Source organism: Eretmochelys imbricata, chromosome 6 (assembly GCF_965152235.1).
Source record: "Eretmochelys imbricata isolate rEreImb1 chromosome 6, rEreImb1.hap1, whole genome shotgun sequence".
In the NCBI taxonomy this organism is placed as follows: domain Eukaryota; kingdom Metazoa; phylum Chordata; order Testudines; family Cheloniidae; genus Eretmochelys; species Eretmochelys imbricata.
This window is the reverse complement of record NC_135577.1, coordinates 24,250,840-24,372,735: the sequence shown is the minus strand read 5'-3', so window position 1 is coordinate 24,372,735 and position 121,896 is coordinate 24,250,840. Positions and strand designations below refer to the sequence as shown.

Genomic DNA, 121,896 nt, shown 5'->3' with positions numbered 1-121,896 from the left:
ATGTGAATTTTTCTAAAGATCAAGAAGCAGAAGGAATGAACAAATGCTGGGTTTTGGTTTGGCCCACTATGGAGGCAGGCCCTCAGCCACAAAATTTGTATCCGTATCCAAACTTCCCCAGGCCCACTAGCCAGAACATGATAGGAGAAATACATGTAACACTGGAAGTGGAACAGCTTCTTAGAGAATGCTTAGAAAGCAAGTGTTCCCTAAAACTAGACATACCTTAATGAAAATCCTACTTAAAACATACTGTGCAATAATAGACTGTCACTAAATTAAACTGTTTTAACTGTCTCCATATAGACAGCTTCAGAGGTTTCCCTACATTTCTCTGTCATTGCAAAACACTCAAGCAATATGTTTTCTGGAAACAGTTTTCTGGAAACCGAAATACAACTAAATATTGAGAGCTTTTGACTGGAAAATGTATTAGCATTGAATGATCTTGGCTCATATGACCCGTTCTGATTCCTAAAAGCTATGGTGACAGCCAAAAAATCATAATGATGCCATGAAAAAACAGAATAATACAAAATATTAATCAATGGAATAACAGATTCGGACAAAAGCTGGACAGATTATTACAGTGACAATGGCAATTTCCACATATACAACCAGATATGTTAACTTTTCACTGAGCTCTGTAACCAAAACCAGCTATTCATTCAGTGAAACCCTGTGAATTTCCTCTGACTACCAATAAACGTTTCATTGTTGATGCTCAATCTTGATCTGTCCCCATAAATAAAATATGCTCCTGGGTACTCCTTTTAGTTAATTTTATCAAGAGCATTGTGATATTTGGATGTCTTCATATTTTATGAAGCAGATTTTTGAGTCATAAGTTCTAAACTGATTTAATGGCCATCGTTTCTTAGCTAGCTGAACTTACTGCATTTTCTCTAATAGAATGAACGGCAGCTAAGAATAATGCAATAAATCTGAGAAGCTGAAAATAGCAATCCTTTGTTGGAAATGTTTTAATTAGCATTTACCAGCATATGTACTTTAAAATCATTTTCTTACAGTGCAATGTATGAATGCAATATGTATGTTTTCTTACAGTGCAGTGTATGAATGCAATATTAAAAAATTGTAAAAACTTAACAACAAAGAAAGGCTGCAGGTTCAGGGGAATGGTAATGGGATATGAAACTTTTTACCTCTAAATCACTGGTTTGAATCTAGCCAGGTCCACAGAGACAGAGCTGTTAATGTCTGATGGCTATTTTGTGCCCTGTATGAAATGAAATAGTAGTCTTATTCCAGTTTCAAGTGAACGCGTTTGATGCCTTCACTTACATCTTCAGGGTCTGAAATAATCTTGCTTAAGGTGGCACTGGCAAGTCAGCATTAAGACACATTGGTTGACCAGTATATGGCCAGTAACAACGTAGGTCACCATGTTATTATACCTCTCCTGTGGATAAATGAAGGACTTCATTTCCTAAAGTTGTCAGTCTGATACTTTTACATCGGCACTACATTTACTGTTGAATGTCCAGTCCTGCAAATGCTCCACTTGTGGAGCTCTCATTGAAATCAACCCGGCTTCATCATCCTTTCTTGATAAAGAAGGTTTTATGATAAACGGTAAGAAGAAAGGGTTACTAACCTGTTCCTTAACTGTTGGTCTGACATGTGTTGCACATGTTTATTCCACTTCAGGTGTGTGCACCCCAGTGTGCAACTGTCAAAGATTTTTCCTTCAGCAATACCTGTCAGGGTGGCACATGCGCCCTCTGATGCTTTGAGCTACTGCAGATGGTGTAAAGGGCGGAGCCACCCAGACCTCTCTCCCTCAGTTCCTTCTTACCAGATAGACTCCAACAGACAGGGGGAAAGAGGGTGGGTTGTGGAATGGACATGTGTAACACATCTTGAAGAGCAACAGTTACTGAACAGGTTAATAACCATTCTTCTTCTTTGAGTGATTGCACATGTCCATTCCACTAACGGTGACTCACAAGCAGTTCAGTCTGGAGGTGGGATCGCAGTCTACCTAAATAGATACTGAAGGACCACATGTCCAAACCTGGCACCATGTCCAGATTGTTGAGAAATGGCACAATGCGAGGCAAAATTATGCACTGATGACCAACTTGCCACTTTGCAAATGTCCAGAATGTGCAATTGGGCCGGAGAGGCTGCCAATGCTGCATATGATCTAGTTGAATGCACCAACACTTTTCTTGGGGTTGTCACATTAGCCGGCTTGTAGCATAAATGAATATGAAAGGAGATCTAAAAGGAAATCCTTTGAGAGGAGACTGGAAGGCCCTTCAGTCTGTTTGCAATTGCCACAAATAGCTGTGACAATGCCTAAACCACTTAGTGTGGTCCAGGTAAAATGCTGAAGCTCTTCTAATGTCCAAGGTGTGACCTTTTTCTTCATCTTTATGATTATGAAGCTTCGGGCAGAAAATTGGTAAACAAATTGCCCAATTAAAGTGGAAGTTGGACAACATTTTAGTGAGGAACTTTGGATGAGGGCAGAGGTAAATCTTGGTGTTATAAAAGATAACATAAGGAGTTTCTGAAATCAGAGCTCATAACTCACCCACTCTCCTGGATGAGGTGATTGCAATCAAAAAGGCTACCTTCTTGGAAAGATGAAGGAAGGAACAGGTAGCCATTGGTTCAAAGCTGGAACCTATTAACTTTGCTAACACTAGGATTAAGTCCCAGGGGGGAATAGGATCTCTACTTGGGGAAATAACCTGTCCAAACTCTTTTGAAATCTGATTGCCATAGGCTTGGAAAAAAGGGAGCAGTTATCAAGTGGTGGGTGGAAAGCCCAGATAGCTGCCAGATGGATTTTGATGGAACTAATAGCAAGACCTGTTGTTTCAGGTATACGAGCTAGTCCAGTACCTGATGGATGGAAGCTGGGAGTGGGGAAACACCTTTCTGCTGGGACCAGATGGAGAATTTCTTCCATTTTGCCAGGTAAGTATACCTAATAGAAGGCTTTCTACCATTTAAAAGCACATCTTGAACCTCCTTTGAGCAAATTTCCTCCAGATGAGCCAGCCACGGAGCATCCAGGGTGTCATGTGTAGGGTCTGTCTGGTGGGGTGAAGGAGAGGCCCATTGTCCAGAGATCAGGTCTGAATCCGCTGAAAGTATCAGAGGATCTTTGTCCAAAAGGATCAGCAAAGTCAAAAACTAATGTTGTCAAGGTCACACGGTGGAGCTACAAGTATAACTTGAGCCTGGTGCTGTTTGATTTTGAACAACATTCGGGTAGAAGTGGAACTGGAGGAAATGTGTACAGGAGTTTGTCTGTCCAGGGCAATAGGAAATTGTCCATGAAAAACCTTGAGCTATGACCTGCTCAAGAACAAAACCAAAGACATTTCCTGTTTACTTCTGTTGAAAACATATCTATGTGGGGTTGCCATGGCAGTGGTGACGGTCTTCATGAGAAAGATAGGAGTTCATATAAAGAAAAGGAGTACTTGTGGCACCTTAGAGACTAACACAAGTTTTGTTTTGTTTTTTGTGAATACAGACTAACACGGCTGCTACTCTCAAAGGAGTTCATATGTTTCCTTACCTGATGACTCGTTGATAAGGTGCCAGTTCAAGGCTCGGTACTGTCCAGTGTGATGGTCATCCAATCCACCTTAGATGCACTAGGGTTGCTCATCAATGGAGAAAAGTCAATCCTGTCACCTGTACAAAGGATAAAGTTTAGGTGGTCTTGGACTCTGTGGACGCTATGTCTCTGCTTCTACAGCTAACATTCCAGACAATGCTAACACTGCTTTGGACCTGAAGACCCATCCTACCATGACAGTTCAAAATTGACACTGCTTTTTGGACATATAGCCTCATGCACTTACATAGTTCAGCATTCCAGGCTCCATCTCAGGAAACTACAATGGTGGTTAGCATTGGGGTACTCACTGATCCATAATCCCCTAAACATGTTAGTTTGGATGTACCCACAAGTCTTGACCTCTCTAGACTGGTAGAAAGACTCTTCAAATATTTGTGTGGGAGTTCCGTTTACTCCAGCTTTCCCCTTAGTTACAGATGTGTCTACCCTCATTGTGGGGCTTACCTTGGGTCCCTGCAGACTCAATTTTTGTAGTCTGCCCATGATTTGAATGCCAGAAAAGTGAGGGACATCCTTCTAGCTTGTCTGGCCTTCCTTCCCCTTATCAAGGGGTAAGATCTGCTAGTACTAACAGACAATACAACAGCCACGTCCTATGTGAACAGGCAAGGAGGGGCCTGGTTGAGTCTGCTATGCCAGGAGGTGATGTGGCTGTAGGATTTCTGCATCGCTATTTCTATCCACCTCAAAGCCTCTCATCTTTCTGGAGTTCGAAGTACTCTGGCAGACTGGTGATGCAAATCATTCATGAGACGCTATGAGTGCTCTCTTTGCCCAGACATAGCCAGATCTGTAATATACAAGGGGCTGCAGACAGTCCAAATGGTAATAATATAAACAGTAGTGGGATTTGTCAAGCACAAACCTGAAGAATTTCCTGTGGCTCTGATGTATTGCCACATGGAAATGCACATCTTCTAAGTTGAGGGGAGCATGCCAATCTCCAAGTCCGTGGAGGGGATAATAGAAGCCAGAGTGACCACCTGGAAGTTTATTTCCTTCAGGAATTTGTTGACCTTTCTTAGGTCTCAAATAGGCCTGAGACCCCCTGTTGCTTTCAAGAGCAGGAAATAGTGAGAGTAAAATCCCTTTCCCCTGAGAAACAGGAACTTCCTCTATGGCTCCCACTTGGAGGACAGATTTACCTCCTCCAGGAGAACGTTCCTGGGTAGTGATGTACAACCAAGCACTCGGATAAAGAGACAGTCAGTTGGTAACAAGAGGGTAGGAGTGGCTGCTACTCTGGAAACTGGATAAACTGGTATCTGCAGCAGAAGGAAGGAAAGGGTGGTCTTCTCCTATAACTTCTGCCTTTTTTCTGTTTAGATCCTGGATGCAAGGCATGAAAGTAGGATACTGGTGAGGCTGCTGAGGACAAAACAGCTTCCTCTTCAGAAAAAGATGCCCCAAATTTGAGCATCACCCTCAAGTGCTTAAGATTATGCTATTTCTCATCGGTGTGCACAGAAAAAAGCAATGGACCCTCAAAGTGCAGGTCCTGTATGGACTGTTGGACTTCTTGAGGGAGACTGGATGACTGAAGCCAGGAACATCTACATATCGTAATGACCGATGCCTTGGCCCAAGCTGCCAAGCCTGCAGTGTCCAAACTGGCCACATGACTGGGTTGATAGGTGCCAAGCAAGGGCTATTGCTGTATGTGATGTGGCCATGAGATGTAAGAGCAAATCTCTGAGTCCAACAAGGAATCCACTTCATCTCACTGGGGTGGGAGGTGGGGGACTATTCCCGTCATTGCTGGGGATAGATGCTGATGCCTGGAGAGAGTGAGATCTACCAGCGAGATCACGGCCTACTTTCCTCTAGATGGCACCACTTGGAGAGGCACTTGAGAGGCTGGAGGTGCCCCAAGAACCAGTTGATGGGTTGGCACAAGCAAAACAGGTGCTGGTACAGAGTGTGAAGACTCCTGGACCACCAAGGAAACTGGCACCAAGAGATTTAGCAGTTTCCATGCCACTGTGTATGCCTTTGTAGACAGTACCAGAAAAATCCTTGCTGTTGAGACATCAAGGGCTGTACTGTTGAAGTAGATGCCACTTCAGGGGCCAGTCTCAATGGGACCGTGGCTGGTGCTGGAGTCAATGGACCCCCTTGAATTGATGACTGTCTCAAAGAGGTCGTCTGCTTCAAGTGCACTCCACTGCCCTTGTCCTTACTGGGCTTCAGTGCTGAGGATCTCAATCTCTTGGATGCTGAGCCCTTAGATACTTTCTGGTGCCTCTTCCTCAGTACCAGCAAGGTTGATTGGCCTGAAGGCTCAGTCAAAGCAGGAGGAGCACTTGTAATGGACACAGATTCACTCAGTGCCCACTCCAAGCAGAAAGGCTCCAAAGTTGGGTGCAGTGCTGCCACCATCTGCAGAAACTTAAGCCTCACTCATAGTGACTCATGAATGATCTGCTTCACCAGTCTGCCAGAGTATTGTAAACTCCAGGAAGGTGAGAGACTTGGAGGTGGATAGAAATAACAATGCAGAAATTCCACAGCCTTATCACCTCCTAGCATAGCAGAGTCAACCAGACCCCTCCTTGCCTGTCTTTCTTGGTTCTAGACTTAAAGTTTCTGCAAATTTGACACTGATCCCTGACATGAGTCTCCGCAAGACACTTCAGGCAGTGTGGGTCACTCACTGGCATTGGCTTCTTGCACGAGAGGTACGGTTTCAACTCTGGTGACTGAGGCATTCCCCAACACCACTGTCAGTACCCAAGAATGGGTTCTAAAATGTCTGAAAACTCTTACAAAGAAAATGTATAATTAACCAACACTAAAAACTACTAAAATGGGTGCAAACTATATACAAATAGAAGGCAAATCTTGCACTAGCAAGAACACATGCTCCAACAACAGTCATGGGTGGTAAGAAGGAACTTACCATCCTGGGCGACTCCATCCTTCATACCATGGTGCAGCAGCATGAGGCAACAGAGGGCACATGCACTGTCCCAATAAGTAACGCTGAGGGAAAAGTCTCTGACAATTATGCACTGGGTGCAAACACACCTGAAGTGGAATGGACATGTACAATCACTCAAAGAAGAAATACCTATTTGACAACAATGATGCTAGGTTATTGTCATTAACTCAGTCAAGGAGAAGGAAGTTCATATTTGGAAAATATCAATGATTCAGTAGATAAGTTAATAGAGAATGCTATAATTCCTGATTACGATTGAGTGATTAAGTTCTAAAAGAAGAAAAAATGAAGTTTCTTGATTTTGTTGCATTAATAAGAACTTAGGAGCTAATTCTTTATAAAATGTAGTATATTATATGCTAGCATGAAGCATTGTGATAGATATGATAATTGATTTAATGTAGCATTGGCCTAATTAACCTTTTTTTTTTTTTTGTGGTTCAAGTTGTTCTGATGACTTAATATTTTACCATTATGGTCACTATTTTCAAGAGTGACTTGTGATTCTGGGTGTTCAACTTGACACCCCTTAAAAAGACCCAACTTTTTCAGAAAGTACTGAGCACTCACTTTTTAAAATCAGGTCCCTTTAATGTATCTCAAGTCTAGGACCCAAAAATGGAAACACTCAACTTTATGAATCACTTTTTGAAAATCATGGCCTAAATTTATATTCTCTCACTTATATCTTCAAAAAAAAAGCAGGGTGGGGGGGGCGCTGATTAAATTACAAGCTTTTAGGACTACAGGAAGGATTAAAAGATAAACATATTCGGATAAAAGTCAAAAAAATCTGGAATATTTAAAGGAAGATTTATGAAACAGCTAAATAGCTCAGAAAAGAGAGTTCTTATATGCAGTTTAATATTTATTATGTTGGCATACAATGTCCAACATTAAGAACAGTCAATGGTAGCCAGAATTTAAAGACACATACAAAGGAAAAATATCATTCAAAACTTGTCACTAAAGAATCATGGGTCAGATTTTTAAATGTGCTGAGTACTCACAACTCTAACTGAAGCCATGTGAGTTGCTAGTCATCAGAATTAGCAGTTGATCAACAATTTTATATCAAAAAATTTTTCTATGGAAAATTAGATTTTTGACTTAAAGAAAATTTCCGCAGAAAGTTTTTGATTTTTTTTTTGTTGGAAACCCACCCCCAAAAATTTTCAGCTGAAGATTTTAGATTTTTGGCCAGAAATGTTTTGGTTTTCAGTTGCTGAAAATACAAGTCAGTTTTTCAATGAAAAGGTAAAATGTTTTGCTAAAACAATTTCCAACCAGTTCTAGTCAGTATCTCTGAAAGATCAAGCTTCAGGACTTTCACTTCCTCACTTAAGTATTTATTTTCTTACTGAGAAAATAAATTCTTTCTTACCTTTCTTTCTTACCTTTTCTTCTTTCTTAAATTTGTCTTCCTATTGACTTTTATTTTAGTTTATATCTTTCTTATTTATGAAAAAATAAACATAAAAAAACAAATCACCAGAAAACACTTGGTTTTGCATCCATACTATAAATATGCTCAGATTTGCTTGGGCATACACTGAAAATGAATAACCATAGGTACCTTCTAGTGAAGCCTAGGGAACAGTGTCTCCAACGTTTAGGAGTTCATGACTTTGTCACAGAGTTTAAGGCCAGAAGGTCCTATCAGATCAGCTAGTCTGACCTCCTATATATCCAGCCACCTCAACACCAAGCCCAAGAACCAGAATTAGATCAAGGTATTATGACCCTCAGGAGACTAAACTATTGTATGCCGCAGGCAGAGAACAGGAGGGACTGAGGTGCACCAATACCCAAGGACTCTGTAATGGCAGATCCTTAATTTAGAGAGATATACCCTAATTATCCTGGCACCTATGTCCCATGCTTCAGAGGAAAACAAAAGAGAACTTCTGAAATTATTCTTAAAGCACAAAATGCAGGTTATCTGTGCTTCTAAACTACCCATAGTAAGCATGTCAGTGTGGATGCACCTCAAGTGGACCTACACATACTCCACACTTTATCAGGGAGTCTAATCCTGTGCTTAGCCAAAAGACAAGAGCCTTCATTGAAGATGCCAGCAGGTGTGTGCATTTGTGAATGAACAGCAACATGAAAGACAGCTTAAACAGATTTCAAGGCCAAGGTACCTACTCTCTCTTTTTTAAATGTTGACAAAATATCACTGAACGTGAGTGGTGCACAAATGTAAGGAATGGAGGGGAGATGTGGAGACAATTTGAGCAACAATATTCCACTAAAAATAATGCCTGCCCTGCTTGTGCCCACCAGTCAGCTTGGCAACAGAGATGGGGTTAGGAACAATATGAGGAGCCACTGAAGGTGTACTCATTTAGCTAGGAGGAAAAACTAGGAAGGGCAGAGTGACAGAAACCCAGGCATGTGATGGGCTGTACAAAGATGCAAAGAGGGTGGTCCATATGTAAAAAATAGAAGCCAAGGAGAATGTACATGGAGAAGTGACCCATAAACATGGTATTTTCACAGGGAAAGGCATCTTTTTTATATATCACATTGTTATAATAATGGAAGAACATCTGTAGCTTAATTCCACTCCTTTTTGTCTCAGATAAAGATGCCACATCAATCACCATGAGGAATAACGTCCTCTCTGCAAAGAATTCGTACAAAGGTAGCAGCAATGCTACAAGCTACCACCTTGACCCACTTAACATGCCTCGACTCTGGTTGAAGGGCTCTCTTCTAGAGAGCTACTAAACAGTGTTATAATGGGATAGCCTAGTATGGAGACTAACATGTCAGCGCAAATGAAAGTAGGATATCTGGAGCCGAGATGAAATTTCCCCCATCCTTCGACAAGAGGAAACAAATACTATCACTTCTGTGGAAGAAAGGATTCTCGCCACTTTGCTTGAAAAGTCAATCAAGGAAAGGATGAATAAGACAGTTATGAGAGAAAAAGAAGAGTTAATCAAAAGGTCTGAGATCTGTAATGTTCATTCATACTTAAGCATCTCTCTCCCTACACCCCCCTCCCCATTCCAGTTCACCCCACCTCTTCTTATTCCCACTTGGGATATTGGTCCCAAAGTTACTCTTCTCCTTATCAGATCCTATCACAATTTACGCATTACCGATCTGCATTTCTTTTGGACATGGTACCAAATTTGTACAGTCAATAGAGTTAAATGTGTTTGAACTGTTGCAACGCATCCATTAAACTGCCCTTGGAAAAATGATAATGAACTGGAGGAGTTTTGTGTTTTCCTTTTTTTTTTTTTTTCTTCTTTTATGAGTGGCATTTAGGTATGTTGAGCCTGATAAGGTGGAAGATCCTGTTTGGCGGTTACTCCACTTTGCCAGCTGTTGCAATTTCTGAAGTCCAGGGGAATGAGGGAGGGCTTTGCCATTCTATATATAAAGCATCCAAGCTTGAAAAGGCAAGCTTTGAAGGTGGCAGCAGCCGCACTGCCCCTTTTGAGCAGGTAGGGGCGGAGAGCCCTGAAAAAAGAAACTTCGCTCAAGGCTAACACCATGCTTTTGGCACTACTACTACTAATTTCCTGCAGTTTTCTACACTGCACAGGTAAGTCTAAGATCTCTAGCTAGAAATGAGATGTCTTTTGTTGGATGTTTGTGTTATTCAAAGGGAAATAGGTGGATAGTGAAACGAGAAGCGATTGCGGTGTGTGATGTTAGAAGATTCCATTATTATACCAACAGTACATGTGATGCAGACCTTTTCCCCCATCGTCAGTGGAATTACAATAATTTCCATTGATATTTTTTCCCATCAGAAGTTTAAAATATGCAACTGCATATTTCACAAACACATGACTGAAAATACAACCCAGTAGAACAATTTTAAATCCCCCCCCCCTCCTCCTCCACTCTCTCTATTTGGAATTTCTGGTTACTGAAACTCTTGGTGGATCACTGACTGCATGGTACGTAGTAAGTGAATTATGTCACATCCCTCAAAAACATAGAACCTTCATGAGCCAATGGTAAATTGTATATTGTGTTTGCAAACACAAAGGGTCTCCACCCTGCAGTAGCTCCACAGGCAGCGCTCACATTGATGCTAGTGGGAGACCTGCATATGTACCCTCTGCAGAATAGTGCCTGTTAAGATCAGTGCACAAGGTCTTAAATGTGTGTCAGAGAAAGGGCATAATTTTTCTTTATTAAACCCATTCTTTAAAAAAGGACTTCCATGCTTGAAATGTGGGAAATTGTTCAAATCTATAAAATGTTCAGATGAAATCTCTACTGGGTTTTTCTAGCGCTTTATACAAAATTAATCGATTTATGTTTCATTAAGGGATCTGCCCTCCCACCCCTCTCTGGCCCAATGTTTTTGGATGTCATAGATTATTTATTTATTTATTTATAGGCTTGAAAAGCAAACATGTTGAATCTGTAACGTGCCTCTTTTTCCCGCAAGTGCTTGCGCTGGACTATTTGAGGGCCTTCTTTACTTTGAGATTAATCTGTGTGTTGTTTTAGACTGTGGTTTCCTTTTCTTCTATTTGTTCTATGTCTGCTCTGCAATTATCAGCTATTACAATTGCTCTGAAGGCTGCCAAAAATGCTTCAAGCACATAGTCTAAGCTGTTAAAACACATAATTTATTTAGCTTAGTTTGAACAAAGCTAAATTTATTTCTTCTGTATTGTGTTTACCACACTTAATGGCCCATATAATACTAATCCAGTAACAGTACATATTATTCTTGAATCAGAGATTTGTACTGTAACTGGAGAAAGAAAAATATGAACAATTAAAGCTTATGTAAACTCCACAGGCCAATTTTTGATCTCAGTTATATAGGTATAAATCCCACAATAGCTCTACTGACTTCATTAACACCACTGTAACCAAGATCAGAACATGGCCCCTGAATCCTAAATCTAATTCAGGTGCCATATTCCAAGTTACTTATCAATATGGTATCAAGTATCAGATTTGAGTTCTGTAATAAGTCATCATCAAAGATGCTTAAAGTGCAGTTTTAATAAAAGTAAAGGTGTCTATAAAATTACATAGTGGGCTTCCATTTTTGCTCAGTGTCACTGATGTCCAGATCAACTGTATCCAATTTTGAAGTCAAAAGATTATTTATCTAATTGACATCCCTCCATAATCAACCTAGAATGTGAAAAATCAAACTGTGGTGGGTTTTTTTTCCCCTCACCTAACCACCAGTAATAAAGATTCTGTAATCAGAACCTCAGTGATAGCTTAGGGATGGTACAGAGCCCTTATCACTGTCGTTGTTTCAAGACCAGTCCAGATAGATAGTAGCCAAAAGCTACTACCATTGCTATTTGGTTAGCTTAGGTGATAGTTTCAATGTAGTTCCTAGTGGTCAAGTCCTACAGTTGATATCTTTGTTAATAGTCACTGCAGAAGAACCAAGAAATTGATAAATATGGAGGCTGAACTTTCTTACCTCTAAAGACAAACCCTCCTGGTCAAAGTTTGAGGCACACTGATGGGACAGTGCAGTTGTACGTCTAATACAAAAAACTATAGGACTTAAGTCACTTGCTAGGATCATCTGGGTATATCTCATTTAATCAATTCCCTGCCACTGTAGAGGCCTCAGGCTTTCATGCCTCAGTCCCTCCTGTTCTCTGTCCATGGCACACAATTGTTTAGTTTCCTGTGGGTTGTAATACTTTGGTCTAATTCTGGTTGTTGGGGTTGGCGTTGGGGAGGCTGGATGCTGTTTGTTGGTCTGTGATATACAGGAGTTCTGACTAGATAATCTGGTGGCCCGTTCTGGCCTGAAACTCTATGATTCTATGTCTATGGCTCCAGGCCTACCCAATGTAGCACCTTTCATGAATACTAAATGCACATTTTTTAAAAGAGACATTAAGTGGTAAATCCACTAAGGAAGCATGAAGCAAAATAGAGCCCAGGTTTTTCTTCCATAGCTCCAATGGCTCTGCAGTGCTAAGAGGAGTAAAACTTATTTTTGCCTGTGAAGCACACAGCTAGACTCAGACACACAGGGAACAGAAATGTTGAGTGAGATGTTGTGTCATTTTTGCATATTTTGCCTGTAATCACGTTATATTTAAATGTTAACCCAAACATTCACAGTAAATTGAGAATTTACTGTTGAATCCTGCTCCTCCACAGACTTCCTGTGTAACCTTGGGCAAGTCACTTAGCCTCCCTGGGTATGTCTACCCAGCAATTGGGAGGGGTCATTGTAGCATGTATAGGCATACCAGAGCTAGCTCTGATCAAGCTAGCTTGCTAAAAATAGCAGCAATGCCATGGCAGCACAGACAATGGCATGGGCTAGCCACCCAGGTACAAGCCCACCCCAGAGCAAGGGTATGTACTTAGGCAGCTTGCCCATGCCACTGTCCATGCTGCCATGGCTTCACTGCCATTTTGAGTGAGCTAGTTTGGATGCTGCAATCACACACCCCGATTATAGTATAGACATATCTTTGGGCCTCAGGGCTTGTCTACACAAACATTTAATTCGCAGCAAGCTGGGTGTGAGTGAACATACCCCACACTAGCTCGCCACGCCCAGAGACAGTTGGTCTGTGGTAGGCTAGTGTGGGGTAGATTCACACCCCAGCATGCCACAAACTAAATATTTGTGTAGACATATCCTCAGCTCTCCATCTGTAAAATGGGGATAGTAGCACTGTCCTACCTCAGAGGTGTGTAGTGAGGATTAATACATTAAAGTTTGTGAGGCACTCAGCTACTACTGTGATGTGAGCCATAAAAGTACCTGATAAATATAGATAGAATGTGTGCTGCACGACCAAGAGAATGATTAGCTATTCCCAGACTCATTCCCTGACAAGCAGCCATGTTTTGGATGAAGGATTTAACATTACAATTACACATTTTAGACATAATATTCACATTGTTCAGTTGGGATTATAAAAGTAAATGCTGAATTAGTTATTTCAAACAAGTCTTTAAAACATCATAATTTTAAATGGACATGAATCTGCATCTAAACCTGTGATCTGAATGCCCCGATCTTTGGTTTGGGAGTTTTCAGAGTTTTGTAATCTGGATCCAAACTGCATGACTAGCGCTTATCTGTACAACGGAGTAAACCAAACCTCCTAGATCCCATCTCCCTCCCCTGAACTCTGGGAGTTTCAGATCTGTATCCAAATTTTGCAGATTAGGCCCATCTCTAATTTTAAATTTAAATACTCATTGTTGCAGTGTGTATATGGTAAAAAAGCTCTCGGAAATCTTGACACTTGCTTACTTGTTCTGTAGCCAACTCAAATAAGTGTACATTAGCTTAATACAGCAAAAATGACTGATAATGCAAACTGGATTAAGATGCTTAGTTTTAACCATAACCTGATATAAGGGCTCCTACTTTACTGATATTTAATTGTGGCTTACTTAGTTTGACTGTCACAGTAGACTTAGCCAGCCTTGGATCCTAAAGAGATATTGTATACTTATACAGTACTTACTATAACGATGTGCATTGCTAGGTACTCACATAGAGGTAATCATGCTATGCTGGCACCTAGCTGAGAAAGAGATAAAAGTAATTTAATAACTTCAGACTGACTAGAAATAACAGTGAACATATTGTAGTTAGATTAGATTATTACTATTGCAGCTACAAGATAAGTGTTGGCATTATCTTTAATTATCATTCAAATTCATCTTATATATTTTGGTTATTTATTTTAACCCTCTTATCTGCTTCTCCAGAGTTACAAAATATCAGTACAGAGTGTACCCCAACCAACCACACACCTAGCTACAGCATACAAATTCCTGCAATTTCTGCTTGTCTACCTACCCATAAGTAATTTCACAACATACGTACAAACTTGGAGATGTGTATGTTATTTACTATAGACTTCTTCAAAACATGCTTCTTTCAATTTTATCAATGCTGTACCAAAATAAATACTGTATCATTTATAACATCTGTGTGTATATATCTACCATCTTAAAAAAGTGCCAGTAAAAACAAATTAAAAAAATAAGTTCTAAGCTTGATTATAAATTTAGGAGTATTTTTACTCTTAATGTGAGGATAAGCTCCTATTAATGCAAATGTTACAGGAGGTGTGCAGATAATATATTACCTGGTGTATTATCCCCTTCTCTGCTAGGTTTTGCTGAAGTTCCATGCTGCAGTAGAACATGGCAACATTCCTCTGAAGCAATGATATTTTGTAGGAATGTAGGTGGTTTTAAAATGACACAACTAATGCTGAGCAAAAATTGAAATTTCCATTTTATGGGAAATGCCAACATTTCAACATTGGTTTTTCACCCCAAATTGTGACAAAAAGTTGCAATTGCAAAAATTTTTACAGACCAGAAATTCTGAAAAACTTTGATTTGGAAATGTCAAACAATTTCATCTCAACATTTTTATTCAGATGAAACATTCTGACATTCCCAAAATAGAAATGTTGTTTTTCAGTTTATTGAACTGCCCCAAAATGTTTTGTTTCAAGTTAGTTCAATATTAAGCTGCATTTTCACATAGTGGTGCATTGCCTCATGGGAACCGTAGTTTGGGAATCCAAACTCCCACGATCCCCAATGAGCCAGGCTCCCTGGCTGGACTACATTTCCCACAGTACACCCAGAGTAATGTGACTCCCATGGTGCACCAAGCAGCTTAGTCAGAGGAAAATTCACATTGCATTATGGGAAGCTTTAGTCCTCCAGGAAGCCCAGCCCACAGAAGAAAACAAGGGCCCAAAGTACAACTCCCATAAAACAATGCATTGATAGGGAAATGCAATTTAATATAATTTTGAATAAGTTAAACACAGAAAGTTCTGAGTCAGTTCAAAACCCCAAATTTTTCATTTCAGTTTTGCCAACAGAAAATAGCAAATTTCTGGCAACATCAAATTTTTCCCATGGAAAATTTCCATTTTTCAGAAAGTGCATTTTCTGTCAGAAAACCATTTTGATGGAAAATTCCCACCCAGCTCTTACATAGGACTGCACACGATGTGCAGTTTGATTAATAAAATTACCAGGATGCTCTCACTAAATATTTTTAGAGCTAGACAAAGAAGGGTGAATATGCCTGGTGAGCAAAATTACTGTATTATAATCATTTGCATAGTTCAAGTCTGACAGGATCAAGGCTGGGCTACAGGCTGTCAATATATGAATCCATATTTTGTAGAGCAGAAATTTTTGGAGCAAAAAAGCTAGTGCAAATTTAATGTACTTAATTATCTCTGTTACATTTGCATGTCCCTTTACTCAATACTATTTATCCCATTTAGTTATTCCGCTCCCTGAAACAAAGTAAGAGTAGCATAGACTTAGCATTTTGAAGCTGTTTGGCATGCATGAACTGTGACAGGCATTAGAAATCAGGCATTAGAAATCACACTATCTATTCTGAGCTAAAAGATTAGCATTTTTGGGGACCAGAAGCATAGACCTCATGTTTTGCATCAGGCTCACTAAATGAGTCTGCCTTTCAAGTGATGCTTTAAGGCTCTCTCTCAAATCCTGCTTAGCAAGTATCTACAAAAGGCATCAACTTCTGTGAATAGGGGTAGGAGTGACTCAGGTTTCACAGCCTGGGATTTAGGTGTAGCAACTGAGGAATTTTTCACCCACCTTCAGTGGATTCATGAACAAACTGATGACTCCATACAAAAGGCTTGGAATATTCAGCCACCTGAGCAATGAAACCTCACTTGCCATACAGCCATCTTACCTAATTATGTGCGCCTCTCTTTTTGCTCCTCATTGTAACGGACGCCCTGGGAACATATCAGGGGCAGAAGAGGGCATAACCAGAGCACATTGTCCTCTGTAAATGCTTGACATGCATTACAACTCATAGGGATTATTTAAAACTGGCAAAATTAAGAGCAACCAGTGGCCTCCTCTGTTCTAAATTATGCCAGAAGCTGAGAGCAGCCTTGGCCAAGCCCAGGATCTGAGGCTATACAGGTATAGTCTCTCATGTTCTGATATTAGCTATCTCAGACTATCGTGGAACTAAAAGTGCTGATTGCCTGGTGAGGTGACTGGCAGCTGGTGGTCGAGTGACTAATGAAGTAGTTCCATGAACTTTTTCTCTCTTTTGAAGACAACAAAAAATGGTTACATTATTACCATTACTGGCTCTAAGGGTTTGGCTATATGAATACTTAGTTAGCAGCAAGCTAGTGTAAATCTACTCCACACTAACCTGTCACACACTAAGCATCCATGTGAATCTTGCTGCCATGTACTAAAAGTTCCCCACTTTGAACAATGAATAGATTAAAGTGCACTAAGGAACTTTTAGTGTATGGCAGCAAGGGTCTCACAGACACTTAGTGCACAGCAAGCTACAGTAGGGTAGATTTACACTGCAGGTTGCTGCAAACTATGTGTTCATACACACAAGCCCTAAGGTTATGAAATTTCATTTACTTTGAACTCTGTAGTTACTTGTTTCCTTTGTGAGACAGCACACCTCTGATGTTGTCACAGGTTGTGAAGAAAGCATTTTTGGTACATGGATTTCAACAACTTCAGTAATTTCCCATCTATTTAGGGCACTTCCCATAGATAGCTCTCATCACTGCAGTATCTTAGCTCTCACAGACATAACTGAATTTATCCTCACAACAGCATGTCTGATAAGTACTATCCCAGTGGGAAACTGAGACAGGGTGATTAGGTAATTTGCCACAACCACAGGAATTGAACTATCATCTCCTTAGTTGCAGCTCATTGCCTTAACCAGAAGATTATCTTGCCTCAAATCTCTCCAAATGAGGAGTTTGTGTATTTAAAATACCTTTACTTGTAATCCAGTTTGGCTGCCATGATTCTTTCCAGATTTTCTATGGCTTTACAAAATGTAAGAAGAGAATCATCTTGTTAGCTCTCTTTCTTTCCTCTGCTGTCTCAACATCACACACCAACACCTGGGGAACTACCAAACATGGCTGCTGCAGACGCCACAGTAACTCCTCTATGTGCAACAAGGCTCTTCAAAAATAAGATTCAACTGGACTTAATTTGACTGAAGTATTGGGATCTCATCCACACATCTAGCTTCTGTAAAAATGCCAGAAAACACTATATCATATGTGGCCGTGAGACCTTGCAGAAAGTTGAGTCATTCAATATTTAACTTGTTCCTGCTCATAAAAGGTGCCATAGCAGAGAATTTTTCACAGTCATCTGTCCCTACTATCATCTTGCTCTACCAAGAAACACTTGAGTATTGAAGACCTTCTCTCCAATAAGCACTAGTGGGAATACCTCTTTTCATTAGCTGGCTATCTATTTAAATCAAATTCTGCTTAAGGGAGACAAAGGCTGAAGCCTGAGAGTCAAAGCTATTTTAAATACATATAGGTCTCAACATCAGCCCACATACAAACAGGAGAGAGCACCTCAGCCATCCTCTCTGCTCACTACTCACAGTGCCAATTGTTTCATCCCACTCAGTCAACCACTGAGTGTATAGGAATTGGGTAATATCTGTTTAAACAGTTAATGAGCCCTCTAGTGGCCATCAGTGTCTTTTGTGTTTCAGAAGCCACCAGAACTCTGCAGAACAGCAATGTATACATATAGCTAGGCCTTGTATGTTATATATGATTAGCAAACTTTTGGGTTGTTTCTTCGTATTATGTATGTTGTGTAACATGCAAAAGACACAACAGAGTGATATATGGCTTCTGCAGGATGCGCTTTGCTCTTGCCTCTTAAAGTACCTTCCTACCAGTTGAAGAGAAGCAGTTCATTACAAGCTCTGCATGCATTGACACAAGCACAGTAACTGTTATCTGTACAACAGTGATGTCCACAATAAATCAAGGGAAAGGAAGGAGCTTTTAAAAACTGATGCTACATTTCTGTTTTGTCTTGTAATGTCGACTTATCTATACCTTTTGCTTTCACAGGGCTTGAAGGGAGTTATATATCCCATCAATTTCTCTACAGGCAGAAGGAGCTTCTGAAAAGAGGTAAATACTTTGCCTGTTATTACACATTTAAGATGAGGTTGTGCCCAATTAGCTCCAATCAGGATCAGGGCCCTATTGTACAAGGCACTGAACAAAACACATAGTAAGAAAGTCCCTGCATTAAGGGGCTCATGTAAAACACTACCTTTATGAATTCTTACTGAAGGGTTTGCCTACAAAGAAATAGTAACTCGCAGGGTCCCAGACCTCGGCTTCCTACCCGAGCCTAAATGTCTACAGAGCAATTTTTCGGCCCCAGAGCCTGGACCCCATGAGCCCAAGTCAAATGACTCGGGCCAGCCATGGGTTTTTTGTTCTTATGTATACATACCCATAGAGTGAGGCAGCAGTGCACATGCTAAGTGCTTAGGGAGCTTTTACAGTAAAAATGTAGGAACAGAGTGAGTTTAGGTTCCTGCAGTATTAGGTGGCAGCTGAATGGGGTTCTTGTGGTTAGCAGGGATACCTCAAACTGGGCTTGGCTGCAGTGGCAGCCAGTGACTTTTGTGGCAGGTGAAGCACATACCACAAAGTCTCACAAATACCAATATTTGTCCTCCTCCTTGCAGTTCTGGCCAGAGGTCTCAGGTCTGCCCCACCAGGACCAACCTGTGCCTGGAGGGATCCAGTGTCATGGCCCCACTCCCTCACTCACCAGACAGTATGGTTGCCAATTTTGGTTGGAGTATTCCTGGAAGTTTCATCATGACAATCTTTAATTAAAGACGAATCTTTAATTCCTGGAGACTCCAGGACAATCCTGGAGAAGTGTGGGAACCATCCCCAGAAAGGAACCGCTCAGTAGCATGGTGGCCTTCCCCACAGCCAGGTGCTCATTCTCCTCTTTACAGTCCAGGATGGGGTCTCCGCTTTGTCATGCCAGGACAACTCCAGCCTCCCCCACATCTTCCGCCATGGCGTCTTGGGCCCTTCGGCCATGCAGGGAGCTCCCTCCTGACGTGCTGTGTCAATATGGGGAGGGAGATCCCTGCAGCCCTGCTGTCAGAACCAGCCTTAACTGCTGCAGTCCTGCTGCCACTTCGCTAAGTCATGGTTACCACAGCAACGCACTCATAAAGTGACTGCTGGGCTTGGTAAATTGCCGTGGCAATAAGGCAGCTGCCTGAGGCATTATTAGGGATACCACAATTTGGGTCTCACCCATAACGCTATGTTTTCTGGCATTGTGTTTTACTAGAGAGTCGGAAAGAGTGAATAATGTGATGGCTTTTAATCAAATCACAAGCACTTCTTGTGGACATATGGTTCTTATTTAATATGTAAATGTTTAACTCGCATTAAAACTCTGTATATATACAAAAAGTGTAGATTTTCTGAATTCTTTGGCTTGGCTGTTCGTCTCTTGATTAGGCTGTTGAGTTGCCTAAACCCCTTTGGGATCTAGGCCTTAGCTCTTTATATGTTCTAAGTGCTTTACTAATATTAGCTAATTGATACATTTGTAGTAATATTAATACAGCGGATATCATTACAAATTCAGCATTTGCTCCCTGGCAGTGATTGTGTTCCCTTCTATTCCAAGTGAAGAAACCACATTTCTGAAGGTATCCAGGACAGTGAATATTTAGTTTTTAACAGCCTTCCCTCGTCACTTCGATTTTGTACATCAAAGTCACACTGTACATTGAAACAATGACAACAGAGCACTAGGAGGCACTATACTGCTGGAAGTGCTGTCAGCTTCCGGAGACAGAATATAGAAGGGTCTGGACTCCGGAGCAGAGCTGCACAAATAATGGATTTTTCAGTTTGCGGACGATTAAAAAAAATTGTTTCAGGTCCAATTAAACATGAAATTCTAAAAAATATTTGGTGAATCAAAAAGTTTTAAAAACTAATTTGGGGTTGAAACGTTTTGTTTTGATTTTTAAATGTTTTGATTGGGTTTTTTTAAATAAAATTATAGGAAATTTTGTACCAAGTCATTTTGAACTGAAAAATCAAAAAGGTTTTTTTCAAAAATGTCAAAACGTTTAGACTTTTTTGAAATTTTTTTAGATTTTTTTTGACTCAAATAGTTAACTAAAACTGACATGAATTCACAAAACATTTTGATGTTGCTGGCTGCATTTTTCTGAAAAAAAAGTTGTGTGTAAAAATTTCATCCATTTGTACTCCTAAGCACTTATAGCTAAAAAAAGAGCCTTTGATACCTTTACAAAAATTAAATGAATATGGCTTAGCATTTCAGTTCTAGTATTCTGAATAAATTATCTCACATATTCTGTCTATTTAAAATTCTTCCTGGAAAAAATGCACTATTTTATTTTCTTCGCTTTCCATCTTAAATTAAGTGCAGCTAACAAGCTGCTGCATTCACCCCATAATTGCCTGCATTTCACTGATGGATGATGAGATTCCTGAATCTAGTTTGTAAAGAGTTTTAGGGTGAGAGGCACTATATAAATGTTAGCTTTGTTATACTAAAATGATTCTTAACTGTAACTATTTATTTCCCTTCAGGCAGCAGGGGCAACAACTGGCTCGAGTTAAGTAAGTATTTCATCAGTCATAAGTGGGTAAAAGCTATAGGAAGAGAACCCTGAAGGGAGCAAAATTCCCTGTGAAGCAGAGTTCAAGGAGAAAAATTCTCCTCTGCATCCCCATCTCTGCTCATGATTTGCTTACAATAATTATCAAAGCCTTGCTCTTCCCTATACACAAAATGAAACAAAGTCAGCTAAAGTCATTCAGCGAAAATTGCTCTTAGTACACTGATGATATGCTTTGGCATTCCTGTTTATTATTTATCTACATTGCAATTTCAACTGATATATGCCATCATCTGCCAACAATGCCCCTCTGCCATGTACATTGGCTAAACCGGACAATCTCTATGCAAAAGAATAAATGGACACAAATCAGACATCAAGAATTATAACATTCAAAAACCAGTCAGAGAACACTTCAACCTCCCTGGTTACTCAATTACAGACCTAAAAGTCACAATTCTCCAACAAAAAAACTTCAAAAATAGACTCCAATGAGAAACTGCAGAATTGGAATTAGTTTGCAAACTGGACACCATTAAATTAGGCTTGAATAAAGACTGTGAGTGGATGGGTCATTATACACAAAGTAAAAACTATTTCCTCATGCTAATTTTTTCCCGTACTGTTACTCACACCTTCTTGTCAACTGTTCGAAATGGGCCATCCTGATTATCACTACAAAAGGTTTTTTTTTTCTCCTGCTGATAATAGCCCACCTTAATTGATTGGTCTCATTACAGTTGGTATGGCAACACCCATTTTTTCGTGTTCTCTGTGTATATTCTTCCTACTGTATTTTCCACTGCATGCATCCGATGAAGTGGGTTTCAGCCCACGAAAGCTTATGCTCAAATAAATTTGTTAGTCTCTAAGGTGCCACAAGTACGCCTTACTTTACTCCTAGTTATCACAGCATTCCTGTGTTTGTAGAAAATACCATTTATGGCACTGTCTCCATATGTCCCACGAATACCTATTTGGTGAATGGAAAATAGGCAAGATCCAAACAAGCTAGCTTCGCTAGCAAGTGCAAAAAGGAGTATCTTATTAAAATTAAAATATGCACGGTTTGGCTGGAAGGATCAGTGGTAATATTTAACCAACTGCTGTTTTCCAGATGATGACAGTGAAGAGTCCAGAAGTGCAGAAGATAATGCTATGCTACGTTCAGGTAACAGTTTCTTTTATACTTGCTGGATAAATGTGGTGAAGTATTTTGTAAGGACCTTCCTTGAGAAGGGTGACCATTGTATTCCTTAGAGCAGATTGAAAAATCAAGTGAAAAATGTCATGGAAAATGCCAATGTTTTGAAGTTGTTTCCATTTTGCAAGTTTGAAATAGGGTGGGGTGATTCAAGCCAAGGTGATTAAAATAATAATATTTTCAAAAATAATCAATTTTAAATGAGATTTAGGCTTTGTAAAACTAATTTTAAAATTTGTGTTATTGCAACTTTAGATTAAAATGTATAATAAATGCTTTACTGCTACTGGTAAGGTCTCTTACTTGAATTTTACAAAACAGCTATAAGCAAAAAAACACAAACTATTGAAAATTAAAGTCCTGATCCTGTTAACACTTTATCAAGTTAACTCACATGAATCATTGACTTCAGTGGGACTACTCATGTGCTTAAGTATGTACCCCTAAATGTTTTCAGCATCAGGAGCTAAAAGTATATTTTTTATTTAAAAATTCTCTTAGTGGCATTAAATCTTTGGCACTTCAAAATGAAATTTTATCACAGTAACCATGAAAAATTATTTAGACTTTGAATACTTTGATAAAGTTATTGTAAACTTTTTTGTTCAGACAAGCCAACATTTTCAAAAATAGAGAACTCAAGTTGGGCTCATAAACCTGTATTTAGGCAACTAAGAGTGGGATTTAGGAAGGCATCTAAGTGATTTAGGAGCACAAGTCCTATTTACTTCAAACCACACACCCTGATAGCCTGCTCTCAGTCAGGATATTTATGAGGCCCTGATATAGTTCTTACAGCATAAAAGAAGATTTAAAATGTGAACTTTCTTGGTAAAATATGAAAGTTTAACAATTAGGAAACAAAAGAACCAAGTACTAAACATCCTCTTTAACAATTTAAAACACTAAAATGGGACAAAAGTAAAACACTAGCAACATGTAAATCCTTTAAAAACCCATTTAAAAAAAACTTTTGTGTATATTTTTTTAAATCATAATTTTTATACACCCTGTCTCAAAATGGACCCATTACTCTGTGCAATTTTACTCCATTTTTTTTAACTGAAATGGTTACTCAAAAGTTTATCAAGACCATTATCAAAATGGTTATTGGAATATTGTATGTAATGAATCAATAACTATTTTGATTAAAACGTAGGGGTTTCAGGAAAACCACAGCACAGTTCAGTTCACTATATTATTTACCCTCCCCACCCCCACCCCCCCCCGCCCCAACTCGGCATGTCTGGCTGAAGCCTAATGGCATCTCTGCCAGCTCATTATTCTGTGATATACCAATTGCATCTACACCTCCAATATTTACCAAAAAATATCTCATGCCTTTAAGATTTGGGCTGGTTCCATCAAGGACAAGTGATTACATTACATATAACTAAAGCTGTGCAAACAACAGATTTTTCAGTTCACTGGCAATTCCAAAAATATCAAAAAAAAGTTTTGGTTTTTTTTAAAATTAAAATTAAAAATTTTCAGCAAATCAAAAAGTTGAGAAAAAAGTCATTTGACACCAAACAAGATCTTAATGTTTCATTTAACATGTTTCATGAAACATTTCGGTTTTGACCATTTTTCAATGTTCAGTTTTTAAAATAAAATTAAAGGAACTTTTGAAACAAAAATCAATTTAAAAGACTGAAATGTTTTGTTTTGAAAATGTAATGAAATGGTTTGATGTTTTTCCAGCCAAAATAATTTTTCCAAAACAACATGAATTTGTGAAACGGTCCTGTGTTGCCAAATCTGCACTTTTCACCAAAAAAAAGTTTTGTACAAAAAAAATATCACCTAGCTCTACCCCTCGCTGTCACTAATCGGGTCTCCTGATAGCCATCTCAGCAAATTCCGGAGACCGAATGGGCATGTGGACGTGAATCCTGAGCTACCCTCTCCAGTTCTTCGATATAGTCCCTCAAAATTAGAGTTGAGCGGTAATTAAAGTAGCGGATGCCAGCCAAGGAGGAGAGGGGATTGTGGGGAAGCAATGCTTTCCCAAGCTATGGAAAGATGGAAAGCTCCCTTCTACTTATATCAAAGGAAAGAGAGAGAGAACTGCATTCCCTCCCAACCTTCCTTCCTTTAACCCCCGGGATTAGGGCACATTTTCTGGGCAGTGAGAAGGAAGATTGCAGTGGTGTTGTCCGCGCTGTATTTGCCCTGTGTATAAACAGACAGCCCAAATGTGTTTCAGAGCATCTTTCACCTGCACTGTATTGACTTAAAATTTGAGGAGAGAAAAAAAAATCAGATAATCTGATGCAAATGTCATTCATGGACAGAAAATAAAGGAGAAGAATTAAAGGCATATAGATACTCTGGAAAAAGAATAGATCCTAAACTGAATATAAATTCAGTTTCTCTGAGAGTTTATTTAAATTCCAAGCTCATCAGCTTTTACTGCTATTGGAACATGACTGGTAGTGTTTAGAATGACTGCCAATCTCATCAAACATGGCACAAGATAACCTAAATACATTTTCTCTTTCATTTCTTAGACAAGGGTTCATGTTCTACCTGGGGTGCAGGGCATTTCTCCACCTTTGATAATTATTTGTATGACTTCTCTGGGACTTGCAACTACATCTTCACCACCGTATGCGATGATGTTAGCCCAGACTTCAACATCCAGTTCCGCCGTGGAGTGAACAAGAAAATTACAAGAATCATCATTGAGTTGGGAGCTGTGGTCATCATGGTTAAAAAGAACGTCATTGTGCTCAAGGATGTTGGGTAAGCTTCAGGGATATATCGAATAGCAGTGGATAAAGAAAGGCAAGGAGCTATGTGAGATACACTAGACAGGTCTGTGATCGTACTGCAGGGAAAGCTCAGTCTGTCCATTTCACTTATCCATTTTGTGCCCAAAATGGATTAATAAATTATAGAAATTAGACACAAATGACCTACTTAGAGACTGACTTTATCCCCTTCTACCAAAGCAGATTATAACTGCCAAATAAATGTAAATCAAGCATAGACTACACCTGTACAAAATACTCAGTGTGAAGCCAAAAAGCAGGTGAAACTTCTCATCTCACAATAATTCCCAAATTAAAACTACATTGACCTAAAGCTTAGCAATCCTCTTAAGTGAGCCTAGTTCTAGTTTCAAATTCACCTGGGCCAGCTGATGAAACTAGGTGAAATTTAGAGGTTCAGGTATGTTTTGTTTTGAGCTCATTTGAACTTGAATTTCAATGACTGTGAACCCAAACTTTTGAGTGTTGCACTTCTGTAGGGGAACAGAAAATAAGGGAACATCTGGAGACTTTCTGGGAACTCCCTACTTGCCATGGCTGCTTTCTGTTCTCATTATTCCTAGAACTACCCTCTCTAGAAGGCAGCAAATTCAGGGAAACCGTTTGCTGGGGAGATTGAGAAATGTGCTGATTGCCTTCAGAAGCTGAAATTCCCAAAATGAAATTTCAGCAATGTTCATGAGTTGGGCAACTTTAAGTTTTTGCCTATAGATAAATGCAGAGAAAGGATATGGATGGCTATAGAAAGTTTGTATGTTATTATATTCACCCATATTTTTACAACTATCATCAGCAGAAAAATAAGACTTGTACCTACAGCTGTACACATTTTTTTAAACAAACAGTAAATTCACTTTGTATAAATCAATAGCCATTGGTTCAGGGACTTGAGTCTCCCACCTCTCAAGCAGGCATCCTAACCACCTCGCTATCAAGTCTCTCTGGCCCAATGACAAATTATTTATCCACATTGAATCAGCTTCAACCAGGGAGACCCATATGAGAATATCCCATAGCCCAATGGCTAGAGCACTCTCATGCAACAGGGGAGACCAAAGTTCAGATCCCTTCTCACCATCAGGTAAAGGGGAGAACTGAACGTTTATCTCCCACATGAGTGCCTCTAACCACTGGGCTAAAGCTTATAAGAGAAGTGGTACCAGGACCTTCAGATGTTATATGAATCTAGCCCCTTTAAAAACACCCAGGAACAGGTTTCAGGTCAGACAAAATGTTGCATGAGACCTGAAATGGACTTCTTTGCTTTGCCAAATTCTTTTTGAAATTTTCAAATTCACTTAAACTCAAACCATTTTCCCCCCAATTCTTTGGAACTGCCAGAGAACCCAGCTGCTCTTGTAATTGTACCTCAATTTGGCAAACTGCACTGAAAAACACTTGGCTTATGGATTGATTTGCAAGGACAACTGTGTAAATGAATGGAACTAGCTGCAGGGCCTGCATTTTAAACTTGGTGTCCCTAGACTAGCAATGATGAAATATATTCAATACATATTTATATTGGTTCTTTATTTTCACTGGTCTCTAGCTTTAGAATTCAGCCACTAGTCCCAAGTCCTGTTCCTGCTACACAGCTCCCATTATGCGATTCCTCCTCACAGTGCCAAGCCTCAGCACTGGTAGAATTCGTATATTAACATAGACTGTGACTCTCATGACCTCTTCAGGGTAACGACTGACAGCTACTAGTACTCAGACAATAGGTGTGTGGAGGTACCTAAGAAGAGATTAGCAATTGCCTTATAAACACCAAACCTAGCTGAGCTCTACTGTTAAAATATAGCATTATTCCCCCCCATCCCAATGTTCATATCCCATACTGATTTTTAATATTATAATCAGGCTTTAGCTGTATATCGTTGATCCTTTTTTTAAACAGCAGATTGTCTTGCATATATTCAAATATCCTGAAAAGTCCCAGCTAGGAGGGAACACACAAATTCTTTCTTAATTTGCCACCAAATACCACGTGGTTCACAGATAGCTATGCAGTATCATCATTACACACGATGACTGCCCAGTTGTACCTGATACCAGCGCACACACTTTTACATAGTAGGATCAATTTTTTTTTCTCTTCCTCATAACAGTATCATCAAGTTGCCATATACCAGCAATGGAATCCAAATTGCACCTTTTGGACGCACCGTCCGCCTGGTGACCAAACTGATGGAGATGGAGCTGGAAGTTGTCTGGAACAATGTTGACTATCTCATGGTGAGTAAAATCTTGTCACAAAGCAAAAGGAGAAACTTTTGCTGGAATACTGAAAATTCGCTATCCCTAAGTGGGTGTTTTTACATGCATTCATTGTTTTTATTTGTACTGAGGTTGTGAATGTGCCCTTTAAAGTCCTTAAATGTATGGCATAATGGCTCATTGGCCTCCCAGGTGAGGGCAGTATAAGCATTTACTCACCTTATTAATGGATGTATAAAATAGGGGGACAGTTAGTGCACATAAAAATACATGAAACCCAGTTTTCTTCTCAATGGCTACAATGCAGGTTAGTAACAGATGTTGTCATTACTTTTATGTATTTCACTGATATTCCAGAGAGGTAGATGGAGTCATGTTGCGTACCTAGATATAGAAATAAATTACTTGGGACTATGTTGAAGACCACATTACTTCTGAGAATATGATCCAGATACTTGTCTTTAAAGAAATGTAGTACAGTATATGGTGAGCATGGGTCTAGCCTAGAGCACCATCTCATACACTTCTTTGCAGGAAATTCAAGCCCAAGTCTCTTCTCATGTACACTGTTGTAAATCGGCAGCAACTTCACTGAAGTCAGGAGAGTAAACAGAGTGACACAGGAGTAAAACTGAAACAAATAAAAGAAGAATTAAATGCTCCATTTTTAAGAACAACTCCTGTTTCTCCAGTGTCCAGGGCTGTGAATATCATGGAGGTGGAGCTTAGAGAAAGCAGGAAAAAGTGTATAACAAATGTAATGGACAAGCACAAAAACTTACAAAGTCTTCAGAGCCCTGTATGAGCAGATCTGTTGAGCTGATGCCCATTTCCTCTTACTGTCTCTCCACTGGCTATGGAAGAAAGAAGAGCAACTGATGCTCTGAAGCCCTAAGCCATTGTTGCAGCAGAAATATTATCCACCTAGCCCATGTCCACCTCCACACAGTTTGCAATGCTTGTTCAGGAGAAACTCAACAGTGAAACGGCAATAAGTGCTTGCAGGTCAGGATTAAGATGCATTGGTAGTGCTGTATAGTGGAAACTAGCACATGGCCTTCATACATCTTGCCTTCTTACAGCTACCGTAATAGGCCCTCACTTGAAATAGTACCAAATCTACCACCTCATTAAAAGATACAAAACAGATATATAAAATGTATTGATAAACCCAAGAAATCTGGTCAACATGTTCTTTAAAAAATATATTCAATACCTGTGTTTGCTCTGGCATAGATGAGAATTCCAGATCCACATTTCTTATCTCCACTTACTGAGAAGAGGAAAAGAATACCTGACTGGGAAAAGGAGCATATCACTTTCAGTTCTCTTCCCTCAAGTCACATCTACCAATGTGATATATGCCATCATGTGCCAGCAATGCCCCTCTGCCATGTACATTGGCCAAACTGGACAGACTCTACGTAAAAGAATAAATGGACACAAATCAGATGTCAAGAATAATAACATTTAAAAACCAGTTGGAGAACACTTCAGTCTCCCTGGTCACTCAATTACAGACCTAAAAGTCGCAATATTACAACAAAAAAACCTTCAAAAATGGACTCCGAGAGACTGCTGAGTTGGAATTAATTTGCAAACTGGACACCATTAAATTAGGCTTGAATAAAGACTGGGAGTGGATGGGTCATTACACAAAGTAAAACTATTTCCCCATGCTTATTTCCCCTCCCCTACTGTTACTCACACCTTCTTGTCAACTGTTTAAAATGGGCCATCCTGATTATCACTACAAAAGGTTTTTTTCTCCTGCTGATAATAGCTCACCTTAATTGATCACTCTCGTTATAGTATATATGGCAACACCCATTTTTTCATGTTCTCTGTGTATATATATCTTCCTACTGTATTTTCCACATCTGATGAAGTGGGTTTTAGCCCACAAAAGCTTATGATCCAATAAATTTCGTAGTCTCTAAGATGCCACAAGTACTCCTTGTTCTTTTAACTGAAAGGGGTGACTTTACTTGGGAATCCCAACTAAGGTTAGTTGAGAAGATATCTTGGCCCACAGACATGTCTTAATTATGATATTTCCTTTGTTGTTGTTTTTTATTTTAGGTTACGGTTGAGAGAAAATATATGAGAAAAACTTGTGGAATGTGTGGGAATTTTGATGGACAGGAATTAAATGAGTTTCTGAGTGAAGGTAAGAGCAAAGTCCAGACCAAACACAAGGGGCTAACCACACCAAATCAATGAGCATATTTAACTGCTAGATTCCTGTGCTCAGATTATCCATACTGTTTCTGAAGTAAATAAGACCCCCATATAATTCATCCACAGGCCTATCAACCATTACACTCTGGTTCTCCAGAATGGGGCCAATTTCTATTTGTATTACAGTAACATCTAAGGGACCCTCAAATCAGTTATCAAACCACATTGTGCTAGGCACTGTACAAACGTGGTAAAGAGCGATCACCCTGCCTCAGGGAATTTACACAATCTAGGTTTATGATAAGACATGACAAGTGGATGAAACAGCCAAAGTGGGGAGAATGAGATAACAGTAAAGCAAACATGTTTTTTGCACAACATTCTGTAGTCTTAGCTTAATACTTGGCTAGCCTTTGTCAGATGCAGTTTACTGTACACATCGCAGAGGTGAGTTTTAAGGAGGGAACTGAAGGGCAATACAATAGCTTTAAAGCGTTTGATTAATGTTACCCCACCTGTAGAGGACAGCATAGGAGAAAGTTTACTTTTCCCACAAACACCTTCACCCTAACAGGCAGTAAAAAGAGGCATTGTTGGCAGAGCAAAGGCAGCAGTCGACATTAAGTAAGCTAATAGATCTGATAGGTAAGATCATAGAATCATAGATAAGGCTAACATGGGAAGGGCCTTGAAAGGTTTTTAAAAAATTTGTGTTTAACATGGTGGAAAAATTGGAGCCTGTGGAGGGAGTCAAAGAGAGAGGGATGACATTCTCAGAGCAATGAGCCACATAGAGGATTCTAGCAGCGGCATTTTGAATGGACTTCCAGGGGGGAAGAGAGGCATAGTTGTAGTCAGCAATGCCAGGGGAGAAGTAGGTTGCAAGTAGTCCAGATGAGAGTCTTGGTGATGTGGAGAAAGAGGAAAGGCCAGATCTTAGATATATAAGATAGGAAGAATCTTCAAGATTTAGGCACATCTTGGATCTAGAGAGTGGACTTAGTCAAAGATGATACCCAGATTTCAGGCAGGAGTGATGGGAGAATGGTATTACTGTCGACATTGACAGAGAAAGGGAGGACAGAGGAGCAGTTAGAGGGACATTGAGTGTTCAGTTTTGGCCCAGTTAAATTTAAACTTGATAGCTGGACATCCATAAGGAGTCATCCAAAAGATGCACTGAGATTTGGATTTGAACAGAGGAAGACAGGTAGAGAAGTAGATTTGTGAGTCATATAGCTACTTATTATCAGGTAGGATAGGAACTTGACAAAAGCCATTTGATAAGTGACAGTTTATATCATCCAGTGCCTTTCAGGCAGCATCAGTGTAGGAGCTGACACATACATTGCTATTCTCATCTGGATGCTCCAGGCTGATGTCTGCTTTTAGGGAGCGCAGGCAGCAGCCTCCCACACAACAAATCATGGAAACCAATTTTTTTCCCAAAGCCAGTACATACCAGCAATCATGTCTTCCATGAAGTGTCCACACATTTCCTTTCAATAGGCTGGTATGGTCTTATTATAAATTATGTTCCATTATTTTTAGCAACACGTTTAACTATGCAGTTACTCACTAGCACATTGTAGGGTGAGAGAATAGAGCATGATTTTTTTCTGCGTGGCAGTGCAGGATGCTACCATCAGCTCATCAAACTAGTCTAGATAGCCCTTTTTCAGATCTACTCTGTGCCTTAACTTACAGGTAAATTGCTGGATGCATACCAGTTTGCCACTTTACAGAAAATTGATGACCCATCAGAGATCTGCCCATCTGAGGAGATGGCAATTCCCAATATTCCTCGCAAAAAATATGTAAGTATCACTTTTCTGGCCTTGCCTACAGCATAAACTTGAACAGAGAAGTAGATGAATTAGGAATCATTAACTCAGAGATGATAATTGATATGATAGTGGTTAACATCATCAAAAGATTTAGTGTATGGAGATGAAGAAAAGAGGCTCTTTGCACTAGAATGCATGTGTGACCCACCCACCTCCTGAGTGTAATGTTCTGTCCCATCTAGTAGCACTGAGACTACTTAGAGAGAGAGTAATGAGTTTGCTCTACAGCCTTAGTTAATGGCCAAATGACTTTTAGCTCATGCTGTAGAGGCTCATGCACTAAGCTCCAAAGGTCCCAGGTTTGATCCTGCCCACCAATGACCAGGGTCTCTCGGTGTTATAAGTGGAGACTCATCTGGGATTTCAACTGGAAAGTCTCTGAAGCTCAGGATGTGCTTCCTCAGTTAGGGGAAGTATGTAACCCACACACCTCCTGGGTGTGGTGTTCTGTCCCATCTAATGGCACCGAGACCATTTAGAGAGAGAGATTAATGAGTTTGCTCTACAGCCTTACTTAATGGCCATATGGCTTGAGGCTCATGCATTTAGCTCCAGAGGTCCCAGGTTTGATCCTGACAACTGGGGTCTGTCCGTGTTACACATGTTTTATACAGTCCAGAAATACAACCCGGTGTGGATTTATATGGCTCACAAATGGAAACACAAAAGCTTAGCACACAGCTTTCTTAGCACACAGGTCCTTATACAAACCCCGCTGACGTCAGTGTGGTTTCACTGATCTTTGTATTAGGCCAGTATGACTCCTCACTAAGTACTGTGTAAACTCAAAGACATTCAGTGCGCAAGGATCATTTTACCAGGCAGCAGCATCTCACATGGAGTCTGCCACCATCAAGTGAAATTACACAGAGGGGTGATAGATGAGCACCTGCAAGCATGGAAGCACAGAGTCCATTGTATTCTGGATGATGGGGGTAGAGGTGGGGGAGCAGGAGACAGTTGAGAGGTATAAAACTGGCATGGATGTCAAGGGATCTGCAGAACCCCCAGCAGTTTCATATGGAATAAACCCATTCTTCTCACAAATGGAGTTTCCGCTATCTCATTTCATCAGGGGAACTCAAGAAGTTTCCTGTCTCTTACACAGAACTTTCCTGTCTAGAAGATTTTCTGGAGTCTAGTTAATACCACATACCTAAAAAGCAAATACTTATCTCTATCTTCTAAATGGTGGTGTAGATTACAGAGATGGTTGTTCATTTTGGACTAATTGTAACTGTGTGTCAGAATATGCACTTATATTGCAGCTGTTATAAAGTGGTTACTATTTTACTGTATGTAGGCACTATGTATATAGAGTGTGCTGAAAGGACATTGATTTTTCTCTTGAAATGGGCAGCATTACATTTTTCCCCCATCCTTACTATTTTAAGGATATTTTTCTACCATTCATTTGACAATCCAAGAATTCCATTAGATTTGCCTGTAAAAACAGCCCTTCTCCTGGAAGGCTAGTTCTAGTGCTCCAAAGAACAAGCAGGCAATTAGAATACCGTTCTAGGGTGAGTCAACAAATGGCAGGATATAAGGAAGGGAACTGACTAGTGGTCTGAACAAGAGCCACTGTATATCATTGAGTGGAAAATAATCATCTGGATGTGAGGAGCTACACCGGTGCAGGGTTCTAGCCCCACTTGTTAAAAGAATCTTGCTTTGAACTGGTGGAGTACTTCTTTTGGCTCAGTCAGTCACGGGTCTGCTACTTTAACATTGTTTTCCTTTGAGATGTTGTACTTCAGCAGATAACATTATGTGCAATACCAGCAAATGAAAACAATCTTTTTTAAAAATTCAGCATTGCCAGCTATCACTACATTCCTAAAAGCATCATTGTCTGTAAGGAGGAATGTCACCCAGAAACACTATAGAAAACATTGTGTTACCTCTTGTAATCAGGCACAGGTTCACTAAATGTCCAATGTGCTCTTGGGCTGCCAGGCACATCTGCACTTCGAGGGTTTTTTAGGAGGTGTCCATAGCATCGCTGTTCCAAAATACATTCTTCCTTCTGCTAATTCTTCATGAGAGAACATTATCCCTGCATGTAACACTGTAATCCATAGTCATGGAAGTGTGATGGCAGTAAAAGAATGATTAGCTTTTAATATGATGAGAGGGAAAAATGATTAAATATTTACAGAGCCTTTCCCCTTTAAAATGTATCATTTGTATTCTCTTCCATTTTCAGAATTTCCTATGCACTTTGATCCAAATAAATACAGTAGTATAACTGAGAGCTGCAAACAATTCCTTCAGTAATTAAAAGCTCAAGATCTGCTTGTTTTATAGACATTTCAACATAGCAAGGACATTACTAGCACCCACTTTCCATTTATTTCTTATCATTTATTTAGGCCAGGATCTGCTCCCAGCTACTCAACCTTGTGTCTCCAGCTTGCAACGTGTCCAAGAAAGCGTTTGTCATCCGTTGTCAGCTTGATATGCAGGACTGTAGCAATCCAGGGCAAAGAAACTGTACTTGTGCTACACTGTCAGAGTATTCTAGGCAATGTACCATGTCCCACCAAGCAGTCTCTGATTGGAGGAGTGCAGACTTCTGCTGTAAGTTACAATGTTTTACTCCACACCTTGACTTATATGTCCCATAGATAAAGAATGATTAATGAAATTTTTAAAAGCCACTAGGAAAGCTTCCACCCATACAAATCAAGGAGGGGTTGGGTTGGGTTGGGTTATAGACCCTGGGATGATCTTTGAGCAAATGGTAACCTGCACGAGTCAGAGTTTGGTATCCTGCAAAAAAAAATAAAGTTGAATTTATAATGCAAATTGTGTCCCCGTAGCTCAAAAGCTAAGTCAACTGACCAGGTCACCCACTCCTAAAGCTGTTTCTTTATCCAACACCTTAAAATAATCTTTTCTTTTCTTTTTAAGAAACAGACCGTACTCTGAAATGCTTCCTTTTGATTCTTCTGTCAGCTAAACTGCAGTGTTGACAAGCCATTACAGGCAAAGTAATATTTCATCTATTAAGAAATATAGAATCATAGAATCATAGAATATCAGGTTGGAAGGGACCTCAGGAGTTCATCTAGTCCAACCCCCTGCTCAAAGCAGGACCAATCCCCAACTGAATCATCCCAGCCAGGGACTAACCATTCAGATTAATGTCAGTGCTTGTCCTATTATTTTGAAATTACTGGTAATCTTAGCAAAGGTGCTCTGCTCCTTTCAGCTACACCTGTGCTAATTGTTTGCAATTAAACTCAAAACAATTCAATTCTCCAGGTTAGAGGTTTCATTACAAATACAGATCAGATCAGGCTCAGCAAAAGCCACAAATGGCTAGTTTATATTTGCATTATATTTTAGTTTGCATTGAAATCATATAAAATTACTAGTTACAAAGTGAAATCAGGTGAAGCTAGGCAGCATCAAGCGAATTTTGTTCTGATGTGATGTGTATATTTTGTTTTGATGTGTATATTTCCTTGCAACTTTAAAAGGAGCTCAAGAGACTGAAAGTACAACCCTTTATGGATCAAAATTGTTTGGTTTCATCATGCCTGTTTTGAAGTTTAACAAAGTGGGAGGCATGCTGTGGCAAACCTTTGGCAAAGGACTCTCAAAAAGCATATTCATTAATTTTAATTACAACACAATGCAGCCCAGTTGAAAGCTTAACTGACAAGACAGAATTCTAGGCAGCGTTTTGGGAAGAGATCTAGATGCCAAGTGACATTCAGAGTCTAAGGCAGTGAAGCATATTCCTCTGAAACTCCAAGCACCTGGTTAATGGGAAAGCTGAGCTGCCTCGTGCTCTATAACTGGTGTTTAGTACCCAAACATAACTTCTGAGGCTGCATTTGGTGTAGTTTTTTGTAGTTTTGTCAATATTCAGCCCAAATGCCATAGAATGAAGAGACCGCAGAAAGACAAAAGGAGATGTTTGAAAGAAAAGACACATTAAGACAACTACCTAATTGTGTAGTTGACTTAACTTCCCTCTCATAAGCAAACCCTCCCAATCCACCTGAAGTAAAGCAAGTAGCGTGATCTGTGGATGGATCAACTGTGGAACATCTGGCACAGATGCGTTTGATTTTGGATCAGCAAGTTATTCAGGAGGAGCCAGATTTACGTGCAGATCATCCACAGCTGTTGCAGTAATACTATACAGCCAGTCCAAAAACAAAGGGAAAACAAGCCCCCCCCCAATGCAGCAAGACAAAAGGCAGAAGAATGCTCCTGGATTTGGATCCCAGGCCATAAAACTTAAAGGGGAAAATACCCACAAGTGAAGCCTCGGAAAACTGGCAGACTTCTCAGGCCCTCTCTATCAGGCTGCTTTCTCTGCCCACTACACCTTATTCACTATGTGCTAGTCCTTCCTCAAATCAACCCGGGAAAAGAGCCAACTTTTAAAGAGCCCTAAGTCCTCCTATCATCTGCTCCACCAGTTACTAAGCTTTTGCTCTGAAGTGCCACCCAAACAAATCCTCTCTCACATGTTGGAGGTTGCCAAAGGATTGTCCCTACGTGCCTCCCTCTAAATTCAGGCATACAAAATCCCTACCAGTCAGCAAGAGTTAGAGGGATCAAATCTCTGTTTTGAGAACATTCCCTGGGTATTCATTCATTCATTCATTCAGGGAGCATGCATCCTCAAATCAGCAGGGACATGTCCACAAACAGTCCTCAAAATTTTTTGCAAATGTTTAAGGTGCTAAGGCTGTAGCATCTGGCAGTTCAAAACCTTCCACTGCTCTGAACCACCAGGCCTAGGCACCCCCACAGTGGGAAGGAGACAGTGTCCCCTTCCATATCTCAGATAGGTCCCTGAGGTGGGAGCAAAAGACAAGGGGGAAAATAAAGATATGAATGCGAGACCAAAAAGCCTCTGGGTTCTCATTGACAGGAGTTAAATTGCTCCTAAGCATCCCACTTCAAGCTCCAAGTGAGTGCAGACTCAGGGTGCAAGGCGTGGACAGTTTGTTTCTTGGATCAGGATTGGACTTTAGCTGCAAATATAAAATCTGGCAGAATGGAATCCTATGCAGGATTCAAGGAAGTTGGTTTGCTTTATTAAACCCTTCAGAATCTGGCTGAAACTCTGATGTTTAGTTAGTGCATTTTAATGGAGTTTCATTGTTTTATAAGCAGTCATGCTGACCAATGAAAGTCACAGGTAACAAAGTGATTATTATTTCTCAACCAACACTCATTAAATTATCAGAGAGATAATGTATGCCAAGAAAGAGGTTCTTTCAAAATGACCTTTCATAATGTCAGGCTGTCCTTTTAAAACATCATTTAACCATAATTCTGTTTACTTTTTATGTATTTATATGATCATTTTCTCCCACCAGTGGTTAATTTTTTAAATAAATTGCTTTAACAGGAACATCCTTCTCTTTCCTCCTTATTCTGTTACCTGTGACTTCAGCATCTGCTACTATTTATTTGGAGTTTAGCATGAGAAGGGTAATGAATATAATCCAGACAAGATTATATTCCTGAATCCAATAATTGATTTCCAATGTTTTATTACAAAGTCCTTATCCTCACCTTCAAGGCCTTTTCTCCTCTTGCCCTAACTACATCTCTGATCTCATATCCGTCTCTTCGCTTAGTCCCTATACTCCTCCCAGTCTTCACGTATGACTGCTCTCCAGCTCTTTGTTACACTTTTGGCTTTCTGCCTTCTGTCATGCTTCTCCCTGTGCTCAGGGAAATCTCCTGCTTCCCGCATGCCAAGTGCCACCGCCCCCTCCCACTCCTCCAAATCCCACTTCTTCCTGGAATTGTTCTCTTTTTCATCCCTCCAATATTCTCTCCCCAATCTCCTTTCCCTAAATGGGTGTCCCAGTTTTGTTTAGCATTTGATTTGTCTTGCCTCTCTTAGGTTGTAAAGTCCTCAGGGCAGCAAGCCTGTCCCAATCAGTATTTGTAAGGCACTGTACATGTTCACAATGCTATATAATAATGCTCATTAATCATACTAAAAATAATATCCCCTGTCTAGTCTTTGTTACGACAATGTTAATGTTGCAAGCAGGCCATTCACTTAAAAAAATGTTACTAGAACTTGTAGTCACAAAAAAATCAAAAGTGAGGCTATTCAGAGTGAAGGTTAAAAAACAAATATTTGCAAGTTAGGAAATAAAAATATTATACTCCAAAAAATAAGTGTCTGAAACTCTGAAAACATCAAGGGTCTGATTATCCCCTGCTCGGCACCATTCATAGTCATTGACACTTGTCCAAAATGGGTGCCAAACATTACTTAATGAGCCTTGCAGTGATTTTGGCAGTATAAATGACTACATAAGGTTCAGGGCAGTGGAGGATCTGGTGCTTGAAATTCCAATGTTAATCTTAACTCTCCCTTCTCCCACTTATCTTTCCCTTCCTGATGGGAGAATCCTACTAGTTGTCACCTGAAAAACTTACGTGTCCCCTGTTCTGCATATTAATAATGCTAAAGGGAGGGATTTTCAACAGTGCCTAAGTGACTTAGGAGCACAAATCCCACTGAAAGTCAACAAGATTGTTCCTGAAGTCACATAGGCACTTTTAAAAACCACACCTATGGCTTTTATTGTAACTGATATAATCTGCTATCACTCTCCCAGCCTGCCACAGATGCAGAGGGACTTCAGGCTCATTTTCATAGAATCATAGAATATCAGGGTTGGAAGGGACCTCAGAAGGTCTTCTAGCCCAACCCCCTGCTCAAAGCAGGACCAATCCCCAACTAAATCATTTTTCAGAAGTGTGCATGGTTTCAGGGGTCTGACGCCTATAAGTGTAGGGTGCATGTAGAAAAGGTGATCTGATCTCTAGCCTTTGTCTGGAATATGTAGTCTCCAGTAAGTCTGGGTTAAAGAATGAAAAATGAATAGATTGGGTATCTGGGCCATGGTGAGATGATAGACTGGGGATGGGGAGTGAAGGTTTGTGTGCTACAGGAAGCGCCAGATACCAGGAGAGTGGGGAGAGCCTCATCTCCAGTCTCTAGGGCCAGTGAGAAGTTTTCCTTTGTTCATATTTAGAAAGATGCCTTAATACTTTTCATTGTTGTTGTATTTCAGCTGTAGGAAAATGTTCAGCAGACCAAATCTATAAGGAGTGTGGTTCTCCGTGTGTTAAAACCTGTTCCAACCCAGAGTACAGCTGTTCCAGTTACTGTACATATGGTTGCTTCTGCCCAGAAGGTAAAGTATTACCATAAAACTAGTATTGATTTCATCGTAAATCATTCATGCAATTAGTTTTGGCACATATCCAGCTGACAAAAATTGTCCATTTAATTAATACACCACATCGTGGTATCAGACACTGTGCTGCTGGAAGTGCCATTTCTCAGATGAGATATAAAACTGAGGTCCTGACCCCTTGGGGTCATTAAAGATCCCTTGGCACTTTTTGCAAGAATAGAGAAGTAACACCCCCATTCTGGCCAATATGGGATAATTATACCCTGCCTACTTTATGTTCCCCCCTATTGTTTAAATTGGATTGGATAGAATTAACTTGTTGTGCTAATCTCTTATGTAGTGTTGCCACGCGCTGTTAGACAGTTGCCATCCAGAAGTGGCTGCATTTCATTGGTGAATAGAGAGACTGAGCTTTGTTATGCAGAGTTTGTAAAAGCCTGAGGCATACTTCAGACAGAATTTCGACAGAAATTTAGTTTATTACCATTTTGGGGCATTTCCTGAAATTTCAGTAATAAAATGTAAAGCTAATTCATTCCCATTAAGTGCTCAAAATCTGTTATTCTTTATATAGACTTAATCTCATTCTAAATAAGGGAGCTAAAATTTAGCAGATATGGAAAACCACATGATACATAACTGCTCTGAGTCTGGACAAAAGGCTGTGCTGAAATGCCACTCTCTGAAATGTTGCCTCTGCGAGACACAGGGCACATAATACAACAGTTCTGAGTAGCTAAGTGGTAGCTAAGCATCTGAAAATGTCTATCTACCTAATTTATTTGCTTCTCTCGATAGGCACTGTTCTTGATGACATCTCAAAAAATCGAACATGTGTTCCCATTGACCAGTGCCCATGTACACTGAATGGGGAGAAATATGATCCTGGCGTTACCATGAAAGCAACATGCAGGAGCTGGTGCGTGGTGGCAGGTTTCTTTGAAAAGTGTGGAAAGCATCCTGGCCAAGTGGCTGGAAAATTTGACATAATTGTGGCCCAGACTTTCAGAGGACAGACACAAATGTGTTTACATCATCTGTACACAAATCTGCTTTGAACACTCAGGACCCTTCATCTGTAATTGCTGATAGAGTAATGTATGCCTAAATTCCTGATCTATGTGTACAAAAGCAAATGTGGCCTTATTCTGTGCAAATTTACAATAACTATCACCAGAGTTATCACTAATTGTCAACTTTGCTGGCAATCTGAGCAGAGAGGCTTTGAAGCACTGAATGGGCCATGGAGACTAACCTCCCCTTTCACCACTAGAAATGGTTCCCCTAGGTTAATGTTTTAATAATTTCGTGTTGCAATGTGGAGAATATTGCTCCACTGTTTTCCATGCTGCATCTATTCTGTGGATAAAGAAGGAATTTGGTCTCCAGTGCAGCACTTTTCATCATTGATTTATTTATGATTTACATGGCTGATGGAGACCCAAGCCGTACAAGGTGTCATGGGATTCACTGACCACAGTGGGGCCTCCTGCTGGCCGTACTGGAGATTAACTCTGTCAGCTCACGCTTTCCGTCTGCTGCTGTCTTCTCCCATTGTCTCATTCTGGAGCCCCACTCTCAACCTCAGGAACTGCAGCTTCCTCTTCGTGTCTTGGCACTCCAGCTAGGTCTCTAAGGTCCTCCCCTTCTGGGGAACAGTCCATCAGCAGTCCTAGGCAGTCTTCCCCTACGGCTACCCAGTTCTGTGCCACACCCTTGGTGACTGGTAGAGGAACCTGGGCCTGCCCTCTTCTCTGGGTTCCAGTCCAGGGACCCTCAGCTCAGCAGTTCTCGGCTTCCTCCCTCTGCCCTCACTGCTCCTTTCCTAGCCTTGTTCTTACCCTCTGGCTCCCCCTCTCCCTGGGTATACCAGCTCCACCAACCCTCCTCCCACTTCCTAGGGAGTGACTGCTGACTGCTTTTCCCAGCCTTTCTCAGCAGCCCTATCTGTAGCCCGTTACCTGACTTTATAGGCCCTGCCTGTTCCTTTCACTCAACTACCTGCTCCCTGGCTCCCTCTCTAGGTGCAACCAGTGGAGTTAACTGGCCTACTCGGCCACCTTAACCCCTTCCAGTCTTGTGTGAGGTAGACTCCCCATCATACAAGGGTCTCATCAGCTACAGATTGAGATAAATTTTGTCTACTAATATATTTAGCAAATGATAATGCAAAACACAAAAAATTCACAGAGGGAAAGAAATATATACATATTAATATATTTCCTTACTAAGAAGTTATTGAACGTTTAGAGCCCAAAAAAAAAAAGAATTCAGGAGATAATGGAAATGAAAGTTTAGAACATGTAAGGTACTATATCATGTTGGCTACTCATTGTGGCATACATCAACCACTATCCAAGATGATCAGTTCAGTCATCTTCAGATTTCCACAGTGGAAGAGCCTGAGGCTGTCAACTTCAAGGTATTGCTACACAGAGATATGACCACAGACATGCTGTTGTAAGGCAACCAAAAAAACAACAAAAACCCCAGATCATGGGACCAAATCCTGCTAGACTGGTAATAGTCATTTAACGCGCATTCTTGTTTTCCCCAGTAAATGTACAATGGGTCAGTGGAACTGCAATGAACTACCCTGCCCAGGAAGATGTTCCCTGGAGGGAGGCTCCTTTGTCACCACATTTGATTCCAGGTCATACCGGTTCCATGGAGTCTGCACATATATCCTCATGAAGGTAAGCTGCAGAGATCATGAACTACACAAGATTAACAGAAGGGAAGTGTCATAATTACTATCTACCTTTATTCCCGCCCCCGACCCCCCATATAAACTAAAATCTTCCAATGACCTCCATTTATCCCACATATCATACGTGATGCCAAGTAGCAATTTGGTGTTGAAAAAGCTGGCAAGTGTTTTGCATTGGTGCATAATGTAATGTCAGAAAACTCCTAGAATCAGGAAATGGTACTATGCAATTGACTTTGGGATAATTAGTTAACTTTATAACACACTATAATTATTATAAGGATGGTATTTTTGGTTTCTGTTTGTTCCAAGGTGGTAAATAAGCTGATGGCATCCTCTACCTGTGTGACGCTAGGACAGTCCTGTAAGTAAATACCTTGTACCTGTGGCAATTGCTGGTAAATCTTACGATGGATTCTGAATGACAAAGTTTCCATTTTGTAATTATGTTTACTTGCAAGTTGGAGCCATTGAGTATAAACTGTTGAGGCATGTTATCAATTAACTACAATAAAGATTTCATTTTACATCTATATAATCTGACCCTTTGGACCTGGAAGTGACGTTGGAAGTAAATTTAACAAAGAACCTCTGTGTGATCTATCTGGCACAACAATCCCTGACAGCTTCAACTGTCATGGTTGTCCCCGATAGATCACACAGAGGTTCTTTGTTAAATTTACTTCCAACGTCACTTCCAGGTCCAAAGGGTCAGATTATATAGATGTAAAATGAAATCTTTATTGTAGTTATTTGATAACATGTCTCAACAGTTTATACTCAATGGCTCCAACTTGCAAGTAAATATAATTACAAAATGGAAACTTTGTCATTCAGATTCCATCATAAAGTTTACCAGCAAATGCCACAGGTAAAAAGTATTTACTTACAAGGCTGCCCTAGCCTCAGACAGGTAGAGGATGCCATCAGCTTATTCATCATTGGAACAAACAGAAACCTGAAATGAAATTTCCCCTGGAACAGACATTGAGTATCTGCCCTAGAAAGGGCTGCCACTTGTTAGAGTTAAAAATACTATTCATAGTTTAGTTGAAGTCTTGCTGAGAAGGGGAGATTTTGTTAAAGGAGCAGAAATACGCAGCAATTGGCCACCAAGGATTCAAATAGCTTAAATTGTCTCTGGCATTTGTATCACCAGTAAATTCTCTTAGTAACTAATAAAGGGCACAAACGGCAAAATTCAAAAACCCAAAATCCAAGGATCACCAAAATAGGTATCCTTGATGCAAATGCCGATAAGAAGGTATTGGCTGTGAACAGGTACACAGGAAACCCATTTTTTTGCATTTTACCCCGTACATTACTATGGCCATCATTCAAAAGTCAACATTTGCTAACAGGGACATCCTAGTATCTAAGACACCACAATATTTCCCTATACATAGAATGGGATAAAATTGCAGTATCTAAGATGTTACTTGCTGGTAACAGTTGAAAAATGTTGACTTTTTAATGCAGTTATTTTAAATATTCATGCCTAAGTGTCAGTTTTTTAGCATTTAAGTAGCATGTTGAAATCCTGCATTAAAGGAACTTACACTTGAAAACGGAGCCCGCCATATTCTCTTTTAAAGAGAGGTTGGAGAGACCAGGCTGTCCCCAGTGTTAGTTTACTTTGAGAAATATGCTGTGATACAAGAAGGGTTACTCGGTAGCAATAAAATGTTAAAGATATATTGGAAATGCACAACAGAATACCTTCTTCCTCCATTGCTTCAAGTTCACTTACACTTTGTGAGAATGAGAAGGGTTACAAGGAACCTTATATGGACACCACCAAAAAGTGCAATGTCAGGGTAAAACAGCAAGAACAATACAAGATTCTGTGGTAATAAATGGATTTGGGGTATAGCTTATTTTTTCCTGAACATAACCATGCTTTTTTGTTTTCCTTCAGAGTCTCAGCCTTCCATACAATGGAACCCTGATGGCTGTGTATGATAAGTCTGGTTACTCTCATTCTGAAACATCATTGACTGCTATAATTTACCTTTCTGCAAAGGTAAGAGTGCAGTACACAAGTCCTGTGCAACATTCCAGTAGCCAGTCTATCAGAGTTAATATTCAGAGGCATTGCAGGTGTCATCATATGAAAATCTGGGGAAAGGGGGAAAATAGTTGCTTCAAATGGAAGTGTATTCCATAATGGAAAGGTAACAACTTCAGAGAGATATGTGATGTCACATCAGTTCAGCAAGTTAGGGGTGCTGAACATAGAGTGACCAGTTTTACAAAGTGAAAAATCAAAACAGGGTGGCAGGATGTCTGCTAGGAAAAGAATTAATAAATCTTTTCTCACTAAATATCATGATGACAGTAATAGTTGATTAAAATAAAGATAATAGAAATACCAACTCTCTCCCACTCTGTGGGTACACTGGATTGCCTGCAGGTCTCAGGTAGTAAGAGGCATTTGGTCTTCAGCCCAGCTATGCAATAATGACTCAATTAATGTCCAGATTGAGACATTTTTTAATCATGAAGATTAATTGAGAAAAGAAGCCTGATAACAGTCGTAAAATAAGTTAAGGGCTGTTACAAAGAGGACTCTGATCTATTGTTCTCCATGTCCATAGAGGGTAGGACAAGCGGTCATCGTCTTAATCTGCAGTAAAGGAGATTAAGGTTAGGTATTAGGAGAAACTTTAACTACAAGGATAGTTAAGTACTGGAATAGTTTACCAAGGGAGGTTATGAAATCCCTGTTACTGGAGATTTTTAAGATTGGATTGGGTTGGACAAAACCTGTCAGGGATACCTAGGTATCCTTAATCGTACCTCCATGTGAAGGGATGGACTAAATGACCCTACATTTCTATGATTCTGACTCTGTGCCCTCTTCTTCACAGGACAAAATTGTGATTTCTCAAAATGAACTTCTCACTGATGATGATGAACTCAAGTGGCTACCTTATAGATCAGGTAAAGAACAAGGGAGAACATGGAAAGTGCTAGATTGGATTAGACCGGGGTGGGCAAACTTTTTGGCCCGAGGGCCACATCGGGGTTGCAAAACTGTATGGAGGGCCAGGTATGGAAGGCTGTGCCTCCCCAAACAGCCTGGCCCCTGCCCCCTATCTGCCCCCTCCCACTTCCTGCCCCCTGACTGCCCACCTCAGAACTCCCAACCCGTCCAGGCCCCCCTGCTCCTTGTCCCCTAACCACCCCCCCCGGGACCCCACCCCCTATCCAACCCCTGCCGCTCCCTGTCCCCTGACTGCCCCGACACCTATCCACACCCCCACCCCTAACCGCCCCCCAGGACCCCACCCCCTATCCAACCCCCCTGCTCCCTGTCCCCTGACTGCGCCGACCGCTATCCACATCCCACCCCCTGACAGGACCCCCGGGACTCCCAAGCCTATCCAACCCCCCCTGTTCCCAGTCCCCTGACTGCCCCCCAGAACCTCTGCCCCCTGCTCCCTGTCCCGACTGCCCCCCAGGATCCCCTGCCCCTTATGCAACCCCCCTGCTCCCTTACCATGCCACTCAGAGTGGCAGGAGCTTACAGCCACGCTGCCGTGCTAACCAGCAGGAGTGGCGGGACAGAGCTCTGGTGGTGCAGCAATCTGAGACTGCGAGGGAGAGGGGACAGCAGGAGAGGGGCTGGGGGCTAGCCTCCCCGACCAGGAGCTCAGGGGCTGGGCAGGACAGTTCCACGGGTCAGAAGTGGCCCGCGGGCCATAGTTTACCCACCTCTGGATTAGACATTTCATTAATCTGATCCAGCATCCTTTCTCCCAAAATTGCTAATAGCAGCTGTTTCAGGAGAAGGTGAAAAATCCATAACGCAGCTACCCAAACGTGCAGTGGAACATGTGAAGGCAGCATATATGCATAAGCAGAATTTTAAAATAGATAAATCCAAGTAATTATTTTAAATGATCTAATTTATTTTAGGTGACATCACCATTTTCAAACAGTCCTCCACCCACATTCAAATGTATACCACCTTTGGACTGGAGCTAATAGTTCAAACTCAGCCAGTGTTTCAGGCCTATATAAAAGTTGGACTTCTCTTCAAAGGCAGAACCCTAGGTAAGAAATCCAGTCTCCTCCACATTTCGTTATGAAGGAGGGAGGTGGTGAAATTATGTCTTTTAATAGCCATTGTATAATGGATAAACTCTTCCTATGATTCTCAAAAGCTACAATGCAAAGCTATTGTGTGTTGATAAGAGCTTTTTTCCAGCAATCTTAACAAAAGCAATTGATAGAATTTGAAATGGCACAGACTAGGCGTGATATCCACCCTCTTTTGGAATAACATTGAGTTCCCAACCTATCTTCTACAAGGTGTGCTTTGTAAAAGGCAAGAGTGCCTGTGAAACTCTGCCTTGTTCAACATGTACTTTACTACACATCAGATGAGACAGGGCACCTATATAGCCCAACATAATTCACTGTGCATTTTAGAAGATTGCGTGGATTATTCAAGAACCCAGTGGCTCTCTTGATCAATGGGCACCATAGGGGATACATGGATTTACTGTGCAGCAGATATAGCCAAGAATATCTATTCTGCACAACTTTTTGTTTAGAATGCTGTAAGTAGTGCCAAATAATTGCATGTGCAGAAAGAGCAATTTCTTCAAGCTCTCAGGACTCAGCCAGATCAAAGTCAATTTTTACAGGAACACTCAATTCCAGTTCTCAGTGAGGGCTATTTTCCATGCCACGTTCTAACTTTCTATGCCTAATTGCTTTGATGTTAGAGCCATTCAAAAAAAGTCACAATAACTTTTTTCAGTTGGAATTGAGAGAGTATTTTCTCCCTTTCTTTTTATTTTTAAAAAGAACTGAATTATTTTTCTCCAAAAAACTTTCCATACAAATTCACCTGAAGGAAATGAACAGACTTGGTGAATTTTAACTTACTAAGTGAAACAGACAAAGTTATGAGTGATTGAAAAACAGTTTTATAACAGAAATGCTTAACCCATTTAATCTATAGTAGTCATTACCACTTCAGTTATAATTACCGATACATTTTATTATTACTATACAGCAAAGACATATCATCATTAGTGTATAAATGTTCCTTGTTTTTCATTCGGCCCTTGTGTTCCCCATGTGATCAGGGTTGTGTGGCAATTATAATGGAGACACTACAGACGACTTCATGACCAGCATGGATATTATTGAAGGAACAGCAGGCCTGTTCGTGGACTCCTGGAGATCAGGGAACTGCCACCCTGCTGCAGAGAGGGACACAGATCCTTGCTCTATGAGTCAATTGAACAGTAAGTCGAATGCCCTGACCTATCAGATCACCCTAATTGGCTTCCTCTTTCTGAATGATTACCATAAGCTCATCCACAAGGGAACAAAGGGTCTAAGAGAGAAGAAGAGGACTGTACATCACTGATTCCTTCATCTATAGGAAGATGTAGATTTCTAGAATATTCTTGTATAAGCCAATCTATGATGAGATCTCTCTCTAAAGATCTGACTATGGGTTTGAAGTAGCCTTGATAAGTTGGAGGAGTTCCTATTGATACTCCAACTGATATCCTGAAGTCCTTTGAGATCTTAGTCTCTGACTTTCCAATTCTGTGACTGAAAACCAGTATTACCTTCTCAATGAATTAAATAAGACAGACACAGCCACCTCCTTATCTCTTATTCTTGACATCTCTATTGCTTAATGTCCATGACTGTTTCTCTCATTTAGAAATGTCTGCCGAGACCCATTGCTCCATTCTTACGAAGAAGGGCACGGTGTTTGAGAAATGCCATTCTGTGGTGAATCCTGCTCCTTTTTACAAGGTAGGAGCTTCTGCTAAGGTCTTCAGGTGAGGCAGTGAGAAGCACTACATTGTGTCAGAGCACAAGAGGGGCTTAGGACCAAGAATCATTCAAAAACTCCTCTCTCCTAGCCAGACGAGGTCTGGTATGATCACAGACTGCTATCCCCCCCAGTCACTAGGAAGGAGAGGATAGGATTTTTCTCACACCACTAATTGATTGAGTATTTTCCAAGAAACTTCCCCAAATGAACATCATCAAGGTTACTTAACCTTTTTGAGCATAGTTTTCCTATCTATAAAATAGAGATAATGATACCTACACTCAGCTTTGTGGAGCATTTTGAAATCTAAGGATGAAAAGCACTGTATAAGTGCTAAGTATATTTTACTTACATCAGCCACTCAGACAGATATGTTCATTTTCAGTTGTTACGTGTAATCTATAAAATGCATTATTTTCCATGATTTATTTCTGAGCGTGCTGATGACTTCCAAACATCTGACCTAACAGAATACTCTGTGTTTGTTTTCAGAGATGCATCTACCAAGCCTGTAACTATGAGGAGACCTTTCCTTATATTTGTTCTGCCATGGGATCTTATGCAAGAGTGTGTGCTTCAATGGGGCTGATCCTTGAAAACTGGAGGGACACTGTAGACAACTGCAGTAAGTGACCCAAACTAGCTCTTAAAAGTTTGTAATCAGATGCATATATGTATATCATCGCTGCTACCTAGAAAACTCAGAAAAACATACTTCCATTTGGAAAATTCCAGTGTTTGATATGGAACAAAACTGGGCTTTGCTGTCCTCTCCTGGGTTAAGACCAGTTCCACTTCTAAAATTCTCTCTAAGCTGCTGAAATATCATTAAGTATCATGGAGTAGTTTGGGGCACAAAAAAATCACTTTTGTGGGTAATTCTACAGAATTCGCATTTTAGGAGTGGTTTGATTTCATAAGGAATGTAAATGTGAAATACCCAAAAAAGCAGGATGTTCTCTGAGCGTTATCACCGACTCCCATGGAAGAAGCACAAGGATGGCTAAAGCTCCTCATGAAACTATGAGTGCTTCGACACACCCAGCCCCATAGTCATCATCCTTTGGTATCGCCCGGAGGGTCAGTTGATTTTCCATCTGGGGGAAATCCTGCAGATCCTGAGGTTTTTACAAGGATGGCCTGCAGAGCCTACTCTACTCCCAGAGACCCTCCTGCTCCTCGCAGCAAAGCTCAATAACAAGCCATGCTTTGACTGGCTGTACATTCCGAGAGAGGGAAGCAAGAGAAAGCAGTTAACACTGAAACTGTTGGCATTATATAATTCAGCACCTTCCCCTGGCTCCAGCACCCCTTTGAGGGGAGATCAGGGAAATGAAGCGTAACTCCCACTCTTGTCTTTATTTTACAGCCATTTCCTGTACTGGCAATCAGACATTCAGCTACCACACTGAAGCCTGTGATAGAACATGCCTGTCACTTTCCGACCAAACCCTGGAATGTTATCCTACTGACATCCCTATTGATGGCTGCAACTGTCCTAAAGGTACCTACTTGAACCACAGAAGTGAATGTGTGCGTAAATCCATGTGTCACTGCTACCTGGAAGATAAGAGGTTCATCCTGCCTGACCAGTCAACTATAATTGGTGGCATTACCTGGTAAGTTTGTAAGTTAAAAGAAATGAACATACTGCAAAAGGAGGGCATTTGTTCATGTGTTTGGTTTTGTCGAACTGCAGAGATTTTTTTTTTACAATAGGCCTGTTGCTCCCCCCCCCCTTTTTTTTTTTTGCTTCTTTATAAAAGAAGGGTGGGGTCCAAAAATTTTTTTTTTTTAATTATTTGGTTCTCTTTTACCTTGGAAATATTAGGCACATAAAATCTAGCCTTCCCTGGAAATGTTGGAGAAGCACTAAAAGGTATAACAATTATGCTGCTAGGTGCTCTGCCAACGCATAAACATGATCCCTGCCTCAAATTGCATACACCACTGACATTGCTGGTTATATTGTTGCAATCCAAAGAGTAAGCAGAGGCATGTTGACTTGTATTCCATTTTGAAGGAACTGGGAGGTGCAAGAGGCATAGCTGGAATGTTTGCCTCTTGGAAAAGGATGAAGTCATTTGACAAAAAGCCTGAACATTGTTTTCTTAGGAGGGTATCACATTCAAAGAGGAAAAATTAAAACCATAAAACAACTTGAGCTTTAATTGTCCCATTTAGTAAGGGATGTACACTGAAATACTCTTTTCTTTTCTAGCTATTGTATTAATGGAAAGCTGAGTTGCACTGGCAAACCTCAGGACCCTGCAGGTATGCATTTGGCTACAGTTTACTTTCACCTTCAAAGGCATTATTTTCCCCATGTTGCGGAATTATCCTTTCATAACTTTCTGTTTCTCTCTTTTTTTCCCACTAGAAAACTGCAAGCCTCCTAAAAAATATGTGTCATGTTCACAGAATTCAGAGAACAAATATGGAGCCTCCTGTTCCCCTACCTGTCAGATGCTGGCCACTGGAATTGAATGTGTGAGTTCCACATCTTTATGATCATATCGCGGTGATGGAAACACACTGTGAGAGGAAGGGTGGAGCAGTGGTTGCCTGGAACTTGGGAAGACCCACATTCAATTCCTTGCTCTGTCAAAGGCTTCCTATGCAGCCTCGGGCAAGTCTCCTTGTGCCAGATTTTTAAAGATATTTAGATGCCTAGTGGAATTTTCAAAAACATCTAGGAGCCTAACACCCATTAAGATCAATTAGTTTTGAAAAATCACCCAAGGCACCTAAATACCTTAAAAAATCTGGCCCTTAATCTCTGTTTCTTAGTTCCTCATCTGTAAAATGGGACAATAGTACTTGCCTAAGTCACAGAAGTGTTGTGAGGATAAATACGTTTCAGATATGTATTCTGATACCACTGTGATTGAGGCCATATAAGAATTAATAAATAACAGTGAGACAGTGAATCTTCATGAAAATTGCAGTACTTACTTAATAAACTGCCCTGTATATTTCCATGCCAAACAATAAAACATTATATATCAAGAAATACATCATTTTTTTAAAAATGTCAAGTTCACCAAATGTTGACTGATTACAGGAAAAGAGTTACAAATCACAGTATATATCGATATATATGCATAATGATATATATTTCATAATGTAATAAAAGTTTCTTAGTAAATAAAGAAACAGAGCAATTAGCAGAATTATAATGTAAGAGACTTCTGAGCTGGAAAGAAACATACATTATTCTTCATTTATCGGAGCAGCTGGTACCCATGAAATACAACTTTTTTCAAGAAGTCCCCAGAAAGCTTATGCATCAGACACTAGCTATATTTTACAACTGCAGTAAAATTAGTATAACAGGGCATTAAATTGCACAAGTAAAAGTGATTTAAGTAATAGCATAGGCTGACTCTTGGCACCAAATAAATAATGCAAAGCAAAACTGAAGGAAGGCTATAGGTCAATAAAAACAAACTGTTTCAATCCATTCTCCTTACGTTCCTTTCCTTCACGCATCATTTTTTATGACTGATGTTGCAATTTCTTGATCTTTCCCAGGTACCCACTAGGTGTGAATCAGGCTGTGTCTGCACTGGTGGGCTATATGAGAATCTAGATGGAATGTGTGTACCACCTGATGAGTGTCCCTGTGAATATGGTGGCATCTCTTATAAAAAAGGGGAAGAAATCCACACCGAATGCAAAACCTGGTAAGAATCCACAAGTTTTCTCTTTGCTAGTTATTTATTTGTCTAGACTGTACAAGCATACAGTGCAACAGCATGGTTGCAAGGAGAAGAAGAATAGGTAGCAGTTGAGGGTCAGCGCTAAAGGAATTCTGCCATAGCGATAAAGCGTAGAAGTGATAAAACCGTGGATAATTGGGACAATGTCCATATCTAAGAGAAAAGGTCATGGTCTGCTGGTCAGCCACAAAAAGGATGAGGCTATAATGACAAGTGCTGCTATCTGCACATCCAGAAGCAGTGGGGGTCCAATAGCGCCCTCGAACTATAAGCCACACTAGAAATGTATATCAATTCCACCACAATTGAAGGTGCAAGCACAATCCTCCTCCCTTTTACTAGATAGATCAACTGACCCATCAATATTACTTTTCTAGCTACATTCTCAATCAGCAGTTGCTACCATTTCTAGTTCCACACCCATAGGTGCTGGAACTAGGGGTGCAGGGAGGTGCTGCAGCATCCCCTGACTTGAAGTGGTTTCCATTATATATAGGGTTTACAATTTGGTTCACTGGCTCTCAGCACCCGCATTATAAAAATTGTTCCAGTACCCCTATCCACACCTTCTCATTAAAATAACCAAAGGGACATCAACATCTGCTTTAGTGACAAGAAGAGCTGTTTATGCAAAGCAATGTAACCTGTAATACCTCATGTTTTCTTTTTTAAAGTAAATTAAATGTAAAAATATACTTAAAATTTCATCTTTAGCATGCATTAATTTTCACAGAAGTCAGGAAATTTGAAGTTATAGTTCCCATATTAATCATAATTTGACAGCATTACATACATAAACTAAGTCAACGAAGTTAATACAGAATATACAAAATGGGTGTATGTAGAGGAGATGAGTTAAAGCTGCATGCCCTTGAAATCTTCCTAACAAGAATTTTCTTCTCACCACTAGCACCTGTACAAGAGGCAAATGGAAATGTGTTCAGAAATCTAGATGCTCCTCAACATGTACCCTCTATGGAGAAGGACATGTCACCACTTTTGATGGACAGCGCTTTGTGTTTGATGGCAACTGCGAATACATACTAGCTACGGTAACATCAGTACTAGTGCTTCTTAAGGCAGTGTTCTCATTGCCAAGAAATGGCTTGATTTATGAACTCTGACATATTTAGGGCTCATTTCAAGACCTCAACTCAAAACCCTTTATACACACACACACACAACCCCCTCCCAAAAAAAAAACACCACCAACCAAACCAACCAAATATAATTCCAACATTTTATATGAAATTGCAAAAGATACTAAGAAGATTTCCTAACATGCTTGAGTGCCTGTGGATGTTCTACCCACATGGCCATATTGCACCAGCTAGACCGTGTTTTCTAGAGAAGTGATGTAATTCTTACAACCAAATCAGCAGTTTGATCACTGGAACTTCTAAGAGTAACATCATGAAAGGGTGCAGTACCCTACTGACTCCCTCCTTTCCCCCTGCAAAAATGTGGTTTCTGAGATGGGTAAAATGCCCAAGCTGCCACAAGCCATTGAATACCCCAGAAGCTGAGGGATGCAAGTATACAAATTCCACTGAAATGATTTCACTGATATCCGATAACTGGATTTGAAGCTAGTCAGAGATGGAATTATAGCATGCTACAAAGTGGATGGGGACATTGTGTGAGGCTGGCCTGTTTTGCTGAGAGGCAAACTCCCTGAAGTGGTAGTTCAGCACATTGATTCTTCTTGTTCACCCTGCTACTTTGAACTCTCAAATGGTTACGCAATTCTGTTTCTCTCCTTTAGGATGGTTGCGGTATGAACAGCTCTCACTCCACCTTTAAAATTGTGACCGAGAATGTCATCTGTGGGAAATCAGGGGTCACCTGCTCCAGGTCCATCAAGATCCACCTTGGGGTAAGATCATGCTGCTCTTATCCATCCAGGTCGGCCCTCATATCAGTGTAGGAGTCCACAGTCAAGTCTTATAGGGCAGTCTACTTGGCAACCTAGAGCTTTGGAGCAGGGTGTAACACATTGTCTCAGTTTGAAATCCCTATCTCAGTCTTTCACTCCCCGAAGTTGTGGCCTGTCTAAAAGCCATGAGAGTAAAGCCTTGGATTTTACCCTCATACTGGAGAATCCTGCCATGGAAGAGTATCAACCATGTTGCCTGAGCCACACGCTGAAGCCAAGAAGGCAGCTGTGTGAAATTAAAGAAGACTCATCATGGTCAGGATATGAATCCTAAAAAATCCCTCTAATCCAGCTAGTGGGCTTTGGCTCCAAATGCCTCTAGTTCCTTTACTAGCTCACTGTTGGTGCAGACATTAACTAGAAAAAGTGATTATTCTTATTTTCTCTGTAACCTAAGAACTTCCATCCTCCCTTGTAAGTTTGTGGTTCTTAGTCCAGAGGGAACCAAAAGTGCATCAATATCAGATTATCTCAGAGTCATGCTTCAATAGCAAACCAAATGTGGACCTCAGACTGTTGAAGTTTTGACCAGGGAACTATCATTAATACAGTACACACTTGCCACCTGGTTAATTAGCAATAGCAAAGGCAAAAAGCCAATGCTTTACTGAAGAAGCTAGTAGCTTCTTTTGCACATAACTCCTAAATACTTGCTCCATAGGAACACTATTATTGGTCCAAAAGCAACTGTTGTTGTGCACCAGGAAAGATGTAAAAGTACAAGCGTACATGAAAGGTAAAACTGATCAACTGAATATTAGTTACCATCTCTCTATGTAACTTTGCATCTACTCATTTTAAATCATGGAAATAAAACTCTGTGCTTCAGCCTGCTGCACACAGATAAAATAAGTGTGATGGCAGTGTTGTATACAACAAAACAATCCATTACGAAGTGCTGTTGCACCCTACACTCACCATGAAACTTGGTGGGTTTGTTTCATGTTCATCAAAACGTGCATATTCATAGAACAAATCCAGGAAGCCGGGGGCAGGCTAGGTTTTACTTTTGCGTGGGATTGTTGCAGATGGAAGAAGAGAATAATGTTTTGGCATCATGCACTGCTTTGCTTTCTTACATAAGCATAACATAGGCTACATCTACACCTCAAGAAATTATGTTGAGAGACACTCTGGGCACGTCTACACTTAAAACACTGCATTGGCACAGCTGCACTGCTCTGGTGCTTTAATTAAGATGCTCTACACACAGGAGAGAGCTTTCCCATCAGCGCAGATAATCCACCTCCCTGAGAGGCGGTAGCTCTGTCTAGGGGAGAATCTGTCTCACTGACTGTCATAAATATAAGGGGAAGGGTAAACACCTTTGAAATTCCTCCTGGCCAGGGGAAAGCTCCTCTCACCTGTAAAGGGTTAAGAAGCTAAAGGTAACCTCGCTGGCACCTGACCAAAATGACCAATGAGGAGACAAGATACTTTCAAAAGCTGGGAGGAGGGAGAGAAACAAAGGGTCTGTGTCTGTCTGTATGCTGCTTTTGCCAGGGACAGAACAGGAATGGAGTCTTAGAACTTTTAGTAAGTAATCTAGCTAGGTATGTGTTAGATTATGATTTCTTTAAATGGCTGAGAAAAGAATTGTGCTGAATAGAATAACTATTTCTGTCTGTGTATCTTTTTTGTAACTTAAGGTTTTGCCTAGAGGGGTTCTCTATGTTTTTGAATCTAATTACCCTGTAAGATATCTACCATCCTGATTTTACAGGGGGGATTTCTTTATTTCTATTTACTTCTATTTTCTATTAAAAGTCTTCTTGTAAAAAACTGAATGCTTTTTCATTGTTCTCAGATCCAAGGGTTTGGGTCTGTGGTCACCTATGCAAATTGGTGAGGCTTTTTACCAAACCTTGTCCAGGAAGTGGGGTGCAGGGTTTTGGGAAGTATTTTGGGGGGAAGGACGCGTCCAAACAGCTCTTCCCCAGTAACCAGTATTAGTTTGGTGGTGGTAGCGGCCATTCCAAGGACCACGGGTGGAATACTTTGTACCTTGGGGAAGTTTTGACCTAAGCTGGTAAAGATAAGCTTAGGAGGTTTTTCATGCAGGTCCCCACATCTGTACCCTAGAGTTCAGAGTGGGGGAGGAACCTTGACATGGTGGCATAGTGGTGGGATTAACCTGAAATCATTTTGAGATCCAGTTGAGATTTTTTGAACTAGAAATACAGATTTTAAAAAGGAATTTTTTTTTCCTGTGGCTTTGAAGCAGCTTTGAAACTGAAAGCATCTTGGGTTTTCCCTGCTTTGTGGCCAAGCAGAGACAAAAGGGGATTATCTTGTGAATTGCAGGTTTTCTTTGCCTGGAGGCAGGGTACTTAACTCCTGCAGGGAAATTCACAGTCTTCCAACCCAGAGGTTTTTTTTTTCTTTTCTTCCTAAAAGTAAATAGGGGGTGTGTGTTCTACCCATTTGCTTTTTCTTTGGGCTGGGTAAGCAGGTTTCCAAGTAGTTTGGAGGTTTTTTGCTTTAAGTTGGGCCCAGAACAGAGACAAGGGAATTGTCTTTTTCTGTAGGCTGACAATCACTATCAGAGAATAGGTATTCTATTCCAGCACAGCAAAATTTTACAGCCAAGTTTTGTTTGTTTATTTCTAAACCTCGGGTGTAAAGTTAGTTAAAAACAGAGAGGTTAGAATGACCAAATCCTCAGCTCGACTACAGCTGGAATTAGCCAAATTTCAGGCTGAGGAAAGACAAAGGGAACATGAAAGACAGATAGAACTCATGCGGCTGAAGAAGGAACAAGAAAGGGAGGCAGAACAACACCAAGCGGCTGCTCACAGGAGAGCTATGGAAGCGAGGGACAAAGAACTGGAGGAGAAGGAAAAAGAGAGGAAGTATGTGGAGGAGATGGAGAAGATAAAGGCTCAGCAGAATATCCCAACAAACCCTAGTAATCCTTCTCCAAGTACCACTTCCCATCCCAGAAAGTTCCCCACCTACAAGGCAGGCGATGATACTGAGGCCTTCCTAGAAAACTTCGAAAGGGCCTGCCTTGGATACAACCTCTCTACTGACCAGTACATGGTAGAGCTGAGGCCGCAGCTCAGTGGACCCTTAGCTGAGGTGGCAGCTGAAATGCCTAAAGAACACATGAACAAGTATGAACTGTTTAAATCCAAGGCGAGAGTCAGAATGGGGATAACACCCGAGCAGTCTCGTCGGAGGTTCAGAGCCCTAAGGTGGAAACCAGACATGTCATTTACCCGACATGCCTACCACATTGTGAAACATTGGGATGCCTGGATATCAGGAGCAAGTGTTGAATCTCCAGTAAATTTGCCCTTCCTAATGCAAATGGAACAGTTCTTAGAGGGTGTTCCTGAGGAAATAGAAAGATACATCCTAGATGGGAAACCCAAAACTGTAATCGAGGCAGGAGAGATTGGAGCCAGATGGGTGGAGGTGGCAGAGAAGAAGAAAACTGGTCGCAGTTGGAGCGGAGACCAGAAGGGACCACCCCAGACCACACCCTATTACCGGGGGCCGCCCAAGGCCCCACCTACCTCCCAAAGAACCCTCCAGACCCCTTATCGTCCTGCCACCCCGTTCTCCAGCAACCCTCCTCGCCCCAGTGACCCGTCAGCTGGACGATGTTTTAAATGTAACGAGCTGGGGCATGTAAAGGCCAACTGCCCCAAGAACCCCAACAGATTACAGTTCATTGCACCGGAATCACACCAGAGGTCCACAGGCCCAGATACTTCCCAGATACCCTTAGAGCGGAGGGAAACTGTGAGTGTGGGCGGGAAGAAGGTCACCGCGTGGAGGGACACCGGAGCACAAGTGTCAGCTATCCATGCTTCCTTAGTGGACCCCAATTTAATCAACCCAGAGATCCAAGTGACGATTCAACCCTTCAAGTCCAACTCTTTCAATTTGCCTACAGCCAAGTTGCCTGTCCAGTACAAGGGCTGGTCAGGAATGTGGACTTTTGCAGTCTATGATGATTATCCCATCCCCATGCTGTTGGGGGAAGACTTGGCCAATCATGTGAAGCAGGCCAAGAGGGTGGGAACGGTCACCCGCAGCCAGGCTAAACAAGCCGTGAGGCCTAGCTCTGTTCCGGAAACTGCTATCAGGACCCAGTCAGAGGTGATGGACCTGGACCTTAGGCCAATGTCTGCAACAGCAGTAGTGGATCCAGTCCCAGAGACCCAGACGGAACCAGTCCCAGAACCGGAACCAGCCGAACAACCAACACCAGACCCTGTGTCAGCACTGAATCCAGTACTTGCAACCTCAACACCAGAGGGCCCCACTGAACCTGAACTGGCAGCAGCCGATAACCCTACACAAGAGGCTCAGCCGGAGCCTGAATCCCAACATAGTGCACCAGCGGAGAGCGGTTCACAGTCAACAGAAACAGCTCCATCCCCTATATTGCTTCCAGAGGGACCAAGCCTAGGTCCACAATCCAATGAGGGACTGATGTCTCCAGCATCAAGGGAACAGTTCCAGACCGAACAGGAAGCAGATGAAAGCCTCCAGAGAGCTTGGACAGCGGCACGGAGCAACCCACCGCCTCTCAGCTCTTCTAATCGATCCAGGTTTGTTGTAGAAAGAGGACTTTTATACAAGGAAACTCTTTCTGGTGGACACCAGGAAGACTGGCATCCTCAGAGACAGTTGGTAGTTCCAACTAAATACCGGGCCAAGCTCTTGAGCTTAGCCCACGATCACCCTAGTGGCCATGCTGGGGTGAACAGGACCAAAGACCGTTTGGGGGGGTCATTCCACTGGGAGGGAATGGGAAAGGATGTTTCTACCTATGTCCAGTCTTGTGAGGTGTGCCAAAGAGTGGGAAAACCCCAAGACCAGGTCAAAGCCCCTCTACAACCACTCCCCATCATTGAAGTTCCATTTCAGCGAGTAGCTGTGGATATTCTGGGTCCTTTTCCGAAAAAGACACCCAGAGGAAAGCAGTACATACTGACTTTCATGGATTTTGCCACCCGATGGCCGGAAGCAGTAGCTCTAAGCAACACCAGGGCTAAAAGTGTGTGCCAGGCACTAGCAGACATTTTTGCCAGGGTAGGTTGGCCCTCCGACATCCTCACCGATGCAGGGACTAATTTCCTGGCAGGAACTATGAAAAACCTTTGGGAAGCTCATGGGGTAAATCACTTGGTTGCCACTCCTTACCACCATCAAACAAATGGCATGGTGGAGAAGTTTAATGGAACTTTGGGGGCCATGATACGTAAATTCGTAAATGAGCACTCCAATGATTGGGACCTAGTGTTGCAGCAGTTGCTCTTTGCCTACAGAGCTGTACCACATCCCAGTTTAGGGTTTTCCCCATTTGAACTTGTATATGGCCGTGAGGTTAAGGGGCCATTGCAGTTGGTGAAGCAGCAATGGGAGGGATTTACACCTTCTCCAGGAACTAACATTCTGGACTTTGTAACCAACCTACAAAACACCCTCCGAACCTCTTTAGCCCTTGCTAAAGAAAACTTACAGGATGCTCAAAAAGAGCAAAAAGCCTGGTATGATAAACATGCCAGAGAGCGTTCCTTCAAAGTAGGAGACCAGGTCATGGTCTTAAGGGCGCTCCAGGCCCATAAAATGGAAGCATCGTGGGAAGGGCCATTCACGGTCCAGGAGCGCCTGGGAGCTGTTAATTATCTCATAGCATTCCCCACCTCCAACCGAAAGCCTAAGGTGTACCATATTAATTCTCTAAAGCCCTTTTATTCCAGAGGATTAAAGGTTTGTCAGTTTACAGCCCAGGGAGAAGATGATGCTGAGTGGCCTGAAGGTGTCTACTACGAAGGGAAATGTGCTGGTGGTGTGGAAGAGGTGAACCTCTCCATGACCCTTGGGCGTATGCAGCGACAGCAGATCCAGGAGCTGTGCACTAGCTACGCGCCAACGTTCTCAGCCACCCCAGGACTGACTGAACGGGCATACCACTCCATTGACACAGTGGATGCTCACCCAATTAGGGTCCAACCTTACCGGGTGTCTCCTCAAGCTAAAACTGCTATAGAACGGGAGATCCAGGATATGTTACAGATGGGTGTAATCCGCCCCTCTGAAAGTGCATGGGCATCTCCAGTGGTTCTAGTTCCCAAACCAGATGGGGAAATACGTTTTTGCGTGGACTACCGTAAGCTAAATGCTGTAACTCGCCCAGACAACTATCCAATGCCACGCACAGATGAACTGTTAGAGAAACTGGGACGGGCCCAGTTCATCTCTACCTTGGACTTAACAAAGGGGTACTGGCAGGTACCGCTAGATGAATCTGCCAAGGAAAGGTCAGCCTTCATCACACATCTCGGGCTGTATGAATTTAATGTACTCCCTTTCGGGCTGCGAAATGCACCCGCCACTTTCCAAAGACTTGTAGATGGTCTCCTAGCGGGATTAGGAGAATATGCAGTCGCCTACCTTGACGACGTGGCCATATTTTCGGATTCCTGGGCAGACCACCTGGAACATCTACAAAAAGTCCTTGAGCGCATAAGGGAGGCAGGACTAACTGTTAAGGCTAAGAAGTGTCAAATAGGCCTAAACAGAGTGACTTACCTTGGACACCAGGTGGGTCAAGGAACTATCAGCCCCCTACAGGCCAAAGTGGATGCTATCCAAAAGTGGCCTGTCCCAAAGTCAAAGAAACAGGTTCAATCCTTCTTAGGCTTGGCTGGTTATTACAGACGATTTGTACCGCACTACAGCCAAATCGCTGCCCCACTGACAGACCTAACCAAAAAGAAACAGCCAAATGCTGTTCAGTGGACCGGAAAGTGTCAGAAGGCCTTTAACAAGCTTAAAGCGACACTCATGTCTGACCCTGTACTAAGGGCCCCAGACTTTGACAAACCGTTCCTAGTAACCACAGATGCATCCGAGCGTGGTGTGGGAGCAGTTTTAATGCAGAAAGGACCTGATCAAGAATTCCACCCTGTAGTGTTTCTCAGCAAAAAACTGTCTGAGAGGGAAAGCAACTGGTCAGTCACTGAAAAAGAATGTTATGCCATTGTCTACGCTCTGGAAAAGCTACGCCCATATGTTTGGGGACGGCGTTTCCACCTGCAAACCGACCATGCTGCACTGAAGTGGCTTCACACCGTCAAAGAAACTAACAAAAAACTTCTTCGGTGGAGTTTAGCTCTCCAAGATTTTGATTTCGACATCCAACACATCTCAGGAGCTTCTAACAAAGTGGCTGATGCACTCTCCCGTGAAAGTTTCCCAGAATCAACTGGTTAAAATCGTCCTTAAGATGTGGAAAATATTGTTAGTCTTTATGTACTTGGTAGTATATTTAGAGATGCATGTGTCTTATTAACTCTGTTTTTCCTAGAGCTCCAGGAAGAAATCCCAGCCAGTGTTTCACCCTAGCTGAGATTTGGGGGGCGTGTCATAAATATAAGGGGAAGGGTAAACACCTTTGAAATTCCTCCTGGCCAGGGGAAAGCTCCTCTCACCTGTAAAGGGTTAAGAAGCTAAAGGTAACCTCGCTGGCACCTGACCAAAATGACCAATGAGGAGACAAGATACTTTCAAAAGCTGGGAGGAGGGAGAGAAACAAAGGGTCTGTGTCTGTCTGTATGCTGCTTTTGCCAGGGACAGAACAGGAATGGAGTCTTAGAACTTTTAGTAAGTAATCTAGCTAGGTATGTGTTAGATTATGATTTCTTTAAATGGCTGAGAAAAGAATTGTGCTGAATAGAATAACTATTTCTGTCTGTGTATCTTTTTTGTAACTTAAGGTTTTGCCTAGAGGGGTTCTCTATGTTTTTGAATCTAATTACCCTGTAAGATATCTACCATCCTGATTTTACAGGGGGGATTTCTTTATTTCTATTTACTTCTATTTTCTATTAAAAGTCTTCTTGTAAAAAACTGAATGCTTTTTCATTGTTCTCAGATCCAAGGGTTTGGGTCTGTGGTCACCTATGCAAATTGGTGAGGCTTTTTACCAAACCTTGTCCAGGAAGTGGGGTGCAGGGTTTTGGGAAGTATTTTGGGGGGAAGGACGCGTCCAAACAGCTCTTCCCCAGTAACCAGTATTAGTTTGGTGGTGGTAGCGGCCATTCCAAGGACCACGGGTGGAATACTTTGTACCTTGGGGAAGTTTTGACCTAAGCTGGTAAAGATAAGCTTAGGAGGTTTTTCATGCAGGTCCCCACATCTGTACCCTAGAGTTCAGAGTGGGGGAGGAACCTTGACACTGACTTAGTGCTGTCTACATGGGGGGTTAGGTCAGTACAACTACATCACTCAGGGTTATACTGCTATAGGTCTGTAGTATAGACCAGACTTCAGGCAGAGATGCTCATCGTCTAAGGACTGTGACTCAGCTGACAATAACTATTTCTCCAAGATCTAACCACAGTCAATCAGTTCAGAAAAACAGAGAAATGACAATCTGTAGCAGCACCCTTTAGTGATTCCTGGTAATGTTATGAAGACAGAAAGGGACATACTGAGAGATATATTATAACTTACAGGCCAATTTGCTTTCAGAATATGACACTTATACTGGCAGAGGGAACCTACCTTGTATATGGGGACAATCCTCTGACACAATTCCACGTGAAAAAGAATGCCCTTCACCTGATGTTCGATATCATTATCCCAGGAAAATACAACATGACTCTTATCTGGAACAAGCACATGAATATTTTCATCAAGATCTTCAGAGAAGCACAGGTAATTCAGAGTAACTTCCTAATAAACTTTCCTTAACTTCCTTAGTTAAATACATTTACACCCACATTCAAATCAAACTGCACATGATGGCAATTGTAACAACTTGCTACAGCAGCAGGGGTCTCCTAGGAAGGCCTCTCATAAATCCCATCCCTCCTGGAGCAGCAGAGATCTTCACTGGATGCTGCTTATTAGCTGCTTAACCAACTTCACAACAACATGAATCTTTGGGCTGATAGCTCATGTGTTGTCCAAATGACAACACATCCTTTCATCCTCCAGAAGGGCAGGGAAATTTGTACAGGGCATTTGAATTTATTTTGACCTCATAAAGGTGCAAATTATATCTCTGTGTGTGAACACTATTGAGGAAGAACTCCACTGTTTCCTTACTTTGTTCATTTAATGAGAAAGGCTGTACAAACAAAAAACTAACAGTATGTGGCACAGTATTTACAGATTGCAATCATGGATCAGAAACAGGAAGTAGTGCAGATAACAGAAAGAGAATTCAGACAATTGGTTGTAATTAGCAAATAGGGGGCAACCTAATATTAATGCTTTCGTTTCTTCATCTAGGATCACCTCTGCGGTTTGTGTGGGAATTACAATGGGAACATGAGAGATGACTTTGAAACCCGAAGCAAATACGTGGCAGCAAATGAACTGGAGTTTGTAAATTCTTGGAAGGAAAATCCTATGTGTGGGGATGTGTTCTTTGTAGTTGATCCCTGTAGCAAGAACCCTTATCGTAAAGCTTGGGCAGAGAGGAAGTGTTCCATCATCAACAGCCAGGTCTTTGCTCCATGTCACAGTAAGGTAAGCAAGTTTTTGACCTTCTTTACACATAGTCTACAGTATTCCAAAAGATGATCCCCTCACACTTCAATATGTACCTTCCTCCTCCCCGGGATGCATTAATGCCACATGCATGAAATGTATTCTTGCACCTGCTTCACTTTAATATTTTGTACCTCCTGTTTGTAAATGGTCTTCGAGAAGTGAGCTCAAGTGAGAAATGTGAACAGTGTTCATGTGTGTCCGTGCAGGGTATGAAACTGCTGAACATAAGTGCCTCTATTTGAGCTGATGTGTTTTGCTGCCTAATCACATGGAAACTATATAGCTGTTGAAGTACACATATGGATCTAGAGATATCCTTCAAAATGTCATAATTTTCTATTGATATTTTGCAGTGCCTAAGTGCCTAAAGATAACAATTTGAATTGGAATTGTGTTATTGCTGTGCTTATTTTACTGCACAACGACGACAGGAATAATTCATACTCTCACTTAGCGGAGCAGATTGTGTTCTGAATGTCTCTCCCTTTACCCTGAGCTAACATCTGTAGTTTAGCCCAGCTAGAAACAGGAAAGAAACTTTATTGACCAATGCACAGGTACAAGAGAATCCTGGTTAACTAACGTATTCCTTCTCTCTCAACCCAAGGTATACCGTATGCCTTATTATGATGCCTGTGTCCGAGACTCCTGTGGGTGTGACACTGGAGGAGACTGTGAATGCATGTGTGATGCCATTGCAGTGTATGCCAAGGCATGCTTAGATGTGGGTGTCTGCATTGACTGGAGAGCCCCAGAGTTCTGTCGTAAGTTTCTTGAACACCTTTAAAAACCAACACACGATTTTTATTACAATATTTATTGTTTTCAGTTCATTCTACACTTTGACCCACGGTAAAGGAACACGTTATTATTATAGGGTTAAGGTGCATTGATGGGGCAGCATGGGGGGATTGCTTGTGCAGCCATTTCCCATGTTGTATCTGCGCTCTCGATAAATGGACGACTTCATCCTCTAGTGCTCGTAACTTTGCACATTTCGTCAGCATTAACCTCACCAGAAACGCATTACCGTGTCATGGAGAAATGAGGGAGAAAAATCTAGCAGTCACAAATAATAATCTTGCAATACAGTTTCCCTGTTGCTCCTGCAGAACTGACAGCCAACTAGCCAGTAGAGGGAACACAATATTGTAAAACAAATAAACAAACAAACAAAACCTGTTCTCATAGTTGTGATGAAATCATCTTTGTGCGGATTGCAAGGAAATAACAGAGAAAGCTATGTTGGCTGAGGCTCCATAAAGCAGGGAAAAATGATCAATGGTTGCTATATAGAAAAAATGTTATGCACAGGCTTCACAGAGTATTATAAACAAACCTTTAAAGCTACAGTTCTTGATAGCTTCCATTTAACACATCAATATATTATACATGACAAATATCTAAATGCCTGTGTCTGCCCCTTTTCTTATGAAAGGAGGAAATTAACTCACACCTCACTGGAACACAGATTCAAATCAGTTCACCCACAGCGGAGGATGGGGGGCTCACATCGAGTCACCAAGTACTGCTGAGTCGCTTTCTTCTTCCTATTCTGAATCCTTTGAGGAATTACATTCCATAAATTGAAAAATTCAACCTTCTATTCTGTTTTTGCTTTTTTCAGCTGTCTATTGTGACTACTACAACACACACCAAAAGTCAGGCAGTGAGGGCACCTACAGCTACAATTACTGGGATGAACAAAATTGCACCTGGCATTACCGACCTTGTAATTGCCCGCAACAAAACTACAAATATGTCAACATTGAAGGTAATGATTTCACAGTTTCTGGGTTAGCTGCACTTTTGACCACCCTCCCACCCTAGGTCTTCCTCGAGGACACCCACTTATGGTTTCAAGCTCCTAGCCATCACGCTTCTCAGGCAGAGATCCATGCCCTCTCTCCCTCCAGACTGGGGGTTTAGGCTTGCGGTCCCTCTCCACTTCACTGTGATTTCCCCAGCAGGTTGGACCCGGGTCCAGTACCTGTGATTAACCTTTCTCCAGGGGCTACAGCAGTGTATACCAGTTACCACTAAGGTTCACAAAAACAAACACATACAAACAATAAAAGTTCCTGTATGCATGCTAAAAACTTCTCAGAGGTCACCCATCAGCCTTATAGGGTCCTAGTAAGCCAAAGTTCTTCCAACTCTTCCACAAGGGTCCTGTCCATTTGCTGAATCAGAAGAAGGCCCTGTGTTAGTTTAAACTCAGACATTTTATACCAGAAGTCCATTCTTTGTCTGGTGGTCTCTGGAAAACCCAGTTTGAACAAGTATATGCAAGCTCACTTGGGTGTGACACCTCTCCAGAGGTGTTTACAACCTGAGTGACTCACCTTAATCACACGTCACTGGTTTTGGTTCCTGGAGGAGCTGTGGTAACCTCCCCACCTGGAGTTGCATACAATGCGTGGCCTATAGTGTTATATAAACCATTCATTAATTTAATACAATATGGTGCCCAAAGATATTGTATGTGGTTGCAATATCCGTCACAATAACTTTATAAAGCTGAAAATAATAACACAATAGTTATTTTTACTGTATTAACCAGTGGTTAAGGCAATGATGTTTTCGTTAGCATAATTTTTGGAGCAGTGGTTACAGAGTCTTACTTTGTAGTATGTTCATCTTCACCTTCTCTACTAATATCACAATGAATAAGTAATTGACATAGAATCCATAGTACACTGAGTGCTTGAATGAGCTCAGCCTGTCTTGAATGTGAAGCTTCTAATTCCTACCATATCAAGGGAAATTGCCTTAGGAATTTGGAGATGCCACTGGTTAAATGACAGACACAGCTTGTGGTCAATACATGTTCATTTATGTTAACTTCATATTATTATATTAGTACCTACATGTTTAGGAAGAAAGGTTATAGAAAACTGCTATTATCTGAGGACTGAATAATGTACTTCTCTCCCCAATCTCCAGGCTGTTACAACTGCTCGCCACAATGAATACTTTTGATCATGAGGAGAGACAGTGCAAGCCTTGCAGTAAGTAGAGATTTGTACAGTCACGCTCATTCTCTGCAAAAGCCAGAAGCATTACAAATTGAATAAGCTGAATCCTTTGAAGGAGGAGTTTGTTCTTAAGAGCTATCGATTAATGATGACTGCTCATCCAAGCACTGGTAATAATTGTGTTGCTCTACTGCGAACTCGTCACCAGATGGTTAAATGAAAACAGGCAACTAAAAAAACACCAGGCTCTGAGGCATTGTAAATTCAATCGTAGTTGGAATGCTCGCGATGCTTTTAATAGTTGTGATGAAAGGTTACCCTCATTCTAAGCTTGAGCATTTTATAAACATCTCAGTGCTCCTGAAAATAACTGCTTCCTGACACCTTTCCCACAGTGAGTGGAGTTCTGGCACTGGACAGAATCCAGTTCCTAGACTTTATCTAACAAGTTCCCTTTTCGAACATGCCTGCTTGTTATTACTTTTGAAAATCTTTACCTCTAAGTGGTGCCCCTGTATCACAGTGATGGGGAATCTTATAAAAACATAGATAGGTAGATAATATTACAGATAGGCTCAAAGCTGCAAAATTTGGATCTGCATCCAGATGTTGCATCCAGGGTAATTTCCATGTTATACAATAACAACCTTCATTCCAGGCTCCTAGTTATTGGGGCTATACCATGCTGCAGAGAAAATCCATATTGTAGCATTTTCCTGAGAAATAAAGCTATCCTTAAACATGAATATAGTGACAAAGATAGCAAAAGCATGGTCATTCAAACAAAGTACTGATTTCCTCAATATTGTTTATTTCTACCAAAATAAGATTTGCAATGAAATGTATAAGAATTGAGCATTTTCAGGGATGTCTTGCTGACTGTTGCAATTCTTTCATTTTTCACTCATTCTGTAAACTCTCCCTTTGGAATAGCTTCTTAATTTGTTTTCATTCACATATTAAAACCTTTCTTCTATCTTACACAACAGGACATGAGCCCACCAGGAAGACCCCTGAAACCTCTACACCTTCAACAGGTTAGTTCTGTAGTCAGTGGAAATAATATGTGATATAATAGTCAGATATTATCTTCCAGATATCTATATTTATTGACTTCTCATTTTCAATAGTAAGCACTTTTTTGTCCTTGTAAGATTATTCCACTTTCCTCTGAAATGCTTAAGATGCAATAATGATATGTATCCTGGCATTACATGAAACTCTCTTGAATGTTTTGTCTTAAATTCAGAAGGAAGTTATAGCGGGATTGTGATTACTGAATGCTTCAAGATATTAGCAATGAGATAGCTCTACTGGTTAAAATTCAGGACAAGCTGAGATTGACAAAAGACAATTATCACCTGACTTGGCCTGCTTCTATATGAAATTAATCAGTAGTCTCAGCCCAGTTCTTAGTGGAGAGGTGTATGCATCACAATTGTGACTAATTGGTAGTCTTCAGAGACTAATGACTGATCAGGCCTGGAGAGCAAACAGTCTCTCAATCTTAGAAGTGCTCATTCTACATAACAGTCAAGACATACTTGTCCAATATGTTAAAGAGATCTAAAGTTGCTGACCCTTGCACTTGCGCGGAATTCCTATGTCGTCACTGGAACGCAAAACAAGTGTATGTCTGTGTAAAATCAAGGCCAATGGAAGGGCAGTGTGGAAAAGATTACAGTGCCAACTGACCACACTGTAAAATTCAGAGGATAATAGACTAATTTCCATAGCTCTTAGTCAGTATTATTTAAGACTGCTGAAATAACTTAAAAGTATATTGAAGAAAGAAAAAATGAATAAAGTTTTTGTGACATCTTCCTACTCTGGGTCATTTGTCAGTACATTATTAAGTGACAGAGAAGGGGAGAGTAGTTAAGTTATGTCAAATTGTATATGTATAATAAAAGATATTTGTAATATTGCTTCTTCCTCAAATCATTTGTCTATTCATATGACATGTATTCATAGAAATTCATTACTAAAAATTATTTCTTGTGCTCAATATCCACATTTGTATTATTTTCTTTTGTAGTAACGACAACGGTACAAACTAAAACACCAAGAAGCTCTACTACAGTTGAAACACCAACTACTACCATATCACCAACAGCCACTCCATCCACAGGGTCCACCACGCACACTATTTTAAGCACTACACCAACCACCCTATCTACTACAAAAGTAACCATAAAAACAACACCTGTCACAATCAAATCCACTACTCGCTCCATACCAGTAACCACTATTACGAAAAAGACAACACTGTCAACTACCCCAATCGTAACATTAACTGAGATTACTACACCAATAACCACCACCAAAACAACCATATCACCAACCTCAGAAACACCAATCACCCCTACAGTCATCTCAACAACCGGTACGTTGTTTCATTTTTTTTCTCATTACTGCCATTGTTTCTAATAAATTACATTTATCGAATTGTCTGCATGTTTAAAAAAAAGTACATTAAGAAAAACTTGCGTAGGCTGCATAATGGAAACATTTAAAAGTGTGAAGAATATGGGGTTTTGTGTCACTGTGAAATTTAATCCATATTCAAGAAAGACTGAGCTTATGAAAGACAGAGGAAGCGCCACCAATTTTACCTAGACTTAATTCCCATCCTGTTATACAAATTGTACACTCAATACTGTGCTTTTTTAAAAATAAAAAAGTTATTCCCCATCCTTAGATTTTTGTAATATAAATCATTTATGCCTAGAGAACTGAAAATCTTACCTATTCAAATAGCACTGAAGATATTAACAATTAATGTTGTGTTTGTTATACAAATGCCATGAGAGTGAAACTTTATTATGAACAGCAGAGAACTCTAATATCAGTTTGTCACGCCCTAAAATAAATACTAAAAGTAGGAGCATCCTCAACTTGCAAGAGCTGCGACTGCAGAGAAAGTCGTGATCTGTACCAGACTTGGACATGAGCAATGCAGATAGCATCTTAAGGGAATTTAGCTTCTAAAACATGGTTATTTACCTGTATTGTAACTATTGTTCTTCGAGAGGTGATGCAGATGTGTATTCCATGTGGGCGTGCATGCACCCAGAACACAGAAACTAGAGATATTTGCCTAGCAGTATCTATATTGGCAGCATTGCACCTTGTGGCCCTAGTCGGTCCCCTGGCTATATAAGGGCAGCACCTTCCTCACTCTCCTAACTTTCTTTGCACCGAATATCAGGAGTACAGACCCCAGTGCAGTGGGGAACACAGAGAGGGTTGTGGAATACACATCTGCATCGCATCTCGAAGAACTGTTATAATACAGTTAAATAACCTTTTTTTCTTCTTTGAGTGGATGCAGCCATGTATTCCATGTAGGTGACTCACAAATAGTACTGACAGGAGGTGGGGCTTGGAGTCTATTTAAACAAGCACTGCAGGATTGTCTTCCCAAAGTTTTCATCTGAGCTGGATGCAGTAGCAACAGCATAGTGGTTTGGAAACATACGTACAAAGGACCAAGTGGCAGCCCTGAAAATGTCAAATATAGGAATGTCACTTAGAAATGCTGTTGACATTGTCAAGGCCCTCCTGGAATAAGCTCACTCCCTTTGAGGAGGCACAGTCTGAGCTACTCCATACGCTCTCATGATACAGGAAATTATCCACCTGGAGTTCATCTGTGAAGAGACTGCTTACCCCTTCATTTGGTCCATAACAAACAGACAAAATGAAAACCGGAAAGGTTTAGTTCTATCCAAGTAAAAAGCCAAGCATCACCTGACCTCCAACATGTAAAGACACTGCTCATTCGGGGTTGAATGTGGCTCAGGGAAGAATATAGGTTGATATATAACTTGGTCCAAATGAAACTGAGAAAACACTTCAGATAAAAACTTAGGTTGTGGCCACAGGTTTTCTTTGTCTTTGGAAAACTGCATGTAAGAAGACTCTGCTATCAAAGTCAGCAACTCACATACTTTCCTTGCAGATGTTATCGTCACAAGGAAAGCAGCTTTTTGACTCAAAAGGGAGAACGGAAAAGTTGTCAGAGGCTCAAACAGAGGTCTCACAAGAGCAACTAAGACAACGTTAAGATCTGACAAAGGAACTGGTGCTTTCACTGGAGGTTGGAGATGAGTGACTTCTTTCAAGAACCTAACTACCATTGAGTTTGAAAATACCGACTTCCCATGGATGGGTGGATGAAACACTGAAATAACCACCAGGTGCACTCTCAATGAACTAAATGCAAGACCAGAAGACTGGAGATGTACCAGTTACTCCAAGATGTCCTGAATACAAGGCATCTTTGGGTGAATTCCCTGGGATAATGACCACACTGAGAACTGCTTCCATTTGGCCAAATAGGGCATTTTGGTTGAGGCTTTCTACTATTAAGCAAGATTTGCCAGACCAACTCTGAACACCGTTTCTTCTCCTAATCTAACCACACAGCATCCACACCATGAGACGCACGGAGCTGAGCACGGGATGCAAAATCTAAGCATGATGCTGAGTGAGGAGGTCAGGATGAAGAAGAAGAAATATGTGAGGCCTAACAATAATGCAAGGAAGTTGGAGAACCAATACTGTCTCTGCCATGCTGGAGCCATGAGAATGAGCCTGGCACAATCCAATTTCAGCTTGAGAATGACCTGTGGGATGATCAGAATTGGAGGAAAAGCATATAGGAGTGTCAATTCCCAGCTCAAATGAAAAGCATTGGTCAGGGACCCTGGACTGAGACCCCCCCCTACTCCCCGAGAGAAAAACAGACAGCATTTCTTGTTGCTTCTCATGGTAAACAGGCCTATTGTCACACTGTCCGAAACCCCAAAGACAGACTGCAGGACACTAGGCTTCAGAGACCACTCGTGACTTAGGGAGAGATTTCTGCTGAGGTGATCTGCCAGCTGATTCTGGATCCTAGGTAAATGATTGACCATGGGGGGGGTAATGTTATTCCTGATGCAAAACTTCCAGAGTCTGATTGCCTCCTGACACAGCACACTGGAATGTGTTCTCACCTATCTGTTCACATAATACATCACAGTGGTATTGTTAGTAAGGATGTGCACCATTAAGTCACTGATATGGTCTCGAAGGGCCTGTGACACTCAGACACTGTAGGTGACATAGAGCTACAGGTTGCTGATATGCAAAGAAGCTTCCTGTTTCAACCACAGGGCTTGAAATTTCGGCTACCCCAGATGCACTCCCCAACATACTAAAGAGGCATCAGTCACAATAGTTGTGGTCAATGGGCACTAACCAAAGGAAATGCCCTGGCAAACATTGTCCTGAAAGGTCCACCACTGTAAGGAGTCCAGGATCAGCAGAGGAAGTCATACCAGTCTGTCCAAGGGATGACAAGTCAGAGGATAGATCGAATTCAGCCATGTTTGAAGAAGACAAAGGTGCAATCTAGCAAATTGGACTACCCTATGGCCTAGCATATTCACGCATACTTGAGCTGTTGAGAGTGCAGTTCCAAACATAGGTGGTGAATCATGTGGAATCATTCAGTCAGCAGAAACACTTTCAACTATCAGAGTCCCAATATACCTGAATTTTTAAGTTGGGACCAGTGTTTATTTTCTGCTGATTAGGATGAGACCTAAACAGTCAAGTAAGCGTAGCATGAACTGAATATGAGAGAGAACAGCCTCTCTGAACTTGCCCCTCAGTAGCCAATCATCCAGATACTGGAAGATATGAATTCTCCTCTTCCTGAGGTACAGTGTCACTACAATCATGCATTTGGTAAAAACCCAGGGAGCCAAAGACAGACTAAAAGGGATCATGGTGGACTGATAGTGCTGGTCTGCCATGAAAAACCTCCTGTGGCTTAGGAGAATTGCTATGTGGAAATAAGCATCCCAAATCCAGCTGTCTGTGGTAATTGATTTGCAAACATCGTGAAAACAAGCCAGCCTGTTCCTGAACAGGGGGAATGGAGATGGAGAGAGACCATCATTGGATTGCTGTCTTGGACACAAATCGAAATGGCCACTTCCTGGATGCTGAGGAAGGAAGAGCCAGCTAGCCCAATCCTGAACCAGATGTCCTTCATTTCTGAGATCTATGCCGCTTCCTGGGGCAGTCCCACTGTCTTACAGGAAAGGAGGACCACCCGAAGAAATACTGTGAGCAGTATTGCTGGTGTCGCTGCTGACTGCTATAGTGGTATCTCTGTACCGGTGGAATATAAACTCCCAAGGAACCCAAAGTAGCTTGGGAATTCTTAAAAGACTGCAGGGTTTCACTGGTCTTTTCCGAAAACAAAACCCAATCATCAAAAGGTAATTCCTCAGTGACCTGCTGTACATCAGGTGCAATGTCTGAATTCTGCAGCTATGAGGCCCTCCTCACGGTCACATCTGGTGCCGTAATTTTGCCCGAGGCATCTGCCACGTCCGTGGATGACTGTAACAAAGTCTTGGCTACAGTAAAGCCCACTGAAATGAATGCCTTAAACTCGACCCTGGAGGATTCTGGCAACTTGTCCTCAAACTTAGACATGGCCACCCAATTAACAAAGTTGTATTTAGAGAGCAATGCCTGCTGGCTCATGATACACATCTGCAGGAAATAGTAGACCCATCAAGTCCATCATTTTGGACTTCTTGCCCTTAGGCATAGGTTTATACCTTCCCCGTTGTGTCCTGTCATTTTCAGCAATTGCCACAAGAGTTAGGGGCCAGGTGGGAGTAGAAACCCTCAAAACCCTGCATGAGGATGGGGTACCACTTCCCTGCATGTTTTGCTGTGGGAGGCAATGACATGGGAGTATTCCAGAGGGCCTGCAGAAATTCAGCCTGGATGCCTAAGGTAGCGGGCATATGCCTCAGGAAGTCCTGATATGCCTTTAAGACCTCAGGCATAAAGGAAGAGGAGAAGCCTGGCACAGTAGAGTCATCTGGGGAGGACGAAGAAGTGATTTGCTGTGCCAACAATGGATCCTGTTCTTGAACAACAGGAACCAGTCGGATAACCCTGAAGGCTCAGAGGGGACAGGTTCAGTGGTTACTTCTAGCTGCAATGGTTCAGGAACAGGAGACACCAATGGGACTGGTGATCTTGCTGTGGAGTAGGTCAACAAATGGGACCTCAAAGACCAACGACCATCCCAAGGAGGCCACTGGGCAAACAAATATGGCATGCGTGATCAATGGGCACTGGGACAAGAACCCTGTCTTGACTGCAGGAACAACGCCAATCTCGGTACCGATGGTGATCCAGAGATGGTCTCTAGTGCCTAAGGGGTGAGGAAGAAGGGGAGGACAACCCCTGGATTTCAAGGAGTCCTGAAGAGTCCCTGTTGACAACAGGAGAGCCATTCCTGATGAAGCAAACAAACAATTGGACTCATCCAAAGTCCAAAAGGGGGGGCAGCATCAGTGCCAAAGAGGAACAGGGAGTTGGCACCAGTGGTACTGAGCAAGACAAACTTCCACCCAGTACTGGAGGAGGTGCTGGCACTGAGGTCAACAATGGTACCAAGCTCGATGACAGGATCTGCTGCCAGGGCAGTGACTGTGTCAAAGGATGCACTAGCGTTGAGGGGAACTTTGGTGCCAAGCTTGGTGTCAGCCTCAATTCCATTGTGAGTGGTATGAGCTGCAATGCCAATGACCCCGGCAGCTCTGTGATATAGCTTGAAGGTGCCAAAGGCACAATGGAGAGCAAAGTGGTAGAAACTACAGGACTGGAAAACTGCTGAACTAGTGGAGAGTCAGAAAGCGAGAGGCAAAACAGGTCTGAAGCCACCTGATATGCCACCAGTGTGGAGACAGTCTGAGCTGGTGCTGACATCATCACTACTGGACTCAATGGACACCCCCTGGCCAGAACAGGAGTCAATGGTACAGGCTTTCACGGATCTCAAAGCAGTACTGGGGAGCAGTTAAAAGGACATTTTCTATCCCATGTGCCAGAAGGAGTACAGGAGTACAGTATAAGGATGAGAGAGGGCCACTTCTCAATTGTTTCCAAAAAAAATTGCTATTAACCTAGCACAAAGGTGACCTCATCAAAACCCCCTGTTTCTTGTGTTACAATTTTTAGTCATGGTAAGCTCTTCCTCTGCAATCTACCGTTTTCTTATCAACGTCACCATCTCGATTCACATTTCTCCTGCACAGTAACTAAGATGGTAGAAACCCCAACACCAAGAAGTACCAGGAAAACAACACCAACCACATCAGTCTCTACAACGTCCAAAACCACGGCGTCAACAGAGTCCAGCCCAACCTCCTCACCAAAAACAAGTCGAAGAAACACAACTCTGACAACAACTACGCCTTCCACCCACTCTACCGAAACCAGTACAACCGCAACACCAGCTACACCCACAACCCACACTCTCACCACGACTACCTTGTTCACTAGCTCACCGGAGAGCACAACGTTAAAGTCAACCCCGACCATTTCCACTACCTTTACCACACCCACCACAACCACCACACCGACTCCACTCACAACCGTCACTCTGACGACGACGGCCCCGACCACTACTTCATCGGAGAGCACCGCATCTGAGACCACCAGCCCAACCACCGTAAAAACAACTACGCTGACGACAGTTTCTCCAAAGACTACGTCAACTAAGTCCACAACGAGTCCAACACCAACAGGTACACAAACCTCCGCTATAGCAGACTAAAGCCCATTCTTCTGGGAAGTGTATGGTGTAAACACCGCATTTTTCCCCTTCTGTCTAACTTGCTTTTTCTCACAACACAAAGCTCACACTTCCAATATATCCCACCTCCTTTTCAGATTCTTAATCATTAGGAATGCATAGATCCTTGTAGCTATTTCACTCAGACTAATTCCTGGGTACGGACACAGAGGGCAATCCACCCGCTTCATTCCAGTGCAATCCAGTCTCTCTACCTTCCTGAGAAAGGCACATACTGAAAACCATTTCCTCTCAATGGGGCTAAAAGAAAACAGACCCAGAGAGTTTTACGTGGGTTGCAGATACGAGTCAAACAATCTAGGTGCTTTCTCTCTCATTGATGCACTCCAGTCCATGAAATTATGTTTTCCAGTTCGGCCAACTGAACAGCCATGGTGGATGGTTTGATCAGGCCTACTTTCTTTACTCACACTGACAGGATTCAAACTTTATTCTTTTCTTTACCCTCTTGCTTTGCATGAAAAGACTCACCTAGCCATACTACTCCTGTCTCAAGGGGAGAGTTTGTCAATCGGTGGGTAAAATCAGAATTCTAGATCAGCCTTCCTCACCTGCTTTGATTTTAGCCACTCAAAACGATTCAATCTGTCCCGCCCCACTATTTTCCCACCCAATAAACCCCCTTCAAAGGTGTGGATTTTCAACACGGTTGGCAATTAAGTCATTTATTTCAACTGCTGGCCCATTTTCCATTACTAAAGGATGAGAGAGGGCCACTTCTCAATTGTTTACAAAAAAAATTGCTATTTGTCTAGCACAAAGGTGCCCTCACTCTCAAACCCCTCTTTATTGTGTGACAATTATTTAGTCATGGTAAACTCTTCCTCTGCAATCTACCGTTTTCTTGTCAATGTCACCATCTCGATTCACATTTCTCTCTCACAGTAACTAAGACCGTAAAAACCCCAGCACCAAGAAGTACCAGGAAAACAACACCAACCACATCTGTCTCTACAACGTCCAAAACCACGGCGTCAACAGAGTCCAGCCCAACCTCCTCACCAAAAACAAGTCCAAGAAGCACAACTCTGACAACGACTACGCCTTCCACCCACTCTACCGAAACCACTACAACTGCCACACCAGCTACACCCACAACCCACACTCTCACCACGACTACCTTGTCCACTAGCTCACCGGAGAGCACAACGTCAAAGTCAACCCCTACCATTTCCACTACCTTTACCACACCCACCACAACCACCACACCGACTCCACTCACAACCGTCACTCTGACGACGACGGCCCCGACCACTACTTCACCGGAGAGCACCGCATCTGAGACCACCAGCCCAAGCACCGTAAAAACAACTACGCTGACGACAGTTTCTCCAACAACAACCTCAACTACGTCCCCAACGAGGCCAACACTACCAGGTACATTTTAGTCATTGATTTCCTTCTGGACCTGGGCAATTACTGGAATAATAACTCGCTTTTCCACCACATAGGCTTCGTCAGCCAAACATAACCAAAGCGTTACTCTTTGGTTCGGAGATGTCGAAAGGCCAGGGAACATTTTTCTTCATTGGCCTTCCTCTCTGCTCCCCATTCCCCCCTCGCCCCCCACCCAGCTCCTTCTGACATTTCTCTGTTTAGACTAATTGGCAAAGGTCCTCTTCCACAGTGCCCAGCAGTCACTCCCATCTGGGAGAGCAAGGAAGCCCAATCATCTCCACAGGAGGCAGAGCCACATCTCCTTGCTGTGGTACTCACTGCCAAGGAGCATTTTCCACTTAGGCCAATATAATTGCAGAGATTGATGGTTTAGGAAGGCCTACTTCGTTTAGTCCCCTTCCCGGGATTCAACCATTTTCCTTTTCTTGACACTCTTCCTTTGCAGGAAAAGAGCCAACTAAACCTACGACTCCATCCTCACCTGGTGAGTTGACAGTCAGTTTGTAAAATAAGAGTTACAGGTTAGCCTTGCTCGTCTCGATTTTCGACCCTCATATTGAGCCCCTCCAGATAAGGTTGCAAAGACACTAGGGGCAAGGTGCCCTCTGGAAGCTGAAATAGCTCCCTCCACCTACAGTATCTTTTCTGGGCCTAAGAAGCGGACATGGGGTTTCATAGATCTCACTGTGCCCTGATCAGAAGAGCTGAACTGAGGTAGGGAGTTAACAAAGCATGAAGGACTCTACCCTGTGAGGTGAGGAGATCCCAGCTCCCACGCCTAGCTTCAACAAAGGGAGCAGAAAGCATTCAGCATCTTCCAGGAATAGGGACCTAAACTTGCAAGATGAAATAACCCAGCATTCATTTTCTCTCGGTTGGTTAATGTTTGCAAGCATACTCTCTCATAGAAACATTAGGTGGCATAGAGAAGAGAGTACATATCTCTGGAGGTATGGTGTCACCCAGAAAGCTTTAGATCACCGTACCTCAAAGAAGCAACAAACTTAACACAAAACCTTGCACAAAGACATATACTACCGTACAGAAGTCAGACATGCTTTGTTCACACCCGATACATCTTCCATCAGGAGGATTTAAAACACCACAACAGATCACAATGTACTCCTTTCCAGAAATGTCTACGTTTCTTTACAAAACAGTAAATGCACTTCCTTTTATGCAATTTTGTTCTTGTCACAACATTGGCAGTTAAGTTCCTTATTGTCAGTCTTCCCAAATATCACCGTTACTAAAGGTGTGAGGCGGCCACTTCTCAAACGTTGACCCAATTTTCTCCCTTTTAATCTAGCACAAAAGTGCACTCACTCTAAAACCCCTGTTCATAATGATACAATAATTTACTCATAGTAAACTCTTCCTCTGCAATTTGCCATTCTCTTGTCAACGTCAACATCTCGATTCACATTTCCCCCTCACAGTAACTAAGTCCGTAGAAACCCCAACACCAAGAAGTACCAGGAAAACAACACCAACCACTTCTGTCTCTACAACGTCCAAAACCACGGCGTCAACAGAGTCCAGCCCAACCTCCTCACCAAAAACAAGTCCAAGAAGCACAACTCTGACAACGACTACGCCTTCCACCCACTCTACCGAAACCACTACAACCGCCACACCAGCTACACCCACAACCCACACTCTCACCACGACTACCTTGTCCACTAGCTCACCGGAGAGCACAACGTCAAAGTCAACCCCTACCATTTCCACTACCTTTACCACACCCACCACAACCACCACACCGACTCCACTCACAACCGTCACTCTGACGACGACGGCCCCGACCACTACTTCACCGGAGAGCACCGCATCTGAGACCACCAGCCCAAGCACCGTAAAAACAACTACGCTGACGACAGTTTCTCCAACAACTACCTCAACTACGTCCCCAACGAGGCCAACACTACCAGGTACATTTTAGTCATTGATTTCCTTCTGGACCTGGGCAATTACTGGAATAATAACTCGCTTTTCCACCACATAGGCTTCGTCAGCCAAACATAACCAAAGCGTTACTCTTTGGTTCGGAGATGTCGAAAGGCCAGGGAACATTTTTCTTCATTGGCCTTCCTCTCTGCTCCCCATTCCCCCCTCGCCCCCCACCCAGCTCCTTCTGACATTTCTCTGTTTAGACTAATTGGCAAAGGTCCTCTTCCACAGTGCCCAGCAGTCACTCCCATCTGGGAGAGCAAGGAAGCCCAATCATCTCCACAGGAGGCAGAGCCACATCTCCTTGCTGTGGTACTCACTGCCAAGGAGCATTTTCCACTTAGGCCAATATAATTGCAGAGATTGATGGTTTAGGAAGGCCTACTTCGTTTAGTCCCCTTCCCGGGATTCAACCATTTTCCTTTTCTTGACACTCTTCCTTTGCAGGAAAAGAGCCAACTAAACCTACGACTCCATCCTCACCTGGTGAGTTGACAGTCAGTTTGTAAAATAAGAGTTACAGGTTAGCGTTGCTCGTCTCGATTTTCGACCCTCATATTGAGCCCCTCCAGATAAGGTTGCAAAGACACTAGGGGCAAGGTGCCCTCTGGAAGCTGAAATAGCTCCCTCCACCTACAGTATCTTTTCTGGGCCTAAGAAGCGGACATGGGGTTTCATAGATCTCACTGTGCCCTGATCAGAAGAGCTGAACTGAGGTAGGGAGTTAACAAAGCATGAAGGACTCTACCCTGTGAGGTGAGGAGATCCCAGCTCCCACGCCTAGCTTCAACAAAGGGAGCAGAAAGCATTCAGCATCTTCCAGGAATAGGGACCTAAACTTGCAAGATGAAATAACCCAGCATTCATTTTCTCTCGGTTGGTTAATGTTTGCAAGCATACTCTCTCATAGAAACATTAGGTGGCATAGAGAAGAGAGTACATATCTCTGGAGGTATGGTGTCACCCAGAAAGCTTTAGATCACCGTACCTCAAAGAAGCAACAAACTTAACACAAAACCTTGCACAAAGACATATACTACCGTACAGAAGTCAGACATGCTTTGTTCACACCCGATACATCTTCCATCAGGAGGATTTAAAACACCACAACAGATCACAATGTACTCCTTTCCAGAAATGTCTACGTTTCTTTACAAAACAGTAAATGCACTTCCTTTTATGCAATTTTGTTCTTGTCACAACATTGGCAGTTAAGTTCCTTATTGTCAGTCTTCCCAAATATCACCGTTACTAAAGGTGTGAGGCGGCCACTTCTCAAACGTTGACCCAATTTTCTCCCTTTTAATCTAGCACAAAAGTGCACTCACTCTAAAACCCCTGTTCATAATGATACAATAATTTACTCATAGTAAACTCTTCCTCTGCAATTTGCCATTCTCTTGTCAACGTCAACATCTCGATTCACATTTCCCCCTCACAGTAACTAAGTCCGTAGAAACCCCAACACCAAGAAGTACCAGGAAAACAACACCAACCACTTCTGTCTCTACAACGTCCAAAACCACGGCGTCAACAGAGTCCAGCCCAACCTCCTCACCAAAAACAAGTCCAAGAAGCACAACTCTGACAACGACTACGCCTTCCACCCACTCTACCGAAACCACTACAACCGCCACACCAGCTACACCCACAACCCACACTCTCACCACGACTACCTTGTCCACTAGCTCACCGGAGAGCACAACGTCAAAGTCAACCCCTACCATTTCCACTACCTTTACCACACCCACCACAACCACCACACCGACTCCACTCACAACCGTCACTCTGACGACGACGGCCCCGACCACTACTTCACCGGAGAGCACCGCATCTGAGACCACCAGCCCAAGCACCGTAAAAACAACTACGCTGACGACAGTTTCTCCAACAACTACCTCAACTACGTCCCCAACGAGGCCAACACTACCAGGTACATTTTAGTCATTGATTTCCTTCTGGACCTGGGCAATTACTGGAATAATAACTCGCTTTTCCACCACATAGGCTTCGTCAGCCAAACATAACCAAAGCGTTACTCTTTGGTTCGGAGATGTCGAAAGGCCAGGGAACATTTTTCTTCATTGGCCTTCCTCTCTGCTCCCCATTCCCCCCTCGCCCTCCACCCAGCTCCTTCTGACATTTCTCTGTTTAGACTAATTGGCAAAGGTCCTCTTCCACAGTGCCCAGCAGTCACTCCCATCTGGGAGAGCAAGGAAGCCCAATCATCTCCACAGGAGGCAGAGCCACATCTCCTTGCTGTGGTACTCACTGCCAAGGAGCATTTTCCACTTAGGCCAATATAATTGCAGAGATTGATGGTTTAGGAAGGCCTACTTCGTTTAGTCCCCTTCCCGGGATTCAACCATTTTCCTTTTCTTGACACTCTTCCTTTGCAGGAAAAGAGCCAACTAAACCTACGACTCCATCCTCACCTGGTGAGTTGACAGTCAGTTTGTAAAATAAGAGTTACAGGTTAGCCTTGCTCGTCTCGATTTTCGACCCTCATATTGAGCCCCTCCAGATAAGGTTGCAAAGACACTAGGGGCAAGGTGCCCTCTGGAAGCTGAAATAGCTCCCTCCACCTACAGTATCTTTTCTGGGCCTAAGAAGCGGACATGGGGTTTCATAGATCTCACTGTGCCCTGATCAGAAGAGCTGAACTGAGGTAGGGAGTTAACAAAGCATGAAGGACTCTACCCTGTGAGGTGAGGAGATCCCAGCTCCCACGCCTAGCTTCAACAAAGGGAGCAGAAAGCATTCAGCATCTTCCAGGAATAGGGACCTAAACTTGCAAGATGAAATAACCCAGCATTCATTTTCTCTCGGTTGGTTAATGTTTGCAAGCATACTCTCTCATAGAAACATTAGGTGGCATAGAGAAGAGAGTACATATCTCTGGAGGTATGGTGTCACCCAGAAAGCTTTAGATCACCGTACCTCAAAGAAGCAACAAACTTAACACAAAACCTTGCACAAAGACATATACTACCGTACAGAAGTCAGACATGCTTTGTTCACACCCGATACATCTTCCATCAGGAGGATTTAAAACACCACAACAGATCACAATGTACTCCTTTCCAGAAATGTCTACGTTTCTTTACAAAACAGTAAATGCACTTCCTTTTATGCAATTTTGTTCTTGTCACAACATTGGCAGTTAAGTTCCTTATTGTCAGTCTTCCCAAATATCACCGTTACTAAAGGTGTGAGGCGGCCACTTCTCAAACGTTGACCCAATTTTCTCCCTTTTAATCTAGCACAAAAGTGCACTCACTCTAAAACCCCTGTTCATAATGATACAATAATTTACTCATAGTAAACTCTTCCTCTGCAATTTGCCATTCTCTTGTCAACGTCAACATCTCGATTCACATTTCCCCCTCACAGTAACTAAGTCCGTAGAAACCCCAACACCAAGAAGTACCAGGAAAACAACACCAACCACTTCTGTCTCTACAACGTCCAAAACCACGGCGTCAACAGAGTCCAGCCCAACCTCCTCACCAAAAACAAGTCCAAGAAGCACAACTCTGACAACGACTACGCCTTCCACCCACTCTACCGAAACCACTACAACCGCCACACCAGCTACACCCACAACCCACACTCTCACCACGACTACCTTGTCCACTAGCTCACCGGAGAGCACAACGTCAAAGTCAACCCCTACCATTTCCACTACCTTTACCACACCCACCACAACCACCACACCGACTCCACTCACAACCGTCACTCTGACGACGACGGCCCCGACCACTACTTCACCGGAGAGCACCGCATCTGAGACCACCAGCCCAAGCACCGTAAAAACAACTACGCTGACGACAGTTTCTCCAACAACAACCTCAACTACGTCCCCAACGAGGCCAACACTACCAGGTACATTTTAGTCATTGATTTCCTTCTGGACCTGGGCAATTACTGGAATAATAACTCGCTTTTCCACCACATAGGCTTCGTCAGCCAAACATAACCAAAGCGTTACTCTTTGGTTCGGAGATGTCGAAAGGCCAGGGAACATTTTTCTTCATTGGCCTTCCTCTCTGCTCCCCATTCCCCCCTCGCCCCCCACCCAGCTCCTTCTGACATTTCTCTGTTTAGACTAATTGGCAAAGGTCCTCTTCCACAGTGCCCAGCAGTCACTCCCATCTGGGAGAGCAAGGAAGCCCAATCATCTCCACAGGAGGCAGAGCCACATCTCCTTGCTGTGGTACTCACTGCCAAGGAGCATTTTCCACTTAGGCCAATATAATTGCAGAGATTGATGGTTTAGGAAGGCCTACTTCGTTTAGTCCCCTTCCCGGGATTCAACCATTTTCCTTTTCTTGACACTCTTCCTTTGCAGGAAAAGAGCCAACTAAACCTACGACTCCATCCTCACCTGGTGAGTTGACAGTCAGTTTGTAAAATAAGAGTTACAGGTTAGCGTTGCTCGTCTCGATTTTCGACCCTCATATTGAGCCCCTCCAGATAAGGTTGCAAAGACACTAGGGGCAAGGTGCCCTCTGGAAGCTGAAATAGCTCCCTCCACCTACAGTATCTTTTCTGGGCCTAAGAAGCGGACATGGGGTTTCATAGATCTCACTGTGCCCTGATCAGAAGAGCTGAACTGAGGTAGGGAGTTAACAAAGCATGAAGGACTCTACCCTGTGAGGTGAGGAGATCCCAGCTCCCACGCCTAGCTTCAACAAAGGGAGCAGAAAGCATTCAGCATCTTCCAGGAATAGGGACCTAAACTTGCAAGATGAAATAACCCAGCATTCATTTTCTCTCGGTTGGTTAATGTTTGCAAGCATACTCTCTCATAGAAACATTAGGTGGCATAGAGAAGAGAGTACATATCTCTGGAGGTATGGTGTCACCCAGAAAGCTTTAGATCACCGTACCTCAAAGAAGCAACAAACTTAACACAAAACCTTGCACAAAGACATATACTACCGTACAGAAGTCAGACATGCTTTGTTCACACCCGATACATCTTCCATCAGGAGGATTTAAAACACCACAACAGATCACAATGTACTCCTTTCCAGAAATGTCTACGTTTCTTTACAAAACAGTAAATGCACTTCCTTTTATGCAATTTTGTTCTTGTCACAACATTGGCAGTTAAGTTCCTTATTGTCAGTCTTCCCAAATATCACCGTTACTAAAGGTGTGAGGCGGCCACTTCTCAAACGTTGACCCAATTTTCTCCCTTTTAATCTAGCACAAAAGTGCACTCACTCTAAAACCCCTGTTCATAATGATACAATAATTTACTCATAGTAAACTCTTCCTCTGCAATTTGCCATTCTCTTGTCAACGTCAACATCTCGATTCACATTTCCCCCTCACAGTAACTAAGTCCGTAGAAACCCCAACACCAAGAAGTACCAGGAAAACAACACCAACCACTTCTGTCTCTACAACGTCCAAAACCACGGCGTCAACAGAGTCCAGCCCAACCTCCTCACCAAAAACAAGTCCAAGAAGCACAACTCTGACAACGACTACGCCTTCCACCCACTCTACCGAAACCACTACAACCGCCACACCAGCTACACCCACAACCCACACTCTCACCACGACTACCTTGTCCACTAGCTCACCGGAGAGCACAACGTCAAAGTCAACCCCTACCATTTCCACTACCTTTACCACACCCACCACAACCACCACACCGACTCCACTCACAACCGTCACTCTGACGACGACGGCCCCGACCACTACTTCACCGGAGAGCACCGCATCTGAGACCACCAGCCCAAGCACCGTAAAAACAACTACGCTGACGACAGTTTCTCCAACAACAACCTCAACTACGTCCCCAACGAGGCCAACACTACCAGGTACATTTTAGTCATTGATTTCCTTCTGGACCTGGGCAATTACTGGAATAATAACTCGCTTTTCCACCACATAGGCTTCGTCAGCCAAACATAACCAAAGCGTTACTCTTTGGTTCGGAGATGTCGAAAGGCCAGGGAACATTTTTCTTCATTGGCCTTCCTCTCTGCTCCCCATTCCCCCCTCGCCCTCCACCCAGCTCCTTCTGACATTTCTCTGTTTAGACTAATTGGCAAAGGTCCTCTTCCACAGTGCCCAGCAGTCACTCCCATCTGGGAGAGCAAGGAAGCCCAATCATCTCCACAGGAGGCAGAGCCACATCTCCTTGCTGTGGTACTCACTGCCAAGGAGCATTTTCCACTTAGGCCAATATAATTGCAGAGATTGATGGTTTAGGAAGGCCTACTTCGTTTAGTCCCCTTCCCGGGATTCAACCATTTTCCTTTTCTTGACACTCTTCCTTTGCAGGAAAAGAGCCAACTAAACCTACGACTCCATCCTCACCTGGTGAGTTGACAGTCAGTTTGTAAAATAAGAGTTACAGGTTAGCCTTGCTCGTCTCGATTTTCGACCCTCATATTGAGCCCCTCCAGATAAGGTTGCAAAGACACTAGGGGCAAGGTGCCCTCTGGAAGCTGAAATAGCTCCCTCCACCTACAGTATCTTTTCTGGGCCTAAGAAGCGGACATGGGGTTTCATAGATCTCACTGTGCCCTGATCAGAAGAGCTGAACTGAGGTAGGGAGTTAACAAAGCATGAAGGACTCTACCCTGTGAGGTGAGGAGATCCCAGCTCCCACGCCTAGCTTCAACAAAGGGAGCAGAAAGCATTCAGCATCTTCCAGGAATAGGGACCTAAACTTGCAAGATGAAATAACCCAGCATTCATTTTCTCTCGGTTGGTTAATGTTTGCAAGCATACTCTCTCATAGAAACATTAGGTGGCATAGAGAAGAGAGTACATATCTCTGGAGGTATGGTGTCACCCAGAAAGCTTTAGATCACCGTACCTCAAAGAAGCAACAAACTTAACACAAAACCTTGCACAAAGACATATACTACCGTACAGAAGTCAGACATGCTTTGTTCACACCCGATACATCTTCCATCAGGAGGATTTAAAACACCACAACAGATCACAATGTACTCCTTTCCAGAAATGTCTACGTTTCTTTACAAAACAGTAAATGCACTTCCTTTTATGCAATTTTGTTCTTGTCACAACATTGGCAGTTAAGTTCCTTATTGTCAGTCTTCCCAAATATCACCGTTACTAAAGGTGTGAGGCGGCCACTTCTCAAACGTTGACCCAATTTTCTCCCTTTTAATCTAGCACAAAAGTGCACTCACTCTAAAACCCCTGTTCATAATGATACAATAATTTACTCATAGTAAACTCTTCCTCTGCAATTTGCCATTCTCTTGTCAACGTCAACATCTCGATTCACATTTCCCCCTCACAGTAACTAAGTCCGTAGAAACCCCAACACCAAGAAGTACCAGGAAAACAACACCAACCACATCTGTCTCTACAACGTCCAAAACCACGGCGTCAACAGAGTCCAGCCCAACCTCCTCACCAAAAACAAGTCCAAGAAGCACAACTCTGACAACGACTACGCCTTCCACCCACTCTACCGAAACCACTACAACCGCCACACCAGCTACACTCACAACCCACACTCTCACCACGACTACCTTGTCCACTAGCTCACCGGAGAGCACAACGTCAAAGTCAACCCCTACCATTTCCCCTACCTTTACCACACCCACCACAACCACCACACCGACTCCACTCACAACCGTCACTCTGACGACGACGGCCCCGACCACTACTTCACCGGAGAGCACCGCATCTGAGACCACCAGCCCAAGCACCGTAAAAACAACTACGCTGACGACAGTTTCTCCAAAGACTACGTCAACTAAGTCCACATCGAGTCCAACACCAACAGGTACACAAACCTCCGCTATAGCAGATTAAAGCCCATTCTTCTGGGAAGTGTATGGTGTAAACACCACATTTTTCCCCTTCTGTCTAACTTGCTTTTTCTCACAACACAAAGCTCACACTTCCAATATATCCCACCTCCTTTTCAGATCCTTAATCATTAGGAATGCATAGATCCTTGTAGCTATTTCACTCAGACTAATTCCTGGGTACGGACACAGAGGGCAATCCACCCGCTTCATTCCAGTGCAATCCAGTCTCTCTACCTTCCTGAGAAAGGCACATACTGAAAACCATTTCCTCTCAATGGGGCTGAAAGAAAACAGACCCAGAGAGTTTTACGTGGGTTGCAGATACGAGTCAAACAATCTGGGTGCTTTCTCTCTCATTGATGCACTCCAGTCCATGAAATTATGTTTTCCAGTTCGGCCAACTGAACAGCCATGGTGGATGGTTTGATCAGGCCTACTTTCTTTACTCACACTGACAGGATTCAAACTTTATTCTTTTCTTTACCCTCTTGCTTTGCATGAAAAGACTCACCTAGACATACTACTCCTGTCTCAAGGGGAGAGTTTGTCAATCGGTGGGTAAAATCAGATTTCTAGATCAGCCTTCCTCACCTGCTTTGATTTTAGCCCCTCAAAATGATTCAAACTGTCCCGCCCCACTACTATCCCACCCAATAAACCCCCTTCAAAGGTGTGGATTTTCAACACGGTTGGCAATTAAGTCATTTATTTCAACTGCTGGCCCATTTTCCATTACTAAAGGATGAGAGAGGGCCACTTCTCAATTGTTTGCAAAAAAAAATTGCTATTTGTCTAGCACAAAGGTGCCCTCACTCTCAAACCCCTCTTTATTGTGTGACAATTATTTAGTCATGGTAAACTCTTCCTCTGCAATCTACCGTTTTCTTGTCAATGTCACCATCTCGATTCACATTTCTCTCTCACAGTAACTAAGACCGTAAAAACCCCAACACCAAGAAGTACCAGGAAAACAACACCAACCACATCTGTCTCTACAACGTCCAAAACCACGGCGTCAACAGAGTCCAGCCCAACTTCCTCACCAAAAACAAGTCCAAGAAGCACAACTCTGACAACGACTACGCCTTCCACCCACTCTACCGAAACCACTACAACCGCCACACCAGCTACACCCACAACCCACACTCTCACCACGACTACCTTGTCCACTAGCTCACCGGAGAGCACAACGTCAAAGTCAACCCCTACCATTTCCACTACCTTTACCACACCCACCACAACCACCACACCGACTCCACTCACAACCGTCACTCTGACGACGACGGCCCCGACCACTACTTCACCGGAGAGCACCGCATCTGAGACCACCAGCCCAAGCACCGTAAAAACAACTACGCTGACGACAGTTTCTCCAACAACTACCTCAACTACGTCCCCAACGAGGCCAACACCAACAGGTACATTTTAGTCATTGATTTCCTTCTGGACCTGGGCAATTACTGGAATAATAACTCGCTTTTCCACCACATAGGCTTCGTCAGCCAAACATAACCAAAGCGTTACTCTTTGGTTCGGAGATGTCGAAAGGCCAGGGAACATTTTTCTTCATTGGCCTTCCTCTCTGCTCCCCATTCCCCCCTCGCCCCCCACCCAGCTCCTTCTGACATTTCTCTGTTTAGACTAATTGGCAAAGGTCCTCTTCCACAGTGCCCAGCAGTCACTCCCATCTGGGAGAGCAAGGAAGCCCAATCATCTCCACAGGAGGCAGAGCCACATCTCCTTGCTGTGGTACTCACTGCCAAGGAGCATTTTCCACTTAGGCCAATATAATTGCAGAGATTGATGGTTTAGGAAGGCCTACTTCGTTTAGTCCCCTTCCCGGGATTCAACCATTTTCCTTTTCTTGACACTCTTCCTTTGCAGGAAAAGAGCCAACTAAACCTACGACTCCATCCTCACCTGGTGAGTTGACAGTCAGTTTGTAAAATAAGAGTTACAGGTTAGCCTTGCTCGTCTCGATTTTCGACCCTCATATTGAGCCCCTCCAGATAAGGTTGCAAAGACACTAGGGGCAAGGTGCCCTCTGGAAGCTGAAATAGCTCCCTCCACCTACAGTATCTTTTCTGGGCCTAAGAAGCGGACATGGGGTTTCATAGATCTCACTGTGCCCTGATCAGAAGAGCTGAACTGAGGTAGGGAGTTAACAAAGCATGAAGGACTCTACCCTGTGAGGTGGGGAGATCCCAGCTCCCACGCCTAGCTTCAACAAAGGGAGCAGAAAGCATTCAGCATCTTCCAGGAATAGGGACCTAAACTTGCAAGATGAAATAACCCAGCATTCATTTTCTCTCGGTTGGTTAATGTTTGCAAGCATACTCTCTCATAGAAACATTAGGTGGCATAGAGAAGAGAGTACATATCTCTGGAGGTATGGTGTCACCCAGAAAGCTTTAGATCACCGTACCTCAAAGAAGCAACAAACTTAACACAAAACCTTGCACAAAGACATATACTACCGTACAGAAGTCAGACATGCTTTGTTCACACCCGATACATCTTCCATCAGGAGGATTTAAAACACCACAACAGATCACAATGTACTCCTTTCCAGAAATGTCTACGTTTCTTTACAAAACAGTAAATGCACTTCCTTTTATGCAATTTTGTTCTTGTCACAACATTGGCAGTTAAGTTCCTTATTGTCAGTCTTCCCAAATATCACTGTTACTAAAGGTGTGAGGCGGCCACTTCTCAAACGTTGACCCAATTTTCTCCCTTTTAATCTAGCACAAAAGTGCACTCACTATAAAACCCCTGTTCATAATGATACAATAATTTACTCATAGTAAACTCTTCCTCTGCAATTTGCCATTCTCTTGTCAACGTCAACATCTCGATTCACATTTCCCCCTCACAGTAACTAAGTCCGTAGAAACCCCAACACCAAGAAGTACCAGGAAAACAACACCAACCACATCTGTCTCTACAACGTCCAAAACCACGGCGTCAACAGAGTCCAGCCCAACCTCCTCACCAAAAACAAGTCCAAGAAGCACAACTCTGACAACGACTACGCCTTCCACCCACTCTACCGAAACCACTACAACCGCCACACCAGCTACACTCACAACCCACACTCTCACCACGACTACCTTGTCCACTAGCTCACCGGAGAGCACAACGTCAAAGTCAACCCCTACCATTTCCACTACCTTTACCACACCCACCACAACCACCACACCGACTCCACTCACAACCGTCACTCTGACGACGACGGCCCCAACCACTACTTCACCGGAGAGCACCGCATCTGAGACCACCAGCCCAAGCACCGTAAAAACAACTACGCTGACGACAGTTTCTCCAAAGACTACGTCAACTAAGTCCACATCGAGTCCAACACCAACAGGTACACAAACCTCCGCTATAGCAGATTAAAGCCCATTCTTCTGGGAAGTGTATGGTGTAAACACCGCATTTTTCCCCTTCTGTCTAACTTGCTTTTTCTCACAACACAAAGCTCACACTTCCAATATATCCCACCTCCTTTTCAGATCCTTAATCATTAGGAATGCATAGATCCTTGTAGCTATTTCACTCAGACTAATTCCTGGGTACGGACACAGAGGGCAATCCACCCGCTTCATTCCAGTGCAATCCAGTCTCTCTACCTTCCTGAGAAAGGCACATACTGAAAACCATTTCCTCTCAATGGGGCTGAAAGAAAACAGACCCAGAGAGTTTTACGTGGGTTGCAGATACGAGTCAAACAATCTGGGTGCTTTCTCTCTCATTGATGCACTCCAGTCCATGAAATTATGTTTTCCAGTTCGGCCAACTGAACAGCCATGGTGGATGGTTTGATCAGGCCTACTTTCTTTACTCACACTGACAGGATTCAAACTTTATTCTTTTCTTTACCCTCTTGCTTTGCATGAAAAGACTCACCTAGACATACTACTCCTGTCTCAAGGGGAGAGTTTGTCAATCGGTGGGTAAAATCAGATTTCTAGATCAGCCTTCCTCACCTGCTTTGATTTTAGCCCCTCAAAATGATTCAAACTGTCCCGCCCCACTACTATCCCACCCAATAAACCCCCTTCAAAGGTGTGGATTTTCAACACGGTTGGCAATTAAGTCATTTATTTCAACTGCTGGCCCATTTTCCATTACTAAAGGATGAGAGAGGGCCACTTCTCAATTGTTTGCAAAAAAAAATTGCTATTTGTCTAGCACAAAGGTGCCCTCACTCTCAAACCCCTCTTTATTGTGTGACAATTATTTAGTCATGGTAAACTCTTCCTCTGCAATCTACCGTTTTCTTGTCAATGTCACCATCTCGATTCACATTTCTCTCTCACAGTAACTAAGACCGTAAAAACCCCAACACCAAGAAGTACCAGGAAAACAACACCAACCACATCTGTCTCTACAACGTCCAAAACCACGGCGTCAACAGAGTCCAGCCCAACCTCCTCACCAAAAACAAGTCCAAGAAGCACAACTCTGACAACGACTACGCCTTCCACCCACTCTACCGAAACCACTACAACCGCCACACCAGCTACACTCACAACCCACACTCTCACCACGACTACCTTGTCCACTAGCTCACCGGAGAGCACAACGTCAAAGTCAACCCCTACCATTTCCACTACCTTTACCACACCCACCACAACCACCACACCGACTCCACTCACAACCGTCACTCTGACGACGACGGCCCCGACCACTACTTCACCGGAGAGCACCGCATCTGAGACCACCAGCCCAAGCACCGTAAAAACAACTACGCTGACGACAGTTTCTCCAAAGACTACGTCAACTAAGTCCACATCGAGTCCAACACCAACAGGTACACAAACCTCCGCTATAGCAGATTAAAGCCCATTCTTCTGGGAAGTGTATGGTGTAAACACCGCATTTTTCCCCTTCTGTCTAACTTGCTTTTTCTCACAACACAAAGCTCACACTTCCAATATATCCCACCTCCTTTTCAGATCCTTAATCATTAGGAATGCATAGATCCTTGTAGCTATTTCACTCAGACTAATTCCTGGGTACGGACACAGAGGGCAATCCACCCGCTTCATTCCAGTGCAATCCAGTCTCTCTACCTTCCTGAGAAAGGCACATACTGAAAACCATTTCCTCTCAATGGGGCTGAAAGAAAACAGACCCAGAGAGTTTTACGTGGGTTGCAGATACGAGTCAAACAATCTGGGTGCTTTCTCTCTCATTGATGCACTCCAGTCCATGAAATTATGTTTTCCAGTTCGGCCAACTGAACAGCCATGGTGGATGGTTTGATCAGGCCTACTTTCTTTACTCACACTGACAGGATTCAAACTTTATTCTTTTCTTTACCCTCTTGCTTTGCATGAAAAGACTCACCTAGACATACTACTCCTGTCTCAAGGGGAGAGTTTGTCAATCGGTGGGTAAAATCAGATTTCTAGATCAGCCTTCCTCACCTGCTTTGATTTTAGCCCCTCAAAATGATTCAAACTGTCCCGCCCCACTACTATCCCACCCAATAAACCCCCTTCAAAGGTGTGGATTTTCAACACGGTTGGCAATTAAGTCATTTATTTCAACTGCTGGCCCATTTTCCATTACTAAAGGATGAGAGAGGGCCACTTCTCAATTGTTTGCAAAAAAAAATTGCTATTTGTCTAGCACAAAGGTGCCCTCACTCTCAAACCCCTCTTTATTGTGTGACAATTATTTAGTCATGGTAAACTCTTCCTCTGCAATCTACCGTTTTCTTGTCAATGTCACCATCTCGATTCACATTTCTCTCTCACAGTAACTAAGACCGTAAAAACCCCAACACCAAGAAGTACCAGGAAAACAACACCAACCACATCTGTCTCTACAACGTCCAAAACCACGGCGTCAACAGAGTCCAGCCCAACCTCCTCACCAAAAACAAGTCCAAGAAGCACAACTCTGACAACGACTACGCCTTCCACCCACTCTACCGAAACCACTACAACCGCCACACCAGCTACACTCACAACCCACACTCTCACCACGACTACCTTGTCCACTAGCTCACCGGAGAGCACAACGTCAAAGTCAACCCCTACCATTTCCACTACCTTTACCACACCCACCACAACCACCACACCGACTCCACTCACAACCGTCACTCTGACGACGACGGCCCCGACCACTACTTCACCGGAGAGCACCGCATCTGAGACCACCAGCCCAAGCACCGTAAAAACAACTACGCTGACGACAGTTTCTCCAAAGACTACGTCAACTAAGTCCACATCGAGTCCAACACCAACAGGTACACAAACCTCCGCTATAGCAGATTAAAGCCCATTCTTCTGGGAAGTGTATGGTGTAAACACCGCATTTTTCCCCTTCTGTCTAACTTGCTTTTTCTCACAACACAAAGCTCACACTTCCAATATATCCCACCTCCTTTTCAGATCCTTAATCATTAGGAATGCATAGATCCTTGTAGCTATTTCACTCAGACTAATTCCTGGGTACGGACACAGAGGGCAATCCACCCGCTTCATTCCAGTGCAATCCAGTCTCTCTACCTTCCTGAGAAAGGCACATACTGAAAACCATTTCCTCTCAATGGGGCTGAAAGAAAACAGACCCAGAGAGTTTTACGTGGGTTGCAGATACGAGTCAAACAATCTGGGTGCTTTCTCTCTCATTGATGCACTCCAGTCCATGAAATTATGTTTTCCAGTTCGGCCAACTGAACAGCCATGGTGGATGGTTTGATCAGGCCTACTTTCTTTACTCACACTGACAGGATTCAAACTTTATTCTTTTCTTTACCCTCTTGCTTTGCATGAAAAGACTCACCTAGACATACTACTCCTATCTCAAGGGGAGAGTTTGTCAATCGGTGGGTAAAATCAGATTTCTAGATCAGCCTTCCTCACCTGCTTTGATTTTAGCCCCTCAAAATGATTCAAACTGTCCCGCCCCACTACTATCCCACCCAATAAACCCCCTTCAAAGGTGTGGATTTTCAACACGGTTGGCAATTAAGTCATTTATTTCAACTGCTGGCCCATTTTCCATTACTAAAGGATGAGAGAGGGCCACTTCTCAATTGTTTGCAAAAAAAAATTGCTATTTGTCTAGCACAAAGGTGCCCTCACTCTCAAACCCCTCTTTATTGTGTGACAATTATTTAGTCATGGTAAACTCTTCCTCTGCAATCTACCGTTTTCTTGTCAATGTCACCATCTCGATTCACATTTCTCTCTCACAGTAACTAAGACCGTAAAAACCCCAACACCAAGAAGTACCAGGAAAACAACACCAACCACATCTGTCTCTACAACGTCCAAAACCACGGCGTCAACAGAGTCCAGCCCAACCTCCTCACCAAAAACAAGTCCAAGAAGCACAACTCTGACAACGACTACGCCTTCCACCCACTCTACCGAAACCACTACAACCGCCACACCAGCTACACTCACAACCCACACTCTCACCACGACTACCTTGTCCACTAGCTCACCGGAGAGCACAACGTCAAAGTCAACCCCTACCATTTCCACTACCTTTACCACACCCACCACAACCACCACACCGACTCCACTCACAACCGTCACTCTGACGACGACGGCCCCGACCACTACTTCACCGGAGAGCACCGCATCTGAGACCACCAGCCCAAGCACCGTAAAAACAACTACGCTGACGACAGTTTCTCCAACAACTACCTCAACTACGTCCCCAACGAGGCCAACACCAACAGGTACATTTTAGTCATTGATTTCCTTCTGGACCTGGGCAATTACTGGAATAATAACTCGCTTTTCCACCACATAGGCTTCGTCAGCCAAACATAACCAAAGCGTTACTCTTTGGTTCGGAGATGTCGAAAGGCCAGGGAACATTTTTCTTCATTGGCCTTCCTCTCTGCTCCCCATTCCCCCCTCGCCCCCCACCCAGCTCCTTCTGACATTTCTCTGTTTAGACTAATTGGCAAAGGTCCTCTTCCACAGTGCCCAGCAGTCACTCCCATCTGGGAGAGCAAGGAAGCCCAATCATCTCCACAGGAGGCAGAGCCACATCTCCTTGCTGTGGTACTCACTGCCAAGGAGCATTTTCCACTTAGGCCAATATAATTGCAGAGATTGATGGTTTAGGAAGGCCTACTTCGTTTAGTCCCCTTCCCGGGATTCAACCATTTTCCTTTTCTTGACACTCTTCCTTTGCAGGAAAAGAGCCAACTAAACCTACGACTCCATCCTCACCTGGTGAGTTGACAGTCAGTTTGTAAAATAAGAGTTACAGGTTAGCCTTGCTCGTCTCGATTTTCGACCCTCATATTGAGCCCCTCCAGATAAGGTTGCAAAGACACTAGGGGCAAGGTGCCCTCTGGAAGCTGAAATAGCTCCCTCCACCTACAGTATCTTTTCTGGGCCTAAGAAGCGGACATGGGGTTTCATAGATCTCACTGTGCCCTGATCAGAAGAGCTGAACTGAGGTAGGGAGTTAACAAAGCATGAAGGACTCTACCCTGTGAGGTGGGGAGATCCCAGCTCCCACGCCTAGCTTCAACAAAGGGAGCAGAAAGCATTCAGCATCTTCCAGGAATAGGGACCTAAACTTGCAAGATGAAATAACCCAGCATTCATTTTCTCTCGGTTGGTTAATGTTTGCAAGCATACTCTCTCATAGAAACATTAGGTGGCATAGAGAAGAGAGTACATATCTCTGGAGGTATGGTGTCACCCAGAAAGCTTTAGATCACCGTACCTCAAAGAAGCAACAAACTTAACACAAAACCTTGCACAAAGACATATACTACCGTACAGAAGTCAGACATGCTTTGTTCACACCCGATACATCTTCCATCAGGAGGATTTAAAACACCACAACAGATCACAATGTACTCCTTTCCAGAAATGTCTACGTTTCTTTACAAAACAGTAAATGCACTTCCTTTTATGCAATTTTGTTCTTGTCACAACATTGGCAGTTAAGTTCCTTATTGTCAGTCTTCCCAAATATCACCGTTACTAAAGGTGTGAGGCGGCCACTTCTCAAACGTTGACCCAATTTTCTCCCTTTTAATCTAGCACAAAAGTGCACTCACTCTAAAACCCCTGTTCATAATGATACAATAATTTACTCATAGTAAACTCTTCCTCTGCAATTTGCCATTCTCTTGTCAACGTCAACATCTCGATTCACATTTCCCCCTCACAGTAACTAAGTCCGTAGAAACCCCAACACCAAGAAGTACCAGGAAAACAACACCAACCACATCTGTCTCTACAACGTCCAAAACCACGGCGTCAACAGAGTCCAGCCCAACCTCCTCACCAAAAACAAGTCCAAGAAGCACAACTCTGACAACGACTACGCCTTCCACCCACTCTACCGAAACCACTACAACCGCCACACCAGCTACACTCACAACCCACACTCTCACCACGACTACCTTGTCCACTAGCTCACCGGAGAGCACAACGTCAAAGTCAACCCCTACCATTTCCACTACCTTTACCACACCCACCACAACCACCACACCGACTCCACTCACAACCGTCACTCTGACGACGACGGCCCCAACCACTACTTCACCGGAGAGCACCGCATCTGAGACCACCAGCCCAAGCACCGTAAAAACAAGTACGCTGACGACAGTTTCTCCAAAGACTACGTCAACTAAGTCCACATCGAGTCCAACACCAACAGGTACACAAACCTCCGCTATAGCAGATTAAAGCCCATTCTTCTGGGAAGTGTATGGTGTAAACACCGCATTTTTCCCCTTCTGTCTAACTTGCTTTTTCTCACAACACAAAGCTCACACTTCCAATATATCCCACCTCCTTTTCAGATCCTTAATCATTAGGAATGCATAGATCCTTGTAGCTATTTCACTCAGACTAATTCCTGGGTACGGACACAGAGGGCAATCCACCCGCTTCATTCCAGTGCAATCCAGTCTCTCTACCTTCCTGAGAAAGGCACATACTGAAAACCATTTCCTCTCAATGGGGCTGAAAGAAAACAGACCCAGAGAGTTTTACGTGGGTTGCAGATACGAGTCAAACAATCTGGGTGCTTTCTCTCTCATTGATGCACTCCAGTCCATGAAATTATGTTTTCCAGTTCGGCCAACTGAACAGCCATGGTGGATGGTTTGATCAGGCCTACTTTCTTTACTCACACTGACAGGATTCAAACTTTATTCTTTTCTTTACCCTCTTGCTTTGCATGAAAAGACTCACCTAGACATACTACTCCTGTCTCAAGGGGAGAGTTTGTCAATCGGTGGGTAAAATCAGATTTCTAGATCAGCCTTCCTCACCTGCTTTGATTTTAGCCCCTCAAAATGATTCAAACTGTCCCGCCCCACTACTATCCCACCCAATAAACCCCCTTCAAAGGTGTGGATTTTCAACACGGTTGGCAATTAAGTCATTTATTTCAACTGCTGGCCCATTTTCCATTACTAAAGGATGAGAGAGGGCCACTTCTCAATTGTTTGCAAAAAAAAATTGCTATTTGTCTAGCACAAAGGTGCCCTCACTCTCAAACCCCTCTTTATTGTGTGACAATTATTTAGTCATGGTAAACTCTTCCTCTGCAATCTACCGTTTTCTTGTCAATGTCACCATCTCGATTCACATTTCTCTCTCACAGTAACTAAGACCGTAAAAACCCCAACACCAAGAAGTACCAGGAAAACAACACCAACCACATCTGTCTCTACAACGTCCAAAACCACGGCGTCAACAGAGTCCAGCCCAACCTCCTCACCAAAAACAAGTCCAAGAAGCACAACTCTGACAACGACTACGCCTTCCACCCACTCTACCGAAACCACTACAACCGCCACACCAGCTACACCCACAACCCACACTCTCACCACGACTACCTTGTCCACTAGCTCACCGGAGAGCACAACGTCAAAGTCAACCCCTACCATTTCCACTACCTTTACCACACCCACCACAACCACCACACCGACTCCACTCACAACCGTCACTCTGACGACGACGGCCCCGACCACTACTTCACCGGAGAGCACCGCATCTGAGACCACCAGCCCAAGCACCGTAAAAACAACTACGCTGACGACAGTTTCTCCAACAACTACCTCAACTACGTCCCCAACGAGGCCAACACCAACAGGTACATTTTAGTCATTGATTTCCTTCTGGACCTGGGCAATTACTGGAATAATAACTCGCTTTTCCACCACATAGGCTTCGTCAGCCAAACATAACCAAAGCGTTACTCTTTGGTTCGGAGATGTCGAAAGGCCAGGGAACATTTTTCTTCATTGGCCTTCCTCTCTGCTCCCCATTCCCCCCTCGCCCTCCACCCAGCTCCTTCTGACATTTCTCTGTTTAGACTAATTGGCAAAGGTCCTCTTCCACAGTGCCCAGCAGTCACTCCCATCTGGGAGAGCAAGGAAGCCCAATCATCTCCACAGGAGGCAGAGCCACATCTCCTTGCTGTGGTACTCACTGCCAAGGAGCATTTTCCACTTAGGCCAATATAATTGCAGAGATTGATGGTTTAGGAAGGCCTACTTCGTTTAGTCCCCTTCCCGGGATTCAACCATTTTCCTTTTCTTGACACTCTTCCTTTGCAGGAAAAGAGCCAACTAAACCTACGACTCCATCCTCACCTGGTGAGTTGACAGTCAGTTTGTAAAATAAGAGTTACAGGTTAGCCTTGCTCGTCTCGATTTTCGACCCTCATATTGAGCCCCTCCAGATAAGGTTGCAAAGACACTAGGGGCAAGGTGCCCTCTGGAAGCTGAAATAGCTCCCTCCACCTACAGTATCTTTTCTGGGCCTAAGAAGCGGACATGGGGTTTCATAGATCTCACTGTGCCCTGATCAGAAGAGCTGAACTGAGGTAGGGAGTTAACAAAGCATGAAGGACTCTACCCTGTGAGGTGAGGAGATCCCAGCTCCCACGCCTAGCTTCAACAAAGGGAGCAGAAAGCATTCAGCATCTTCCAGGAATAGGGACCTAAACTTGCAAGATGAAATAACCCAGCATTCATTTTCTCTCGGTTGGTTAATGTTTGCAAGCATACTCTCTCATAGAAACATTAGGTGGCATAGAGAAGAGAGTACATATCTCTGGAGGTATGGTGTCACCCAGAAAGCTTTAGATCACCGTACCTCAAAGAAGCAACAAACTTAACACAAAACCTTGCACAAAGACATATACTACCGTACAGAAGTCAGACATGCTTTGTTCACACCCGATACATCTTCCATCAGGAGGATTTAAAACACCACAACAGATCACAATGTACTCCTTTCCAGAAATGTCTACGTTTCTTTACAAAACAGTAAATGCACTTCCTTTTATGCAATTTTGTTCTTGTCACAACATTGGCAGTTAAGTTCCTTATTGTCAGTCTTCCCAAATATCACCGTTACTAAAGGTGTGAGGCGGCCACTTCTCAAACGTTGACCCAATTTTCTCCCTTTTAATCTAGCACAAAAGTGCACTCACTCTAAAACCCCTGTTCATAATGATACAATAATTTACTCATAGTAAACTCTTCCTCTGCAATTTGCCATTCTCTTGTCAATGTCAACATCTCGATTCACATTTCCCCCTCACAGTAACTAAGTCCGTAGAAACCCCAACACCAAGAAGTACCAGGAAAACAACACCAACCACATCTGTCTCTACAACGTCCAAAACCACGGCGTCAACAGAGTCCAGCCCAACCTCCTCACCAAAAACAAGTCCAAGAAGCACAACTCTGACAACGACTACGCCTTCCACCCACTCTACCGAAACCACTACAACCGCCACACCAGCTACACCCACAACCCACACTCTCACCACGACTACCTTATCCACTAGCTCACCGGAGAGCACAACGTCGAAGTCAACCCCTACCATTTCCACTACCTTTACCACACCCACCACAACCACCACACCGACTCCACTCACAACCGTCACTCTGACGACGACGGCCCCGACCACTACTTCACCGGAGAGCACCGCATCTGAGACCACCAGCCCAAGCACCGTAAAAACAAGTACGCTGACGACAGTTTCTCCAAAGACTACGTCAACTAAGTCCACATCGAGTCCAACACCAACAGGTACACAAACCTCCGCTATAGCAGACTAAAGCCCATTCTTCTGGGAAGTGTATGGTGTAAACACCGCATTTTTCCCCTTCTGTCTAACTTGCTTTTTCTCACAACACAAAGCTCACACTTCCAATATATCCCACCTCCTTTTCAGATTCTTAATCATTAGGAATGCATAGATCCTTGTAGCTATTTCACTCAGACTAATTCCTGGGTACGGACACAGAGGGCAATCCACCCGCTTCATTCCAGTGCAATCCAGTCTCTCTACCTTCCTGAGAAAGGCACATACTGAAAACCATTTCCTCTCAATGGGGCTGAAAGAAAACAGACCCAGAGAGTTTTACGTGGGTTGCAGATACGAGTCAAACAATCTGGGTGCTTTCTCTCTCATTGATGCACTCCAGTCCATGAAATTATGTTTTCCAGTTCGGCCAACTGAACAGCCATGGTGGATGGTTTGATCAGGCCTACTTTCTTTACTCACACTGACAGGATTCAAACTTTATTCTTTTCTTTACCTTCTTGCTTTGCATGAAAAGACTCACCTAGACATACTACTCCTGTCTCAAGGGGAGAGTTTGTCAATCGGTGGGTAAAATCAGAATTCTAGATCAGCCTTCCTCACCTGCTTTGATTTTAGCCCCTCAAAATGATTCAGACTGTCCCGCCCCACTACTATCCCACCCAATAAACCCCCTTCAAAGGTGTGGATTTTCAACACGGTTGGCAATTAAGTCATTTATTTCAACTGCTGGCCCATTTTCCATTACTAAAGGATGAGAGAGGGCCACTTCTCAATTGTTTGCAAAAAAAAATTGCTATTTGTCTAGCACAAAGGTGCCCTCACTCTCAAACCCCTCTTTATTGTGTGACAATTATTTAGTCATGGTAAACTCTTCCTCTGCAATCTACCGTTTTCTTGTCAATGTCACCATCTCGATTCACATTTCTCTCTCACAGTAACTAAGACCGTAAAAACCCCAACACCAAGAAGTACCAGGAAAACAACACCAACCACATCTGTCTCTACAACGTCCAAAACCACGGCGTCAACAGAGTCCAGCCCAACCTCCTCACCAAAAACAAGTCCAAGAAGCACAACTCTGACAACGACTACGCCTTCCACCCACTCTACCGAAACCACTACAACCGCCACACCAGCTACACCCACAACCCACACTCTCACCACGACTACCTTGTCCACTAGCTCACCGGAGAGCACAACGTCAAAGTCAACCCCTACCATTTCCACTACCTTTACCACACCCACCACAACCACCACACCGACTCCACTCACAACCGTCACTCTGACGACGACGGCCCCGACCACTACTTCACCGGAGAGCACCGCATCTGAGACCACCAGCCCAAGCACCGTAAAAACAACTACGCTGACGACAGTTTCTCCAACAACTACCTCAACTACGTCCCCAACGAGGCCAACACCAACAGGTACATTTTAGTCATTGATTTCCTTCTGGACCTGGGCAATTACTGGAATAATAACTCGCTTTTCCACCACATAGGCTTCGTCAGCCAAACATAACCAAAGCGTTACTCTTTGGTTCGGAGATGTCGAAAGGCCAGGGAACATTTTTCTTCATTGGCCTTCCTCTCTGCTCCCCATTCCCCCCTCGCCCTCCACCCAGCTCCTTCTGACATTTCTCTGTTTAGACTAATTGGCAAAGGTCCTCTTCCACAGTGCCCAGCAGTCACTCCCATCTGGGAGAGCAAGGAAGCCCAATCATCTCCACAGGAGGCAGAGCCACATCTCCTTGCTGTGGTACTCACTGCCAAGGAGCATTTTCCACTTAGGCCAATATAATTGCAGAGATTGATGGTTTAGGAAGGCCTACTTCGTTTAGTCCCCTTCCCGGGATTCAACCATTTTTCTTTTCTTGACACTCTTCCTTTGCAGGAAAAGAGCCAACTAAACCTACGACTCCATCCTCACCTGGTGAGTTGACAGTCAGTTTGTAAAATAAGAGTTACAGGTTAGCCTTGCTCGTCTCGATTTTCGACCCTCATATTGAGCCCCTCCAGATAAGGTTGCAAAGACACTAGGGGCAAGGTGCCCTCTGGAAGCTGAAATAGCTCCCTCCACCTACAGTATCTTTTCTGGGCCTAAGAAGCGGACATGGGGTTTCATAGATCTCACTGTGCCCTGATCAGAAGAGCTGAACTGAGGTAGGGAGTTAACAAAGCATGAAGGACTCTACCCTGTGAGGTGAGGAGATCCCAGCTCCCACGCCTAGCTTCAACAAAGGGAGCAGAAAGCATTCAGCATCTTCCAGGAATAGGGACCTAAACTTGCAAGATGAAATAACCCAGCATTCATTTTCTCTCGGTTGGTTAATGTTTGCAAGCATACTCTCTCATAGAAACATTAGGTGGCATAGAGAAGAGAGTACATATCTCTGGAGGTATGGTGTCACCCAGAAAGCTTTAGATCACCGTACCTCAAAGAAGCAACAAACTTAACACAAAACCTTGCACAAAGACATATACTACCGTACAGAAGTCAGACATGCTTTGTTCACACCCGATACATCTTCCATCAGGAGGATTTAAAACACCACAACAGATCACAATGTACTCCTTTCCAGAAATGTCTACGTTTCTTTACAAAACAGTAAATGCACTTCCTTTTATGCAATTTTGTTCTTGTCACAACATTGGCAGTTAAGTTCCTTATTGTCAGTCTTCCCAAATATCACCGTTACTAAAGGTGTGAGGCGGCCACTTCTCAAACGTTGACCCAATTTTCTCCCTTTTAATCTAGCACAAAAGTGCACTCACTCTAAAACCCCTGTTCATAATGATACAATAATTTACTCATAGTAAACTCTTCCTCTGCAATTTGCCATTCTCTTGTCAATGTCAACATCTGGATTCACATTTCCCCCTCACAGTAACTAAGTCCGTAGAAACCCCAACACCAAGAAGTACCAGGAAAACAACACCAACCACATCTGTCTCTACAACGTCCAAAACCACGGCGTCAACAGAGTCCAGCCCAACCTCCTCACCAAAAACAAGTCCAAGAAGCACAACTCTGACAACGACTACGCCTTCCACCCACTCTACCGAAACCACTACAACCGCCACACCAGCTACACCCACAACCCACACTCTCACCACGACTACCTTGTCCACTAGCTCACCGGAGAGCACAACGTCGAAGTCAACCCCTACCATTTCCACTACCTTTACCACACCCACCACAACCACCACACCGACTCCACTCACAACCGTCACTCTGACGACGACGGCCCCGACCACTACTTCACCGGAGAGCACCGCATCTGAGACCACCAGCCCAAGCACCGTAAAAACAAGTACGCTGACGACAGTTTCTCCAAAGACTACGTCAACTAAGTCCACATCGAGTCCAACACCAACAGGTACACAAACCTCCGCTATAGCAGACTAAAGCCCATTCTTCTGGGAAGTGTATGGTGTAAACACCGCATTTTTCCCCTTCTGTCTAACTTGCTTTTTCTCACAACACAAAGCTCACACTTCCAATATATCCCACCTCCTTTTCAGATTCTTAATCATTAGGAATGCATAGATCCTTGTAGCTATTTCACTCAGACTAATTCCTGGGTACGGACACAGAGGGCAATCCACCCGCTTCATTCCAGTGCAATCCAGTCTCTCTACCTTCCTGAGAAAGGCACATACTGAAAACCATTTCCTCTCAATGGGGCTGAAAGAAAACAGACCCAGAGAGTTTTACGTGGGTTGCAGATACGAGTCAAACAATCTGGGTGCTTTCTCTCTCATTGATGCACTCCAGTCCATGAAATTATGTTTTCCAGTTCGGCCAACTGAACAGCCATGGTGGATGGTTTGATCAGGCCTACTTTCTTTACTCACACTGACAGGATTCAAACTTTATTCTTTTCTTTACCCTCTTGCTTTGCATGAAAAGACTCACCTAGACATACTACTCCTGTCTCAAGGGGAGAGTTTGTCAATCGGTGGGTAAAATCAGAATTCTAGATCAGCCTTCCTCACCTGCTTTGATTTTAGCCCCTCAAAATGATTCAGACTGTCCCGCCCCACTACTATCCCACCCAATAAACCCCCTTCAAAGGTGTGGATTTTCAACACGGTTGGCAATTAAGTCATTTATTTCAACTGCTGGCCCATTTTCCATTACTAAAGGATGAGAGAGGGCCACTTCTCAATTGTTTGCAAAAAAAAATTGCTATTTGTCTAGCACAAAGGTGCCCTCACTCTCAAACCCCTCTTTATTGTGTGACAATTATTTAGTCATGGTAAACTCTTCCTCTGCAATCTACCGTTTTCTTGTCAATGTCACCATCTCGATTCACATTTCTCTCTCACAGTAACTAAGACCGTAAAAACCCCAACACCAAGAAGTACCAGGAAAACAACACCAACCACATCTGTCTCTACAACGTCCAAAACCACGGCGTCAACAGAGTCCAGCCCAACCTCCTCACCAAAAACAAGTCCAAGAAGCACAACTCTGACAACGACTACGCCTTCCACCCACTCTACCGAAACCACTACAACCGCCACACCAGCTACACCCACAACCCACACTCTCACCACGACTACCTTGTCCACTAGCTCACCGGAGAGCACAACGTCAAAGTCAACCCCTACCATTTCCACTACCTTTACCACACCCACCACAACCACCACACCGACTCCACTCACAACCGTCACTCTGACGACGACGGCCCCGACCACTACTTCACCGGAGAGCACCGCATCTGAGACCACCAGCCCAAGCACCGTAAAAACAACTACGCTGACGACAGTTTCTCCAACAACTACCTCAACTACGTCCCCAACGAGGCCAACACCAACAGGTACATTTTAGTCATTGATTTCCTTCTGGACCTGGGCAATTACTGGAATAATAACTCGCTTTTCCACCACATAGGCTTCGTCAGCCAAACATAACCAAAGCGTTACTCTTTGGTTCGGAGATGTCGAAAGGCCAGGGAACATTTTTCTTCATTGGCCTTCCTCTCTGCTCCCCATTCCCCCCTCGCCCCCCACCCAGCTCCTTCTGACATTTCTCTGTTTAGACTAATTGGCAAAGGTCCTCTTCCACAGTGCCCAGCAGTCACTCCCATCTGGGAGAGCAAGGAAGCCCAATCATCTCCACAGGAGGCAGAGCCACATCTCCTTGCTGTGGTACTCACTGCCAAGGAGCATTTTCCACTTAGGCCAATATAATTGCAGAGATTGATGGTTTAGGAAGGCCTACTTCGTTTAGTCCCCTTCCCGGGATTCAACCATTTTCCTTTTCTTGACACTCTTCCTTTGCAGGAAAAGAGCCAACTAAACCTACGACTCCATCCTCACCTGGTGAGTTGACAGTCAGTTTGTAAAATAAGAGTTACAGGTTAGCCTTGCTCGTCTCGATTTTCGACCCTCATATTGAGCCCCTCCAGATAAGGTTGCAAAGACACTAGGGGCAAGGTGCCCTCTGGAAGCTGAAATAGCTCCCTCCACCTACAGTATCTTTTCTGGGCCTAAGAAGCGGACATGGGGTTTCATAGATCTCACTGTGCCCTGATCAGAAGAGCTGAACTGAGGTAGGGAGTTAACAAAGCATGAAGGACTCTACCCTGTGAGGTGAGGAGATCCCAGCTCCCACGCCTAGCTTCAACAAAGGGAGCAGAAAGCATTCAGCATCTTCCAGGAATAGGGACCTAAACTTGCAAGATGAAATAACCCAGCATTCATTTTCTCTCGGTTGGTTAATGTTTGCAAGCATACTCTCTCATAGAAACATTAGGTGGCATAGAGAAGAGAGTACATATCTCTGGAGGTATGGTGTCACCCAGAAAGCTTTAGATCACCGTACCTCAAAGAAGCAACAAACTTAACACAAAACCTTGCACAAAGACATATACTACCGTACAGAAGTCAGACATGCTTTGTTCACACCCGATACATCTTCCATCAGGAGGATTTAAAACACCACAACAGATCACAATGTACTCCTTTCCAGAAATGTCTACGTTTCTTTACAAAACAGTAAATGCACTTCCTTTTATGCAATTTTGTTCTTGTCACAACATTGGCAGTTAAGTTCCTTATTGTCAGTCTTCCCAAATATCACCGTTACTAAAGGTGTGAGGCGGCCACTTCTCAAACGTTGACCCAATTTTCTCCCTTTTAATCTAGCACAAAAGTGCACTCACTCTAAAACCCCTGTTCATAATGATACAATAATTTACTCATAGTAAACTCTTCCTCTGCAATTTGCCATTCTCTTGTCAATGTCAACATCTCGATTCACATTTCCCCCTCACAGTAACTAAGTCCGTAGAAACCCCAACACCAAGAAGTACCAGGAAAACAACACCAACCACATCTGTCTCTACAACGTCCAAAACCACGGCGTCAACAGAGTCCAGCCCAACCTCCTCACCAAAAACAAGTCCAAGAAGCACAACTCTGACAACGACTACGCCTTCCACCCACTCTACCGAAACCACTACAACCGCCACACCAGCTACACCCACAACCCACACTCTCACCACGACTACCTTGTCCACTAGCTCACCGGAGAGCACAACGTCGAAGTCAACCCCTACCATTTCCACTACCTTTACCACACCCACCACAACCACCACACCGACTCCACTCACAACCGTCACTCTGACGACGACGGCCCCGACCACTACTTCACCGGAGAGCACCGCATCTGAGACCACCAGCCCAAGCACCGTAAAAACAACTACGCTGACGACAGTTTCTCCAAAGACTACGTCAACTAAGTCCACATCGAGTCCAACACCAACAGGTACACAAACCTCCGCTATAGCAGACTAAAGCCCATTCTTCTGGGAAGTGTATGGTGTAAACACCGCATTTTTCCCCTTCTGTCTAACTTGCTTTTTCTCACAACACAAAGCTCACACTTCCAATATATCCCACCTCCTTTTCAGATTCTTAATCATTAGGAATGCATAGATCCTTGTAGCTATTTCACTCAGACTAATTCCTGGGTACGGACACAGAGGGCAATCCACACGCTTCATTCCAGTGCAATCCAGTCTCTCTACCTTCCTGAGAAAGGCACATACTGAAAACCATTTCCTCTCAATGGGGCTGAAAGAAAACAGACCCAGAGAGTTTTACGTGGGTTGCAGATACGAGTCAAACAATCTGGGTGCTTTCTCTCTCATTGATGCACTCCAGTCCATGAAATTATGTTTTCCAGTTCGGCCAACTGAACAGCCATGGTGGATGGTTTGATCAGGCCTACTTTCTTTACTCACACTGACAGGATTCAAACTTTATTCTTTTCTTTACCCTCTTGCTTTGCATGAAAAGACTCACCTAGACATACTACTCCTGTCTCAAGGAGAGAGTTTGTCAATCGGTGGGTAAAATCAGAATTCTAGATCAGCCTTCCTCACCTGCTTTGATTTTAGCCCCTCAAAATGATTCAGACTGTCCCGCCCCACTACTATCCCACCCAATAAACCCCCTTCAAAGGTGTGGATTTTCAACACGGTTGGCAATTAAGTCATTTATTTCAACTGCTGGCCCATTTTCCATTACTAAAGGATGAGAGAGGGCCACTTCTCAATTGTTTGCAAAAAAAAATTGCTATTTGTCTAGCACAAAGGTGCCCTCACTCTCAAACCCCTCTTTATTGTGTGACAATTATTTAGTCATGGTAAACTCTTCCTCTGCAATCTACCGTTTTCTTGTCAATGTCACCATCTCGATTCACATTTCTCTCTCACAGTAACTAAGACCGTAAAAACCCCAACACCAAGAAGTACCAGGAAAACAACACCAACCACATCTGTCTCTACAACGTCCAAAACCACGGCGTCAACAGAGTCCAGCCCAACCTCCTCACCAAAAACAAGTCCAAGAAGCACAACTCTGACAACGACTACGCCTTCCACCCACTCTACCGAAACCACTACAACCGCCACACCAGCTACACCCACAACCCACACTCTCACCACGACTACCTTGTCCACTAGCTCACCGGAGAGCACAACGTCAAAGTCAACCCCTACCATTTCCACTACCTTTACCACACCCACCACAACCACCACACCGACTCCACTCACAACCGTCACTCTGACGACGACGGCCCCGACCACTACTTCACCGGAGAGCACCGCATCTGAGACCACCAGCCCAAGCACCGTAAAAACAACTACGCTGACGACAGTTTCTCCAACAACTACCTCAACTACGTCCCCAACGAGGCCAACACCAACAGGTACATTTTAGTCATTGATTTCCTTCTGGACCTGGGCAATTACTGGAATAATAACTCGCTTTTCCACCACATAGGCTTCGTCAGCCAAACATAACCAAAGCGTTACTCTTTGGTTCGGAGATGTCGAAAGGCCAGGGAACATTTTTCTTCATTGGCCTTCCTCTCTGCTCCCCATTCCCCCCTCGCCCTCCACCCAGCTCCTTCTGACATTTCTCTGTTTAGACTAATTGGCAAAGGTCCTCTTCCACAGTGCCCAGCAGTCACTCCCATCTGGGAGAGCAAGGAAGCCCAATCATCTCCACAGGAGGCAGAGCCACATCTCCTTGCTGTGGTACTCACTGCCAAGGAGCATTTTCCACTTAGGCCAATATAATTGCAGAGATTGATGGTTTAGGAAGGCCTACTTCGTTTAGTCCCCTTCCCGGGATTCAACCATTTTCCTTTTCTTGACACTCTTCCTTTGCAGGAAAAGAGCCAACTAAACCTACGACTCCATCCTCACCTGGTGAGTTGACAGTCAGTTTGTAAAATAAGAGTTACAGGTTAGCCTTGCTCGTCTCGATTTTCGACCCTCATATTGAGCCCCTCCAGATAAGGTTGCAAAGACACTAGGGGCAAGGTGCCCTCTGGAAGCTGAAATAGCTCCCTCCACCTACAGTATCTTTTCTGGGCCTAAGAAGCGGACATGGGGTTTCATAGATCTCACTGTGCCCTGATCAGAAGAGCTGAACTGAGGTAGGGAGTTAACAAAGCATGAAGGACTCTACCCTGTGAGGTGAGGAGATCCCAGCTCCCACGCCTAGCTTCAACAAAGGGAGCAGAAAGCATTCAGCATCTTCCAGGAATAGGGACCTAAACTTGCAAGATGAAATAACCCAGCATTCATTTTCTCTCGGTTGGTTAATGTTTGCAAGCATACTCTCTCATAGAAACATTAGGTGGCATAGAGAAGAGAGTACATATCTCTGGAGGTATGGTGTCACCCAGAAAGCTTTAGATCACCGTACCTCAAAGAAGCAACAAACTTAACACAAAACCTTGCACAAAGACATATACTACCGTACAGAAGTCAGACATGCTTTGTTCACACCCGATACATCTTCCATCAGGAGGATTTAAAACACCACAACAGATCACAATGTACTCCTTTCCAGAAATGTCTACGTTTCTTTACAAAACAGTAAATGCACTTCCTTTTATGCAATTTTGTTCTTGTCACAACATTGGCAGTTAAGTTCCTTATTGTCAGTCTTCCCAAATATCACCGTTACTAAAGGTGTGAGGCGGCCACTTCTCAAACGTTGACCCAATTTTCTCCCTTTTAATCTAGCACAAAAGTGCACTCACTCTAAAACCCCTGTTCATAATGATACAATAATTTACTCATAGTAAACTCTTCCTCTGCAATTTGCCATTCTCTTGTCAATGTCAACATCTCGATTCACATTTCCCCCTCACAGTAACTAAGTCCGTAGAAACCCCAACACCAAGAAGTACCAGGAAAACAACACCAACCACATCTGTCTCTACAACGTCCAAAACCACGGCGTCAACAGAGTCCAGCCCAACCTCCTCACCAAAAACAAGTCCAAGAAGCACAACTCTGACAACGACTACGCCTTCCACCCACTCTACCGAAACCACTACAACCGCCACACCAGCTACACCCACAACCCACACTCTCACCACGACTACCTTGTCCACTAGCTCACCGGAGAGCACAACGTCGAAGTCAACCCCTACCATTTCCACTACCTTTACCACACCCACCACAACCACCACACCGACTCCACTCACAACCGTCACTCTGACGACGACGGCCCCGACCACTACTTCACCGGAGAGCACCGCATCTGAGACCACCAGCCCAAGCACCGTAAAAACAACTACGCTGACGACAGTTTCTCCAAAGACCACGTCAACTAAGTCCACATCGAGTCCAACACCAACAGGTACACAAACCTCCGCTATAGCAGACTAAAGCCCATTCTTCTGGGAAGTGTATGGTGTAAACACCGCATTTTTCCCCTTCTGTCTAACTTGCTTTTTCTCACAACACAAAGCTCACACTTCCAATATATCCCACCTCCTTTTCAGATTCTTAATCATTAGGAATGCATAGATCCTTGTAGCTATTTCACTCAGACTAATTCCTGGGTACGGACACAGAGGGCAATCCACCCGCTTCATTCCAGTGCAATCCAGTCTCTCTACCTTCCTGAGAAAGGCACATACTGAAAACCATTTCCTCTCAATGGGGCTGAAAGAAAACAGACCCAGAGAGTTTTACGTGGGTTGCAGATACGAGTCAAACAATCTGGGTGCTTTCTCTCTCATTGATGCACTCCAGTCCATGAAATTATGTTTTCCAGTTCGGCCAACTGAACAGCCATGGTGGATGGTTTGATCAGGCCTACTTTCTTTACTCACACTGACAGGATTCAAACTTTATTCTTTTCTTTACCCTCTTGCTTTGCATGAAAAGACTCACCTAGACATACTACTCCTGTCTCAAGGAGAGAGTTTGTCAATCGGTGGGTAAAATCAGAATTCTAGATCAGCCTTCCTCACCTGCTTTGATTTTAGCCCCTCAAAATGATTCAGACTGTCCCGCCCCACTACTATCCCACCCAATAAACCCCCTTCAAAGGTGTGGATTTTCAACACGGTTGGCAATTAAGTCATTTATTTCAACTGCTGGCCCATTTTCCATTACTAAAGGATGAGAGAGGGCCACTTCTCAATTGTTTGCAAAAAAAAATTGCTATTTGTCTAGCACAAAGGTGCCCTCACTCTCAAACCCCTCTTTATTGTGTGACAATTATTTAGTCATGGTAAACTCTTCCTCTGCAATCTACCGTTTTCTTGTCAATGTCACCATCTCGATTCACATTTCTCTCTCACAGTAACTAAGACCGTAAAAACCCCAACACCAAGAAGTACCAGGAAAACAACACCAACCACATCTGTCTCTACAACGTCCAAAACCACGGCGTCAACAGAGTCCAGCCCAACCTCCTCACCAAAAACAAGTCCAAGAAGCACAACTCTGACAACGACTACGCCTTCCACCCACTCTACCGAAACCACTACAACCGCCACACCAGCTACACCCACAACCCACACTCTCACCACGACTACCTTGTCCACTAGCTCACCGGAGAGCACAACGTCAAAGTCAACCCCTACCATTTCCACTACCTTTACCACACCCACCACAACCACCACACCGACTCCACTCACAACCGTCACTCTGACGACGACGGCCCCGACCACTACTTCACCGGAGAGCACCGCATCTGAGACCACCAGCCCAAGCACAGTAAAAACAACTACGCTGACGACAGTTTCTCCAACAACTACCTCAACTACGTCCCCAACGAGGCCAACACCAACAGGTACATTTTAGTCATTGATTTCCTTCTGGACCTGGGCAATTACTGGAATAATAACTCGCTTTTCCACCACATAGGCTTCGTCAGCCAAACATAACCAAAGCGTTACTCTTTGGTTCGGAGATGTCGAAAGGCCAGGGAACATTTTTCTTCATTGGCCTTCCTCTCTGCTCCCCATTCCCCCCTCGCCCCCCACCCAGCTCCTTCTGACATTTCTCTGTTTAGACTAATTGGCAAAGGTCCTCTTCCACAGTGCCCAGCAGTCACTCCCATCTGGGAGAGCAAGGAAGCCCAATCATCTCCACAGGAGGCAGAGCCACATCTCCTTGCTGTGGTACTCACTGCCAAGGAGCATTTTCCACTTAGGCCAATATAATTGCAGAGATTGATGGTTTAGGAAGGCCTACTTCGTTTAGTCCCCTTCCCGGGATTCAACCATTTTCCTTTTCTTGACACTCTTCCTTTGCAGGAAAAGAGCCAACTAAACCTACGACTCCATCCTCACCTGGTGAGTTGACAGTCAGTTTGTAAAATAAGAGTTACAGGTTAGCCTTGCTCGTCTCGATTTTCGACCCTCATATTGAGCCCCTCCAGATAAGGTTGCAAAGACACTAGGGGCAAGGTGCCCTCTGGAAGCTGAAATAGCTCCCTCCACCTACAGTATCTTTTCTGGGCCTAAGAAGCGGACATGGGGTTTCATAGATCTCACTGTGCCCTGATCAGAAGAGCTGAACTGAGGTAGGGAGTTAACAAAGCATGAAGGACTCTACCCTGTGAGGTGAGGAGATCCCAGCTCCCACGCCTAGCTTCAACAAAGGGAGCAGAAAGCATTCAGCATCTTCCAGGAATAGGGACCTAAACTTGCAAGATGAAATAACCCAGCATTCATTTTCTCTCGGTTGGTTAATGTTTGCAAGCATACTCTCTCATAGAAACATTAGGTGGCATAGAGAAGAGAGTACATATCTCTGGAGGTATGGTGTCACCCAGAAAGCTTTAGATCACCGTACCTCAAAGAAGCAACAAACTTAACACAAAACCTTGCACAAAGACATATACTACCGTACAGAAGTCAGACATGCTTTGTTCACACCCGATACATCTTCCATCAGGAGGATTTAAAACACCACAACAGATCACAATGTACTCCTTTCCAGAAATGTCTACGTTTCTTTACAAAACAGTAAATGCACTTCCTTTTATGCAATTTTGTTCTTGTCACAACATTGGCAGTTAAGTTCCTTATTGTCAGTCTTCCCAAATATCACCGTTACTAAAGGTGTGAGGCGGCCACTTCTCAAACGTTGACCCAATTTTCTCCCTTTTAATCTAGCACAAAAGTGCACTCACTCTAAAACCCCTGTTCATAATGATACAATAATTTACTCATAGTAAACTCTTCCTCTGCAATTTGCCATTCTCTTGTCAATGTCAACATCTCGATTCACATTTCCCCCTCACAGTAACTAAGTCCGTAGAAACCCCAACACCAAGAAGTACCAGGAAAACAACACCAACCACATCTGTCTCTACAACGTCCAAAACCACGGCGTCAACAGAGTCCAGCCCAACCTCCTCACCAAAAACAAGTCCAAGAAGCACAACTCTGACAACGACTACGCCTTCCACCCACTCTACCGAAACCACTACAACCGCCACACCAGCTACACCCACAACCCACACTCTCACCACGACTACCTTGTCCACTAGCTCACCGGAGAGCACAACGTCAAAGTCAACCCCTACCATTTCCACTACCTTTACCACACCCACCACAACCACCACACCGACTCCACTCACAACCGTCACTCTGACGACGACGGCCCCGACCACTACTTCACCGGAGAGCACCGCATCTGAGACCACCAGCCCAAGCACCGTAAAAACAAGTACGCTGACGACAGTTTCTCCAAAGACCACGTCAACTAAGTCCACATCGAGTCCAACACCAACAGGTACACAAACCTCCGCTATAGCAGACTAAAGCCCATTCTTCTGGGAAGTGTATGGTGTAAACACCGCATTTTTCCCCTTCTGTCTAACTTGCTTTTTCTCACAACACAAAGCTCACACTTCCAATATATCCCACCTCCTTTTCAGATTCTTAATCATTAGGAATGCATAGATCCTTGTAGCTATTTCACTCAGACTAATTCCTGGGTACGGACACAGAGGGCAATCCACCCGCTTCATTCCAGTGCAATCCAGTCTCTCTACCTTCCTGAGAAAGGCACATACTGAAAACCATTTCCTCTCAATGGGGCTGAAAGAAAACAGACCCAGAGAGTTTTACGTGGGTTGCAGATACGAGTCAAACAATCTGGGTGCTTTCTCTCTCATTGATGCACTCCAGTCCATGAAATTATGTTTTCCAGTTCGGCCAACTGAACAGCCATGGTGGATGGTTTGATCAGGCCTACTTTCTTTACTCACACTGACAGGATTCAAACTTTATTCTTTTCTTTACCCTCTTGCTTTGCATGAAAAGACTCACCTAGACATACTACTCCTGTCTCAAGGGGAGAGTTTGTCAATCGGTGGGTAAAATCAGAATTCTAGATCAGCCTTCCTCACCTGCTTTGATTTTAGCCCCTCAAAATGATTCAGACTGTCCCGCCCCACTACTATCCCACCCAATAAACCCCCTTCAAAGGTGTGGATTTTCAACACGGTTGGCAATTAAGTCATTTATTTCAACTGCTGGCCCATTTTCCATTACTAAAGGATGAGAGAGGGCCACTTCTCAATTGTTTGCAAAAAAAAATTGCTATTTGTCTAGCACAAAGGTGCCCTCACTCTCAAACCCCTCTTTATTGTGTGACAATTATTTAGTCATGGTAAACTCTTCCTCTGCAATCTACCGTTTTCTTGTCAATGTCACCATCTCGATTCACATTTCTCTCTCACAGTAACTAAGACCGTAAAAACCCCAACACCAAGAAGTACCAGGAAAACAACACCAACCACATCTGTCTCTACAACGTCCAAAACCACGGCGTCAACAGAGTCCAGCCCAACCTCCTCACCAAAAACAAGTCCAAGAAGCACAACTCTGACAACGACTACGCCTTCCACCCACTCTACCGAAACCACTACAACCGCCACACCAGCTACACCCACAACCCACACTCTCACCACGACTACCTTGTCCACTAGCTCACCGGAGAGCACAACGTCAAAGTCAACCCCTACCATTTCCACTACCTTTACCACACCCACCACAACCACCACACCGACTCCACTCACAACCGTCACTCTGACGACGACGGCCCCGACCACTACTTCACCGGAGAGCACCGCATCTGAGACCACCAGCCCAAGCACCGTAAAAACAACTACGCTGACGACAGTTTCTCCAACAACTACCTCAACTACGTCCCCAACGAGGCCAACACCAACAGGTACATTTTAGTCATTGATTTCCTTCTGGACCTGGGCAATTACTGGAATAATAACTCGCTTTTCCACCACATAGGCTTCGTCAGCCAAACATAACCAAAGCGTTACTCTTTGGTTCGGAGATGTCGAAAGGCCAGGGAACATTTTTCTTCATTGGCCTTCCTCTCTGCTCCCCATTCCCCCCTCGCCCTCCACCCAGCTCCTTCTGACATTTCTCTGTTTAGACTAATTGGCAAAGGTCCTCTTCCACAGTGCCCAGCAGTCACTCCCATCTGGGAGAGCAAGGAAGCCCAATCATCTCCACAGGAGGCAGAGCCACATCTCCTTGCTGTGGTACTCACTGCCAAGGAGCATTTTCCACTTAGGCCAATATAATTGCAGAGATTGATGGTTTAGGAAGGCCTACTTCGTTTAGTCCCCTTCCCGGGATTCAACCATTTTCCTTTTCTTGACACTCTTCCTTTGCAGGAAAAGAGCCAACTAAACCTACGACTCCATCCTCACCTGGTGAGTTGACAGTCAGTTTGTAAAATAAGAGTTACAGGTTAGCCTTGCTCGTCTCGATTTTCGACCCTCATATTGAGCCCCTCCAGATAAGGTTGCAAAGACACTAGGGGCAAGGTGCCCTCTGGAAGCTGAAATAGCTCCCTCCACCTACAGTATCTTTTCTGGGCCTAAGAAGCGGACATGGGGTTTCATAGATCTCACTGTGCCCTGATCAGAAGAGCTGAACTGAGGTAGGGAGTTAACAAAGCATGAAGGACTCTACCCTGTGAGGTGAGGAGATCCCAGCTCCCACGCCTAGCTTCAACAAAGGGAGCAGAAAGCATTCAGCATCTTCCAGGAATAGGGACCTAAACTTGCAAGATGAAATAACCCAGCATTCATTTTCTCTCGGTTGGTTAATGTTTGCAAGCATACTCTCTCATAGAAACATTAGGTGGCATAGAGAAGAGAGTACATATCTCTGGAGGTATGGTGTCACCCAGAAAGCTTTAGATCACCGTACCTCAAAGAAGCAACAAACTTAACACAAAACCTTGCACAAAGACATATACTACCGTACAGAAGTCAGACATGCTTTGTTCACACCCGATACATCTTCCATCAGGAGGATTTAAAACACCACAACAGATCACAATGTACTCCTTTCCAGAAATGTCTACGTTTCTTTACAAAACAGTAAATGCACTTCCTTTTATGCAATTTTGTTCTTGTCACAACATTGGCAGTTAAGTTCCTTATTGTCAGTCTTCCCAAATATCACCGTTACTAAAGGTGTGAGGCGGCCACTTCTCAAACGTTGACCCAATTTTCTCCCTTTTAATCTAGCACAAAAGTGCACTCACTCTAAAACCCCTGTTCATAATGATACAATAATTTACTCATAGTAAACTCTTCCTCTGCAATTTGCCATTCTCTTGTCAATGTCAACATCTCGATTCACATTTCCCCCTCACAGTAACTAAGTCCGTAGAAACCCCAACACCAAGAAGTACCAGGAAAACAACACCAACCACATCTGTCTCTACAACGTCCAAAACCACGGCGTCAACAGAGTCCAGCCCAACCTCCTCACCAAAAACAAGTCCAAGAAGCACAACTCTGACAACGACTACGCCTTCCACCCACTCTACCGAAACCACTACAACCGCCACACCAGCTACACCCACAACCCACACTCTCACCACGACTACCTTGTCCACTAGCTCACCGGAGAGCACAACGTCGAAGTCAACCCCTACCATTTCCACTACCTTTACCACACCCACCACAACCACCACACCGACTCCACTCACAACCGTCACTCTGATGACGACGGCCCCGACCACTACTTCACCGGAGAGCACCGCATCAGAGACCACCAGCCCAAGCACCGTAAAAACAACTACGCTGACGACAGTTTCTCCAAAGACTACGTCAACTAAGTCCACATCGAGTCCAACACCAACAGGTACACAAACCTCCGCTATAGCAGACTAAAGCCCATTCTTCTGGGAAGTGTATGGTGTAAACACCGCATTTTTCCCCTTCTGTCTAACTTGCTTTTTCTCACAACACAAAGCTCACACTTCCAATATATCCCACCTCCTTTTCAGATTCTTAATCATTAGGAATGCATAGATCCTTGTAGCTATTTCACTCAGACTAATTCCTGGGTACGGACACAGAGGGCAATCCACCCGCTTCATTCCAGTGCAATCCAGTCTCTCTACCTTCCTGAGAAAGGCACATACTGAAAACCATTTCCTCTCAATGGGGCTGAAAGAAAACAGACCCAGAGAGTTTTACGTGGGTTGCAGATACGAGTCAAACAATCTGGGTGCTTTCTCTCTCATTGATGCACTCCAGTCCATGAAATTATGTTTTCCAGTTCGGCCAACTGAACAGCCATGGTGGATGGTTTGATCAGGCCTACTTTCTTTACTCACACTGACAGGATTCAAACTTTATTCTTTTCTTTACCCTCTTGCTTTGCATGAAAAGACTCACCTAGACATACTACTCCTGTCTCAAGGAGAGAGTTTGTCAATCGGTGGGTAAAATCAGAATTCTAGATCAGCCTTCCTCACCTGCTTTGATTTTAGCCCCTCAAAATGATTCAGACTGTCCCGCCCCACTACTATCCCACCCAATAAACCCCCTTCAAAGGTGTGGATTTTCAACACGGTTGGCAATTAAGTCATTTATTTCAACTGCTGGCCCATTTTCCATTACTAAAGGATGAGAGAGGGCCACTTCTCAATTGTTTGCAAAAAAAAATTGCTATTTGTCTAGCACAAAGGTGCCCTCACTCTCAAACCCCTCTTTATTGTGTGACAATTATTTAGTCATGGTAAACTCTTCCTCTGCAATCTACCGTTTTCTTGTCAATGTCACCATCTCGATTCACATTTCTCTCTCACAGTAACTAAGACCGTAAAAACCCCAACACCAAGAAGTACCAGGAAAACAACACCAACCACATCTGTCTCTACAACGTCCAAAACCACGGCGTCAACAGAGTCCAGCCCAACCTCCTCACCAAAAACAAGTCCAAGAAGCACAACTCTGACAACGACTACGCCTTCCACCCACTCTACCGAAACCACTACAACCGCCACACCAGCTACACCCACAACCCACACTCTCACCACGACTACCTTGTCCACTAGCTCACCGGAGAGCACAACGTCAAAGTCAACCCCTACCATTTCCACTACCTTTACCACACCCACCACAACCACCACACCGACTCCACTCACAACCGTCACTCTGACGACGACGGCCCCGACCACTACTTCACCGGAGAGCACCGCATCTGAGACCACCAGCCCAAGCACAGTAAAAACAACTACGCTGACGACAGTTTCTCCAACAACTACCTCAACTACGTCCCCAACGAGGCCAACACCAACAGGTACATTTTAGTCATTGATTTCCTTCTGGACCTGGGCAATTACTGGAATAATAACTCGCTTTTCCACCACATAGGCTTCGTCAGCCAAACATAACCAAAGCGTTACTCTTTGGTTCGGAGATGTCGAAAGGCCAGGGAACATTTTTCTTCATTGGCCTTCCTCTCTGCTCCCCATTCCCCCCTCGCCCCCCACCCAGCTCCTTCTGACATTTCTCTGTTTAGACTAATTGGCAAAGGTCCTCTTCCACAGTGCCCAGCAGTCACTCCCATCTGGGAGAGCAAGGAAGCCCAATCATCTCCACAGGAGGCAGAGCCACATCTCCTTGCTGTGGTACTCACTGCCAAGGAGCATTTTCCACTTAGGCCAATATAATTGCAGAGATTGATGGTTTAGGAAGGCCTACTTCGTTTAGTCCCCTTCCCGGGATTCAACCATTTTCCTTTTCTTGACACTCTTCCTTTGCAGGAAAAGAGCCAACTAAACCTACGACTCCATCCTCACCTGGTGAGTTGACAGTCAGTTTGTAAAATAAGAGTTACAGGTTAGCGTTGCTCGTCTCGATTTTCGACCCTCATATTGAGCCCCTCCAGATAAGGTTGCAAAGACACTAGGGGCAAGGTGCCCTCTGGAAGCTGAAATAGCTCCCTCCACCTACAGTATCTTTTCTGGGCCTAAGAAGCGGACATGGGGTTTCATAGATCTCACTGTGCCCTGATCAGAAGAGCTGAACTGAGGTAGGGAGTTAACAAAGCATGAAGGACTCTACCCTGTGAGGTGAGGAGATCCCAGCTCCCACGCCTAGCTTCAACAAAGGGAGCAGAAAGCATTCAGCATCTTCCAGGAATAGGGACCTAAACTTGCAAGATGAAATAACCCAGCATTCATTTTCTCTCGGTTGGTTAATGTTTGCAAGCATACTCTCTCATAGAAACATTAGGTGGCATAGAGAAGAGAGTACATATCTCTGGAGGTATGGTGTCACCCAGAAAGCTTTAGATCACCGTACCTCAAAGAAGCAACAAACTTAACACAAAACCTTGCACAAAGACATATACTACCGTACAGAAGTCAGACATGCTTTGTTCACACCCGATACATCTTCCATCAGGAGGATTTAAAACACCACAACAGATCACAATGTACTCCTTTCCAGAAATGTCTACGTTTCTTTACAAAACAGTAAATGCACTTCCTTTTATGCAATTTTGTTCTTGTCACAACATTGGCAGTTAAGTTCCTTATTGTCAGTCTTCCCAAATATCACCGTTACTAAAGGTGTGAGGCGGCCACTTCTCAAACGTTGACCCAATTTTCTCCCTTTTAATCTAGCACAAAAGTGCACTCACTCTAAAACCCCTGTTCATAATGATACAATAATTTACTCATAGTAAACTCTTCCTCTGCAATTTGCCATTCTCTTGTCAATGTCAACATCTCGATTCACATTTCCCCCTCACAGTAACTAAGTCCGTAGAAACCCCAACACCAAGAAGTACCAGGAAAACAACACCAACCACATCTGTCTCTACAACGTCCAAAACCACGGCGTCAACAGAGTCCAGCCCAACCTCCTCACCAAAAACAAGTCCAAGAAGCACAACTCTGACAACGACTACGCCTTCCACCCACTCTACCGAAACCACTACAACCGCCACACCAGCTACACCCACAACCCACACTCTCACCACGACTACCTTGTCCACTAGCTCACCGGAGAGCACAACGTCAAAGTCAACCCCTACCATTTCCACTACCTTTACCACACCCACCACAACCACCACACCGACTCCACTCACAACCGTCACTCTGACGACGACGGCCCCGACCACTACTTCACCGGAGAGCACCGCATCTGAGACCACCAGCCCAAGCACCGTAAAAACAAGTACGCTGACGACAGTTTCTCCAAAGACCACGTCAACTAAGTCCACATCGAGTCCAACACCAACAGGTACACAAACCTCCGCTATAGCAGACTAAAGCCCATTCTTCTGGGAAGTGTATGGTGTAAACACCGCATTTTTCCCCTTCTGTCTAACTTGCTTTTTCTCACAACACAAAGCTCACACTTCCAATATATCCCACCTCCTTTTCAGATTCTTAATCATTAGGAATGCATAGATCCTTGTAGCTATTTCACTCAGACTAATTCCTGGGTACGGACACAGAGGGCAATCCACCCGCTTCATTCCAGTGCAATCCAGTCTCTCTACCTTCCTGAGAAAGGCACATACTGAAAACCATTTCCTCTCAATGGGGCTGAAAGAAAACAGACCCAGAGAGTTTTACGTGGGTTGCAGATACGAGTCAAACAATCTGGGTGCTTTCTCTCTCATTGATGCACTCCAGTCCATGAAATTATGTTTTCCAGTTCGGCCAACTGAACAGCCATGGTGGATGGTTTGATCAGGCCTACTTTCTTTACTCACACTGACAGGATTCAAACTTTATTCTTTTCTTTACCCTCTTGCTTTGCATGAAAAGACTCACCTAGACATACTACTCCTGTCTCAAGGAGAGAGTTTGTCAATCGGTGGGTAAAATCAGAATTCTAGATCAGCCTTCCTCACCTGCTTTGATTTTAGCCCCTCAAAATGATTCAGACTGTCCCGCCCCACTACTATCCCACCCAATAAACCCCCTTCAAAGGTGTGGATTTTCAACACGGTTGGCAATTAAGTCATTTATTTCAACTGCTGGCCCATTTTCCATTACTAAAGGATGAGAGAGGGCCACTTCTCAATTGTTTGCAAAAAAAAATTGCTATTTGTCTAGCACAAAGGTGCCCTCACTCTCAAACCCCTCTTTATTGTGTGACAATTATTTAGTCATGGTAAACTCTTCCTCTGCAATCTACCGTTTTCTTGTCAATGTCACCATCTCGATTCACATTTCTCTCTCACAGTAACTAAGACCGTAAAAACCCCAACACCAAGAAGTACCAGGAAAACAACACCAACCACATCTGTCTCTACAACGTCCAAAACCACGGCGTCAACAGAGTCCAGCCCAACCTCCTCACCAAAAACAAGTCCAAGAAGCACAACTCTGACAACGACTACGCCTTCCACCCACTCTACCGAAACCACTACAACCGCCACACCAGCTACACCCACAACCCACACTCTCACCACGACTACCTTGTCCACTAGCTCACCGGAGAGCACAACGTCAAAGTCAACCCCTACCATTTCCACTACCTTTACCACACCCACCACAACCACCACACCGACTCCACTCACAACCGTCACTCTGACGACGACGGCCCCGACCACTACTTCACCGGAGAGCACCGCATCTGAGACCACCAGCCCAAGCACCGTAAAAACAACTACGCTGACGACAGTTTCTCCAACAACTACCTCAACTACGTCCCCAACGAGGCCAACACCAACAGGTACATTTTAGTCATTGATTTCCTTCTGGACCTGGGCAATTACTGGAATAATAACTCGCTTTTCCACCACATAGGCTTCGTCAGCCAAACATAACCAAAGCGTTACTCTTTGGTTCGGAGATGTCGAAAGGCCAGGGAACATTTTTCTTCATTGGCCTTCCTCTCTGCTCCCCATTCCCCCCTCGCCCCCCACCCAGCTCCTTCTGACATTTCTCTGTTTAGACTAATTGGCAAAGGTCCTCTTCCACAGTGCCCAGCAGTCACTCCCATCTGGGAGAGCAAGGAAGCCCAATCATCTCCACAGGAGGCAGAGCCACATCTCCTTGCTGTGGTACTCACTGCCAAGGAGCATTTTCCACTTAGGCCAATATAATTGCAGAGATTGATGGTTTAGGAAGGCCTACTTCGTTTAGTCCCCTTCCCGGGATTCAACCATTTTCCTTTTCTTGACACTCTTCCTTTGCAGGAAAAGAGCCAACTAAACCTACGACTCCATCCTCACCTGGTGAGTTGACAGTCAGTTTGTAAAATAAGAGTTACAGGTTAGCGTTGCTCGTCTCGATTTTCGACCCTCATATTGAGCCCCTCCAGATAAGGTTGCAAAGACACTAGGGGCAAGGTGCCCTCTGGAAGCTGAAATAGCTCCCTCCACCTACAGTATCTTTTCTGGGCCTAAGAAGCGGACATGGGGTTTCATAGATCTCACTGTGCCCTGATCAGAAGAGCTGAACTGAGGTAGGGAGTTAACAAAGCATGAAGGACTCTACCCTGTGAGGTGAGGAGATCCCAGCTCCCACGCCTAGCTTCAACAAAGGGAGCAGAAAGCATTCAGCATCTTCCAGGAATAGGGACCTAAACTTGCAAGATGAAATAACCCAGCATTCATTTTCTCTCGGTTGGTTAATGTTTGCAAGCATACTCTCTCATAGAAACATTAGGTGGCATAGAGAAGAGAGTACATATCTCTGGAGGTATGGTGTCACCCAGAAAGCTTTAGATCACCGTACCTCAAAGAAGCAACAAACTTAACACAAAACCTTGCACAAAGACATATACTACCGTACAGAAGTCAGACATGCTTTGTTCACACCCGATACATCTTCCATCAGGAGGATTTAAAACACCACAACAGATCACAATGTACTCCTTTCCAGAAATGTCTACGTTTCTTTACAAAACAGTAAATGCACTTCCTTTTATGCAATTTTGTTCTTGTCACAACATTGGCAGTTAAGTTCCTTATTGTCAGTCTTCCCAAATATCACCGTTACTAAAGGTGTGAGGCGGCCACTTCTCAAACGTTGACCCAATTTTCTCCCTTTTAATCTAGCACAAAAGTGCACTCACTCTAAAACCCCTGTTCATAATGATACAATAATTTACTCATAGTAAACTCTTCCTCTGCAATTTGCCATTCTCTTGTCAATGTCAACATCTGGATTCACATTTCCCCCTCACAGTAACTAAGTCCGTAGAAACCCCAACACCAAGAAGTACCAGGAAAACAACACCAACCACATCTGTCTCTACAACGTCCAAAACCACGGCGTCAACAGAGTCCAGCCCAACCTCCTCACCAAAAACAAGTCCAAGAAGCACAACTCTGACAACGACTACGCCTTCCACCCACTCTACCGAAACCACTACAACCGCCACACCAGCTACACCCACAACCCACACTCTCACCACGACTACCTTGTCCACTAGCTCACCGGAGAGCACAACGTCGAAGTCAACCCCTACCATTTCCACTACCTTTACCACACCCACCACAACCACCACACCGACTCCACTCACAACCGTCACTCTGACGACGACGGCCCCGACCACTACTTCACCGGAGAGCACCGCATCTGAGACCACCAGCCCAAGCACCGTAAAAACAAGTACGCTGACGACAGTTTCTCCAAAGACCACGTCAACTAAGTCCACATCGAGTCCAACACCAACAGGTACACAAACCTCCGCTATAGCAGACTAAAGCCCATTCTTCTGGGAAG

The 121,896-nt window shown here is 43.4% G+C and overlaps 1 protein-coding gene across 1 annotated transcript; it reads left to right on the top strand.

Moving 5' to 3' along the window:
• The first annotated feature begins 6,504 nt into the window (after positions 1-6,504).
• MUC6 (mucin 6, oligomeric mucus/gel-forming) lies at positions 6,505-72,792 on the top strand. The gene is given in 32 exon segments (XM_077819941.1): positions 6,505-6,604; positions 9,157-9,219; positions 22,163-22,216; positions 24,763-24,997; positions 27,138-27,264; positions 29,329-29,416; positions 31,135-31,244; positions 33,650-33,857; positions 38,351-38,473; positions 39,275-39,395; positions 41,034-41,172; positions 43,105-43,209; positions 44,057-44,129; positions 45,108-45,245; positions 46,289-46,450; positions 46,882-46,976; positions 47,491-47,623; positions 48,368-48,617; positions 49,220-49,272; positions 49,379-49,488; positions 50,533-50,684; positions 51,631-51,772; positions 52,486-52,596; positions 61,153-61,338; positions 61,918-62,157; positions 62,789-62,945; positions 63,809-63,955; positions 65,128-65,150; positions 65,153-65,192; positions 67,198-67,545; positions 72,115-72,359; positions 72,514-72,792. Coding segments are annotated over 32 exon segments (4,557 nt in total).
• Positions 72,793-121,896: the final 49,104 nt, after the last annotated feature.